The 144,179-nt window shown below is 41.4% G+C and overlaps 1 protein-coding gene across 5 annotated transcripts; it reads right to left on the bottom strand.

Moving 5' to 3' along the window:
• Nucleotides 1-29,940: 29,940 nt before the first annotated feature.
• Nucleotides 29,941-125,138, bottom strand: ZNF462 (zinc finger protein 462). Of its 5 annotated transcripts, none has more exons than XM_086770775.1 (14): nucleotides 125,003-125,138; nucleotides 121,907-122,022; nucleotides 80,852-81,103; nucleotides 74,783-80,268; nucleotides 73,695-73,859; nucleotides 71,776-71,879; nucleotides 68,507-68,625; nucleotides 64,091-64,282; nucleotides 48,275-48,539; nucleotides 45,927-46,063; nucleotides 39,083-39,306; nucleotides 36,565-36,697; nucleotides 31,415-31,529; nucleotides 29,941-30,177 (listed from the first exon to the last, which is right to left on the bottom strand). In XM_086770775.1, the coding sequence occupies exons 3-14, from the start codon at nucleotides 81,069-81,071 to the stop codon at nucleotides 29,976-29,978; spliced, it is 7,362 nt and encodes a 2,453-aa protein (XP_086626901.1). In that variant the 5' UTR covers nucleotides 81,072-81,103; nucleotides 121,907-122,022; nucleotides 125,003-125,138; the 3' UTR covers nucleotides 29,941-29,975. The 5 variants fall into 5 exon arrangements, with proteins under 5 accessions (XP_086626901.1, XP_086626902.1, XP_086626900.1 ...); XM_086770776.1 differs by lacking the exon at nucleotides 125,003-125,138 and adding an exon at nucleotides 122,145-122,245; XM_086770774.1 differs by lacking the exon at nucleotides 121,907-122,022.
• Nucleotides 125,139-144,179: the final 19,041 nt, after the last annotated feature.

Raw genomic sequence — 144,179 nt, 5'->3', positions numbered from 1 at the left:
AAAAGGCTTTTTCTCAGAGGGGGTGAGAAACGTGTCTGGACAGATCTGAGAAAGCTCACACTGACCCTGCTCTCACTTTGCAGTTTTGACTAGTTTGAAGGATGTGGTGCAGATTGAATGCTCGGTTCTCACCGTAGCAGTTATTATTAGCCAATGTGCTCTAGCTGGGTGGAGTTCATCTCTCCCACTCCATCATTGAAAATGCAAAACCTAGTCAACCGAAGCTTTTAGGTCTGCAGCATAGAGCAGTTTACAATGTACCTCATTAGGAATTAAATTTTTTAGGAGGGGGAGAGGGAGATCAAGCAAAATGAAACCTACTTTTGATCTGCTACTGCCTAAAGATCACATTTTGATTTCTCATGTCAAAACGACATCTGTTGCCAAAACTCTTTCTACTTATTTATTTGCTTTCAAAACTCAAATCTCAGCTGAAAATAAATGTTTTCATTAAAGCCTAACTATTTTGTTGTCTCTAAATGGAGTTTTCCTTACTACTTTTTGTTTTATAAGGGAGCAAACAATATATATAGTTTTAAAAATTGTCACATGGCCAGTAAAACTAGAATAAGTGTAAAGACCTGTTTTTCACCATGTTCCAGGCTTATCAAACTCTAATACAGATAAGACAATGCAAGTTTCGGCATCTCTTGTCCTCTCCCTGTCTTTAACCACATAGCTTATTGGCATGTGCTAAAATACAAATGGAAGAGCTGCAGATTTAACAGTTGCAAAGTCATGCAGGAGGATAAACCCCATCGAACACTTATAACATCAAAGCCTTCTTCAGTGTTTTTAACTTGATTTGGATCTGCACCTGCCTGGCTTAATGTTATTGGTAAATCTTATGTGGCTCTCTACACTTCAGAAACATAGCTGTAACAAAATCAGAAAATGACCCCTCCTTTTCACTACATGCTGTCTATCTTGCAATATATTTATTACGTACCTGCACAGTGCATGGCAAACATCGTTGTGGGGTTGGTGGTGTCAAACACATGACCATACTCATCTCCAATACCCACATCAGGCTTTTGAGACCTATTCAATTTTCCAGCTTCTTCAGAGATGTTATGAAGAGACAAGAAAAGGGGTTACTAACCTCCTCACAGGAAACACACTTTTTGGTATTTGTCTGCTGATAAAAGTTGACTAAACTCTCTAGTGTTAATAAGCTGTTGAAGTCCATGTTTGCACTGTAATAATAATTATAATATTACCAAAGGGATTCTGGTCTTGTGTGAACAAGTCCTTGTATGACAATTAATGCAGTAGTGAGGTTTACTCCTAGAAACAATTTCAATATAATTGGATGAGTTGATCCAGAAAGCATATGATTTATTTATATGGAGGCAGAGGGGAGGAAACAGCTACTTTCAACACAGCACAAATTAGAGCATGAGAATAGACTATGTTATTGCACTCTAATTAATTGAACAGTTTAACATCTATTTTTAATTTAGTTTTTATCACAGGGAGAAAATTGCCTAATCATATGATTTCACAGCCTCAATTTCACCTCCACAACTCTTTGTGTGGCCAGAGGATGCCTGAAACAGATAACAAAGCAACCCTTTATTTATTGCATGCAGCACTGCCACCACTACCTTCCTTCTGCTTGTGGCTTCATTTGCCTGCGGTCGGCTTCTTCTGCCACTGAAATAAGTTAATGCAAGGTAGAACTCATCACATGATGACAGAAGTATGGTTTGGCAGCACACAAGAGAGCCTTGGGGACAGCCAGCCAGCCACTGGATTACCCACTACACCTTACTCCTCTATGCCCAGTGAAAAGTTGTCTCCAAAAAGGTGGGGATTAACCTGCTTTTCTGGGATAGATCTCAGTGCGTCTCTTTTGCTATACCACTGGCATCCCTCCTGACTGAGGGTTCTATTCAACTGTCTGTTGACTGTAAAGTAAGATGATCGTGTTAGACTATTAGAAAAGTTAGGCTAAGAACTGTTTCATCTAGGCCCATTACATGATTTTCTTATTTACAAAAGAGAAGGCAAAGCATTTGCCTCTTTCCAGCAGTTTCTGAGATTAAAAAAAATCAAAAGAAAGCTCGTAATGTGCACAAACTCTACTATAATAGGTACTGTAAAGCAAGAAGAAGGTAGGTAAGATTTCCAAGACACCTTAGATAATTTGCTTGCGGATTGCATATATCCTGAAAGGATGAGGAGATGCAGTGAAAACAACTGTAGTTCCAGTGCTGGGAGGTGACAGACATTGTGTAGAGACAGGACTAAAATACGACTGTAGCATGAAAAGTGCCAGTCTAAATGACCACCTGGACTTCCTCCCACCTGTTCTTGGACCTCTTGAACTTAAGAACAGATTTCTCCTTTGGGCTTGGTGGTCACCCAAAATAGAGCAACACCATTAATACTGTAAAAGCACTCCTACTCTTGCAAGAGAACAAGCAGTGAAACCACACTGCAAATCCCACAGTAAGTAATGGTCTGAAAATTAAAGGTAGCATTCACTGAGAAGAACAAGATGAGCTCATAATACCTGGAAGAATCTTTATGTTCATGATGGGCACGAAATAACTAGATTCAAAGAAATTCCCTCCTCTTTGATGTCCTCTCTCCAGCAAAAAGATGAACTGGTACCATGAGAATTTAGGTTCACACTGCTGCTGTGGATCAGATCAGCTGAAGTCCGGTGGCCTCCACCCCAGTCAGTATAGACAGTTTCTGTCAAGAGTACACAGGGCTGGAGGAGGCAAGCTGCTTTCACACTGTGCCAATTTTGGTGGACTGGTGTCTCCTGATACATTACTCAGTATCAGAAGGGCAACCAAAGGTGTGAACAGTGCCCAATTTTGCTTTTGGTCACTTCAGCTACTGCTTACTGAATCTAAAGCAACTTTCCCTTTAAAAGTAGCACATACTCTCTCAGTCCTTAGTAGAGCCTAAAGAAAACTTTGGATTACTGCAAACAAAAGATTAGATAAAACCTATTTGTCCTCCGCATATTTTTAACTGCTTCTGCCTGCTGCACTGGGTGCGATGTAAGGAGGTTGTGAAGAGTTAGCTGTACTGGCACCAAACACTTTTTCCAAGCAACAATATCAGTTACAGCTTCAGTGCAGTTTTCCAGACTGAGTTGTTTTAAAGAAGAGAAATATTGCTTACATGCTTTCTGAGGGTGTCTATTTAAAAGCCAGAGGAGATAAATTCCAGCATATATCAAAAACAGGACTCTTGAAATACATCTGGATGCCTGCAAGGGACACTTAATTGTGTCAGTATCCCACTGGAAATTAGGGTTTAATTACTATTGCATCAGAAAAAAAAAACAAAACAACCACCTGTTTCTATAATGAAATATATACTTCAGAGATGAATCAACAATACAGTTGCAAACTGACTGGGTAAAGCAGATAATCTTGCTGCATTCTGGTAAAAAAAAAATGAGATAAAACATAGGTACCACTGCTTAAAGACATTCTGAACTTGAGCAAACTAGTTCAAGTCCTGAAAAAGTTGGAGATGTCTTATATAACAAAGAATCAGCTAAAAGAATCAGTAATAAATAGGTGTCTTAGAGCATATCTTTGGCTGGTAGAACAGGCAGACACATCCATTATCACCTTTTTTTTCTTTTTATACAAGCCCTTCCACCTCTGGCTGTTGCAGTAATAATGGAGTCAAGAATCAAAGGAATTCATAGGAGCAGTGGGGAACATAAAGCCCTGTAGCACGCGTATGAAATACTTGTGGTAATGGATAGTGTTGAACAGTCTGTGTGATTATTGGTGAATATTATAGGAAGTTTTGGATCACTGTCAAGTAGTAAAAGAAAGTGAAGGAATGACACTTTTAAAGGTTTGTCCCTTTTCGATGCCGAGTGAGTCACTGTACTCTGGCAGTCTGTGAAAGTCACATTCCTGTTTATACTGCCTGGTGAGGAAGAGATTCCTAATGTCTTTAGCGAGTTTGGTGAGACCCAAAGCCAGCATGAAGCCTCAGCGGTAAGCCAGGTCTGCGTCTAAACTCTGCTTCCTTTCCTTACACAAATCTCTGTTCATATGATGCATGTCTGAAACTGGCATTTTCCTGCACGAGGCAAAACTGAGACATCTTTGAGTGCTTCCTTTTAGGGAGAAGATATTCAGCGGAACAGAGATTACCTTGGCATAATAAAAAGTAAATTTGCAACAATATTCAGACAAAGACTGTGTTCAACATTTTACTGTTTGATATTTTTATTGATTTGTGGCACTTGAAATTATGTTCATCCGTTCATAGATGGTAAATGAGACAGCCTGTGGGCTTTGAAAAACAGGCTGAGAATTCAAACTGATCTTGACAAAATAGAAAACCAATCAGGAAAAAGGATTAGAAATGTAAATTAATTGTCTTAAAAATGCTAAAGAAAATCAGGCAGTACAAATATAGGATGAAAATACCTGGAGATTTTGCCTGGTCACAAACTAAATGTAAGCCAAGAGTGATGCAGGCAATATATGCCTGGATACAGGAATACAGCTGTTATGTCTGAGACATCTGAAGTCATCCCTCTGCTTTTTCACACTTGTAAGGCTTTACATGTATTTACTCTTTTAGACATTTTGGGGCGTCACATTTCTAGAAAAATGTGAGTCTGTAGTGGTAAATACACTGTGATTGCAAGGCTGGAAATCATGAGCTGCAAAGGCAGACTGAGAGCACCGCAGGTTGTTCAGCTTGGAGGAGAGCAAAGGGTGGTAAGAAAACAGTCCTCAGCTATGTCTCAGGCTGCTCTGACGAAGAATGGAATAACTCGCTTTCCATTTCCATTGCGGATGGAACACAAAATTATGCTGTGAATTGCAGGAAAAGGTCTTTATCTCCTCTTCCGGAAACAAACATTTAAACAGCAGGAATAACTGAGCCCTAGAGCATATGTGTCACACCTCCACTTCTGGAGAGATCGAATAAGAGATTAGACAAACATCCACCTGGGATAACTTGGGCAAGGCTGAACCAGCCTTGAGGCACAGGGATGGAGTAGATACCTCTTCCAGGCCTGTATCCTGTGGTTTCCTGTTTACAAATCAACTTTTTAAATAAATCACCTTCATCAAAATATTATTTTACTTTCTGCTGTATGAGTGGTTTACTGATACTCAGATTAACTTCCTCTGTTTTTCTTGGGCTCTTTTGTAGATTTTGCATTGCAGATAACCCGAGAGCAGACTTTTCTAGCCATCTGATCTCTGCAAGCATGTCCCTTGTTTGGAGACAGACACAGCTGAAGATGGTGACCTCAGAGCATGAGGGACACTCACAATTTGGAAGGTGGGGATAACTGGAAGTCTCCAAGATCAATAACATAGTGACATTACTTCTGCTCAGTGAGTTGCTTGGTGTCAGCCTAACCCACAGCAAAACAGAAAGTGTGGGGAGGGATCTGCTGTGAGAAGTCTGAGCTGGCCAGCCTGACCTCTCTGCTGGAACCGGCCAAGCATGCTCAGCCATGAGCTACCACAGCTCAGCTGGTACAAGACATCTCCTCAAGCTATAGCTGGTAATATGCTTGAGCCCCAACTACATTGGTGTTAGCTCCTCAACTCTTATTTACTCATGAATAGCTTGAAAACCTTGAGGCGGCCGCATTTGGAAAGATTGCACCCCTCTCAGCCCTTTGGTGCTGGAGGTCTACATGGAGGTAGAGCTCTAAATTTCACTTATTTTTGGTAGGCATTAATGTCTAATTAATAATTCCTCTCCCTAAATATCCTCACATAATTCAACTCCTCATTCCAGTTCTTGTGAGTCCAGTAACTGGGAATGCCCAACTCGGAAATTACACACTTGCTTGTCAACTGCAGGGGAGTCAGTGTGAAACCAAGGGTTTGAAGCCCTGTGTGTTGTGTACCTTCGATGGATCATTTCCTCTGTGCTGGCTGTTCAGATGCGAGATCACACACACTAATTTAGATAAGAAGGAACTTTGCAGCAGGGCCGTGTGATAAGAGGATCCAGAAACCAGTGCTGAGAAGATGAAAACAGAGTCAGAAGAAGGAAGGAGTAGGAGGAATTTCCTGTTGAACACATACACACACAGATAAAAAACAAAATAGTAGCCACAAAACATGTGGCTTACCCAAAGCTAATACTCACTTTTATGGTTCTTTAAGGGACAGGAGGGGAGGATGCATACATTGCATGGAAGGATGGCAAACCTTCACCCTATCGGAAGCCATTGCTGTTAACAGAAAGACGTCTGTCCACGTCAGTAGTTGTGGTGTTTTTAAGGGCTTGATCTGATTTGTGGCAATTGATGGATAGGAAAACTTCTGTTCCATCCATCAGTCTGGGTGGATAAGGGTCAACATACTTAGCTGCTGTACAAAAGCAGTGCAGCTCATGATCATCTGTACAGATATGCTTCTGCAACATGAAGCTTAGCTGCCTGCCAGCAAAGTTCCCTTGCTCTAATTTTGAACTAGAGATAGGAGAAACATTCCCAACAGTGTTGCTGTGGCACTTGGATCAAAATGAGTGTTATCACGGGAAGGTGGGGGAGGAATCAAAAAGGTTTTTTTTCCTAGCATCTCCTCTTTCTCCTTATCTTTTTGTCTCACAGCCTGAAAAGTTGTAGCTAGAATATGTTTTGGGCTTTTTTTTTTTTTAAAGAAAAAGATCAGCAGGGGAAAAAACTCCAAAACAGTAGCCCCAAAAGCATAGCAAACTTTCTGATATGAGATTGTGTTCAGAAAGAAGTTTGTAGGAAACCACCTTTTTCTGTTCAGAAAAGCATCCAACAACCACTTCTTTCCCTCCAAATACAGCATTTCTCATGGTCAATTGTTGTCATGTCTAAAGCAATTCGATAAATATAGCAATTATTAAGAACTACCCTGAAAGTGTTATTTCTTCTTAAGAACTTCAAAGCTTTGACGTTCTCAGCATTTGATACTATCACTATTACTTCATTTCTCTGTCAGTAGCACCTAGCAACCTCAATCATTTTGGCAGATTTTATGCAAACATATAGGCCCATTTACACTTTTCTGCATGTCAACCAGCGAGCTCTTCTTTTATTATTGGGACTTATTTGCATAGCTGGTTAGTGTTACTATGCTACCTGCCTTTCAGACACCCTTGTCTCAGCCAGATCTCTCAGAGAGCTTCTCTAAGTGTAAGCAAGCCAAGACTTGGTTGAATCTTTCTTCAAACTGTCATACTCCTTGAGACAGTTTTTTCCTTGCCTTTGGGCTGCCCCTTTTCAAAACTGGATGCTCCAGTGCAGATAGATCAGAAGAGCTCAATGCTTTCTAAGCGCTTGCAGGGTAGTATGTCATTTATATTCCTCTCACTTTCAGAAACCCTTCTCGGGGCTTTGTTTGCTTTTCAGCTGCTGCCAAACATTGTCCAGATGGTCTTAATGTCACATCACTGTAGGTCTTTTATTTTCTAGTCTGTGTTCTGTTTTGTCCTTCCTTCTAAGCTAATGTCTCTAGGACTATTTTTGGCCCCTTACTTCATTTCCTCTCCCTTCTGTACATCAAGCTGGGTGAGTCACACTGGTCCGCCCAGGAAACCTCATCTATTGCCCAATTGTTTTGGATTGAAAGGAGGAGAAGAGCAGTCATCTCCAGATGACACTGTTTGCTCTACCCAAGTGGGTCACCAAGGGTTTAGGTACTTAACATCAACTTGTTACTCTGCACACAAACAAGGCTGCCGTAGGGTGTGTAACAGCACTGACTGAACCTCCGGAATGTGCTTTGGAGAGGAAGCATCTTGCCAGGATCCTGTGGTTATAGCATGCTGTTCTGTTTTTTTAACAGTACCAGGAGATCCAGTTCTCACCTATACAGACATGCAGAAGGTACCCAATTATGCCAGTGGAAGACAGTATGCAAATGTCCAAATGAAAACATTCAGCTGAGCTTGCTCCACATACAGAGTAGGTAAAGAAAGATGCACAAAATCTTTGGATCTTAAATCCAGACAAGTGGACACTTTTCTCTAGCATTTTACTTACCAACATGATCGTTAGAAATGTACATTTCCCTCCTCCTTCTTACTTTCTCTCCTGTTTTACAAGAAACTTTTCACATGCAGTATAACTCCGTAATTATCTCTTTTCCATTCCTTTGGTCCCATTTCCATTCTCAAGGAAGAAAACTTTTATGTCTTCTACTACTACTTTCTAAATTCTGAGATACTATTTTTCCAAGCCTATTACTTTCATCATTGTCCTTGGTTTTGATGCTGCCTTCTCTGCTCAGTTTAAAACCAAATCCTATCTAAATATTACATTCCTCCAGAACAGGCAGCTCATTCTCTGGGATGCTACTGTCCATATTGGCAAACATGAAAGCAAAGAAGTTACTTAAGCCTCAAGGAACAGCTACTCCCACTCTTCAGAGGTAGACTAGAGGAGACTTGTGGGTTTTGGAAACAAAGTTATGTGTGGTGGCACCCTAAAGTTGTAGACCCATTACCCTTAGTGTAACAAGCCTGAGTCATGAAAGGAGTGGGAAAGATTTCTGATGTAAAAACAAAAGTCTGTGTTCTGCCTCTCTGTTGAGGAAGGACAAGGTCAGGTAGGTCTCTCACCCATTTGTATCAGGCTCTGAGTAACCAGAGCCACATTCTACCCCCAGCCTCCAGTAACTGAAATGTCAGGTACGATGACTGGTACCCATCATTTGAACATGTTCCTACTCCATAAATCCTAGCATTGAGAAAAAATGGCAAAAGAGTGATGCAGCTCTTCATTCAACACAGAGTGAAACAATACTCAGCACCTTCAGCTGTGGATGCTTTGTCGTATTTCAGTGGCCAGCTGGGATGAACCAGTGTATTTTGGTGGAAGTCGCAGAGCATTAGACTTCAAACACGGGGAAGATCGGGCCCATTTGTGTAACTGGGTCTTAACTTGTCATCCCTCCTGCTGTTAGCTGGCCTGTTGCACGGTAACCAGTTGTGTGAGAGATGTCAGGTTTGCCGATTCATGCAGTTGGGTGCAGTTTAGAGGTGTTCCAATCAGTGCCAACCAACCTCACTCTGGCATCAGAATAACCCTATCCATGTCATACCCAAGATAACACAATTAAGGGAGCTGAAAACACTTTGTAAATGGAAGAGTTGACTGACAGCACCTGAGAAATCCTCACGTGTTCAATTGCCATCAGACTTTGTGAGACACAGAGCCAAATTCTCACGTTACTTACCTACTGGTGTAGATAAAATCCCCTCTAATTCCAGGGAAATTACTTTGGATACACATACTGCCATGCTAGACTGTTCCCAAGAGGAGAACTTGGTTTTTGCTCCCTCACCCAGTTCCAGAATTGCAAAACCAGCTCAGAAGCACTGCAAAACTTTCAGCCTTTGTGTGCTTACCAACTTAAAACATACAGCAAACACTTCTGCAGCCTGCAAGTTAACGAGGTAGGAAGATGCTGAGGATCACAAAAGCTGCATACAGATTAACTTTAATAAGGAAGAAAGTTTTTTCCTTTCAATCAAAAAAAAAAAAAAAGAAATCTACTTCACAAGGAACTCCAAGCTGACCTGATTTTTCTGAAAGCACTCAATTCCCATAAATCAAGGGCACCTGCAACCGTTCAACACCTCTGTGAAATCAGGACAAATCTTGGATTTTTCTTATGTCCAAGAGTAATATAGTACAGTGAATACAAAATAAAAGATCTCTCCCAGCCTACCTGGTAATCTGAGAGCCATCCCATATGTCCTAACACAACACTGTCAGTTAGCTGATGGGATCAAATAGCATCCCAGTTAAACCAATGCAGTCCAGAGAACAAAAATTTGAAACTCAGTGGGCTGGGAATTGGAAGACATGGAGTTGTTGTTGGGTTTTTTGGTACATACATAATGTGACCTTGGGCTTGTTTTTTATGCTGAGAAACTGAGAGTGAAACTCTCAAAGGTCACACAGCACTCTGCTTGTCCACCAAGATGAAGATCTGGGACCTAACCTGGGACCACAGAGATGGCCACAGGAGCTTATCAAAGCCATATTTAAAGCAGTTATATATTTTATTAAATTTAAGTTAAAGGAAATGCAAAAATATATACTTTTAAAAAATATATTTTTCTAATCCCACCCCCATTTCTCACCAGGCTGTGAGTGCTAGGAGAGTACAGTGATATAGGCTTGGGACTGCAGAAGCCAAAATCCTCAGGCACAAAAATTGGCTTTGTATTTACCACTCCCTCTGTCTGTAACACAGCTTTCATTCTAGAAAGCAGAGACAACAATCCTGATAACTTTGATAAAATCCTTAAACTCTAGAAATCGTACTGTGTTGTACTGCTTGGAGTGAAGAGCCTGATTTAGGGTCTTGGATCCAACCATCCTGGATTCTGTGCCAAGGCTGTAGGAAGCATCAGTATAAGCACGGGTATTCAACATGAGAAAGGCACATGTAGATGAAGGAGAGTACAGAAACAACAAATCCATTGGGCAACACAGATCAGCCAGTGATCCCAGCACAATAGAAACCCAAGCCCTCTGAAGGAAGCTTTACAGGACTCCTTGGCCAAAAAAAAAAAAGTTTTAAGGAAGGATTTGGAGAAGAGAGCACAGCTTTGCAGACAGTGCAACAAGTGGGGAAGGTACAGGAGAAGGCATCAAAGTGCCTGTTTAAAAGCCTTCCAACTAGGAGCCTGGGCTGAACGGGATGTTCAGTAGAACCTGAGAGCCAGGCAAAGCAGTAGTCTTGTGTCTGATGAGACACAAGAGAGAGAAAGAGCACCTAATTAAAAGGTGCAAAGGTGGTTAAATAGCTAAATAGTCACTGCAGCAATAGTCTGGAGAGGAAGGAGTCTGGAGGTAAAGTAGTGTTTGTTAAGGTCAGAGAACTGTTTCAGTAGTAACTGACATGCAAGAGTTTTATTTGCATGGGTGGGGAGAAAAGTCTGATTTTTGAGGTGTTGTGCAGTGCGAATAGGCAAAGGCAGAATATGGCCTGAATACACAAGTCTGGTGAGAATTCCAAATAAAAGATCTTAATGAACAGTTTTCTCTCACCCCTATTATCATTATTATTGTTGTTGTTGTTATTATTTCGTCAGTTCTAATGGTTAAATTTCTTCTCCGTCTGTCAGGCAGCTGCTGCAGAGCAGGGATCCTCCGTGTACATACAGCTACTTTGGTGACCCAAGTAATTATAGAAGTACTTCATAGCTTTTTTCTTCCCGAGGCACCACAGAGATGACATCCCTGAGACAGCAGGATACGGGTTTGGTCTGCAACTGTGGATCATCACTAAATTGTTTCCTGAACTCCTGTCGCCACCCTGTAAAGATTAATGTGAGTGGAACAGAAAGCAGAGTTTTCCTCTCAGACCCTTCACTTCTGCTGCTTAGAAAGGAGGATGAACACATCCCATGAGGTCTCAGCACTTGAGGCAGAGCACGCAAGCCTGACAGGTGAGAAATAAGGGGCATGACACCGCACGTTGAGGCACAGTGGATGGGGACGTCACTAGCAAACTGAGCACGCAACTCTACAGCATGCTTCCGCTGGCCCTTCTGAGAACAGAGCTATACTTCAACAGGGCAAGGCTGAGCCTTGGTCAGGGACATCTCTTTGTCATGAAGTGTGCATTTCTTATTTCCACACCAGCTTGAAGCAGAACACAATGCGAGCGCTACCATTGTCCTACCATGTGTTGAATCCTTTGTGTCAAGTAGCACTCAACCTCAGAAAGCAACGCTCAGATGCAGTTGAGTCCGTACTACTCATTCCACTTCACATACAGACTGTTGCTTGAGGCCCCTCAGCTTGGCAGAAACTCCCGCCATACTCTGTGCTTTTGAAATGATGTATGCAGCCAGCTCCTGAAAGATACTCAGGTTTTTGCACTCCAGATACAAGGAGCAACAACTTGCAGACCTTCACAGATTTATGACCCACAATTCACTTCATTGTAGTCACCATTAAAGAGCTAGATCTAGCTAGCTATTTATAAAGTGACATCTGAGCACCTTCCAAATGACTGAAAAAGCTCAAGGGTGACTCATTTTGTCACTGGAACCAAAGGATGGAATTTCAAAGTATCTGACCATGCAAATCTGCACCCCTTCATAGCCAACAAGGTAGCAAGGGTAGTGTGTGCCTCTGGCCATATTCTTGGGGGACACAAAGGGAAGTAAATCCATTGGAGTCAGTGGTGAGGTGCTGATTTATGCCAGTGGAAGAGACGATGTCTTGGGGGAATTTCACAAGTGCTTTAGTCACACATTCCAGTTCATAAGAAAATTTATCTTGCAGAGACACTGCAAAATGCATGTGTGGAGACAACTACTGCGGGGTGCTTCCATGTCTTAAGGCATGCTCCAGCTCCCTGGCACACTGGTATTTTTCAGCAGGATAGTATGAAGTGCATGCGCTTTTTCAGCATCCACTGTTCATGTGACTCCCTTTTATCCCTCCTGGGCTCCAGAAGGTGAGAAACTGGGCCTAGTGAGGTCATGGAAAAACACCAGGGCAACATTGCCTGACATGCTCTGCCTTTCCTCAGCCCGTGCTGTTTCTGTAATCCTGACCTCATCCTTTTCTCTGGTGTCCAGCCTGGATCCAGAGATGGTAACAGAAGCTTGTCATCTCAGTTGCTTGCCACTTTACCAAGCTTCAGAGAAGCTGTCAGTATGAAGGCTTTGATTCCCTGCCTCCTCTGCTGCTGTGGCTGCGATGCCATCAACCTTGAAAGCTGCCTTCTCCCTGCGCCTGTGCTCTAGCTCTGCAGTCAGACACAGCTTTATTCCCTCCTGTTAGCCTTGCTCCTATTAGACACCCCCGCTCTCTGCACTACCTTTAATAGAAATTGGAGAACATGGATTCCTACCGTAGAGTATATGTTTCACTTTAATTAAGTCTCCAGTTGTAAAAGGGTATCAAGTGTCCCTTGCACTGAGACAGACAGATCTGTGGGACTTGGTGAAACAGGAATGTGCCAAACCAAACAGGGTTGTTTGGTTGGGAACAGGCAAAAGTATTGCCACCGAGCAGGGACTGAGAAAGGACCTGCTTGGATCAGACTGCATGCTCCCTTGACAAGGATGCTTCAGGGCATCCTGTCACATCAGGGAAAGAGCAGCTCCAGCTCTGCTGCAGGTCTGAGCAGCCAGCTTTCCCCAGCCAAGGAACCTGCCAGCCCACACAGCTGGTGTGCAGGCAGGTGTGAGATGCCACACATCCATAGAGCGAATCCTTGGGGCCATTCCTAATCCTCTGCCACCTTGAGATGGAGCTTCTGCTCCTCACATGCGCTAATGAACAGACGGAGCCAGGCAAAAAGTGATGAGGTCCCCCCAAAGAGTAGAAAGGAAACGGTGTGTTTGAATCAAAATTAAAATCTTCCATTTCAAATTGAACTTTCAGCAGCATATCGTCTCTAAACAAAGGCCATCCCTTTCAGGACTTCAAACACTTGAAACCAATAGTTTTGATTCACAAGGAGATTCCAGTAATGCTCTTTCATGGCAGGTTTTGCATTCCTTGAACCAGCACCTCCCAGCAGAAAACCTTGCCTTTGGAAAGTTTCCAACCATCCTTGCTTTGGAGACAGTCCTTCAGGGCAAATCACATCGCCACATCAACACTGAATCATAGTTCATATGGAGATAGAAACCTAGAGGATTTCCAGAGCAAATTGTTTCACCACACCCTTCATGCAAAATCTTTTTTTTCCATTTCCAGGTCCTGCAAAGGGCAATGAGCATTATTGTAGGTGTTTACATTGTTGCTGTCTGCCAAATTAGCATGATCACTCTCGCCATCATCGGGGCTTCTAGATAATGCTATTTACTTGCAAGAAGCAGTTTTAGAAGCACTAAAAGCAACCAGGAAAAATGGTTACATTTAACTACAACTCCAGTGAAAAACTCTACTCTGACAAACAATCTTGAATTGTAAACTTTGCAAAAACACCAGAATTTCAGATACTTCCAAGTTCTGTAAAAGCAAGTTACTTTGGGCATGTGTTTTGTTGCTCTGCTTTCTCAAACGTCATTCTATGGTTGCTGTTGTAATCAGAAGGCAGGTAGTGAGAAGTAAGCAAAGATTCACCTAAAATATCAGCCCATGTCATGAACCAGGTTTACACAGGCCATTTGACGATCGTCTGTTTTTCCAAAGTTGCCCTTTGCCTGCCTTGATCCTCCTAAGGCATTTACATTTACCCTATTTCTGCTATGTGGGGTAGCATTGTCCCCACTGAATCAAACATGAATCATGGTGTGGTATGGAAGACTGAACACAGTTCATCTGAACACTGCCCCCAAGCCTGACCTTTAAGACTGTTTTCCCTCTTCCAGTTGCGTGCGGCAAGTCTTGATACATCATCATCAGTGGGAAATATGTAACCACACCGAAGGAGGAAAATAACTGAGGGACATGTAAGTAACTGAGACAATGCACATCTACCAGAACCATGGCAGCTGCTGAGGGCAGATTTACCATTTGACATTATGCCCATCCAGGTGAATGATCATTTTTGTATTCATTTTCCTGTGGGCACAAGACCTAGCACAAACATACAAAGAATTTTTTTATTATTATAACTCTATGGAGAAAGTGTTGAAAGCTCCATCTCACCAGTGGCTGTTTCTGGAAGGGGAAGAAAACCAGGAGAGTCTCTCCCAGACTCTTTAAAGTGGGTTAAATGAAGACATTCCTTCAAAATTGTTAAATCTACCATGATAATACAGGGAATTACACAGCCCCTTAGCCTGCCAGAACCTATTTTAAATTAGCTTCTCCAAACTTTTCTAAAAGCTTGTATTAGCTTTCAACAACAATAAAAGGAGCCCAAACACTGTAAACAAAGTATTTTTCCATGCTGAACAGTTTAAGGAAAGAAAAAAAAATAAAGAAAAGAAAGAGACAGAACAGGGAAAGCACTGGAGCACCAAGGCTCTCCCTGTTCTCGGGGGGCAGCCCCTCATGCTTGGTCTGAGTGCCTCGTGGCTTCAGCAAAACTTCAGCTCAAGCCCGAACTTTGTCAAACGTGTTATTGGCTGATCTCAGCCCATGCTGCTTCAGTTTTCAGCATCCTGTAGGAGAACGCACTTTCCCTGCTGCTTTCTGCTGCATAACTTCCTACAGCTTCCTGCAAGCTGGAGTGGCATCGCCCCGAGCCTCTGCTGAAATACACAGTGCTGCCTAAGCTACAGGGGTTCCTAAGTCTTGTTAAAATCAATGTCTTGATACCCTCTAAGCTGCCTGAAAAGTTTTGTCCAAGCTTCATCAGTAAGATAGGATGAAATGTACCATCTTGTAGTGGAAATATTAAGCAGCTCCTGTTTCTGAAATGTATTAAATGTGAAAATCTTTCATGCTATTGTATCTCTGTCTTTTCTTATCTGCAATATGGGCTTTCTGGTCCCCCATCTAACCCAAACAATATTTTATACAAACCTGGAGTGTAAAGCCTGCATTGACATCTTAGAGGATGAGCCAAGTGACTATCATTCAAACATTTATTTAATAGGAAGTTAGAACATTTTGCACTGTCTTCCACAACTCTTTCAAAAGCAGCTCATTTCTTCTTGCTGCAAGAGTGTCCATTGTTCATTTGATGCTAAAGACAGGGCTTTGCTGTTTTCTTTTGAGTCAACAATTGGAGGGTGAAGAGCAAAGAGGGAGTTAAGCTTTATTATGCTGCCTGTATTATGGATACAATATTATGCAAAAGGAGTGATGTGGGGCAAAAAATTGCTTTTTTTCTTTTCCATGTGCTCTCTCTCACTGGCATACGGATTTCCAACAATATTCTTCCTTTGCTTTGCGTATTAGATTGGATTTCAGATGGCTGCGTCAATTAAATGGCAGGCACTTTGTGCACCTTGCTGCCTCCATCGTTTGGGCAGCAGCACCCTCAAAATGTCCAAATTAACGAGGCAGGAGGGTGATGCTATTTGTCTGGTTTTAAACCTGCCTTAGTATGCATTTGATCTCTTTAGTGCCGGAGGAGCTTGTAGTCTGGAATGGACAAAATTCCCTCAGAGTAAAGAGAGGCAGAGTGTTACATCCACAGAAGGGTAAGTGAGGCACAGAGGCACTAAGTGATTTGCCTGAGGTCACACCGAGATTGCCTGGAGAAGCAGGGACTGAGGCTTACAGCTTCCCTATCTTTAAACGGGAGACAAACACAGAGGGACTGTGTGATGTGCCAAGAGAAAAGAAGACAGCCAGTTGCTTTTCTCTGTGGCTTCGCAGGATAAACCAGAAAATACTGAGTGATGACCCTCCTGATTTGTTTTTCTAACAACGTGTCCCTACCTCTCAGCTTCTTGCCTCACTACAGCATGTTGTGTGCAGTGGGATCATTTATAGCCAATAAAGTGTTTCTTCGTGTGTGTTTATCATCCCTGAAAGTAGAATCCCTCATGGCTGCATGCAGCTCGCACGGCACACGGCGGGGAACGCGTGGCAGACTCCTGGTGAATTCCAGCGTTGAACGTGATTAGCTTCCCTGTACCTCTGAGGAATAGTACCAGGAAATTGCTAACATTGTAAATTGTCTCAAATATGCACTTACTAAAGCCTTTAAAGAACAATTACTGTGTGTTAACTGAACACCAATCAACTGTAAAAACAGCAGTTATGTGGGCTTAATAGGTATATAAAGGAGAAAATCTCACCACCCTGCAATTAATTCTAAATCACATAAAAAGTGTAACTTGTACACTTATTGCTTATTAATACATAAAACATGTACAGCATGTTAAAACATTTAATTAGCACTTGTGTAACAGGCTAAAAGTTAAGTATCAAATTATCACTAAAATACTGTTGAGCTCTTCATTAACCACGTGAAACAACCCCCCACCATGAAGCACTCAGGTCGTTCTAGCAATTAGGTGCTTTTGGCTACCGTTCAGTGATTTTATGTCAGCTGCGTCCCATGCTCTGTCAGGAGCAATGATATATTGCCCAGTTTTACTGTCTCCTGAATCACCTTTCTTTCAATACAAGATGTTCCCGAGAAAGCCGGAAGACAAAGGAGAGACAGTGGGAAGAGATGCTCCTGAGCAAGGTCTTCAGCGCTCATCTCTGTGAAGCTGTGTTCAAAAATCTGGCCAGTCAAAGAGAGGTTAATAGCAATTCACAATGCAGAGAACTTCCTCAGTAGCTATAAGCACATCAGGGAGAGAGAGGAGAGTAAATCTGCGGTGAAGGTCTGCACGTGGAAAAGGAGATTAGTGGTAAATGGTAGCAGCAGGCAGGCCTGTGGCAGAGGCCACGGAAGAGGGGAGCTGACACCGGAGAGCTGGAGGCCTCCAGCATCACCAGGAGGAGATTGAGTGACTAGATACTGCAAGAGGAGTTTCAAAAAGTAGAAAAAGAGAGGGTTGGGGTGGGGGGCACCTTGTCAAGATGGATGCTTACTAGGGATCCCAGAGGGAAGGAAAAGAATAGCTGATATATGCCATTGGGAACCTCAATCACGCGATCTGTTGACAGAAGGAAACCACAACGTAGAATTACCCTTTGTTTAGTCTAAATCAGCTGCCAGTATGCACACACACCACATGAAAAGCAAAATTTGAACATGTTCTCAGAACTTCTTCCTGAAAAAGCCATCTGCTGCCCAAGCTAATATTACCATCCTCCCCATCACAATGAGTTCTGAAAGGATGAATCCCATTTTCCAGGCAAGATAACATACTCAGCTCAGTAACACAGTTTAAGGCTGCCAAGTGCAGTCAAGAGACTGTTTCTTCACAGAGGGTCTCAGATACTGCATGCAGACTTATGGAAGAGGTACAGGTGTAGAACCGGTTTGCACACAGCCAGCACAGCCCATCCCTCTTGCAGGGCTGTGAAGTTGCACCACAGCTTTGGAGAGAAGGAGGGATTGCTAATGGTCAGCACAGAGGAAGGCAGAGCTGCCAGCAAGCTGGATAGGTTATTGGAGGCAGACCTGTGCTGTTGTGCTTCTCTACATGCAAGAAGGAGATATTAGAGGAAAGATATCCAGTCAGTCTTCTGACCTCTGTGGGGCAGGTGTGAAAGTGCCTGGTCAAGGTGAAGGTCCGACAAGAGGGGGCCATCTCTGGGGCCCAGACACACAGATGCATGGTTGCTTTGCACCAGAGTGGGTAAAAAAGTCTCTGTTTCCTCAGAAGCATCATTTAACAGACCCGAAGGGGGTGGGCAGAACTGTTCCTTCTCAGAAAAAGGGTGTCCACTCACTAACTTTGCCTAAATTCTTTGACTATATTTGATTGCCTTTTTACTCATCTAGATAGTAAATCTGAATTTATGGTGCCCCACCAGCTTTAAAGATATCTCATACAGAAATAGAAATTGTGTGTCTTTCATGCACAAAAGCTTAACTTAAAACAAATGTTTAACTTGAAGCATTTTCCCTCTTGATATAACTATATCTGTGCACTTACCAAGAGGACAGATGTAAGTGTGAACAGTTGTGGGACTAAGAGATGGATAGCTCCAGGTGCCCAACAAGCCATTCCACTGCTCCCCGTCCTCAACAGGGCAGGGGAACAAAACATGACAACAGGCTTGTGGGTCAATATAAGGACAGAGAGGTCACTTTCCACTTACCATCATGGGCAAAATAGGCTCAACTTGGGGAAACTAATTGAATTTTTTTTTACCAATTAAAAAAAGTAGGATAATGAGAAATAAGAACAAAACTAAAAACATCTTCTCCCCACCCCTCCCTTCCTCCCAGGCTCCAGTTCACTCCCAATTTCTCTATCTTCTTCCCCGAAACAGCACAGGGATACAGAGAATGGAGGTTGTGGTCAGTTCATCACGTGTTGTCTGTGACTCTCCTTCCTCCTGACACTCTTCCCCTGCTCCTGCATGGCATCCCACCCATGGAAGACAGTCCTCCACGAACTTCTCCAATGTGGATCCTTTTCATGGGGCACAATCCTTCAAGAACAAACTGCTCCAGCATGGATCTCCCATGGGGTCATAGGTCCTGGCAGAAAACCTCCTCTTCATGGGGCTCAGTTCCCACCAGGAGCCTGCTCCAGCATGGGCTCTCCATGGGCTGCAGCTTCCTTCAAGGCACATTCACCTGCTCTGGCATGGGATCCTCCATGGGCTGCAGGGGCACAGCCTGCCTCACCACAGTCCTCTCCATGGGCTGCAGGGGAATCTCTGCTTCAGTGCCTAGAGCACCTCCTCCCCATCCCTCTTCACTGACCTTGGTTTCTGCAGAGTTCTCTCTCGCACATATTCTCATTCCTCTCTCACAGCTACTGTTGTGTGGCAGTTTTTATCCTTTCTTAGGTGTGTTATCACAGAGACGCTACTAGCATCGCTGATGGGCTCAGCTTTGGCCAGTAGTGGGTCCATCTTGGAGTCAGCTGGAGACGGCTCCATCTGAGATGAGGGCGGCTTCAGATGTCTTCTCACAGAAGCTATCCGTCTAGCCCCACTCACTACCAAAACCTTGCCATGGACACTCAATCCACTCTTAATCCATGGAAACTGATTCATGTCTTCAGTAACGACCAGCAATAGTACCAGCAATCTTGATATAATCTAACCTGTAAAATAACTAATTTGTGTCCTTGCTGAGAGTTTGGACAATGCAAAGATGCTCAAAGGAAAGATATAGTTTGTGGAATGAACATATTTCTCCTTTCTCCTGGACCTGAACAAGTCTTGAAAGTCACTGGGGAAAAATGGATCTTTTTACTCTATGACACATCACAGGTCTGTGTTCAGCGAGTGTTATTCTTGGTCTGGCATTTGTTGCTGATTTCTGAGTTGGTTTTAGTGACCTCCTATGCACAGGAGTAGATGTTCAGTGCACTTTTCAGGGTTGAACCAGTTTTATGGTTAGCTTAGTTTGGCAGGATCCAGCTCTGTGATGCTGACACTACCTTCTGGTTTTACATTCTTACTCTGGTAAAAAAAAAAACATAATAAGATCTTCAGGCTAAAGCCATGGACAAGGACCCAACTTACCAGAGCTTATTTGCTGGTTAAGACAGATTTCCCCAAGACAACATCATTTCCTCCCTTAGATGGTAAGATTTTTTTGGTGAAGGCCCTGCGGTCTCTTCATACTACAGCAAACACTGCAAAAATTACTGTGTGACATGACTTCTTTATGTTATTGTTATGTACAAAATTATTAATGTCTTTTTCCATTTTTTATTCCATCTTCTAACTATAAATTACTCTTTGAGAGAGTGTTAGTGATAAAAAATACCAATGAAATACTAATTAGCTTTTTCTCAAATTGTGACTACCATTAGTGAAAAGAAATAGGAAAATTAAAATAATTGAAACACTTTATTAATAACGGAAGCCTTCCCAGTGTAACGTATTCTTCATGAAAGGGACTATGAAATGGTGATAGTTGACATTTATAAATAGTTAATCTGTTACTGGAATATAAAGAGGAATTAAGGTTCAGGAATTTTGAATGCAAGTTTGTACAACTCTGCCTGCTTTGAGAAGACTCATATAAGTCTAAATATTATAGATTTAGTGAATGTAACTCACTACTCAGGAAAGTTTGTCAGAAGAGGACTATCACTGCCTTCAAAAGAAAGAAGTCCCAGCCTGAAATTGGACACAACCTGGACTAACTGAAGCTGTCCTGGAAACCTACTGTTTAAGAAGCAAACAAGATTCCTCAATGCTCACAGACAGCTACAGATGTCTGGAAAACTTTGTGCAGAGCAAAGCTGTCCAACAATAAAACCAGCTGCATAGAGAGGCTATTTTGGAACCATCCATCAGTTTAGATCTCCAGATTAGACATGGATCTAAGCTGCCGTAGTTTTGATTAGGATTCAGATATGTTGTAAATTTTCAGTCTGACCTACCATGGGGACTGGGCAGTACTCAGTTCCTCACTTCTCCAAAGCTTATGCACAATTTGGATCTGAGGGGACAGCTTGCATCCAGCTCCAACTCCAGGAGATCTGACACCTCAGTGCTGAAAAAAAAGTAGAACTTGCATTTTCCCTCACTTCCTCCTCTGGTTTGAGGTCTGTGAGGAAAAGCACCGTGTCAGCATGGATGGTAGTTACAGATAATCCATAGGCAGAAAAAAATTAGAAGTGAGCTTGTACCATGACCCTCTGTTTTTTGCATTTTCCTTCTTCCATCATTAGCTTTTAGATGATATTAGTTATCTCTAAAAATACAGGCATAATGGCCAGGCTTGGGATCCTTAAGTTATCCTGATGAAAAGGCAAACCACCTACATGTGCATAGGAACCAACCATGAAATGCAGTTCTTGTTTTTTTGCAGAAAGTATGACTAAAACACAGAATCAGTCAGCAAACTCTCGTACAGCAGAAACTCAGGTGAGTGCTGGAAAAAAGCTCATCTGTATTACACTCTGTTTCATTTACAGCCTTTGGTAGTGTCAATATCGGGACGGAGCTCTCTGAAATTGAATCTGCTCACTTTATTGAGAAATCTTGGAGGCTTGTCTTATTCAAGGTTCCCCTTTTGCATGGAAATCAAAGCAATCACCTCCTCTTCCCTGAGCAGACTAACCACCTATGAGCACAGCATTTCTCTGTGGCTGACTGATGGCAGTACCTGATCTACTTGATTCTACTTGAATGCAAAGCGTGTAATCGCAGTTTGCTCTCAAGGATAACACTGAGGAGGAGGTCCCCATTTTTCCCAGGTGAAGACCAAAAAGATCTGAAGCAGAGGACTGAAGTCCTCTGCTTCATGTGAATGGAGACTCCCCGTGAGGAGTGACTTTTCCGTGCCTGCAATAAGAGACAAGTGCCAGGAAATCCTGTTGGTCACCAGCACACCTATAAACCGAACTCCAACATTAAGTCCTTAACTCATGTCTCCTGCAATGGAAGATATTTTCAAAACCACTCAAGTGCCAAAGGATGCCAACAGGCCCCTTGAGACTTCTAAAAATCCCACACAACCATTATGAATGTTGAAAGGCAAGGAGGCTGCCAAGTGAGTAACGCTTTTTCTTACTTTTGCCACCATGTGTGTAACCAGCATATGGGTTTGGAGAGCCTTATCCTTTATTCCCTTATTCCATCTCTCTCTAAGTCTCTCTTGGACTTCACAATATCCCTGGGAACAGCCCACTCGGTCAGGGACAACACACATTTGATATAAATTAATGGGAAAAGAGCACTTCCTTGTCAGCTTTCCAATTAAATTACATGGAAAGAAATCTAAGTTACAGCATGAATCCCTGCAGAATGAGGTCCTAATTGCTAAATACGTACATTAAATGGATTAAATAACAACATATATTTAATCTGTTGCTAAGAATATAATTATACTTTTGTTAGTTGAGTTAATTACGTAGGATATGATATCTACGTCTGTTCACCTGTCCTTCCTGCTTTTGGTGAATAGGACAGAAGACCAACCAGCTCAAGAAAAGGACCAGGCACATTTAAATTAGTTCACCTCAAAAAAACTCCTTCCTGTGACTGAGCCAGATAAGCACACGTCCTGTTTGCACCTCCCCTGCAGAACAGATCATAAGGACTGATGGAGGCAAGAACAAAGATACTCTTTTGATCACCAGATGGATTGTCTGGTCAAAACCAAAGCCTAGCAGACAAATCTGTTTTCTTGCCTTGCTATACGCTCCTCCCTTCCAGGCAGGGACAGTGTTTGTAGAGTCTCATTTTTGCATATATGTGAGCCTGGGCTTCCCCCAGCACCAAAAACTCTGATGAGGCTCTCAGTCTCCTCAATACAATAGACCAACTCCTACAAGCTCCAGCATAGCCAGCGTTTGTCCTCTGGTTACTAGGAGCAATCCTGCAAAGGAATGTGGAAGAGGTGATTACTGGAGCAGCTGAAGTATGTGGGGAGCAAACCTCATTTTCTAACATGTTTTCCAAGAGGAGACTCCTATAGTAATAGCAAGAAATACCTTGCAGCTGCAAGCAAGACCGCTCAAAGACCTTACTTCTTTCTGCAGGCAACATGCTTTTTATATTTATATTTATACATGCTTTATATTTATTTACCTACAAGAAACCAAATCCTTTCTACTTCTGAATGGCCATTTTTAGTTAAATCACATGGTTTCAACCTGAGGTCCTGAAGAGTCTAAGCAGAGGAAAACATTTTCTCTGGAAATAACACATCAAAGACTCATTTCTTTACAGAGCTTGTCTTCTAATTATCTGCTGGTTCATACAGACCAAAACTACCACTCCTTTTACTGCAGCGTCTCTGTTAGAAGTCTTCAGTTACTTCAGTCTAAATGAGTCCACAAAGATTTGAAGCATCACTTGGCCCAGTAGCTTAATATAATTTCCTCCAGTTGTACAGAAAAGTTAAAATGTCGGTCCAACATTTTCAACACAAGCTAAATTAATTTGACACTGCTGAGAGCACAACAAAACAGCTGCAGAGACACATTTCACTTAGATTTGGAAGTCATGCATGTACAGTTGGCTAGACTGAGCTAAGCTCTTCATTAATAGAAGTGTAAACTCAATAGAGAATTCAAGAATCAAGCTGAGGTATATTTGCTTTTACATCAACTGTTCAAAGAGGCGAATTATTTGAGAAGAAGAGAAGCATGTCTCTTCTCATTCCAGCAGCTGACTTCATTTTTTTTCCTCAGCATCCTAGCTGAAATGAACCAAATGGAATTCTTGACAGATTATTTTATGTACATGACAAATGCATTTTATGAAGAAGATAACAGAGATCACACAACAAGTTTTTAAGAAGCATTTGTTTTTAGAATAATAAAATAACTTTTTTTTTTTAAACACAAAAATATTTTACCTGTCAATTCTTGTTATAGAAAACAAGAGTTCAGTAAAATTTAAACCGGAATTGGTAACAAAAGTACTATATGCTACATTACTATAACATATAATGAACGTGAAAGAGGTGGGACTCCTTCTGCTTCTGTGCATAAAGATGTCATCAAAACAGATTAAGATGAGACTTTCGTTAGGGACAGATTATTCCCTTCCTGCTCACCATAGGTTTTCCTGCTTTTTCCTTCAGGAGTCAAGACACTGAACTAGACAGAGAACAGAACTGATCTGATCAATTCCCACATTGTACTAGAACAAAATAGATCTCAAACGCAGTAAAAGAAAAGCCAATAGTGCTACCTGACACTTGGCTGCACACTCCATCTGTTGCTACACAATGGAGTGCACTGCATGAGAAGCTATTTTGTTTTGCCTATTTTCCATGCTATTTTCCTCAATTTTTTTCCAAATTGACCAAACTTTGTATTGGATTCCTCCAGTTGTAACAAGTGAGAGTACTGGCTCAATCACAAAAACAAAGCAAAAATAAAACCCCACCACACTGATATGATTTTTGGGGGTGTTTCACTTGATTTGTAGTATACTGTGTGAGTGCCAGAGAAAGAGAATTGTAGAATTCAAGTCAGAACTAATTCAGTAGTTTGAGCCAAGATGAAATGCAGAAATACAGATCAGTATCTTCTCCGGCATGATAGCCATTTTTTCTACATCTAAGAGCTGTTTGGTGGTGCCCCCTGCTAACGATGCATATAAATCCATAGAGTTTATGTTTAAAAATTTCCTTTGATCCTGCTAAGAGATCATTGCCTTAGGTACATCGTATGTCACTGAGCACACATCTAAATGGAGGGCACGCCTTCAAGTCAAAAATGATTTGACATAGGACAGACAGAAATGCTAGTCAGAGAAGAGTATGAGTCAGTGAGCATGTCCTTAAAGTAGTTCACACTTCACAAAAAAAAACCATGGGCTTGCAAAAAGTCAGAGACTAGCTGGAGAAATCGAAGGTTAAGAGAATACCAAAGAAAGAGGAAAATAGGAAATAGGCCTGATACTGGTCCAATCTCTTGCCAAAAACAGATTATTGCTGGCATTAGACCAAGTCAGTCATGGCTTTGTCTATACTAGCCCAAAAAACCACCAACAGTGAAGATATCACATGCTGATGGGATGATTGCCCCAGTCCTGCACTACTCTCCCAACAGGAAAGCTATCCTGTTTTCCTACCCAGACATCTTCTCCCTTTATAGCCACACAAACGTATGTCCTGCATGTCTGATGAATCAGGCTTCCTTCTCTCCCTCTACCCTTGCAAAAGGTACACAGTATTTCCACACACAGGTAACTGCAAAAGCAGCAAGAAAGACGGTGCCTTCAGCTAGGCTCTCCAAACGTCAGTTGATCCAAATAGGCATCAGCCGTCTTGACCAAGGCTTTGGCCAGGATGCTTGCTCTTTGACTTATGCGACGCAGCCCCTCCTTTGGTTCACAGTGTGTTTGCACCCATTCGTTTATCTGAAGACGGTTTGGTATGTGACAGATAAGAACACAACAAAAGATTTACAGGCTGCATCCTGGAAGGACCATAGCCTTGAAGGCTGAACTCTGTACTCCAGACTGCTCAAACTGAAATCCCGTTTTTCAACAGTGTTTGGTGTAAGGGGCATGGAATTAACCATGCTGCAAATAAAGAAAGCTTTCTCTAACATCTTAAGTCTATCTCGGACTAAAAGATTCCCTTTTCCAAAACCTTCTTAGCCAGAATCATTTCCTATTCAGTAATCTTGCTGCTTTGGAGCCAGACAGCTGGCTTTCACAGTGGAAAAGTCCTGTGTTAGCAGAAAAATATTGAAGAAAGGCTTCAGGGTGAGGATGAGTGGTGAAACTTGGGGCAGTTTTCACTGAAATGCACTGAACATCTGTAATTGTATTTAGGTATTTTCTTGAAGCCAGGAGACTGACTTCTGCTGTTTAAGTTCACATGAAGTCTTCTGTGCGGCACCAGTTTCCAACATAACTGGGCCACTCACTTTGCAAAGAGACAACCTCCCACTGGAAACCCAGCAGCTCTGGACCTATAATCCTTACTATCCGTGACACTGCCAATCCTCAGTGTTGGTCCCTGAGTCATAAGGTAACCTTGACCGCTCAACCATTCTCCAGGGAGGTTGAGAGTTTGCAAGGGAGGGAGACAATGGTCTCCCTTCCCCTAGCAACCCCTGCATTGGTGTGAATATGAAGGCAAGATCTTTGCATAGAAGGTCTTCAAGCACTGTGCCTCTAGACCGAAAGAAAATGCCATCAGTCAGCTAGCAATAACATGGCAAACATTTACCCAGACTTCTCAAGAAAAGGAAGGATAATAAGCCTGGGAATACAGTGTATGCAGAACACCAGTTGTCCCACGGCACAATTGCTCCCCATGAAGCTCAGGGCTCCCCGTTACAAGAAAGGGAATTGTCCAGCAAGGAAGGGAAGTAACTTGAGTAAAGGATCACATTAGTAACTGTTTCCTTTGCTTCTTCCATCCCACCCTCTTGTATTTCAGTCCAGCACAGGAATTTCAAGGCAGGTGAACCAGTCACATTCAGCCAGAAACCTAAAACCGGGAAGATCAAGGGCTTTGTTTCAAACTCGCACAATTCTGCCATTGAGGTGAATGGGATAATGTAACTGTAATACTCTAGAAATCACCTCATGGTCCTTCATTACATCAGCTCTGCAACTCTCATTAGTGACATACCACTGAGAAACCCCTTCTCTTTTTAAACAGGGGGAAATGCCAGTTAGCTCCAGCCTAGAACGAACAGTGTGACAACTATTTGTAGGTCTCCCTCATGAACAAATGTTTCCAGAGACTACTGAAAAAAGGCAATGTCCAACAGCCTAAAAAGCCTTTTTTTTTTTTCCTCTTTAAACACAGGATAAGGAAACAACTATTTTACGAGAAATATTTTGACTTTTAGGGAGAAGGGTGGAAGGTGGGAGCATGTAAACCTGTCAGGTGATCAGGTGATCAAAGCTTTCATACTGTTTAACATCATGCACATTCAGTTGAGACCCAGTTCCAGTACAATCAAAAAGCTACTTAAACTGGAAACGGGATCTGATGAAAGAAAATACACCCACAAAAAACCTCTGACATCTTCTGAATGTGCATTTAAAAATCTGTATTTAGCAAAAAAAGATTCCAAGACAACACCACAAGCATCATTTTAAGTTTTCAATGGAGAAAGAGTAAAAAATAGCACCTCCTGCTCCATCTTCCTGGGTGTATATTCAACTCCAAGCGAGCACAGCCTCAATGCTGGATCCAGTAGGTCATCAGATATTGGAGTACGCAGTATCCCAACTCATTAAGAGACCGAGTTGATAATCCAAATACCAGCCTGTCTCCATCTATTTTGAACTTTCAAGCCAGCCTGCAAAATTTCTTCACTTCTATGTTTGGGCTCAGGAGGAGTCAGCAGACCTTAGCAGTGGGCCCTTGACCTCTAATGGATGTTAGGCTGGTGGATATTGAAGGCATTCTTTGGGGATGTGGTACACCTGTCTGAGCTAGGGGAAGTCACTCTTCCCTCCCTGTAAATCCAAAATTCCCTGTGAAATAGGGGAGGAAAGGGTACAGAGTGGAAAAAGGGTGCTTTGCTCCCTACCAGAGCTGCCAATTGCAGAATCAGTCACTTGTACAGACCTATAGCCAGCGTGGCCAATACAAAACTACACACACACAAGCACACACTCTTAAAAAGTTTTTATTAATTTTCATTGTTTTTTTTTTTTTAAAAAAAAAACAAACCCGTCAGTGCAACAGTTCAGTATCCCCGTCCTATCCCCCATCAGTAAGCAGTAATTTTAAAATCAGGAAATACCGAGTGCTGAAGCCAATGGGTTAACATTTTGCTATTATTTCCTTCTGTCAAACTCTGAAAAAAGTCCTCTGTATAAATTAAACAATGAAAAAAGGTTATTTTCAATTCTATGTCATTACAGTCAACAGAATCATAATAATGCATCTAACATGTGTGTCCACAATACATCAGGTATACATTTTTGGGAAAAGAAAAAAAAGGAAAAAAAAATATGACATTCTAGGCTTGTTAAAAGGATAATGGTCCCATATTTTTTATTAACAGGTTAGCAAAACAAAATCCAATGGATTACAATATTTACATGTTATTTGAAAAATAAAGTAGTGATAAAAGCATGTCACAATCATTTTTTTTTTCTTTTTCATTTTTGGTAACCATTACAAACACCCAATCCAGGTATGGAACTGTTTAAATACATTTGAAATGAGGCCAATTAAAAAACAAATACAGACACAAAATGTTTATTTATACGTGTCCCTCCAATGTGTTTTTCCATGACATTCCCTAATTCAAAAAACAAAACAAAAAAAAACCAACAGAAAAATCAAAGTAATCCCCCTAACACATGAACTGATGAATCCCCAAAAGCAAAACACCATGCTTCTCAAGTAGCACTTATTCCACAAATGCAACATTTTTGCCATCAATTTTACGTGAAGCTCTGTAGGACAGTTTCCTCAGCAGCTTCCTATTTCCCACCCCACCCCCTCCCACAGATCCCCTCCCAAAACAAAAAAAAACAAACGAAGACACATGCATTTCTAAAACTAGGTTTCAGTCAAGTACTTTCTACTTTTTGGAAAGAAACTCTTTTTTTTTTTTTTTTTTTTTGTTCACAATCAGAACATACCACGGGCACCAGATCCTGTATTCATTGCTCAGGCAAAATTCCCATTGAGTTTGGTAGGCTTTCCACCCAAGAAGTAGTGCAGGATCAGCCACTTCGGTACGCAAGTTCCTATTCATTCTACACTGCTCCCCTCATGCTAAAAGCTAAGGAGGAGGAGAAAAACTTAGCAACTCCATCTTGAATCGCGTAAAAGTAGTTCTCCAGGCTCAATGTTGTATGTAACTATTTCACCTCCGCTTGCAAAAAGATGTGTTAACAGACTCCCCTCCCTCCCACCACACCAAAACAAAAGGAAAACACGCACACCACAGACAGAAGAAAAAAAGGCAGCCAATCTTAACGAAAAGTTACTGGTGTGAGACTGATAGATGTTAATATGACAAGCAACAGAACGGTTATGAGGACCTGTGTGTTTGGCCCGCGAGCTGCATAGCTGTGCTGTAAGTTTGGTTCTTTAGTTTTTTTAAAAAAAAGTTAAAACTTCTTTGTTATTTCCATATGTTTAAAATTAACAACAACAACAACAACAAGTTCTATTAGCAAGATCTAGTCTCCTTTCCCTGTCCCCCCCCCTTGAAAAGAAACACTCATGAGAAACTTAATTGTGCTGTATTTGTAACACCTCAGGCTGACAGAAAATAAACATGTGGCAAACAAAACCGCACAATCAGTCACATGGTATCTATCAAATCCTAAAATTATAACTGAATACTAACAAACAGCTTACCTGGAATAAAGGATGACAACTCACAAACAGTTATCTAGGAATTAAAGTCTCTCTCTCTTTTTTTTTTGTTTTTTTTTTTACTAAAATAATTAAAAAAATCACAGTATTTTAAGAAATAAAACCCACACTGGGATTTTAAGCACAATTTGTTTTCCTTTCTTTAAAACTTTTTTTCTTCCTCCATTCACCACCTTGCCCAGCAGTCTCTACATTTAACCACAACGACAACAGGTAGTACTGACAAATGCAGAGATCTCCCTTGGTTAATTCTGAGGTACTAGGAAACAGGTGACTGTTTTAAGCAAAGCAGTTTCTGTTTTGTTTTTGTTTTCTTTTTTTTTTTTTCTCTTTTTTTTTCTTTTCTAAAGCAGTTGCATTCAGTCTGGAAAAGCGTTATGTATTAAAACTAGAAAAACGCACCCAAATTTGTGCGTTGAAAAGTTATCCCCCCACTTCTTCCATGCTTACGACGCTTCCATTCACAAACAATCCACGTCTCCACTGCAAAGCACGATGTGTAATGTAGGAATACGGGAGTTGCTTCATTAGTCCAAGATGAATGTAACTTCCCATTGTCAAGATCCAGAAGAAAAGATGCAGTGATGTAATGGAGCCACTTATTCCATCACTTAAATAACTTTAATATACACACACTCACACAGGTACCAGTGCTTTGAAAATAGATCATTCAGTCCTAAAAGCAGCTTTATTTCCTCCTTCTGCCCACCCCACCCACCCACCCCACCCACCCCATTCATCACGTTCAAGTACGTTGATTAGAATCACACCAAATGCTCATTCGTTTTTGGCCTCTGGGTTGTCTTGAAGAGGTTTGTCAGCAGCTACCACGCTGACTGCTGTTTCACTGTTGAGGGAATAGTCCACCACCATCTTCTCAATGCCTTCTTTTTCTTCTGGCAGTGTGCTAACAGTTTCTTCCACGTCCTCCTTTGGCTGGCTGTCCTCACTGGTCCTGTGCTTGCTTTCATTCAGTGCCCTGGAAAGCCAAGAGGCAGAAAATAGAAATACTTACAGTTGATATGGAGAACAGTAAAGTCAATCTGCGTATCACACGAAGGAGAAAACGAGATCACTTTCTAAAAAGGTAGAAGCAAGCAGCCACACGATTGCCATGTCATGCTCAAGAGCAGAGGCAGTGGAATGAAGCTACCAGTGGGACCTATGATATTCTAGCTTTGAAATCAAATCTTTATTTGCTCTACACTGGGACAGATATGAGGTACAAGGGAAGAAGTCAAATTCTGACTTCCAAAAGTTTATTCCTCTTTCTTCCATCCCTTATAAACAAGACTTACAAGGCACCAAACAAAAGCACAGGAAAAAAGTACTCTTCCCGAAGAGTTAATGATCCAATAAAACTTTCATAGGTTGCAACATTTCAAGTACTCATATTTAGGCAGACAAGACTAAGGGATTAAGGGAAGTAACATTTCTCATCCCATCGCAGTTCAATTACAATACTGTATTCAAATGTCTTCCACATGTTAGCAACCTTGAATGAAATCTTCTCTTTGCAGAAACTCTGGTCAGCAAAAATATCTCTGCGACCAATCAGATCTTTATCAAAAAGATCATGATTGTTGCAGAGATGCCTATCTTATCTGTGATGTGTATCATCCAACAGTGTGTAAACTGCTATAGAAAGGCAAAGATCTTCACTATGAACTAGTGAACTTCACTATGCACATTTTAGGAGGAGGTCATTCAGATTGATTTTACCTCCCTTGAAGGTCTTGACATATCTCTGCACATAATTCTTTGCACTACTATGCAAGTTTAGCTGCAAGCATACAAAAGAGATACAACAATAAAGGGAAAAAAAAAACACCCTAGTTCATTCCTAGAACATTCTGTATAATTTTCTGCCATTTTTATGCTGCTCTGCTGGCAGGCAAAATCAACAGCACATTCAGGTAAAGTTAATCCTGGGCCAAGTGGTATTCACCCTGGGACAATCTTAAGTTTTAGAATCACTGTTAAACCCTACAGTCTAGAGCCACCCTGGGCAGCAGAGTTAAAAAGGATGAACAGGAACTTCCCATGCAGAGACATCTGATGACTGTATCCACACTTGCGACAGACAGATTTGTTCTTCATAGAACTGTGTTTGCCTTCATCACAGGGCTTTTTGGGAGGCAAGGACTGGGTGGAGTAATGCACTGAGATCTACTGTTACTTTTGGCACCTTGGCAAAGGAGTGTAAACCAACTTACATGCCGTGTCTCAGCACGTGTCGCTCCCACTCAGAGCCTTCTGTAAATGATCGGCCACAGAACTCACACGGGAAGCGTTTCTCTGGAGCACCAATGTCAGGAAACATAATGGAATCTGGAAAAAGACAGTATAGCCCATGAATTCAGAAGTGCCAAGGTAAGAAGGGATCACTGTGATCCTACTCTGATCCCCTTTGCTGCACCTTCTCATCCCTGAGCAGCAAAAGGACTTACCTATCAAATAACTGTGTGAAACTGCAAGTCCCTCAAAGGAAAGTGACACTGTAAGTGACAAATCCCTTCCTAAGTCTTAAAGTATCTTGGCAAATAAGGGTAATGAGTTACTACTCCCTGTTCCTGTATTTCAACAAATGAAGAGACTGTGGAGTTTTAATTCAAAACCAAAACTGAGAAGTTTAGGGCTGAAGTGGCTTGAAAGTAAATAAAAAAAAAACCCTATTAAAGCCCATCTATAATTTTTTAAATGGTAGTACAAATTTTAGGAAATAAAAACTTGGTACATTTAACATGTGATCCTCATAAGAAATAGATATCCCTTAATCATGAAGTCTCATGGGTTAAGTCCTGCATCTTAACTGCCTAGGTGTTTCATCCCATCCTAATCTTTTATACAAAGTGCTTGGGGCCTCATTTGCAGAAGTGTCAAGCAGCTAGTAATACGAGTGAAGTCACTGGCAGCTCAGGGAGCGGTATTTCTGAAAGGCAAGCTCCATGTGAACACAGCCAGCTTTAACAAAAGATGAAACATTTTCTCACAAATTAAGACGATCACCACACAAGCCATTAAAAATAATTGCATGAACTATCTCACTTGATTCTTTTGCTGGAAATGAGACAGGACCATCTGCTCAGAGCATTAATTCCTTAGCAGGGATTATCTTAAGCAAGAAATCAGCAGAATGTCTTTCAGGCTCCTCCCACTACATAATAAAAAAGGGATTTTACTTCATTTTGGTTCTGATCTCTGCTCACTTCATTTCTTCACTCTCAGATTCACTCTGTTCATGATCAGCCTATGAACATAAAATTGCCCACACATTTCTTATTCTTTGTATTTAAGTCCTGTAAATGTATTTTTGTGACTCTCACTAGTTAGCCTTTACTGAAGTTCTATACAGAATGGTTCTTAACATTATTTTTTACCTCTTGTCCCTGAAAAAACCCCACTCATTTTGTATTTCTTACTGTCAGTGATTTATTATGTGGTTAAATATCACAAAACAAGGTGTTCTGTTAAGAGGAACACTAGAAAGTAAGTGAAGTACATGAATTCAGTTTACATTTGGATTTTAATACTTTATGTGTGGTACAAATTTATAAACACACTGCAACACACAGACTAGTCATGGTACATATTCATGAAGGGTAAATGTTCTGAAGGCAAATGCTACTCTTCTGTACAAGAACATACCTACTATACAGTACACAATAGGAAATTTCTGTGCCATATGCAACATCTCCTGCTGATTTGCTACATGCATCTCTCTATGCTGTTCTGCTAAAAGAGGGAAGATTTAGGGTTGTTCAGTCTGGAGAAGAGAAGGCTCCAGGGAGACCTTATTGTGGCCTTTCAATACTTAAAGGGGGCTTTTGACAAGGTGGAGAGAGATTTTTACCAGGGACTGTAGTGACAGGACAAGAAGTCATGGCTTTAAACTGGAAGGAGGTAGGTTTGTATTGGACTTAAGGGAGAAAATTTTTAAGATGAGGGTGTTGAGACATTGGAGCAGCTGGGAGACACTGCCCAGAGAAGGATAGGATGCCCCATCATTAGAAGTGTTCAAGGTCAGGTTGGATGGTGCTTCGGGCAACTTGATCTAGTGAAAGACACCTCCGCCTACGGCAGGGGAGTCGGACTACATAACCTTTAAAGGTCCCTTCTAATACAAACCAGTCTACGATTTATACTTGCAACTCCCATTAAGATTAGCAAATGGTACTCTAATAAACCCCATCACCTCTTCAGAAAACACTACCTTGTTCACCCTACTTCACAATCAGTTTTGCTTCTAGGGCTACGATTCTGGACTGCTTCCCTGGAGAAGTAGTAGAAGCTGCTCTTCTCTGGGGCCTGCAGAAGAGAGGTAACAGACTGCACAGACACCCGATCTCTCTGTGATTTTCCTGCATCATACATACAAGCACTTGTGGACATTTATTTCTGTCTGCTGTGGAAAAATACCTCTTGATTCTAGTCTCTGCTAAGACCAAGACATAATGGCTAGGGGAGACAGACAGTCTCTCTGGAATGCAGTCCCTATCAGGGGTAGCTGGTAGAAACAGTGTATGCCAGACACCCGCCTTTTACCCCGTCATGTTCTTCCTATATTTTTATAGGAAAGTCAGTATATTTTCTACTGTCTTCCACCATCAGACAACCACGCCTTTCCTTTCCCATCCAAGACAGCAGTTCAACTCTGCTGAGCTCTGCTGCCCAGCTCTGCCTGTTCACACGGGTAATAGCCTTCTTTGGTCCACTGTTCAACAGCACATCTGTAGAAGCAACACATTCTTCTTTGCAGCTTCAGTACTGCACATACTAGCCTGACATCAAAGTGGCGAATCTAGGCAGATGTTTGACTCACAGGAAGAAATCCTTGTTCTGCCAAAGTCTCAGACTTCAGAGGGTTCCGACAGCATTTGCTTCCACATACTCCGAGCATGCAGAGGCACTCTCAGCAAATCCCACTTCCTGCTAACACCACAAAGGCTAGAATTGTCAAAAGCACACGAGTGGCATACAGAATTACACAGTTTGATGTGGTTTAAAAGCTGTGACAGCATTAGCCACTGTGACAGGCTATATTTAAAGCCATAGGTCTGGTCCTCTGCTAACAGGGCAAACCATTTCTGTGTTAGAACTATCTTCTGAAAATCCACAGGGAGATGTCAGCATGTAACACAGCATCCAAACACGTCTTCAGCTCCTGTCTCACTGGGACATCTTTCAAAAGCGTACCCTGCATCTTGCACCTTGTAGTGGTAATCCAAAACTTGTCTAGAAAAATATAGTCCATACAACCGGATCTTTTCTAAATATCCTTGCTGTAGTAGGCATAAGGGTTTTCTGCGTTTTCTACTTCTTTTAGTACAATATATCACAAATGATAAAAGATTAAAAAGGAGAAAAAGTAACAATGGTGAAACATGGATCCTACAGGCCAATCAGGAAAGAAGAGCTGCAAAACAAACTCAGAAATATGCATGATTTTTTAGTCTGGTCATCTGAACAGCCATGCAGAAATAATTTTAGTCAGTTACAGACTAAAAAAAAACCACCAATCCAGGTGAAAAAAAGTATGAAAAAAAAATTAGAATTATTAAGACACTATCCCTTGCTCAACTATGAATTAGATGAAACACGGGGGTAACACTTATCTATTATACCTGCAAATGTAAATCTCCAGCACAGAAGGTGATATTTTTACATTTTCACAGTGTAACCTAAAGTCAGTTTAAACAATGAACTTCACCTTGGGGTGTTCTCCTCCCCTGTGCATTTATAGGGATTTGTAAGGCTTTGCAGATAGCACCTTATTCTCCTTGGTCTAGATACCATGACTTCCAAGGTCACTTCAGCACCTGTGCTTGTATGTAATGCTAAGGTAATTCTCACAAGGACAGCATGACTCTTCATCTCCTGCTAGTTGTGGGTCTTTACAAAACATTAATCAGCCCACTACATCTGCAACTGAGGTGAGCTGGTCGCTTAGTCAAATCATTACACAAATCTTGTTCCAGCCATGAAGCTCTGAGGGTCAAAGATGTCCCCGAACAGACACCTAGGCACATTTCCACATGAGTTACTAATGCTGAACTTTGGAATACATAAGGAACAACCATCCCTTTATGTCCTCCTCTGATTTTTCTACTGCTCTACCTAAGATCTTGTGAAGGATATTTTTCATTAAAACATAAATGGTTTCCTATTCAATTCACTTCCCTTCTCATTTAAATAAAAGCTATCACTAATGACACTTGAAATTAAGTGATAAGTTCAGCCTGGATTTCTGCTGCAGGCACACTAAACAAAAGCCAAGATGCTGGGGTCTTGCTATTAAAAGGCATGATCTGAGCCTCTGCTATTCTGTAAACAACCTGTGAATCCAGAAATTGGAATTTTTCAAGGTCTGAAATGATGCAGGACAACACATTTTCTTTTATGAACAACTCCCGTGTGAGTCTAAAAGCTGAAAATACAGGAGGAAAAAGGTAAACATGGTGGTGTATCTTCAGTTAAAGTACATAGAACTTGGCTAACTGCAGTCACCAGCATCAGGAGAGTGGGTGACCCCAGGAATCTGACATTCAGATATCATGGGGCTAAAGATGTTAAACAGTTGCAAATATACTGCATTTAACTGAGGAACTGTGCACCAGAGCAGACTAGACAATGCACAGTTCACACCAGACACTGCAATAGACTGATTTTCATGGGGGAAGGTTGTTGGAAGGGAAGGTCTAGAAAGCCTTAGTTCAATTTACAGAGAACTTACTTTTTCGCTGCTGATCTAACTTTGACCAAAACCAAAACCAAAAGCACTAGCAAGCACATGGTCTAGCCTTTCAGAAGTCAGTGGCATTAGTCTCAGAGATGAACTTAGGCACATATTTATATACACAACGGTACAGATAGAGCATGGACCTACCCTGGCTTCAGAGCAGCCAACTGCAGCAACTGCAACAGGACTGACTCCCCCCGACAACGAATATTGGGCACAGAGTTAATAATAGCCCATAAAAAAGTTTGGCCTTTCATCCCTTGCTTGAACAATGCCGAGTAAAAAGATGAAAATGGGTTACCAAACCAGAAAATCTGACAGACCACTAAAATCCTCCACTTACGCAGTTCTCCAGGCTCTCTAGATGTTATCTACATGGGCCGATAAGTCACAGATGCTATCTGTGTTTTCTCATAGTATGTATTTTCTTAACAGACAGAAAACTTGTAACAAGGATTAGAAACACAAGATTCCCCCAGGAGCAGTGTCTTCACAAAAGCCCCATTCTGCTCCTGCTGGCATGCCTGCATGGCTCTACAGCAATGTGCTGCAGAGTCAACAGCTGACCTTGCTTGGTGGGACATGTTGCAGTGCCAAAAAAAAAGAAAAAAAAAGAGCTGCACTGACCTCTCTCCTCAGTCTTGGGGCTTAACTCTTCTTCTTTTTCTTCTTCATCACTGCTGGAGCTCTCTGTTTTCCCCTTCAGTTGTTCCAACTGGTCCAAGTTAACCCGTCCAACCAGCTCAAAATTACGACTCACCTTTGAAAGAAACATTTTTTGTCAGCAATCAGCACAATCATCAGCTAATCAGAAAAGTCATCACATATGCAAAACAAAATCAACTATACTCCAAAGCCTACTCAGCTTTAGGTAACATGTGGTTACCTAATCAAATTAACACTCATATCTTTTCAATGATAGTGATTCTTCTTTTGCTGTTTATTCTGCATTTCTCATTTTCGGTTTTCAAAAATTAATGACATTCAATAAATTCTCCTGATTTCTTTCTAGTTTTGTTGTATTAAAATAAAAAAAAAAATCCAAGACACACAAAACACTCTAAGTTATATCCTTTGATCACCACTATCATCGCATGCTGCTATTTCACATCCACACTGAAGTCTTTGTGACTGGTTCATTCAGCTTCATGCATGAAAGGATGGGGTCCTTTACTAAGTACATGGCTGCTGTGTGCCACATACACTTTCACTCATTAATAACAGATTAATTTTAAATATGAAGGGTTGTAAAGTGCTTTGCAAACTGATATACAGACTATAATGGGAACACTTCACCCAGCAGTCAAATTCAGTTAACCCTAGGGTGAAATGCACCAGCTACTTAACAGCTCACAGCAGCAGTATGAAAGGAGCAGCTTAGGGCATGGATGTCAGGAACTCCACCACATCCAAGAGAAAAAGCAGAGGAGCAGTCCAGATTTACAGTAGTGGCGGAGAGCATGGAGCATGACCAGGACACTAGGGTTAATACTTGCTGGATGACAAGCGCCCTCTGAGCTCATTGATCACTGCTGGGAAGGATTTTGGATTCATCTTTCATGTAAAGAGACAGCTCTCCAGCAGCACAGGCACTGAGCCACAGAGGCAGAGAGGACAGAGACGGAGGAACGAGATCAGTCCAACATCTCCTGCAAGATGCTGAACGAAATATCAACACCCACTGTTTTTATCTCTCAGTGAGAACGGGAATATGAATGAACCTAAGGAGCATTAGGTTGTAGTATATCTCCAAATAGCAAACTATCCTAAAAGTGGTGGTATGCAGATTCCTAGCACTACTCCATACAGACAGCTGTGATGAGATTCTCTGACTTAACACATTACCCACAGAGATTTAAACCAACAAGACCTCATGCAAGGCACTTAATTCAACTCCGCTTATGCACAGGAACTCGTTAAGGTGCAATATATCACTTCAGTATCTGAGCCCAGAAGTTTGACACAAATTATCGAGATCTACATTACCAAAGAGAAATGGCGAAAAGATACTCTAAACTACTGGCACCATCACTACAGGTCTGGACTGGAAGGGAAAGCTAAGGGAATAATCTTCCCAGTTTGATACACTGTGTCAATGGAATGAAGAATACTGCCTCCTGGATACGCGAGGCACCTTGCTGTGGTGACTAGGAGGCATGGAGTAGGAAACTAGGAGGCATGGAGGATCTTACGTACCGTATGAATTGCAGAAGACTCTCCAGAAGTAATAAAGAAGCGGTCATATAAGCACAGCAGGCCAGTGTAAATTTACAGAGTTTGTTTTTATAAGACAGTCAAACATTTTTTAAGCATGAAAAGTTTTGCTGGGACTTCTGCTGACTAATACTGTCAACATAAATGTATCTGGCTGTAAGAAAAGTGTCATTCAGTCAATGAAGTAGGAGTGAGTTATTCGTAAGGACCTGAGCAGCTCAGCTCCAACAGGTGGAGGCATATAGCTGCGTCCCCTAGAAAGGGGACAAGGAAGCACTCTAACAAATACTCCAAAACACATCTCAGTTCTAGAACTTAAGTGTCTCTCAGCCACACAGTTCACAGCTACAGAAACTCAAAGCTAAGTCTGTGGAAAGCCTCTAATGACTTCTCAAAGATAGGTCAGGTCTGCACTCAGGCACTCCAAAAAACCCTCCAAAGTAGTCTCATTCCCTTGTTAAATGTAAACGAGGATGTATTGCCCTCTTTGTTATTAAAACATGCATGGCATGTCATGCTGCTGAAGCTGCCAGAGCAATCTTACATTTGGAATCTCCTGCCTTTTGGAGAGGCTGAATCACAGCCTTAATATTGTTTCACAATCCTTTTTTTCCCCCCTTTTTTTAAATAAACTTAGCGCAAACAAGTGCCTTTTACAGATAATCATACTCTGCATACAACAGTCTGCAAATTCTGGTCAATCCGATCAGTTTTAGAAACCCTCAATTTTGATTTTCTAAAGAAAAAAAAGAAGTACTAGAAAACAGAGGAAGTGAAGTCCAACATGGGAAAGACGAGTTTCCAGATTTGGGGAGGGAGAGGGAAAAGAAAAACCAATGGCACATTTGCTACTCAAAGTTGACATGCAAGTAAACTAATACAGCATTTGCAAAGAGTAGATTGCTACAAATTAAAACTATTTAGATGTTACCTTGTGCTCATCTCGAAGGTGAGCATCCAGCTCCTCTGTGTGTTTGGTCTCATAGTAGCAGAGTTGGCATTTATAAGGTTTCAGTTCATTGTGCTTCTCTATGTGCTGCTGCAAGCTCTCATCACTGGAGCAGGTAAAGGTACACTTATCACAGCGGAAAACGACTCCCTGCAAGTACTTTGACAGTTTGGAACGGCAGACTTCAATGGGAACGACCCGCTCTTCTGTAGGGACAGGACAACATTCACTTAACAAATTTGATGAAATACCAGGCCTACATGCCAACAGCTTGGGCACCACTACCCACACAAGGAATAGGATCTATTTTACTGGCAGGGAGTCTGTCTATAAAGGAACGGGAGCTAAACTGGACTGACACAAAAAACACATGACAAAAACCCTTCCAGCAATGACAGGATTAATCCTCCAAGGTTACAAATGCAGGTGTCCTCACAAATCTAACCGCTTACCGGGTGAAGAGTTTGGGAATGGGAGTTTTAGGGCAAATGTGAGTCAAAGTAGCAGAGCCTGGGAGCACAAAACCAGCCATAAATCAGACAGACCAAAAGTCCATTTTGGTTCGGTACTTGACAGCAACTAAGAACGGCTGCTAGAAAAGTAATAAACAGGGCAGCCGCAGGGTGCTTCCCAATGCATCATCCTGCTGACTATAAAAATCAGAGCTGGTATCCTCACCATCACATTTAAAGCTACTCTCTGAGGATTAAGAGGGCTAAGCAAGGCAGCACCTTCTTCTGGAAGAGGCTGAGCAGTTCAGCCAGAGGCAGAAACTTCCCAACACACCCACAGCTTTCAGAAAGTTCAGACTCAAAATCTGCATGCATGTCATGGCACACCTCCCACAGTTCAGATCACAGATACAGGCCTGTACTGAAAATGCCTTTGCTGAGTTTTTAAACTCTCCGCTTCCCAAACAAAGCACTGATGTTTAACAGAGCAGCAATTAGTTTCAGTCATTTGATGGGGCCAGAATCCGATATGTGTAACACTCATCCACTGTGGTTCTCCATGCTATGCACACAAGGGAAACCCCAGATTTGACCCTTTGGCTGAGAGTCACCAGAAGATCGTCATTACGGGCTTTTGTTACTCAACTGGCCTTTTGAACTAGAACACTGAAATTTAGTATTGTTACTCCTTATGGACGGCAGATTAAAGGAGGATTTTCATCCTCCTCATGCAGGTTCATCCCCAATGACAGATTAAAATAAAAAAAAACCAAAAAAAAACCAGGGCTGAATCTCAGATGGTAGACACGAAAGCTAGGGGAATGTGAGATGTGACAATCCATATATGGATCTGAGCCAATGGCCCCTTTTCTTAGTGAGGTAAGTAATATCACATCCAAAACCAACTGCAGAACTGCACATTCCCTTAGGGTTTCTGGACTGTGGCAAAAGCTCCACTGTTCATGGAGCCACATGCCATCGCTGCTCACAAGAGTTTTTCCACAGCCCAACAAAATATTCCATCCTGCTCAACCTCTCCCTGAACACAAAAGTTACCCTATCTCATTACTTCCTCTTTGGACACTTCAAAAAGCAGAAGTTTTCCCCAAAGCTATGCCTTAAAAAAACCCCATGGACTTATTTTCTACACCAAAACCAACTTCTCTAGCTATAAAGACACAAAGTTGTAGCCATTTAAGGTGCAAAAAGTGGAAGGGAGAATGGGGTCCAAGAGAGAACAGAATTTAAAGCTATGAGTCTGGGGTCATAAGAAGACTTTTTTACAAGTTTGTTGTAGCTGTCTGCTTTTGAACTCACTGAAATAAGTGACACAACTGGTTTCAAAAGTGAAAAAGTCAAGTGAAGTTTTCAAAAACAGAAATACTAATTAAAACGTTTGAAAAATCACTTTTCCTCTAGCAGTTGGCACAGATTAAAAAAGCTAAAACATGGGATGGTATAAAACTTTTTATCTACCAGTCTGGAGTAATGCAGCATTCCTTAATTCACATTAGCCAAACCTTAAAAAATGCGAGAGTACATCATGTAAAAGTTGGTCCATATTCAAGGAGCACCTCCTCCAAGCTCAGCAGAGGTGCATCCCGATGAAAAACAAGTCGGGCAAAAAGGCCAGGAGGCCGGCGTGGATGAGCAAGGAGCTCCTGGACCAACTGAAAGTGAAAAAGAAAGCCTATAGAGGGTGGAAGTGGGGACAGGTAGCCTGGGAGGACAAAAAGAGGCTGCGCGAGTGGCCAGGGATAAGGTAAGGAAGGCCAAAGCCCTGGCAGAACTGAATCTGGCCAGGGATATAAAATACAACAAGAAGAGCTTTTATAGGTACGTAGGGGACAAAAGAAAGTCCAGGGAAAATGTAGGCCCCCTCCAGAAGGGAACTGGTGTCCTGGTTACCCAGGACATGGAGAAGGCTGAGGTTCTCAATGACTTTTTTGCCTCAGTCTTCACTGACAAGAGTTCCTGTCCTACCACCCAAGCTGTAGAAGGTGCAAGCAGGGACTGCGAGGATGAAGAACCGCCCATTGTACTCGACAAGCAGGTTCGGGATCATCTGAGGAACCTGAAGGTGCACAAGTCCATGGGTCCTGATGAGATCCATCCGCGGGTCCTGAGGGAACTGGCGGATGACATTGCCAAGCCACTGGCTATCGTATTTGAGAAGTCGTGGCAGTCTGGTGAGGTCCCCGATGACTGGAAGAGGGGGAACATAACCCCAATTTTTAAAAAGGGGAATAACGAAGACCCAGGTAACTACAGGCCGGTCAGCCTCACCTCTGTGCCTGGCAAGGTCATGGAGCAGATTCTCCTGGAAACCATGCTAAGGCACATGGAGAGCAAGGAGGTGGTTGGTGACAGCCAACATGGCTTCACCAAGGGCAGATCATGCCTGACCAGTTTGGTGGCCTTCTATGACGGGGTGACGGCATCGGTGGACAAGGGACGAGCAACAGACATCATCTACCTGGACTTGTGCAAAGCTTTTGACACTGTCCCGCACGACATCCTTCTCTCTAAACTAGAGAGACATGGGTTTGATGGACGGACCACTCGGTGGATAAGGAGTTGGCTGGACGGCCACACTCAGAGAGTGGTGGTCAACGGCTCAATGTCCATGTGGAGACCAGTCACGAGTGGCGTCCCTCAGGGGTCCGTGCTGGGCCCGGTCCTGTTCAACTTCTTTGTCGGCGATATGGACAGTGGGATAGAGTGCACCCTCAGCAAGTTCACTGACGACACCAAGCTGTGTGGTGCCGTCGACACGCTGGAAGGGAGGGATGCCATCCAGAGGGACCTTGACAGGCTGGAGAGGTGGGCCTGTGCCAACCTCATGAAGTTCAATCAGGCCAAGTGCAAGGTCCTGCACCTGGGTCATGGCAATCCTAGGCACAAATACAGGCTGGGCGGAGAATGGATTGAGAGCAGCCCTGAGGAGAAGGACTTGGGAGTGCTGGTGGATGAGAAGCTTAACATGAGCAGGCAATGCACCCTTGCGGCCCAGAAGGCCAACCGCATCCTGGGCTGAATCAAGAGAAGCGTGGCCAGCAGGTTGAGGGAGATGATTCTCCCCCTCTACTCTGCCCTGGTGAGACCCCACCTGGAGTACTGCATCCAGTTCTGGAGCCCCCAGCATGAGAAGGACATGGACCAATTGGAGAAGGTCCAGAGGAGGGCCACGAAGATGATAAAAGGGCTAGAGCACCTCTCTTATGAGGACAGGCTGAGAGAGTTGGGGCTGTTCAGCCTGGAGAAGAGGAGGCTCCGGGGAGACCTGATAGCGGTCTTCCAGTACCCGAAGGGGGGCTACAAGAAAGATGGGGAAAGGCTGTTTAGTAGGGCCTGTTGCAATAAGACAAGGAGTAATGGTTTTAAAATAGAGGGGGGTAGATTTAGATTGGAAATTAGGAAAAAAAATTTCACAATGTGAGTTATAGAACACTGGAACAGGTTGCCCAGAAAGGTGGTGGAGGCCCCATCCCTGGAAACGTTCAAGGCCAGGCTGGATGAGGCTCTGAGCAACCTGACCTAGTCAGGGATGTGCCTGCTCCTTGCAGGGGGGTTGGACTAGATGACCTTTGAAGGTCCCTTCCAACCCTAACCATTCTATGATTCTATGATTCTATTATCTCACAATCACACACACACACTCCCTGAATCAAAGGTAGCACAATAACATGAGAAAAGCAAAATAAACTTAAAACATCAATTCTAGCCTGAAGGATTTCACTTTCAGGGGTTAATTTAAAACTTTTACATGATGTACTCTTGCATTTTTTAAGGTGATGCTCTCGTCTCCATCTTGCCCCTACAAAGTTCTGTTTATTTAATTACTTATTTAGAATGCGCTTATACCTGGTTTACTCACAACATTACAGAAAGCCATAAAGTCCCATACAAAAATTGAAAGAAGTAGCTTCTTTATCCATGTGTAGACTTCTTCAAAGTTCAGCAGTGTGTAAACAAAGGCTACTGTATACACCTCACAAAAAGATGTCCCGAATTGTGAACAAGTTATCAAGAGGCGTAATTAAAAAACAACAAAAAAATAAACATCTAGAATGCATCATCTTAGCTTAAAAAATCCAATCCTTCCTTTAGACTGAAATATTCAAGGTAACTGTAATGAAGATTCGAGATTAAATTGAAAGGCCATTAATGCATTAGGTGATGCACTACAGTACAGTAACTCAAAGCAGACTACATTTTTGTGCTCAAAGCATAAAAAAACCTATGACTCTATCAGTCCTTAGTTGTAGGCCACTCATGAAGAGGCAAACATACTCTTAATTTCAAGCACATGCTGTTTCACGAAGGATTATGGGTGCACCAACTAGGAAGTAAGGCAAGAGTCACAGATCTGTAAACATGTCTTCTAAAACATGAGGAACATTAACTATGAAATGGATCCAATCCTTCGCTCTTGATTTTATACACTGCACCACTCCATCCACTTCAAAACTAATTTTCTTGGACGACATCTCAGGGATATGCCCTTGTTTTACCAATGCAATGGCTATAAAAAAGGAAGGCTATCTCAGATTACATTCACCATCACTCAGTCTCTCTTTCAGTACACGTTAAATCTTTCAAAATTGCCTGCTTCAGCTGCCACACAATTACAATGCTAGAGGGTTTTTTTAGCACCAGAAAGAATTCCAAGGGAGGATCCTACTTCCTTTATTACCTGGATGTTTGATGCCATAGAAAAGCCTTGTTCTTCCCTCAGTGGTCTCCGAGATTCTTTTATCAACTAAAATCCCATTTGCATAAAAATTTATTTTACTCTGTTTTACCTCTCCCAATGCTCTAGAGACATTACATCCTTTGCTATCAGCTTTGTTTCAGCAGCACAAAGGCTCAAGGCTGGTTTGTGCAACTGAAGCAACAGCTCTACAAAAGGACAGATCCAAAGTGTCACTTACCCAGGAGGTAACCACCTTCTTTCAATTAGTCAGAAACAGTTCTGTACATCCAGTAAAGCTGTTCGAGCTCATGAAGTGCTGTTCCACTTCTGCAACTGGACATTCCCAGTGTCAAGTCTATGTATGATGGAAAATACCCTAACTAAGCCCATCAAGTTCTCCCTCAGTCTGTCTATCTGCATTTTAATGGTCTGGGAGTGTTCACTGGAGCCCTGGCACAGCCACAAACCAGAGCACACCTCAGCAGCACTTGTAACCGCACAGTCCCCTGCACAGGGGTTAACTAAACCCTCCTCTCCTCTGAAGTGAGCTAATTCTGGAGTATGCCCTAAAGCTGAGCAAAAGACAGAGCAACACCTTCAAAGACAGGAAGTAAAAGCTAAACCATCTGCCAAACTCTTACAACTAAATAAGGCAGCTTTGTAATATGCTTTCTGAATCACTGACAGGTCATTTTTCCCAGATGTTCCCTCAGAATAGCCCTGCTAACAAACATAAATTTGTATGAACTCTGCCAACCTCGCTGCTTTGGTACAAGAAGGACTTTAAGCTCCTAATACCAAAAAGTAGTATGTTACAAGGAATTATGATAGTGCTTGTCACACCAGGATCTCCTCCAGGAAAAAGATGGCATGCAAAATTTGTGTTTGCTCACCACCAATACACTACTGTGAAACTGTGTCCAACCTGTAAGCAGGCAGAATGCCATCCCAACACATGGGTTTGGATTTCAGCAGCCAACAGACCATCTACAAGCATCAAGTGTGATAGCTATGGGCAGGAATCCCAGCCCAGAGAATCCAAACAGCTGTCTCTTCTGAGCTAGCAAGTTTGCAGTTAATAGAATATAGAAATCCCTAATCCCACTTTTAGCTGACTTAAAAAAATAAGGGAGAGGTGGAGATAGAAAAGGAGTCTTAAAGAGAAACAAAAATATAAAAATTCTTGTTTTGATCCTAAGAACATCGAAGAGAAAAAATTCAAGCAACTGATCAAGGGATATTTTGGAGTCTCCATGATTAGTTGATACACTCTGTCACAGAGTTTATGATAGTAAGGAATTACATGATAACAAGGACATAAGCAGGAAATAACTCTGGCCTAGATCACAGCTGTAAATTAGGGTAACCCTTGCTAAACAAGTGTTTGATGACTGTTAACCTTTCTAGAGGAAAAGCTTAAAAGCAATTTTAAATCTGCCCTGTTTCATCATGGATTATTGAATTTTACAGGAAATAAATAAGATACATTATTTAGAAATGAAACAAAAGATACCCAAGAGCTGACGACTTATTCAACATACTTGTCCTCATCATGTACAGAAAGAGAAAATGTAATGATGTACAGAGATGCAAAAATCTAACAAAACCAGCCTGAAAGACAAGGGCAGTGTTCAGCATTCCCCATATCAGACACAGACACATACAGAGATATTGTTACCTCTGTGCAGAACTATGTGGTCAATCATGTTGCGTTTATATTTGGTGTGATATAGGCAAAGAGGACAGCGAAGGTCTTTGGGTCCTTCCTCAGGAACTGCCGAATGCCCAGCTTCCACGTGCATAGTAAAAGCAGATCTGTAAAACAGGAGGGAGAGATGGAAGCAGTCAGAAGAGGTGTGCAGGGAATGATGAAGTGTCACAGCTTTGTAAGGGACGTGTCATGTAAAATGGTACAGATACCACTCAGCCTTGTCTTCACAGTGCCACATGGCATTTCAGTGGAGCTACTCACATGAGCAACACATGAGCAGAGGTATTCGCAGGCTTGTATCCTCAAGTAACAAACACTCATTCTCACAAGATATTCTTTGCATGGGTTGCTCTATAGTCACATTGCTATAGTCAAGATAGCAAAAGAATTCCCATCTTTCATGCTCATTTGTCTTAAGGCTGAAATATTCAGAGTACTTTCTCTGGCAAAGATTACATTTTTAGCCAGTTGAAGAAAATCTATCAACTGCTCTGGACTTGCAGAGGTGAGGATAGACTAATTTCTGGATGCAGATAACATCCTTAACCACCTCTGTCTTTCTAGGAAAAGACCAAAATCTTAGCCCAAAAGCTAAAATCTTTAGACTCAGCATTTAAAACAGACTTGTGTTCACAGTGAGTTTGGCATGGATTAGTTAAATTATAAAGCACCATCTATAAGGATCTGAAAACCCAAGACTAAGAATACTCTACTTATGAATGTTGAGGAATTAATGAATAGTCAACAGTATTTTTGAACAAAAAAAAAATCATGGTGGCATTACACTGGCTGCATAGTTAAAAGTCACAAGAAGACGTGCATACAGATGAAAATAAACTGTACACCTATCTAACCACAAGCTTAACTACTCAAATCAGAGGTGTCTGTAAACTTGGGGCACTTGCTCATTTTTTCCTAAAGCAGTGGTAAAGCTTGCAAAATCTAAGGAGCTTGCCACATTGAGCTAGGCTTAGAAGTCTCTTTGAAGTTGTTCAAGATTGTTAGCTTGAACACAAAGCAACTTACTAACACCTGGCTTTGGGCTCAATCTAGTGATCATTGAATTATACAGGTGTACTTCTATCAACTTCAGTTAGTGTTTTTGTGCATTTAAGTTTCTATGGTGAGTTGAAGAGGGGATTTGTATGGGTTTTTTTTTGGCCCACTCCCTTTTTTTTTTTCGAAGATCGAAAACATGCTCTGCTTCTAAAAGAAGCAAGACTTAATCCCTGAATGTTTGAGACATCACATAAAAGAACACTACTCCCTTATGCAATTATGAATGTGTTTAATGCTGCTTGATTTAAGATGATTTCATTTCATCCAGGTAGAAGAAAATGGCACTAGCCAGATACAAACAGATTGAATGGATGTGGCAATTTCTGTAATCTTTAGGAAAGATAGGAATCAGGATATAAAGCACAAGCAGCAAATTATACCACAGAGATAGCAAGGGTCTGAAGCAACAGAGGCTAGAGACATCTAACTAGAGGTTGCATGTGGATTCTCTGAGGTCTGTGCTCAACATTTTCTTCAATAGAACTCCTCCTCTTTACCCAGTCATACTGCTTATTGTCACGAGTCTCCTAAGAACATAACAAACTAGAGATCTCAAATGTTGGCTGAAGGTGTTACGCTCAAGGGTCCAGCATATCAGGAGGAAATGATGAACAGCACACAGATGCATAAGCCTTTTTCTTCCCTTATGGAACCGCAGCTAAAAACATACACACAGAGAAACATACACAGCAACGAGGTTTTAAATTTTGCGCATCTAATTGGATTTTTTGAAATGTCTCTATATGCTATCAGATACACTAGAGAATGCTTTGCACTTCAGCTGGATAGATGGTGGGAGAAATAAAATTACATGACAGAGGTTTCTTCAGAAAGGTGATATAAATTCTCCTGTCTCCCTAGGACACCTGATAGTCCCATACTTCATGCTGATTGCACCAGGAAACGATCCTATTTTTGTAGAGAAATTTTCACACTTAAGAGTTAAGGATAGTTCTCTAATTGCCTAGGCTGACGAAAAGGTACTACCTGTACCATTTCCTACAGCAAGCAAAACTTACTGCAAGGACTTACTGTGCTTTCGTCTGCAGCAGATGGTACCGGCTGGTGCAGGAGAGAGGAAAATGGATTACATGGATGCTGCTGTGATCTGGCATGGCATTTCCTATGTTCCTCTCCCTGGTCAGCAGTGGCCACGTTCCTGTTAGCTACAGCCAGCTCTCAAAGATCTCAGAAGTATTTTCAAGTGCTAAAAAAACCCTTCTGAGTTCAGTTTATCTGTTTTGCACGGTACTTACTTAAAGCCTGTATAAAAGGAACAATCTTTGCACTTGAAGAGTTTTTTCCCTCCATGTTTGTCACGGTAATGACGTCGAATGCTCTGTATGTAACCCGAGGAGAATTCACAAAATTCACAGTTAAGGATGGCTTCTGTTTTTTCCAGTCCTGCAGCACTCCCGGAAAGTGGGATTGGGCTAATGTTGTTGTTGTTCCTGGCCAAAGCTGCAGACTGGTAGTGGTTCAACTGCTGCTGAACATCAGGAGGCTCAGAGTATGAAGAGTCTGTAGAGAAACAGAGGGAAGTTGTCACTGCAGGTGAATCAACAAATCTAAAAAGTTTTGAAACCTGCTCCAACACCTATTGGCTTTTAAGGAGGGCTGATCAAGATGTTGGTTATGAAATCCGCTGACAGCTTTCTGAAGGGATTAAGAAAAAGACATACAGCACTTCTTAATCTAATCTAACATGTATTTTACGATTTTAAAGGTGATTAGTATAAATTATGCTGCTTAGATCTGCTTTGGGGAGGGAAGAAGTGACAGATCTAAATTAAAAGTAGTCTCAAAAGAAGTCTGGTTTTAAGACACTTCCAATTTGTGAAGGTAAAGCACATTAATCACACTGCCAAGTGTTTTTGTGTTCGGTGCATAAACCAGACCAGATCCTCTCAAATGTCTTACACCAGATGAAGATCTGGCATAAGACAAGTGTAAATAGCCTATTTAAAAAGAAAAAAAAAGGAAAAATAAATGGATACTCTTCTGTACTCATTCATGGAATTATTTAAGAAATCCACATCAAAAGTCAACTTTAGTGAAATTACACAATTTTGTCACATTTGAAGCAGTCTTCACAAAAGGTAAGTTCAAGTTGTCCTAGATGATGATGTCTTAAATGAAGCTGTCATTGGAAGAAAAGATATTTAACAGTAAATTCCAAAGAAGCAAACTTCTAAGTAACATTTCCTTAGATGCTGGTAAGTTTTGCTATATGGAGAAAGAGATCTCTTTATATAGCTATATCTGTATAGACACACCCCTTCTACAACTCAGCAGAACTCTGTCACACCATTTTAACGACATGTGGAAAAACAGTTCAGAGATGTCTCATTACTGAAACTGAAAGCTCTAGTACTTTAGTTGAACCCCCACCCCGAAAAAAGGAGTGGGGTTGGGGGTGGGTGGGGTAGGTGGTGATGTTCAGCCCTTCCCAAGCCACTGCTTCAATGTGGAGGTTAGGAATTCTCTGCTTTGTCCTATATAAGCCAGAGCCTCCCATGAATGGCAGAAATGAAAGCAGATGAATAAAGCACAGATGAATTTCAGTGTAGCTTTTCTGGAAAGAAGACAAAAGGCTCTTTTTTCTTAAGCTTTCTAGAAGAAGAGGGAAAAAAAAAACGAGGGGAGGGGTCGGGGGAAGTTGGGATACAAACTGTAGCAGTCACCTCCTGCTTTGATGGCTACTTCATTTTCCAAAGCTTAATTCCCTGAGGCTGGATATGTAGGAATTCTCTAGCAGGCATACTTGTGGGAACTTAACACCATCCATTCTAACCAATTAGTACAGAGAAACTAAAGGCAAACAGGCCTATACTACACTCAGTGTGGGGACTTCTCCACCTGTCTTCAAAAGAGTAAAATGCTTGCTTTCTTTTCTCACTACCACAGAAAGTGGTTACACATGCCTGAGAAATGAAAAACAAACTAGCAACAACCAAAAAAACCAAACACATAAACAAAACACAAGCAGGAGATAAATGTCTCCAGGCTCCCCTGGCTTCATCACCAGGTATAAAGCAAAGACAAAAGCAGAGATATGAAGGATTCTGGTAAAATGAAGGAAATGCTTTCTGTTTTTCCTATCCAAGCCTCATGAACTGAGGCTGGATTACAGTGCACTATTTATATATATGTCCTTCTACAGCAGGTTTGCTCACCATGAGGGCTCACAGCGAGCTCCACCTGTTCAAATGTCAAGGCTTTCTTTTTCTTGTGTTTGAAAGAGGCTCCCTACTTCCTTTACTTTGGCACAGGACAGGCCTGAGGAGCTGCAAACCTTTGCAGAAGTCTCTTCTCCCTCAAAGGCAGCAGCCGTGAGCTTGCCCTCTTTTGGAACAGGACCTTGAGGTCCGAAAGGATGCATGGTTCAGAGCAGATTTGCTGACCTGCATATCTGCAGCCTGGTATCTGGACTACCAGGTTCAATGCTTCTGAAAGCTCAAAACACAGTCAGACAGATTTCCTGACAAGAATGTGAGAGCCTAAAAGAAGCTCATAGTAGTGGAAACAGTTCTTTTTGCATGTGTACTAGTCAAGTTACTTGCAGGGTACCAATTAGTCTAGTTTGTAACTTACTGTTCCCTTCCTCAGGAAGAAGGGATCTAAAATTTCCATCACGTCAAGGTCCCTCAACAAAGCCTCAATGACATCTACTGTTAAGGAAGTTACAGGTTTAAAAGCAATCATTTTCAGAACAAGGAATTTTTGTTGTTTGGAAGATCTACTACATTTCAGAAAATTTTACTTCCCCTACCATCCGGTGTCTATTATTCCAGCTTTCAAACTTTCAATTGGATATGTCTGTGGAATCTGGTATGTGAAAACTGCAGAAGTAAATAGCTACATATCTATTCCCACAGAAAAAAAAAAAAAAAAGTACACAAAGTAACTTTCCTTGTTATCAGCAATACCCAAAAGCAAATTCTAACTTTAATATTTGAATTCTTATTTTATTTCAACCAAGATTCATGCCGACCACCTTAGAATTTTTAGTATATTGGTCTATCACAGTTAAGATAGTTACAATATTTACAGAAAAAAAAAAAAAGCCATCTGAAGAGCTTATACACAGAGTCTTAAACAATGGTAGCATGCATGTCCCTAGTTCTGCCTGTGTATGCTTCCCCTTTTTCCTTGCCAAATGCTTTCATTATTTTGTAATCCTTCTGGAGTGCAAGATTCAGCACTTCCTGAAGAAAAAACACTCAGGCTTAACACACATGCATAGGACTTCTGTTGGTTTCTGAGAATCAGCTTGCCAGACAGCTATCCTAGCATGCAGGTGCAACCCAGCTCTCTCAGGAACACTTCAGTCAGAATCCAAAGACGACTAAAGGCATGGGAGGTTTTCCACCGACTTCAGTGAACCACACTTTTTCATGCCCACGCCAGAACCAGTGAAGGCAGTGAAAAGATAGGAACTGACTTGAGTTTGCTTCCAAACACGTGTTTTAGCACACAGCACAGAATGAACTGCCAGCAAATAAGAATCTGATAATAGAGTTAAGGTCTTGGATCTTTTTATTTATTTTTGAAAAGCAGTACCTGAGAGGAGGACTAGGGAGGCAAATTCACAGACAAGGAGGAACAGCACTGCCTTAAACTGGCAGAGCAGTTCTACACAGGCACCTCCTCTATTTCTGCTGGAAGAGTAGGCTGATGTTCCAAACAGCTCTACACATACTTCAGTGCTGGGCTGACTTAAGATGTTGGCCAAGTCTTTTAAGAGCCTTAGCATTTACAGAAGCCTCAAGCTGCTGTGTACCAAACTGATGGACACTTTTTGGCAGTGTTGCTGCAACAACAACATGCCTGGATGTAAGAGTGGCAATGAAGGAGGAAGAAAGCAGAGCTTTTCCCTCAGAACAGACCAACAATTGAGTTATGGCTGTACACAATGCAAGCTCCACCGCAGTCTTTTTCCTGCACTCCATGCATGAAGAGTTGGGCGTACTCCAGGAAAGTGTTAACCACCTTGGCCTGGAACAGGAAGAGGGTCTGGTCTAACCATCTATATCTGAAAAAAAGTAAAATGGCCTTAGAAGCCTACATCAAAGTCAGAAAGCAGACAAAAGACATTAAAATAAACAAAGGGAAGAGTTAGATAATTTGTATTAAGTAACACGAAGGCAAAGAGAAAACGTGAAGAGGAAGAAAATTAAGAAAAATGAAACACCAGGAAGTACCAATTACATGTTAAGGAAAAAAAAAGGCTTTTTTTTTTTTTTCCCGTAAAACAGCCTCAAGACAGCACAAGAAAATAAAGGATGTTCATATATGCAATGCAAGGAAAGAAAATGGAATTCTTAGCCCTGACTGATTTAAAACAATCAATCAAAAAACAAAGCCCACACAAAAAACATTGAGATACATTTTTAAAAGTAATTTTATCTGTAATGAATGGAAGGACTTCACCATCCAGCTCCAAAAGCAAAGTTAACAGCATGGGATGACCTGACATAAAAGGAAGGACACCTACAATAATACCATGAGGGAAAATTTAACATAATTGATGTAGTCAAAAATGCAGTAACAGCAGCAATGATGCAAATCTCAATTTTGAGAGTTCACATGTCACATCTACCTACAGACTACCTGCACAGGAAGAATAATAAGGTCAGCAAGTAGTGTAATCCCTGCTAGCACCTATGGATCTAAAAGATCACAGAATCTACCCTCAGTATACAACAGTATTCTCATATTTAAAAGTAGAAATAACTAGTTGAAAGAAAAGCAGTAGAAATGACTGTCCATATGGTGCCCCGTTTACACAGCCATATCTAAATTACTACTGCATGCTGGTAATAATATGTAAGTACTTCTCACAGTGTCTCTGCACAGGATGAAGAGAAACAGCATTTCCAGAGTGGCTAAACCACTTAAATGCCTGGCAAGTGAGTTGCCACCCTGAAAACTTTACTCAGAGTACAGACACAAAGACTTGCACAATGAGTATGACAATAATACTGAAAGTTACTACCTCATCCAAAAGAGCATTTGTAGCCTCCAGTACAATGCAATGCAATGCAATTGTGAAAATGCAGCTTGATATACATTAGTATATACCCTGGGATCATACACTGGGGAAAAATACATAGCGAAAGCCCACCACAGAAGTGAAATGAAAATCCAAGTTTTCACAGATCCTCTGCAGCATATAACATGTTTCAGATACCTAAAAGAAGAGAAACTTGCGATCTTTTCAGAAGAAAAAAAAATAACTAAAGATTCCGATCCAGATATATAAATTTACACAGAAATTAAATGATGTTTTAATTATTTGTAGGTATTTCCAGAACTATTGATGAACACATACACAACAGCAAAACACACTAAACCGAGTCTCTTAAAACAAACAAGAGCCCGGAAAAACAGTTGAGAAACCAGAGGAAAAAGTACCTGTTAAAGGAAAGAAATCAAACCATTGGTTCATCCTTTTAGGGTGAACAGAACTAGACACATCTAATACAAGTATTTGCATGCCTGCACAGTGAGGGATAGGTATGGAGGGAGAAACACTGTTCAGGAAAAGCAACTGTCTGTGAACAGTGGAAAGCGAGCTTATTGCATTTGCAAAATACAAATAATTGAATAGTTCAATGAGTAGAAAGAAACAATAGGAGATAAAAATGAAGACACCACATTTTCCTGGTAAATCCACACACAAACATCAACCAAAGTCAAAAGAGATCAGCATTGTATGGTAAATGAAATTGGGGAAGGGGATGTTTGGCTCCTGAGATAAAAAAAAAACCCGAAGAGAATTTATAAATAACAAGAAGTGCGCAAGAATACTTTGAGGGAAAAAAGGGGAATGTAAGTAACAATACAGGCCTAGGACATTATGGATCTGTGAGACAATGTCCTAAAGAGACTAAAAGGAAAACGCTAATTTTCTCTGAATTCATTCACATGTAGAGAGGATTTCTGTGAAGAATGATAGAGAAATTCCAAGGAATTAAGAAAAGCAGCAGAAAAATTGTTTTCTCTGGATAGAAACATATTTGTGAAACCAAATCAAGATGCACTACTATACCAAAAAATACCAACAAACACAAAATGTATGTCCAAAAGCATGGAGGATTGAACTATTAATAATAATAATTTTAAAAGGCATAAAATAAGGCTAGGAGTGAAACCTATGGAATTTAGGAACATAATCCCTTCTGCAATTGAATGGGACTCAAAATTACCAGCTCACTGAGTGGTAAGATAGTAATGAACGGCAACAGCTTGAAAAGTGGGAAGGTGGCAAAGCAGGGTGTCATACAAAGATTGTCAAGATTATACACACTTGTTCACTTTATGCCATGCAAGACTGACCTGGAAGGAAGAATATGTGGGAGGATGAAATGTTCTGGCAATAAATGAAGCTGAGGAGGGGAAGATAGAAGAGACTAAGATTCAGAGGGATGCAACAAAGCATTCATGAAGAAGCTCAGGAAATCATACAGTACAAGAAAGTTTTTTTTCTCATTACATGTTTAAAAACAAATATGAACCTACTCTTTATCTAAATTCTGATTTCTACTACAGAACCTTTACATTGCTATGGTGCTGTGAATAATGTGTGACAGAAACAAACTTTGCGTCCTTGTTCGCACACTCAAAAAGACAAAAGAAAAGAGTAATCACAGAGGAAAGAAAATAAAGCTCTAGAATAAAATTGCCATTTCAAGAATTTATTAAAAAACAAAACAAATAAAAACAACTTTGTTGGAAGAATTTAATTCAGCATTATCTATAACAGCCACTTTTGGGATCATTTTGGACCAGCTTTTTTGAGAAAGGTATTACATATATGTCTAGGCTCAGAAGAGTGCAACCAGAAAGACTCATGGACTACCCAACCTTGTTTATTCAAAAGAAGTGAGAAACTATATCCATGTTTCTTTATAACTTTGAATTCCCTTTTGAGTCACGTGCATACCTGTATCTGAATGGAACTGAGACAGGTTATGTGCTATGCAGTTTCTTCTGCTAATATCAGAATCATGTCAAAGGGACAAAAAAATAATCTAAGAAGAAAATAATAAATAATTTTATCATCTTAATTCCTTTACACAGAGCAAGCCTTGTACAGCTGCCTATTGAAAAATCTTGGCATTTCATAGTCCCAGAGAGAAAGTTTCGAGGAGAAAGTGGCTATAACAGGCTGTATAAGATGATGCAAGTGGAATTGTATAAGACTTAGGGAGGAGTAACGTAATTTATGAAAAAAGTTATACCATATTATTTCCATCGGAAGAGATGAATCGGTCCAAAAGCATCCCATTCTCTCCTGTTTTTGAATATCCAACACTTCCAGGAATTCCTATTAGTATCAGGTTTCAAGACAGGCACAACATGGTCATGAACACTGCCTGAATCATTACCCTGCTCTGCTAATACTGTGATTTGGAACGATCAGTTTAGGGGTAAGGAAACACTTAATCATACAGCCATTTAATTTCTAGTTATCCCTACTTTTCATCCATCTTCCCCACAGTAAATTTATTTTCTGGCTGCAACTCAATTTACCTTCCCTGCAGTTCTTTAGGTGACTTAGAATCATAGAAACACAGAATGGTTTTAGGTTGGAAGGAACCTTAAAGATCACTTAGTTCCAGCCCCCCTGCCATTGACAGGGCTACCTTCCACTAGACCAGGTCGCTCAAAGCCCCATCCAACCTCGCCTTGAACACTTCCAGGGATGAGACATGCACAGGTTCTCTGGGCAACCTGTTACAGTGCCTCACCACCCTCACAGTAAATGATTTAATTCCTTATGTCTAATCGAAACTTACCCTCTTTCAGTTTAAAGCCATTTCCACTTGTCCTATCACTACATGCCCTTGTCAAAAGTCCCTCCCCAGTTTTCTTGTTGGCCAGTTACTAGTCCCATTTAAGCTGCACACAATCCTGTCATTATAAACTAGACTCTTTCAGTAGCTGCTCTACCACTTGGACCTTTGCAATATCAGTGCCAAGGCACCACAGCTTTCTAACCCCACCAGTTGCTTTGCCATTGCTGTTTTAGCTTACAACAGAGAGATGATGCATGGGGAGTGCATTGTGTTTCTTTTCCTCTGGCATTCATGTTATTTCACCTCTTTTTATCCACTGCCTTATATTTAAAGACATTTAAGGCTGAGAATCTGCTGCCACTGGCTTATACTTAGTGAACAGTTCAAACTATCAGTCATCTTTCAAGCCTGTATTCTTAGCATTAGTTATTCAAGGAATACATTTCCATTGTATAAATACAGGGTAGCACTCAAAACCAAGCGTTTTGCTACATGTCAAACACTGGGATCTCCATGTTTTAGCCCTCACCTATTTCCATAAAAAGCATTAAAGAAAAGTTCTCTAGCTATTCCTTATTTTGTTGAGCTAAACTCAAACCTCATAAATGGAAGTGCACTTACAGAAAACAGAAACACAAACAGATCTGGAAATAGCTTTAGCAAGATGTTGATTTAACCAGTCTTCTAAGAGAACTTACTGGTAAGAGGTTCTTTTCTCAATTTACAAAGATTTCCTATTTTGATTGATTCTTCACTCAGACAATAATCTATCAACCAATTTTTTTTTTTTTTTTTTTTTTTGGCACCAGTAACTGAACCATCCTCGTGCTATTATGATCCACGATTTCCTTCTCATTTTTAAGGGCAATTCACCAGATATTTTTCAGGAGCACTCCGCATTTCCTTTTCTATTGCTCTAGCCCTTTAAGTATTTGTATTAATACAAACACATAGACACAAACATACATGCTGCTGTCAGCTAAATGCTCAGTTGCCTCTAAACCTGACATCACAAGGGGAAAGAAATTCAGCTTTATCAAGTGCTACATTTTTGCACTCTGCTTTAAAGCTGTCCCTAAAATTACAGTGACAATATACGTGTACTGAGGATTCATTCCAATCATAGAGCTCAGGAACCTGCAATTTGTTCTGGAGACCTCCAACATACACCTTGACATTATTAATATTGCCAACAGAAAAGCCTCATCTCTGTCACCAGATCTTAGTATTTCCAAACATTGGTACCAAAATGTAGCAAGAATGTTCCTTAAAGAAGAAACAAAACCTGGTACTTAAACATCAAACTTTTGGCTGTTGACTATGATGATGATGTATGTCCATTTCAACAGAACTAAAATAAGCAAAGGAGTTTTACCTCTCTGTCAAAGCACCAAATCCCTCTAGCAGGTTTTAGATCAATCAAAAGTAACTGGAGTCTCAGGGGACAGGGACAGTATCAGTTAGCCTACACAAGAAGGCTACTAAAATGTGGGAACAACAGCCTGCAGAAATGCTCTCTTGCACACTGGTCAGGTCACCATGTTTTCCTTCAGAGCAATAGCATCCTTTTTACTCTGTATAGAGTCATCACAAATTCCAGGGACAGCAGTAGTATGTGACAGCTAAGAGACCATCACCTACCATTTCATCCCCTGTCCTGAACATAAAAATCAGAGACAAAAGAAAGCAAAAACCTCAGGAAAAAAAAATAACAGGACTCTAGATATGCTTCTTTCCCTCGGGGGTGCAATTAGATAATTTCTGTCTGCCTGGGAGGAATTCAGATGTTTCTTCCTTCATTTATTACTTGATCCACCCAAGCAACTTATTCTGTCTTCTCTCTACCCTAGGCAAGTCTTTCAGTATCGCATCAATCCCATCACAACAGGCTTGCCAAATCTGTACAAAGACTGGCAGCAACCTTCTCCCAGCTGCATGAGTTCCTGTCTCCATCCTGTTGAATCTCAATTTTGCCTTTACCCATTCAGTTCAAGCACAAAAAGCTCAGGACCAGAAAAGAGCACAATGAACAGCAAGTTGACACCCCCCTGAGCACAGCGAATGACAGAACAAACATCTCCCTCTGTTCCACTAGCCACAAAACTGTTCTCAACGCACTGTAGGAAAAGGCCAAAAGTCAAACAACTATACACCAGTGGAAGAGAGCTGCAGAGAACAAGGTCATCCCCAGTGCCCTAGGTCCTTGAAACAGTGAGGAGTTTGTTCTGTAAACTTGGAGGTGAACAAGCCCTGCACTTGTTCCACCAGTTCCTGCCAATCTGATGCAGGAGAAAAGTTCTGATCTGATCCAACATCTGATAATAAGTTTAATGCTGACCACAAGAAGTCAGACACAGCAACAAGTACTGTAGTTTTAACAAGCACTGGCAGGCAGTGTGGCCACTGGCAGCACGTCTGGGAAGGAGAGACAGGCATAGTTTGAGGGGAAAGCAGAAACTTGCTCTAGGTTAGAGAAAGAAGGAACACAGCTGGGGAAAAACAAGCAGCCTGCAAGGAAGAAAGGTTAATCTGATACTTCAGAGTAAGAAGATGAATGCAACATCACTCCTACAGAGCACAAAAGTAGGCAGAACAAGTAGACAGCTCTTTGCAGCCTGTCTGTAACTACAAAAACAGATGCATCTTCTGTTCTGCAGTGTGCAGATCATCATCTTGCATGCTTAATATGGATACTATCCTTCCAATACACCTTGCAATTCAAGCAATTAGGTACTGAAGCTTTGTCTGAATTTGCCCTGTAGTCACTACTGGCTCTCTGCCTCCCTAGTGAAACAACAGTCAAATAAAAGGGTCTTAAAATTCAAAAGTGATGCAAATCTGTCCTCTAGGAAAAAAAAAAAAAACAAACAAACAAAAAAAAACCCCCAGACAACCCCAAACTAAACACAAAGAAAGGGCTATTCTGTTTCCATACAAGGTTTCTGGGTGTGAGGACTCTGACAGTTATGGACTTCCCCAAAAAAGCAGCAGCCATCAAACACTAAGACACAGTAGCAACAATGTGAGAGAAACAGCACCCAAAGTGAAGAGTGACAATCTTAGGAACTTTCTGCCCTGAATGGAAAGTTAGAGAAATATTCCTTAGTAAGAGCAACAGTGCACGTGAATAGAAATAAACATGTCAGATACATGGAGTAAAACAAAAATAAAATCAGAGGTAGTATGTCTGAGCTTGCCTCTTTTCTAAAAGGTGGAAGGAAAAGGGAGATGTGTGGCTCTAGGGCTGAGTGGATCACTGTAACAATCCTGCCTCGCTGGCACCAGCTGAGAGAACTTTGTTAAAAAGGCTCCTTGCTTCCCACTGCTCTCCTCTTGTTCCGGTAGTACACGAAATTGCTTTAGCAAACCTGCTAAAGGCCCTCTTGCACTCCTCAGGATTTCATCTGTCAAGCGGCATAGAAGGCACACATCCTGATTATGCATTATCCACTTTGAAAAAAATGTACAGAAATGGGAAGGGATTTACAGTTCTTAAACAATGGTCCCAGAAACAAGACTTTATCAAGCAGTTTTGTAGCCAGGCTAGCTCTGGCAAAGTAAGCAGATATATTTATATTTCAGTCTCTAGACGAGGCAAAGTTCTTTTCCACTGGCAAAGGCTAAAGTTCAGAAAAAGCTGGAACAGGGCTCTGGGTGCTTCACTTAGCAGTTTTCAACACATTTCCTGCTGCAAGTAATTAAATTTAATGAAGATGTTGACACTCCATGTACAGGGAAGCTCAAAAAATCTAGTTGTGACCCTGCATGTGTTTTGTGATGTGTGCTGGTATTAATGATAGATCCTGTTTGGTTTGCACAACAGTAAAAAGCACAATTATTTAGCTTCGAGGGCAATGCTTTCTACATTTCAAGAACCACTAAAAAGAAATTATCTTGTACAATAGCAGCATGCCTGAGAAGACTTTAGAAGCCACATCCAGATCTGTCTAGTTTATAACTTGCACTTTACTGTTTTATTTTGACAATTTAATATTATTGATCAGTAAAATTAAAAAAACCTATTACTTTGAATTACTGCAGTCATGATACAAACAAATTTGTGAGGCTCCAAATCTGCCAGCCATCTGAATAAAGAGTAGTACTTTGCTGTACAAAGCAGTTAGACCAAAGGGATTACTTCCACAAAATGAAAGAGCTACTCAAAAAAAAGCAATAGTACTAGCCAGGGCAATTTCGGGCAAGTATCTTACATGCTCCCAAGAAGCTTTTGCTGAGGATGAAGTCATAACACAAAACCATTTATCAATTTATTGAGTCATTCTGCTTTATGCACTTTCTGACAACAGGTTGCACTTAGGATTTCACCAGTTTATAAGAGGAAGGGAGTCCACCACCCCCACAGCCCTTGAATACAAGCAAAAATGCATAACACCACTGCTTAAACCAGCAGCATCTGTTGCCATGTGCTTTCTCCTTAGCTGATGATCACTTTGCAGATAACACCTGTTTCTACTGTTTTTATTCCTGTTTTCTAGTGTTCAGTCACACAATGTATGTCTCTGCAGTGCTTTCAACTCTTCCTTATTGGAAGAAACCGTAGCCTTCTAATGTTACGCCTTGACAATGCAGACTGTGGGATTCCATTGCCTTGCACTCAAGTCAACAGGAACAGAGCTGACCCTGCACAGTGCAACACTGGAAACCCTTATCTGTGACCCCTACTGCCTCACAGGATGACAGTATCAATAAATCCATACAATCCTTCTGGGCAGAGATTAACAGGGAGTTTAAGTTTTGATTCTCACGGAAAGAACACAGAAACATCTTGTTAGAGGGTTCACCCAAACCTCCTAGTAGTTTGTAATATTTCAATTTCCACTGAATTTTTACATGTAGTTGTCAGAAATGTTAAACCACATTTCAGAGCACAGGGCAATTAAGAAAGTAAATTCGAACAAACAAAAAGCCAACCACACAAATGCAAATAAATAGTCAAACACCACCATTTCTTTCTTGCAAGAGGAAAAATACCTGTAAACTATCAGGAGAGCAAAAGAATGTTTTACCACAATAGCAATCTTATCATTTCAACAGGAGTTGGACACTACACACCATTCAAAGCTCCTATGCTATGGAAACTAGAGAAAAGTTGCACTGGTGATCAACATTTGCTGGTTGTTTGTAGCTTTTTGTTAAGAAAAACACCCACAAAACAAAACAACATTGTTCCCCCCTCCACCCTAATCGAGTGCTTTACCTCTAGTTTGACTGGGACACAATGAAAACAGGTTCCTTTTAATACAGGTTCCTGGATCAAAATATCACTCAATACACAAAGAGAGGTAAGATACAAGAAGCAGCATCTTCCAATGATGTCTCTGTAAGGAAGCCTTCTCTGCTGACTCACTGAGACTGACACAATCACCTTCTTATACTATTGCCCCGAGAGAGGCAAACAAGTACTAAAGTGGTTGTTATGCTTTCTAAGGATGATGTAGTTGCCAGGGATGTGCCTACCTAAAATGTTCAGTGCCTACTCCACTTTAATTTCACTTCCATTAAAGTGTATCAAGCACCTAAAACATCTCCAGGATATACAGTTGAACACTTCAGGTATGCTTGCTGCTACTAACACAGAACTAAATGAGATGAATCATAGAAATTTAAAAATATTCACATCTTTTAATGAATGGATCAATCTAAAAGAACAAAAGAAATGTTCTAAGAAAGGTCCCTCAGGGAACAGTTTCTGCAAGGGAAAAAAAGCATCAGCTGAAGTTCCACTGGGCTGTTGTCCCAGAGCAGTTCTATTCAGACATGCACTCTGCTATTACAATTCAGTACCCTTTTCCCTTTTCCTCATTTTTACAGGGCACAACAATTGGTAAGACAAGTTCTGCTAGTGCCTCAAATCTCCCCAAGTCATCCTATTTCCTATTCCAACCACAATATTAATCCATAGACAAAACCAGACTCTTTCTGCAACGGTTTCAATTATACTAGCCTGCTATATACCTACCAACCTACAAAACAAGTTCCTAACAATGTGAGGCAACCTTTTGTCTGCCTTTCACCCCAGCCCTAATTCAATTTTGTATCTGCAGTGAATTAACTTGATCACAGCCTGCATTGCAGATTATTTATACACAATAACACAGGCAAAATCCAGCTACGCTACAACATGTGAGCCTCACTTATATTGGCTCCAGCTGGACATAATAGTGCCTGTCACATAGACCTGCATTTCATATTACAGGAACCAGTCTTTTATCTAGTCCTACACATCACCTGCAACTTGCAGGCCTAGGCCACAGAGACATTAATTTATTCCCTTCTAAAAACCAAAAATAAATTATTTCATAAGAGCAGCCATCATTAACTTGATCTGCAGCCAACTTCCTAATGTAAAAAATGTACTTAGAACAGGTTATTCCTTCCTCAAGCAAGGCTGAAAATGTTAGCATGATTATTCTAACACCTGTATTCGTCTGAATAGCTCCCCAGTGGGTGGCTTCTATTATTGTCAAAGTGACTTAACCATTAACCCTGTTTAAAGATGATCAAGCTAATTGGGACAAATTCTGCCTTGGTTTCAGCCTGCAATACAGATCTAAGTAACAGTCAACCTCATGAAATGTTTGTGTTAAGAGAGTCATAATTTTATGTATTTTTAGAAAGAGTTCCTAAAGGCTGTAAAATTATAATCTACAAAGATCTGCACTTGAATTTTAATTTCACTAATCATGACTTTGAGCTCTTGGGAGAAGCAAAAAGAGATGTAAATGAACTATCCTTCCCATACTCAAATATTGTCCTTCTGTATCTCTCAACATATCAGTCCTACCAAAAGATTGGTAACACACAGGAAAGACTAGGACAGCCACTGAAAATCATTCTCCACTTCTTAGTAATAGAACTTTTTTTTGAAAAAGCAACAAAAAAGCAGCAGAATACATCACAAGATGTACTCTGCTTGTTGGATTATTTTCAGCTAGTAACAGCAAAAATAAAAGCTCAATTAGTAAGCCTTTGACAAAAGGTAGTCTGACAGCAGTTGGTCAAAATCTGTCTATAAGATTCTGATTCTGACCGCAGAAGTGACTTGCTGAAACACAAAAATATTATTCACATCTCCCTTTTTCTTCAATAAAGTATTTCTATGCCGATTACTTTTTTCTTTAAATTATTTTCTGACATTTTCTGAACTGATTTCTTATCTTTCACTTTCTCATTTCATACTTTTTTTTTTTTTCTGGTGAGAAAGGAAAGAAGGGAAGACAGGAGACCAAAAATGCTGCAAAATTATTACTGATAATATCTACCTCACATCTTAAGTTTGCCACTAACCCAAGCAAAACAGCAACAATGAAAGCCCTAAGACCCTCTCAAACTTCTAGAAAAAAGGGGTTTTTTTCTCCTCTTTTTACACCCTTTTTATATCCCCCACTCCTGTTCCTTGAACATCTGCAGGTCCAAACCTTTTAAGTTACCTACGTTATTACCGCATGTCAATGCAACTCATTGAGTAATTAAGATTTTTTTTTTTCCCCCAAAGATCAGCTCTTTTCTTCTTAGGAAGTGACACCCAAAACATGCCTCATAAGCTACCACTTAAAAAGCCTTAACATTTGCTGTGATACCACACAACACCTCTTCTATGAGTCTTCATTTTCTCTGTTAACAGTATCCCTTCCTCTGCTGCTTTCCAGATATCTTCTGCATACTCCTGCAGCACAAAGGGATTAAGAGCTTTCAAAGAAACCATGGAAAAGAAAATACTTCTAAGATTCTCATTCCTGCAGATGCCACTTAGTATCTGAAGGGACTTTTGGTGTCCTCTGTAGCAAGGACAAGAAGAATAATTACTTTTTACTATCATTACAGGTTCACACTTTAAGCTTAATCATGTGGTTTCACTGAAGTGCTCTGCTAACAAGATAAAGGGATGTTTTCCAGGAGCATGGATGGAATTGGATGATTCCTTTCCCACTCACTGTCAATAGAAGCTCTGCCTTTGAAACTTTTCTACGATTTAAATCTCTGCTAAGAATAAAGCCAGCACAGACATATTCCAAAGTCAAGTGGTGACAGGACAAGTTAACGTAGTATGAATTGGCGAAGATCTAAAGCAGGTCACTTCCTATAACACCATGTTTACTCCTGGTTTTGATGCAACTTCTGTTTTTTCTTAATGATCAAATGAAGCTGCTGTTTGGGCAAGCTGCCTGCTGTAATGTTTTTTTTTTGTAATAAAAATATTAAGTGGCACCTTAGAAAATTAAATTCTTGCTCTGAGGCACCTCTTACCATTAGAGTCCTCCACTTCTTCAGCAGGAGTGTGGTTCTTGGAGGTGTGGTGGGCGTGTGAGGCTGCAAGGTTGACAATGCGGGGTCTTGGTAGTGTCAGTGCTTTCCCATGCACTTTCAAGGAGTGCTCTTTCAGCTGGCTGATTGTCATGGTGGAAAATGAGCAGGAGGAACATTTGTAGGCATGTTCACCTGGGTGAGCGAAATACAGGCAAGTCATCAGCTCACAAAAGAAACAAAATGGGGTCCCCATACTTCTTTTACTGAATTCAGCAGTGAAATTCCCATGGGCTCTTCAGCGAAAGACTGATCCCAAAGAGAACAAGCTATGTGTTTCTCCTTGTTGGAGCAGTCCGGAGTCTGTGGGTACAGACACCTGCTTTGGACCAAAGTATCGCTTTGTGACAACTCCAAATCCTTGTAAAGTGACTGATGCAAAAAAAAACAGAGACCAGACTCTTAGCATGCCTGTGTTGCATGGTATGAGAAGAAAACAGACTCTGGGATGAAAATGGAGTCACTTCACTATAGCATTTCCAAATTTCTTTGGGAGCACAGCAACTAGAGAGGGTGAAGTTTTCTACATGCAGAACATCCAGCGTCATTATTAATGAAGAAAGGACACTACAAAATGCTAACAAATGTCCCTCCAAAAAAAAAGGACAAAGTGGCATTTTCCTTATGAAAAACTTGACATTAGGCAGGAGTAATCTTCATAGAACTGGTAACCAAGTCAAGGTTGGTCTACTACAAGAAGTGAACATGGCAATATCAAGAATAGTACCTATCTGTAAGGCTGTGTGAAAGTGTGTTATGAAAAAGCACTAAAAGAAGTGAAAGAACAGAAGTAATGAACAGTAGTGAATTTAATTTTGAATACATTCCAAGCCATAGAGACAGCAAACAAGGGGAAACAAATCCTGAGACAAGATTTGTTTTGCACTGAGCATGGAGGCAGTTGGAACACAAAGTGAAACTGTCCCAACACAAACAATGTGATATTATACAGGTGCCAAGTTATTGTTTTGGAAGTGCCACTTCCATGTACAAGAGTAACACTGGCCACATATGAGCTGTACATAAAGTGCCAAAACTAATATAGGAGTGAAAAATTCATGAACAGTAACAGAAGAGCAAGAGTTCTGGTAATGGACGAAGCAGAACATGTTTTCCATCTCTCAACAAATTTAGCAAACAAGGTTCTCAAACAGCATTGTTTCCAACACTGGAAAAAAGTGAACCAAAGAGAATGTGAAAATACACATACTGCAGCAAGTCAGAGTAAGCACACCTGAAAAGATTAGCAACATCCTGCAAAAAAAATAAGTCCCACCCCTCTCTTCCACAAAAACTATGCTAATCCTAGGGACAAAATACAAACTCTTAAAAAGCCCCTTTTGGTACATTTGAAAAAGAACAGATCACTTGGAGTCTGAAATGGTGAAACAGTAAATTGTCCCACGTTTTTTTGAAAGGCATTGCTCACCTGCATATTATATCAGTTATATATTCCCTTTCTACAAACAGAAAGAAAACATTTTTTGTATAGCACATAGAACAAGTTGCTCAATGGAACAGGATAATATAATGACAAAAGAAACTCCAAGCTGTAAGATACCAGTGAGATACAGATATAGACCTTCATGGTTTGTCAGTATAAGAGACACTTGGATGACAGCAGGCACCAACCGTTAACTTAAAAGTATCACAAGACATTAAAGCAAATAGAGAATGATTACATATTAAGCTGTCTAGGCACAACTAATAAATAAACCCACTATTCAGCCATAACAGTTCAGGTGGACATGAACAGGAAAGCATGTGTTTGATTGCAGAGGAAAGGCTACGGTTTGGCTTAACAGAAGCCTTTTGCACTTTTTTGACTGATAGTTTTGTATTTCATAAAATGAATTAAAACACATACAAATAAATAAATCTAAAAATTTATGTGATGGGTCTCAAGACCTGATACGTACTCAAAGCACTATGTTCCAGATTACACAGAAGCTGAGCAGGCCCAATACTCTTGTCTTACAATCATCCATTTCTGCATGCAGCGCATCCAGTGTCATGACTAACGAGGCAAGGACACTAGAAAATGCTAACAAAGGCCTCTCAAAAAATACAAGCAAATGAACAGGTGAAAAAGTTCAGATGAAAACAACAGATAGCCCATTTAGAGATACTGTAAACTGTTCTGCTCCATGCCAAAGGAGATTGCACATACTGAATGAAAAACAAATGCCAGAAACACTGACTGGTACCAGCTGTTAGGCAAGAGCACATTTTATAGTCCACTTAATTTTGACTCATCCCCAGAAAATGAGGGAGAGAGACAGACTGAGTAAAAGACTTTAGGATTTTAGTGAATGTCAAAGATCTCCAGGAGACTTCAGAAAAATTTAAGGGGATTGAAGTTTTCACTTCCAAATAAACTGATAAAGACGACTGACAAGACACACAAAAAAAAACTGTAACAAAAGAGAAGTTCAGAGAACCACTGTGTTATTGAAAAAGTGAGGAGCCTTGAGAAATCATCTTCATAACATGTTTATTCAGTAGTATTAATTTCTGAAGGATTGACTCAAAAGCACAACAAAGCAAAGCTCTGACTGAAAAACATACAAGCAATATTTCTGTGATGTGAATATTTATTTGGTAGAATGGGACTGAGGCAGTAACAGATCTTAAGCCTTTGGAAACTCTCTTACACAGGTCATTGTGCAAGCACTATCTAGGCAACCATGAAATTGTGTTCTTGTATGATGCAAAACATGGTCTTTCAAGGAGTGTCCACTAATCAAATTCAAGAGCATGAACTCATAATAAATAAATCAATTACTTACATGAGGAGGAGTGTGAAGTAAATATTAGTTGCATGCTAACTTTGGCTCTAAAAATCTGACAGGTTCAAACAAGATAACACAAAGTAGCCCAACTGTACAATAGCATAAAGAAAACATTTTATGGTTGGCAAAAATAAAGAACCATGTCACCTCCATACAGGATTTGGGACTCCGTAAACTGGAACTGCTGCATACAGTTGGATTTCCTAGAAGGGACAGAATGCCATGACCCCATACAACAAGAGGTTGGCAAAAGTTAAGCTAATCCTATATACAGAAGTATATATCCAAGTACAGAACAGGGTTCTGGCACAAGATCTGTGAAATCCAAAATCAATACAGGAAATGAAGTACAAGCGACCATCAATCCCTCCTACATTTCTGTAGATGAAAAGTGCCTTTGGATCAATGGTTACAATTACCTTTTCTTTTTTTTTTTTTCATTTCAATCAGCAGACAGCTATAAAGCCCACTAATCTCAACTCTTGGAAAGAAATGTTTCCTCCTGCCTTTTCTCCCCATTTTCCCATCTTCCTCCTCTACCCCAATCTGGGTATATGACATAGTGTAAACAAATAATAAAGAATGGAAAATACTTTCAGCCCTTTTGTCATCTGTTTGAAGAGTTTCTACTTGCAACTTTTAACAACTGGGCTACTTTGCAGTTTTTTAGATTGGTTAATAGTCTGTAATTTGCATCAGTGTGCATGTTTGGATCGTAGTTTGAGGGCTGATTTTTTTGTACTTTTAACCACAAAGATGCAACTGTAGTCAACGGAGCCAGTGGCTTTTGACTCCAGTCTTCTGATAACCTTTCAATGCATGATGCATGACAGTGCCAAGAGCCTATGGCCAAGGAATGAAGATGAGGAAATTCTGAGTCTTGCACTTTTTAATAATTAAAGTAGCAATACTTTGAGATGACCTATCCTGTACGACACATCACCTTCCCAATTTCTGTTCATCAGAAGCATGTCTGTTTGCTTGCTTGTATGGATTCCGTACTGCAATATAGAGATTTGCAAGACAAATTTCCATGTACAATAATGGAATCATGCCATTCTCAATCTGCTGCACACAGACCTGACTCCCAAAGTTTGCGGTGTTTGATTTTAACACAAAAGTCAACGTAAGACTCTACCAAAACCGAGGTGCAATCCTTTTCCTAGAGTCACCTAAAGCACAAACATAAATACAAACATAGCAGACCAAAGCTCACTACCAATCTGTTAAGACATCAATGGTATAAGCAAACTGATTAAATTCTCTGGGAAACAAGCAGAAAAAAAAAAAGAAAAAAAAAATCATTTATATGAAAGAAAATAGAAACAAAAAAGGAAGACGTTCTTGAAGTACTCATCACTGGTTTAAATTCTTGTCCTTCCAAAAACATTATCCAAACTCCCACTGATTCCAACGAGTTTGTAGGCTGGCCAATCCTGACTTGTGTTTGAAAATCTTACCCAATTTGGCGACAAAATACGTGATTCAAACCAGCATCTCTGATCAGCAGCAAGAATACATGGGCCAGTTCAGCTTCTGCACTGCAAAACTGAGAGAGAAAACTTACCAGCATGAGCCTTGAGTATATGGGTTTTCAGACGGCTATTGTAAGAGGACTTGAACGGGCACAGTTTGCAACGGAACGGCTTATGGTGTCCATGATGGGTCTGCATATGACGATCCAGACTTGAAAAGAGAAAGAGATAAAAGGGAAATACAAAAGAGTAAATAATTTCAACTATTCCTTCATATGCACATCAAAACACTTAACAGCAATAATAAATGAAATAAGAGCCAGGCCAGGCTCAACTTTCTCATACTCTCTGTTAAATTCAATAGGTCTGCATACAGAAGAAAGTAGAATCTAATCTGAGGAAAAGGAGCAGAGCTGACACCAATTCTGTTACACAGAAAGCAAGCCCCTTAAATAAACTTATAGGGCAAGATTAGTATAAATGAAATTATATGTGATCCAGACTTAAAGGACCAACTGAAGAAACAAGAAACAGACACAAACTGTAAAATTATCATTACAGAATTTTTCTTCTGGCAAACCTATTTATAAAAATATACCCCTTTTGTCCTGTTGATGAAGGGGTAAAAAAACCCCCTGGTTTTGACCAGCTTTACTGAGGAAGCCTTCCTTTGGTTACAGAAGCAAAAGCAGATTAGAGATCCTGCTCTGGGGAGGGTGCCAGCAGGCTGCAGTTGATGAGTTCCAGGATTAAAAGGCAGCAGAGTTTCAGAAGTAACTGTGTGGGAGACTGTGCATGAAGCTCAACAAGAGAAGAACGGGTGGCAAAGACCAGCCTCTACTTTCTTCAGGGAAATTGGAAACAACTGATAGCCTGAATACTAGGGAGTGATCAGAACCTGCTCTCCCTCCATAGTTTCTCATAACAGGTCAGTAAAATTTGCAGGAGAAAAAAAGGATGTTTTCCACATTTTCTCATAGAAGATTACATTCATTCTATCTGAGTGAGTCCTGCAGAGCTCTGCAGTTCCTATACTGGGGCTGACAGCCATGAATTCTCGGTCTCTAGGTGGTAGGCAGGTAGTTTCAGCTCAGGTTGTAAACATGGCCACTACAGCCTCTTCTTTAGACACGTTCACGGTTTGTGATCTAGGCTTAGTTTGCATCATCTTAGGCATTGGATATGAAACAAGAACAGGGCGAACACAGCACATTGGATAAGTGTAATTTGCCAAAACTACCCCCCCACCTCCCAGATTAATTCTAGATGTATTTCAGGCTTATTTCCTTTTATTTTTCCTAAATTGTCCTGTTCTTTGGTTTTACTGAATATAAACACATAGATCAAGTGGCAGTTGTTCCTGCCCTCTCACACTACACAAGATTGTCACGGGATCTTCAGTCCCACACTGACAAGAGCCTGAGCCAGAAAATCCCTGTTTACAAGCGCTAACACTGAAGTCTGTGTATTCAAAGATCTGATGACAGCAAAAAAAAAAAAAAAAAAAAAAAGAACTTATGTCTCCTCTCAGGGCCACTTCATACAAATACAGTTTAATAGAAATCCAGGATGGAGTCTGTGGCAATATAAAATGTACAGGAAAAACTCTCCTAAATGAATAAGACATTGAACACTTGCAGTGAACACGTCATAGAACAAAACTTGTTTTAAACAGCTGGCAAGGAATGAGCTTACGTAACAATTAAAACAGACTGCCAAAGAGGTATAAAATACATATCAAGCTATTATAAATATATACCTTAAGGTATTCTACACAGTAGTAATTAAAACTATATTCACGGCCACATAGTTTGCCAGTAAAATTCTTCCAAAGGCAGGTTCTTAAGTTTTGGTCAGATTTTGGAGAACAGTGGGAAGCTTAGACATTTGGTTTGGTTTCTTTCACAAACTTTATCTCCAAAGAGAGTAATTGCATCAGAAACAAAACTAGAAGATGAAGCAGGCAACTTCAACAACAGTGATTACCCCTACTATCAAGTCAGGTGATACCTGTAGAGTTCTTCCCTGCCATCCACCACTTTCTGACTTACCCATACTTGTAGGACACGACTTTATTCAGTTCCTAGGTAGGAAACAGAGTGACTAAAGACCAAACTCAACACAAGTCTGATTTTGGAAGCAAACCAGTTTATGAGACAAATAGCAGGTTGTGTAAGCTCTGTGAGGCAGAGGCATCTCCCACTGTCAGCCATGCCGAAGTAGGGTGGGATACGCCCAGTAGTACCCACCCTTCCTCCAGTTCTTTTCTTGCCGTTGGCTGCTCAATCCCACAGACCTTTTCAACAAGGAAGACCAAATTCTAGCATCAATTTGCAACACAGTGACACTAGCAGAAATCTTGCTTTTTAACATAAGGAGTTTAAAAATGCTTTTTATCATGCTTTCTCTCCTACATGCATTTAATGCAAAACAGTGGCATCTTCAACAAATTTAAGAGCACTACTGACAGTGCTATGAATACTAACATCAGATGAACACCTGGATCTCTCTTCTTCTGTTAAAACAGCAAATAAGCAGCTCTCTCCCCAGAAATTAGAGAAGACATGTACCTGTGAGTCAGTTCAAGATGCCAGTGGAAAATATCCCACAGACCTCATTTTTGGGGAGCATGCCATATATATATGATTATGATTAAAATAGTTTTAAAAACTATTCAACTTATTAAGACAAAGTCAACCTTGGGGAAACAAATAATAAGAAACATGACTATTAACGATGCCTATGTATTTTTCGCATGCTATATCAGGCAAGGAAACAGGCTGACAGTGTCACTAGTGTACCACACTGGTGCAAACTTGAAATATTTGTAGACTGAAATTGCATATCATAATTAAGAAAATGTTTAAAATCTAATTTTAAGGTAAGTCTATGACAGTTATGTAACATTAGAAATGAAAACTCCATCATCAAAGTGTTGTAGTAATTACAAACAAGGTAGTCATATGCAGCAGAAGTTCCTTATGTATGAAAGATTAACAAGGAAAATACTTTTCTCTCCTCTTCTTGGCTTGTTAAGTCACATGCATTTGATGAGGTTGCCTAAGAGGTGAGCTTCACTGTTTCCCTACTGAAAGAAGTCTTATTCTTTTGCTTGCATGCTTTTCCCCTATACGCAAAAAAAAAAAGGGGGGCTTAAATAAATTCAAGAAGATACAAAGATGTGACCTTTTATAAACAGCCACTCATAATGATCAAAGATTTTCCAGCATGGAAAATAGCTAAATGCTGAGAAAATGTTGCTCAAGATCAAGTTGAGTGCACTCTTTTTCACTGTCAACCTATAAAACAGTAGTGCTAGTTTGTGCTTCTTTTGAAAACAAAAATAAAAGCCACAACTTACTTGTGCCTGAAAGCAGAGACAAAGGAGCAATACTGGCAGCTGTACTTGTCTTCCCGGGTAAACATGGCCAGAGCCAAGTGACTCCTCTCGTGAGATCGCAGACCCTGCATAGACATCAAAACCCGGTCACACTGGCTGCAGTGGTAGCCCCCAGGCCTGGTTTCATCTTCCAAGGATGTTCCAGATTCAGCTTCTGTAAATTCCAGAATGCCAGGGTCTTTGGCTCCCTCACAACCCTCGATCAAAGTTGTGTTTGAAGGATCTTCAGCTTCCTGCTAAAAAACACATACCCCCCCAAAGCCATCAATTCTCTCTCCCTTCTGCCCCTCAGTCTTTCCGATGTGTTCATTATAATGCCTAGGTTTCCCACTGCATTATTCTTCTAAATATATCCCTACATGAACTCCGCATCAATGGCTTTCTCAAAAAAAAAGGGCCTGGTTCTGGGAGGGAAAAATGTAATTATATGTTATACACATACATGCATATGCAAAAAAAGAATCTCACTCCTTGATCAAATCTGGTTCAGATAACACAAAAATACAAGAACCCAAATCAGCTGTCTTTCAATAGTCTTAATATGAATCTTCTAAACTTGATCAGATAAAATTTTGTAAGGTATAGAGCAAGTTCATTTTAGTTTATTTTGCTCTAGCTTACAGCATACCTACTCTGCAGACTAAATCAGTAGTCTAGTCTACAGTAGACTTCTCCATCAGTGTCAAATTCACAAAAAAGAAGCTGGTACTCTAAGACCCTAGAATCCTCTTTAAAAATAAAAAAATGAGCAGAAAAAGTATTTTTTAAAATTCCCTTTCCTAACCTTCCTTTTCTTTTCCTTTTCTAAACACAGCATGCATTTTTTGCAGCAACTTTAATAATCTACAGGAGTATTCCCATCACATTGTTTCAGCCATGGATTTCAGCTTTTTTTTTCCATCCAGCAAAACTTCTATTTAGTCCAAAGAAAGCACTGACCCTACATAAACTTCACTTGAGAAACAGAGTGAAGAAGAAATAGTCTGTTAGGAGCGGAGCATTTGAATCTGTCAGTAGTACTAGGTAAGATAAAGGAAGGTCAGTGGTAGGGTAATGAAAGCTTTCTCAGGTAGCATGAGTTATGCTATGAAGGACTCGGTTTCCTCACAACAAGCAGAAGATGTCATGAAAGAAGCACCCTTAATCAGGCACTGAGACCTGCAGCAGGAGTCTTTGCCAAAAGCTCACTGCAACACGATGAGGAACACACAGCTAGTTCCCACAGCCTTGTTGCACTTTCACTACACCTGCCGATATCCTGGAAATTGGGCTGTGGAGCATGGCCTATCCTCTGAGATGTCCTAGAAGGCATCCCCTTTCACAGGGAGAAAGGAATAACACACTTACATCTAATCACCTGAACGGGACCACTGGCTCAGATGGCCACTGAATGTTTTGTTTGGAGCCAATGTGCAAATTTCATGTGGAAAAGCATACCACAAGCAACCTCACATTTGCATATGCACACTTACTCATCTTAAAAAAAAAAAGGAAAAAAAGAAATCGAACAGCTCTTTCAGGGTTTAACCAAGCACAAAAGTAGCCCACGATAGTTGAGAGAAAGCCTCCTGCTCATAAACCAAGTCTTTCGGTCATCAGCGACATCAACGACATCAACTCCTTTGTGGCTGAGAAGAAATGAGAATTAAATAGTCTTCGTTTCCCTGGATCAAGAGTGGAGAAAAAGTTAAAACATCTCAAAACAAACCAAATGCACTTCAGAAACATAGTGTTAGATTAGAACATCATGCTGAACTGGAATACCCAGCTCAAAACCCATTCAACTTCACAAGAGTTTTCCATAGGTTTTCAACAAGACCTTTATTTTAAACAATGCAAGAAGCTGCCATCCCCTTCAGTCATCTTTTTAAAATTCTTACCTTTACTGTAGCTGACACAGAAGAGACATTCCCATACTGGACATGCTTGCGAAGGTGATTACAGATGGCTCGAAGTGTTGGATGGACTTCCACACAAAATTTGCATTTGTAGCCAACCACCTTCCTCTCCTTAAGTTTTGAAACGTCCTCCAAGTGTCCAAAAGCCTGTTTGAGTACACAAGCATAAATCACTTAAGTATGCTTTGTTATCTCATTTTTCGGAACACAGACCACATTTTACATCTGAAGGGAAACTATGCTTGATGTACACATGTCCTGTTTTGCAGAACTGCAAGGTCAGTTTTTGTTGACACCTGTTAATGCCTCCAGAATAAGAGGACAAGACATCTGAGCAGAAGAAACTTCAGTTTCTGCAGCACAATGATCCTTTAGAAGACCATTCAGTTTGGCTTGAAACTGTGCTCTTTCATGACACCACAATTTCCCCACCTTGTGTGTGGAGCTTTTCCACAGCAAGTATATTTCAAACTGAAGCAGAAGGAAGGGGGTGAGTGGGCAAGAAAAAGAGCACAATTTGGTCTTCTGCTTATGAGGCACTTGTCCAACGCTTCAGTCACCACATAGATTCATGTCATGTTAATATTAAGTGCTTAATCAGAGGAAGTACTGAGAGAAACAGAAGACTGAGAAGGAAACGATCTGTTATTCAGAGGTAAACTGAAGAGGGGGATGGGAGATTTTGTAAAGAATCTGCAGCAAACTACATGGTAGCCTTGCTACAAAAGAACAAGTAACTGTCAGATACATATGGCCTTCCAGAAGGGTGGGAGGAAGGAAGGAAGATAAAGAAAATACCAAAGGAAGCAGTAGGAAGGAGCAGGGCTTCCACAGAACCTAGGGAGGGGTGAAGGATGGATGAGGAAATTAAAGCAGAATGTGTAATTGACTTATGGAGCTCACTGGCACGCTGAGTCATTCATTAGCCTGTGGTCATTTGGCTGTCAAAGAGAACATGCAAGTGGGCATTACTAATAGGCAGCCTCTTGGGGTACAGAAAGAAAGGTAGTGTTTTTCCTTCTCTCTCCTGGCAGGGAGCAGGGAAAGAGACCAGACACACAAATCCTTACCCTCTCTTGTTTGAAATCTGCAAAAGCACCATCTGCATATTTCTGCTTGCTCAAAAGCTGCTTCCTCCTCTCCTGACGTTTGGCACGCTTCTGGAATTCCTCGTTGTGACCATTTAAGTGTGCGGTCAGCTCTGCCGTGCTATGCAATTTTGTATCACAGTGCTTGCACTGGTAGACAGGGTTCTGAGAGCGGGTGCCACTTCCCAGTATGGTGAAGTCCCTCTTCAAATCCTTGCTGTGGTGGTCGGTGTAATGCATGCACAGCAGCTCTGCTGTGCTGAAGGACAGCTTGAAACATTTTATGCACCTGAAGGGAAGCCACTCAATTTCCTGAGCCTCAGTCTCCACCTCAGGCTTTTCAAAGTCATTTCTCTCCTCGGCTGGAGTTGGCTTTTCATGCTCATCAGCATAAACAGCAGTGAAGTAACCCCCCAGCTTGCTCGCATGCTGCTTCTTAGGGAAAACACCAGGGTGACGCTTCATATAGTGGGACACAATGCCCTTTTTGCTAAAGGACTGGAAGGAACAAAGTGAGCACTTCTTCTTCTCTACAGCCCTCCTCAGCTCCTCACTTAACTGAGGAGTGTCATCCTTGGGAGGAGATGGAATGATCACTTTATTGGGTTTGTCGCTTATCGTCCTGGAGGCTGCTAAGCAGTGAGTGTAGTAAGCATCAATGTCATGTCTTTTCTGGTAGTGTGCTGCAAGCCCTTTGCGGATAGGGTTGGTGTACGAACACAAAGCACATTTGAAGAGGTTGTTCTTGCCCTCTGGCTGTGCCCGGACATTGTTATGTTTGATGCGGTAGTGCCTAGCTATCCCCTTCCGGGTGGAACAGAAGTACTTGCAGAGTTGACACCGGAAAACTGTATGAGACACTAAATGAGAACTGGAGAAATGAGGTGCTGGCATAGAAACTTCTCCAACATCCTCAGCAGCAATTTCTGGGGAGGCCTTGATTTCAGTCACCATGTCTGGCTCCACTGAGGCAGACATCTTTGGTGGTGACTGAGCAAAAACATCAAATTCAGGTTGATTGTGGTATTTCTCATAGTGAATTTTCAGCTTCTCAAGTGTTCCATGAGTGTAAGGGCAAAGTTTGCACCGATAAGCACCATAACCTTGCTTGAAAATCCTACTTGTCTCTTCCACGTCATTCTGAGCAATATCGTTTGACTGCTCCACATCATGCACAAAGTCTTCAGCAGTGACCTTTACTGATGGGTGCCGTTTCTGGTAGTGTGTGAGAACGCCATGAATACGTGTATTAATGTATGGACAATGTCTGCACTTATATACAGCTCCTGGGTTAATGTCTATATCCTGAGCAAAGTCTGCAGCTTTCACTTTCATGCCAGGATGCTTTTTGCCATAATGTGTCAGGAGGCCATGTAAGTTGTTGTACTCAGACTGGCAGACTGTACACTGGTATGGAGTGGAGGAGATGGCGGGGTTTGCGGAAGCCAGTTGGACAGTTTTTTCCTGGGAAAGGCTGGGATCCTCTGCACACTCTGCATCCTGGTCCATCTGTGATGTTGTTATCTGGTCTTCAGAATCCATCCTGGCCCCAGCTTCATCGGGCTGTGGGATGGATTTCTCAGCAGCATCTTTCTCCTTAATAATATCTAACAACACAGATTCATCTCCATTCATGGCCCAAGGGTGAAATGCTTGGTAGTGATTAGTAATATCCCAAATTGAAGATGCTTCAAAAATGCAGTCTCTGCATTTATACGTCTTTATCTCTGTTGGCATCACTAGGGCAGGAGGGGAAGGATCGGGACCTGCCCAGAGCTTAGTTGCCATATATGTATAATCAACATAATGCTCGGGATGTCTCCTTTGGTAATGCACAAGCAAACCACTTGGCTCTGTGTGTGAATAAATGCACCATTCACAGTGATAACCAGCTTCTATCAAGCCATCCAAAAACGCCCATCTCAGAATGGATGTGACCGTGGCCTTCAGATTTGGATGGTCTTTCTTAATATGCTTCCTCAACGCATAGAAGTAAGGTGATGTGTAGCTACACTGCCTGCATTTGAGGGCTCTCAGCTTCGATTTGTCCCGTTCAGAACTGGAGGTGTGAGCAGGCACGCTGCCAGTCGATTTCTTCTGGCTGCGATCGCAAAGGCTTCTAATGGTGGCTGTATGCTGCCTAATCACATCTGCATTAGCTTTGAAGTCACGATGTTTCTTTTGATAATGAATGAGCACGCCTTTCACGGTCCGATTTCCATAATCACAGTGCTGGCAGAAGAACATTTCATTCTCAGGAGGATTCACAGAGGTCTCGGATCCACCCCGGCTCAACTGCTGCATTGACACTGGTGGCCTCTGAATACCAGGTGGCAACTCACCAGCCCTCATCATCGCTGCAGTGGGGGGTGCCTGTCTGATATATTTGGCAGTGACCTTTATCTCTGGGTGCCTTTTCTGGTAGTGGACAAGCACTCCTACAACTGAGCGGTTGCTGTATGAACAGTGTTTGCAATAGTACAGTTCAGTAGCAAGGTCTGGGGGTGGTGGTGGGGGAGGTGGAGGTTGAGAACCCAAGTTGGACAATTTTGGGGAGACGGGTGTTCCCAACTCAAAAGACATCTGAGCCAGGGCAGAGCCCCTGTCAACAGAGACTACACGCATGGTCTTCTGAATTCTGAAATATGATGCTTTTTCTTCAGGGTGCTTTTTCTGGTAATGCACCAGAACTGAATGCATGTTAGGGCTTGCAAATGAACACACATCACAGTCATAAACAACCACAGTATTGACTGAAGGTTCCTTCTGATTTTCGCATTCAGGACTAAAACTCTTGGCGGTACTTTTGTTAAAACCAGCTGGCACAGCAGCCCCGCGAGCCACGGGGGTGGAGGTTGCCATAGTTTTTGGAGCAGAATTCAAGATCTCTCTCAGTGTCTGAGACTCTGTGTTCAGCCCTTCTTGCTGCTCAACAACGTAGCTTGAAAATATCATTGCATTGTTAATTTTCACTGTGGGATGCATTCTTTGGTAATGTGGCATCAGGCTTCTAACATTCGGGCTTGTATAAGAGCAGAAGCGGCAGCGGTAGATCAGATCAGAATGATCAAAGTTCAGTACATTCATAGCTTCAGGGTGATGCTCACCATAATGCTGCTGCAGATCTTCAAAGTTTGTGTAGTCAATGTAGCACTCAAGACACCGGTATACTGCGCTGTGATCATTGGGATCCAGGATATACCTAAAGCTGAATTTAATATAGGGATGCATTCGCTGGTAGTGGGTGCTAACACTCCTGGCAGATTTGTTGCTGAAATCACAGTGTTTACAATAGTAAAGCCTGCCAGAGTCACTAAACTCTGAATTCTCGTTGTTCTGATCAGTACCGTACATGTTTGACTGGCTCCCCAGAACAGAGGCATTAGGACTCTGATGGTCCTTCATGCTGACAGAAGAATAATAGTCTTCCTCATCCTCAGATAAAGTCAGCTCAATCTCTGCTCCATTGGTGGAATTGTAGTCATGCTGCATGCTTCTGAAGTTGGTCTCCTTCTGGGAATCGTTAGCTTCTCTGCCCCACATTTGCTGGGGTGCATAAGAACTGGAAACCTCTATCATTGGTTCTGTTTGCTCTTCTTCTCTGTCTAACTCCACTTCTATCTCCACTTCATTGTCCTCCTCCTCTTCCTCATCATCCTCTACGTTAATCACAGCATCTTCTTGTTGTTTGTTTTGGCTGATCTTGCTCTGCAGGTTGCTCGCTATTTCATCAATTCTAGTTCTCTTTTTCACTGGAGAGAGATCTAAAGGGAAGTCATTTGACACCTTCCTAGGGGCCTTTGCAACAAAGTTATTTTTAGATGAGAGCCCAAGGATGGAGGTCTGGCTCTTCTTCACTGTGCTGGCAGAGGGGTGAGCATCTGCCTCACTCTCCTGTGGCGTGTTTGATGGTGGTCCATCATATTTTGGCAAGTTGTCACAGAATGAATGCTTGTGCTGCTGATGAACTCTGAGGCCTTTCAAAGTTGTGGTGGAATAGTTGCACATTGTGCACTTGTATGGATGCTGTGAATGGGGCTGGGGCGACTGCTGCTGTTGCTGCTGCGGCTGCACTGGTTCCATCATCCCAGCTGATTTCCTGCCATTTATATTTCCAGTTTCGTAAGATACTGTGCTGTCATTCAAAGAAGAGGCAATGCTTTCAGTCTGAGAGTTCATAGTGTCCCAGTCTGATGTTGTTCCTGTGTGACATTGCTTGTGGGCACCAAGCTTTAATGAACTCTTGCAGGTGAAAGGGCATTCATCACACTTGTACACAGCTGTCTTCCCAGACAGGTGGATGTTCTCAATGTGACGGGAAATGCTTCGGCGGTGCATTGTCAGGAAAGGGCAAAAAGGACACTGGAACCTGTTCATATACCTTCTAAAGGGAATCCCTTTTGTTTCCAATAGTTTGTTGCCATCAGATCCCATCAGCTGCTCTGCAGACATTCCTGAGGTCTGGTGATCCATGGAGTTCAAGCCATTCTCGCTGTCCATTTCATTTAGCTCTTCATCTGAGCTGGAGTCATTTAGCATACTGCTTGTTTCCAGGTCAGCAGAAGAATTCGTCATATCAGCAATTCCATAGCGGGTTCTGTCAGACAAATTAACCATGCTCGAGTTGTGAGGTGACTTAGGCTTTATTTGAGGGTAAGACACAGAAGAAAACTTGGAAGATGCAGAAGAGTTGGGCCTGATAAGGGAATTGCTCATAGTGCTCCTGAAGTTTGAGACATTAGCATTTGACATCTCACGTCCTGTTGTATTCATGGAGATATAATTAGAGTTTGGGGAGGCATTCTGGGCACTCTTACTCTGCACATCAGGTGCACCGGTTCCATCTTGTTGCTGCCTCAGGCTTGACAGTATTTTTACCATGCTGCGATGCTTCTTCATCATGTGGTCACACCAGCGCTCCCTTCGAGGTGTCTGGTAGCTGCACCATTCACAACAAAAATTGCCCCTAGACTTTGTCAGGGGTTTGACCATGGATTCCAAAATGCTTCGCTCCACCACCTCTGCAGGCAGCTCCTTGCAGGGATCCTGCACTGGCACAGAAGCAGACGTTGATTCAGACATAGCAGTAGCAGCAGCAGGAGGAGTTGAACTCTCTTTCAGGTTGTTTTTGTGATACATTTTCTGGTGCTTAATAATCCTTGCACGCCTGGGTGACTTGTAGGTGCAGAAATGGCAACTGAAAACTTTGCCAAACCCTTCATGCATCATGATGTTGTAATTTAGGGAACTAGCAGTTGGTGGCCCCACTGAGCTCCCCCCAGCCTGTGCTCCATGAACCTTGCGCGTGTGCTCTATGAGTAGGTTTTTGGAACGGAAGTAACGCACACAGAACTTGCACTGGAAAAACTTGTTGGTTGGTTTAGGATTTGGAGCCATGTGCTGACCATAGAAAGTCTGGCTCTGGCTATAGTAACTTCCAGTCCCCATCTGACTTGTTGCATTTTGCCCTAAAATGAGAATTAAGGTGTATATGTAAATAAATAAAATCAAATAAAGAGGCTTTTTCTTTACCCATCCTGTATGCAAAAGAACACAAGCACATCCTGGATAGATAATAATCACACCAGAATTACCTCACTTACGTATGGTGAAATCTACATATCTGGCAATGCTCAGAAAAATTACCATTATGCATAGTGTCTATGACTGCGATGTACACTTTGGGACAGATAATTTCTAAAATAATCTCCTTGGGGAAAAAAAGAAAGCTAGTACACTAATAAAGTTGAAAATTTTGAGGTAGTTCATGGTGGCGAAGAACAACCATGAAAATCTGAAAACCAAAAAGCAACGTGAACAAATACATGAAAAGCAGCTGGGAAATAAAATCGTCCTCGATGTTTGCATTTACAGATAAAGCTGTGGTCAGAACCAATATGGCTGAAGCTAGACACCTGCTTTGCTGACATAGCAATAAACATAATGCCAGTTTTTAAAATCACATTAAAAGTAGAAACTAAAATGCACTGAAATAAGCTACATGTAAAATAAGGGGTTAGAGTTGAGATCAATCTTAAAGTTGAGATTTACCTGCTATTTCATCTGCAATTGTAAATTCATCCTTTACAGAAGAAAATTCAACCTCAGTCTGGTTGCTAGCATTCATGGAACCAGACCTTGGCTGGCTAGGACTTTCCTCAGAGACATCAGTTGGCTGCAGAAAAGCAGTGTGAACATCCTGAATGTGAGCTTTTAGGTCTTCATAAGATGGAGCTCGAAAATCACAGCCATCACACTGCAGCACCTCCATGGTTCAGGGATGATCTTTTACATTAGAAAATTCTGCAAGAAAAACAGGAGGAGAGAAGAAAGATATATGTTTTACAGCAATGTCATTGTAACAAATCCTGAAAATAGGTAATATCAAGCTTAAGATGACTTAATCATTTCCAGAGATTCCACAAATACTGTGGCATAAAACTCAATCTTTGCTTACCCTATTAAGAGGCATCAATTCAGATTCACATACAGTTCTATCTAGGTAGCTCACAAGTTGCCGAGTCAACACCACAAACAGTCAACTTTCTGACAAGTGACTATTGATTCAATGAACTTTGTCCTCTTGGCTTTTCTATTACACAGGATAGGGCTGTTGTTCAGAAGTTTGCCTTGTTCAAAGACCACAACTCATATGCTAGAGAAACAGTACATTACTCCCAGTTACACACTGAAATTTACAATCAGAAAACAGTGGCTTCTGCCTTTATGAGACCACTCTAACCCTCCTGGAAGTTGTCAAGTCCTGCCTGTTTCAGTGATATAGATCAAAAGCCTTCACAGGAAGAAACCTGCCTTTCTTCTCAACATCCTGTCAGTTCCGATGTTGGTGGAAAATCTACACATAAGTCCAAGATGAGATGCAGCTACACGAACCCAAGCTAGAATGCCTTGCTCTGCCCTACTTCCACGAAGCTTTGTGAGGGTATCTCCAGTCTTTGTTAAAATGTTTATAGTTTCATTTCAGTCTGTTCTGGAGACATTACCTTTGGATGTTAGCAGTCTGCGGGATAGAAAGGGCTGGAGGAAGACAGAGACAGCAATGGGAATAGGAATACTGCAAATGTACAATGGAAACAGAAGTTACAAAGACTGAGACATAATGGCTTCCTTGATCTATCCAAAAGCCCTGCACCCTGCATACCTTGAAGTACAAAGTAACATAAGATCTAGTAACATGAAGATGGTTCAGCTTGTGACTAATTAGTCCTGCAACAGAGAATTATATGTTTCCACATTGCCATGGAGGAGACACAAAGCACAGGCAAAACAAAAGCCTTAGATCTTCCTACCCCATGTAGTACTTAGGCACAAGAGCAATCTTCCTATGTTAACACAGGAATGACTTCTTTAAGCTTCCATGTGCTGCGCTGGGAAAGGACGATAAATTTGACGTTTCAGAGGTCTAAGACACAAGGACAGCCGAAAGCACTGAAAATTCCATGTGTTTATTGCACATAGAGCATGAAGCTACTTCCACAGCGAGGAGAAAGTTCCAAAACATTAGAGTATAGAAACAAGAGAGGGTACTGCATCAGAATTTTACATGAAAGAATGCTTCTTCTGATAGCCTGCTAAAATAAACTTCTAGCAAGTCAAATTCTTGACAGTCTGAGCACAGACACATATTTACCTACATTACTTTGCAGGCTGCACTGTGTCCTTTCTTTCCCCCCACTCCCTCCCACCACCAATACAGAAAATGAACGCTGCACCAGCTTCTTTTCAGCTAACAAAGTTACAATAATCGAGATACTCAAGCTTTTATGTGCAAGCACCAGACCAAATTGTGTGGAAGAGGTTGCTATCTGCTCTGGATCAAATTACAGCAGTGAGTGAAGCCCCACCCCACATCTCCTTTAGCACAGTCCATTAGACCTGAAAACAAATTTTTCCATGGAGCAGACGACTCCTGCATTTAGAGCACTTCACAGAAAAGCAGATCATCCAGTTTTCATTACCCATCCCCCAAGCTTAGTCCTTTCATCTCAGCCAAACAAGCCACAGCTCTGCTGAATGTGTTTATCACACTTTCAAGAGATATGAGCCCCTGCGTCACTGAAGCTTTAAGACTCACTAAGCTGCCCTAGTCCTCTGAGCTTTGGGAGCAGCCATTTTAGCTCAGACAACTCCTGCAGTCAGAGGCTCAGGGCTTCTCGCCTGTGCACAACATGGCCTCACTTATCTCAGCTTCATCTCAGGCACCCCAGGCTTTTTCATTTTTTTTCCACATTTTTTTTCCTCCTTCTCATTGGGTGATGCTTGAAAAATCAGCATCCCCAGAACCTATCTCCCCTTCTCCTGCATGACTTGCCCCCCAAGTCATGTCGCGGCTGTCTCCCTGCACTGCCCAAGCAGCGCCATCACTCCCTCAGCAGATCGCCCGCAAGCATCTCCTAGGCTTGGTTCTCCTGTCCCATGGATGACAAATGTGACGGTTCGTTCCAGAAACAGAGCATTACAGCATCAAGACACTGGTCCAAGCTGTCCTACAGGCAGAGGCAACACACAGCTGAGCCTCCCAGGACGAAGGGGGGGTCGGGGCAGGGAGGGGGAGGCGGGCAGGGGGCCTCCAGCCTGCCCTCTCCCTGGGGAGCCCTCCTGCTTGGCGCAGAAGACACACAACCCCACTCCTCTGCCAGATTCCAAAGTCTAATGACCTTTGTTAATCACCAGCCAGCCTGTCTGCATCAGCAAACCCTGCCAGCAGACACACCCTTCACACAAAGGCTGTAGCTATGCCTTTTAAGAGAGGTTCTCTGAAAGCTCCATTGTGTGGAACAGAGGAAAAACAACACACACAAAAATTTCGCTCTTCCCCCCTCACGTTCCCCCCACCCCACCCCCCGGGAAACTTCAGACCCTTTAGAAACACCACCACAAAACGCTTTCAGCCCTGTCTCTTTTCGAAACTTCAGGCCAGCCTACAAAATATAAAACCAGAAGGGAGAGCAAACCTGAGGTTCTGAAAAAGGATAATCCTGGCAGCTTCAAAAGGTAAAAACCACTACCATTCCCATCTCCAGCAGTCACGATACACTGATCTTGGAGAAGGTATCCTCAAGGATACTGGTTGCTGTCTAGACAGTCTTAAACCAACAGTACCCTTCTGCTACAAATCAGAAGGAAGAGCTGAAAGACCGTTGATAGCTGCTGATTACAAAAACTGATGGGAACTTTCTAATGGGTTCCAGCTTGAATCTCAGCAGGGTCTGTATAACAAAGGCAGCCTCAAGCCAGAGAAGAGGTTAATCTAACTGCAGCTATAAGGAACAAACATCAGGTACAGCTGAATGGACTTCAATTTGATGTTTTCACCATGCATCCCACTGAAAGCAAGATGAAGCCTTTTGTAAGGAATTCTGATCTACCATTTCCATATTTTTCTTTAAAACTCAGGCATTGCAGAAAGGTGAAGAAAAACAAACTGCTAGTTTGAGCTCCTATACCAAAAGAAACTGAAACACAATGTGTGTCTCTTTCTGTCTTCTCTTTTGTCTGCATGGGATATGGAACTGAGAGAGACCCACCTACCCACCAATAAAGAGCATTTTCAAGTGCAGATGTTAATACACTGGCAAGACACACCACAAGCAAGGGAAACAAAGCAAGAGTTGCACGTTTTCATCATGATCAGCTAAGGCAATGCATTCCATAATCCTTTAAATTTTCAAACAACACAGTAAGAAGATTTAGAGGAGAATGGAGGTGGAGTAAGAGAGGAGTTACCAAATCCATTAACTCAAAAGTGGAATAGGAAGTCTGGAAAAAAAAACCCAAAACAACCAAACACAACCACCATGAAATGAATCCATAAATCCCACAAGCCTTCTAACATATTCACAACCAATCTCTTGAGACCACACTGCCCACAGATAACATGACTTCTAAAATACCCTTACTAATGCAATGCTAACCTCACCAAACAGATTATTAAAATGCCATTGTCTGACTAATTTGCATTTACAACCTCCTTTTAAAATATATGGCTTTAATGCTTAATATGGAAGAGGTATTCTAATTTTCCTTATGAGTGGAAAGCTTCCAAAACATTGGGTAAAAAAGATTCCCAAAGCCATAGTTTTAAACACCTAAGGTGAGGTCTCAAATTGTCTTTTCACATCCTTCTTGACACTCATAAATGCGTGAGAACATCAGAGACATAGTCACATTAGATTTCTAGGTTTTTAAAAATCCAAAACAAAAGATAATTGTGCTTGTTGAACAACAGTCATTACAGAATTTGCCAACAGCCAAAGTAGTACAAATCATTATGAATAAGTTTGGTTTTAAAGCTTCAAAATACAAAATTAATTGTGAAGCCCAAGGCACTGACCTCAAAATTGAGCTTCTGTGGTTTAACTACCCATCCGTTATATTTTGAGATGGAGTCAGCAGAGCTTCTAGAAGTTAAGAATATGCACATGCACAACCACAACTGAAAAGGTCAGTCAGACCACACACACTATGTGAACTTCCAGCTCAGTATTAGTAACTTCGCATGTAAAACAAAAGAAATCTCCAGTTCTCCAAGCCTTCCTCCAGTCAGATGATCAGAGCCATTTTCATCCCTACCTCATACAAGCAGGCTGCATACACAGCTTTCATTTCACTCTGTGCCAAGGTGGAGCTGAAAGAAATTTCTTCACCAAAAGGGCTAGCAAGCACTGGAACAGGCTGCTCAGGGAATACCAACCCTGGAGGTATTTAAAAGACATGTAGATGTGGCACTTAAGGACATGGTTTAGTGGTGGACCTGGCAATGTTAGCTTTATGGTTGGACTCGATGATCTTAAAGGTCTTTTCCAACCTAAATGATTCTATGATTCTATTACACACCCCATCACACTGGCAGAAATACTGCCAAACCCCTTTCAACTGGACAAAGTCCACCTGGAGATGCAGTGTGTGCCAGGGACCTGAGGGCATCCACAGGCCTCATTCTTCCTGAGTGGCCCTCCTTCCCATTTCACACCCTGGCGCCATTAGCCCCTGCCCCAGCAATGCCAGGGCCGGTCTCCAGCTCCCCACAGCCCCGCCCTGGGCCCTACCTGCAGGCCCACACCCAGCCAGACCCATGGAGGTTCCCAATACCTGGGGCTGAGCCTGCCCCTGGCCTGCCCTGCTCCCGGCTGGGGTTGTGGGACGGGCCCAGGCTGCCAGGCCCTGGCTTGCCTCTCCGTGGGGAGCCCTGTCACGGCACACTGGGCCCAGTCAGACAGCCATGAACAAAATGTCTTAGCAGAGACTGGAATCACATACCAGAGTCCTCATTTTCCTTCAAAACACACAGGAAGCTTCAGCACTGGTCTAATCTCCCTGCCGCCTTTTTCTTGCTGTTAGAGATCTCAACCCACCAGAAATAAACTACCAAACACTACAGCAATGCGATTCACAAACAACTAATTACAGACACAACAAGTTTTTTAAATTCCCGTGAGTAACACCGCAGGCATTTTTCCCTGCCAGAGAGGCCTGGGTTTACAGTGCCCACAGCTGCGGTGAGGACCTTCCAGCAGTGCCACCTGGGCTCTGGCCAGGTTCAGCTCATATACAGTGGAGCTGCTGCTTTGATGTCCTTGGGTTTGGGGTTGTTCTGCCTTTTTTTTTTTCCCCCTTATTTTTTTAAACACTTTTTAGAACATAAGATAACAACAGGGAAAATGAGGACTAAACAAGTAAAATCACAGGAGCAATGCAAAAATGTATACATTTGAGAAACTGGAAATCTGAAAGCCATTCTAATTGGAGGGAGCCAGCCTCATCTTTCACTTAGGAAAAAAACCTATAATTAATGAGGAGTTCAAACTACAGTCAGGCAAACCTACTCAACTCATGGGTCTTTTACAATGACCAAATTCCAGTCAAGCTACTGAGATTCTTGGTCCTCTGAGGGTTGTCTTTGGAGTTACTCCTCCAAGTTGGTACCAAAATAAACTAAATTGAAATACCGTTTCTTTACTCACCTTTTTTTTTACAAAAAATTTGAGGAAACTGGATTTTGATAGAACTCCATGGGTTGGGTTGCAACTGTGCACTCTGATATACTTACTTTGTGGTTCATATCTTCATGCAAAAAAAAGTCATTTTATGGTAAAATTTTATCACCAGTTGCACCTTTTATTATCAAGATGTCCATACTGATGTCCAGTTTTGGGTCACTTAATACATTTTTGAAACTCAACAGTTATACCCATGAGAGAAATTATATGTGAGTGATACCCATGAGAGAAAATTAATTCCAGCCACTCCAAACAATAATTCATTGGGGGCCCAACTTAAATGCCCCTATGCAAATTCATGTAGCATGGGGAATAAACAAGACGACAGATAAAGACCTGTGCACGCCTGCATGGCTATGATCTTATTGGCGTCACAGAGATGTGGTAGGATGGTTCCTATGACTGGAGTGTGGAGGGCAGCGAAGAGGGCACATAGCAAGCTCTCTACCACTGAATTCAGGAGAGCAGATTTTGGCCTGTTCAGGGATATGCTTGGTAGAGTGCCATGGGATAAGGCCCTGGGTGTAAGAGGGGCCCAAGAAAGTTGGCTAGTATTCAAGGATCACCTCCTCCATGCTCAGTAGGAATGCACCCCACTGAAGAGGAAGTTAAGCAAAAAAGCCTGGAGGCCTGCATGGATGAGCAAGGAGCTCCTAGATCAACCAAAAAAAAACAAAAAGGAAGCTTACGGAGGATGGAAGCAGGGACAGGTGGAGGAATACCGAGAAATTGTCTGAGCAGCCAGGGATGAGGTTAGGAAAGCTGAAGCCCCGATGGAATTAAATCTGGCCACGGACATCAAGGGCAACAAGAAAAGCTTCTTCAAGTATGTCAATGATAAAAGGAAGACCAGGGAAAATGTGGGCCTTCTCTGGAAGGAAATGGGAGACCTGGTTACCCAGGATATGGAGAAGGCTGAGGTACTTAAATTACTCTTTTGCCTCAGCCTTCACCTGCAAGTGCTGTTGTCACACCTCCCAGGCAGAGACTGGGAGAATGAAGAACCACCCACTGTAGGAGAAGAGCAGGTTCAAGACGATCTAAGGAACCTGAAGGTGCACAAGTCCATGGGACCTGATGAGACACATCTGTGGGTCCTGAAGGAACTGGCAGATGAACTTGCTAAAGCCAGTGACCATCGTATTTGAGAAGTCATGCAGTCCAGTGAAGTTCCCACTGACTGGAAAAGGGGAAACATAACTCCTATTTTTCTAAAAACAAAAAAAGGAAGACCCATGAAACTATAGGTCAGTCAGTCTCACCTATGTGCCTGGCAAGATCATGGACTAGATCCTCCTGGAAACTATGCCAAGGCATGTGGAATACGAGGTGACTGGTGACAGCCAACATGGCTTTACTAAAGGCAAATCATGCCTGACAACAGGGTTACAGTGTTGGTAGATAAGAGACGAGCAACTAATGTCATCTACCTGGACTTGTGCAAAGCATTTGACAGTATCCTGCACAACATCCTTATCTTTAAACTGGAGAGACACGGATTTGATGGGTGGACCACTTGGTGGATAAGGAATTGGCTGGATGGCTGCACTGAGAGAGTGGTGGTCAAAGGCTCAATGTCCAAGTGGAGACCAGCGACGAGTGGTGTTCGTCAGGGGTTGGTATTGGGACCAGCCCTGTTTAACATCTTTGTTGGTGATATGGACAGTGGGATAGAGTGCACCCTCAGCAAATGTGTCCACAACACCAAGCTGTGTGGTGCAGTCAACACACTAGAGGGAATGGATGCCATCAAGAGGGACTTTGACAGGCTGGAGAGGTGGGCCCATGAGAACCTCCTGAAGTTCAACCAGGCCAAGTGCAAGGTCCTACACATGGGCTGGGCCAATCCCAGGCACAAATACAGGCTGGGCGGAAAATGGACTGAGAGCAGCCCTGAGGAGAAGGACTTGGGACTGCTGGTGGACAAGAAACTCAATATGAGCCAACAATGCACGCCTGCAGCCCAGAAAGCCATCCCACGCTGCATCAAAAGAAGCATGGCCAGTAGGTTGAAGGAGGTGATTCTGCCCCTCTGCTCTCCTGAGACCCCACCTGGGGTACTGCATCCAGCTCTGGAGCCTCCAACATAAGGACATGGATCTGTTGGAGTGAGTGCAGAGGAGAGCCAAGAAGATGATCAGAGGGCTGGAGAACCTATGAAGACATGCTGGGAGAGTTGGGGTTGTTCAGCCTGGAGAAGAGAAGGCTCTAGGGAGACCATGTAGTAGCCTTCCAGCACCTAAAGGGAGCCTACAAAAAAGCTGGAGGGGAACTTTTGATAAGGGCATGTAGTGACAGGACATGGGCTTTAAACTTACAGAGGGTAGATTTACATAAAATGTAAGGAAGAAATTCTTCACTATGAGGGTGGTGGGGCACTCTGCAATCACATAGATTGCCCAGAGAAGTTGTGGATGCCCCATCCAGCCAAGTTAGATGGGGCTTTGAGCAACCTGGTCTAGTGTAAGGTGTCCCTGCCCATGGCAGATGGGTTGGAATTAGGTGATCTGTAAGGTCCCTTCCAACCCAAACCACTCTGTGATTCTATGAAATATGTTAGCTGATACATCATCCTGTCATCCGTTTCTTCCAGTAAATATTTCTGTTGATCTACATGGAAATGCATATTACAATATATTTTCAGGAAAGAATATTAGAAGTACATTACAACTACACAGTAAAAACAACAATCTAAATTAAGCAGAGACAGACTATTTTTTTTTTCTCTAAAATGTACTTATCCAGCCACCAGGAAGACTGTTTGAACGTGAAGTAGGCTCCAGGTCAGATTGCACAAAAGGTTTTTCAGTTCAAGAAGAGAACACAGATCTACAGAACCTCTGGTTATTTTTCTTTGGGGGAACTTAATATATAAACATGTAAATTACCTTAAATAGGTCCAAAGGATGGACACTTTGCTATCAGCTCAAACGGTTCTCCAAGACTATGACTTTTCAAAAAATGTTAAAAAAAAAAACAAAACAAAACAAACACCAAAAAACCCCAAAACAGAAGCAGCATGGTGCTCAGTTACTGAACATTCATGCATATTAGGCATCTCACTGTAAGATCCTAGCAGAATAAAGGCACATCATACATTTTACAGGGAGGTATGAAAGAAAGGAGAATCACAGATAGGAGCACAATGTCAACTTTTGTGAGGTATCTTGAGGAAAAGACTGCAGTCCCCAGCCGCAAGCAGGCACAGCAAACTGATAGTTATCTCACTGCGGAAAACACAAACTTCCTTAGCAAGGAAGATGAAACTCTGAGATGGAATACTTGACCTTATACCCACGTCTTACTTGCAAGGAAACCAAATCAGCAAAGACAATTCAGATATAATCAACTGAACTACAAAGCATTGGGCTGGGGCTTTACTGATTCAAGCTCCCTAAATGCTGATCACTCCTTTTGCATTTCTCACAAATAATGTCTCTTCTCCTTCTTTCTGTGGGCTCCTGGAGGCCATATATACATGTATATCTGTTCTTAAAAAAAATACACAAAGAGGTCATCTAAATGGTGGAAGGATACTTGCAAACATAGAATTTTCAAAATAAAAGCAGATTGCAAATAAAACGCAACAACTTAATTAAAAGACAAATTGAGACAAAGTCATACAAATTATGATTCTAACTTTTCTTTGTCTTCCCTTCCTGAAGGTTAGCTGTGAGGCATTACATGGTACAGAGCATGGGGAACTGAGTCTTTGGATGGAGAACTTTGCCCATGAGAAGGCTCTCGAATATGAAATACTTTTGCTCCAAGTAAGACTCAGATGAGTTTTTCTGCTCTTCTGAATTACTTTCATGGCACGTTATTAATCCTTACAGAAATAAAAAAGACTCTAAATATATGTAAGGATCTGAACAACTAAATAGCCAGGACAGGATTTTTTCCCTTATTAAGTATTAAGGTACTTAATTTACTGCACAAAAGTAATAGTGGAGCTGCAAATACAGACATACAGACAATTTTGTCAATTTTTCCCATGGTTCACCAGTCAGTAAACACAGTACTACTTTGGCTATGTGTTACAAGAAGATGCAACAACAATGTTGCTAGGATGGGGGGAATTTTGATCAGATAGACTCCTTCTTCTAACAGAAAAAACTTTGTTTCCTTTCCTACCAGAAGATGAAGAAGAGGAAGAAAATGCAAACACACACACACACACACAAAAAAAGTATTAAACCATTTTCCCAGTCAAAACCTGTAAAGAAAATACCCGTTTAAATCCTTCCAGGATTTAAGAGGAAGATGGAATACCACAGAGCAAAACTCTACAGAGTACCAATGTGGTCTGCCACTTGGTTCCCATACTAAATGCTCACAGGAAACAAAGCAAGTCATCTACCTCACTGACACAACCCAGCCTCTGAAGGCCCTTCTGCATAGACACACGTGTTCAAGAGGCAAGTGGGCTGGCTCAACCTAGGAAAAAAGATACCAGAGCCAAGCAACTTGGCCCTGCTCATTAGTGCTCCCCAAATGGCACAATGCAACTGAAAGCAGTGGGTCTGGGGTTTCGAGCCAAGAGCGTATTGTTAATTATCACAAGAAATCCAGTTGCTGTGAGTTAAGAGAAGTGCACTCCCTCATATACATGGACTTGGGAGAGGAAGATGTCAGTAGGTGGTGCTGAAGAACACAGCAGCACTCTCTGCCTGGCTACTCCAGAAACAACCTAATTCCTTCTCATGCATTGCAAATAGCATCTTCTAGGAGCTCTTTACACAAAGGATGAATTACCAGACTCACCTTGGAAGAAGCAAGGGGAGGAGCAAACTTCTCATCCTGGCATAACCCCACCAAAGATCTCTTTCTTGCCAAGAAAAGTCAGAGCTGTTATAAAAGGGGTCCTGCCAGTAGCAAATCGGATATGACAAACTCAACCACTACTCTGCTGCGCCATTAACTGAAGTGGGAAAGAGCAAAGCTGTGACTGAAGGCAAAAGAGATTATCTGCTGATGGCCATCTGCTCTTAAATGAACCCTAAAATAGACTTGCACAGCCCGTAGTGCCTTTAAAAGTAATATTGCCATTCACCCCGAACTACATGCTCCATTCCCATGGTCACAGTGCTGTGGCTGGTGAGTTGCAAGCATGCTTTATAGAGGACCAATGCTGGTTTGCAAGAAGCACAGTGTTTTCAGAGGCTAAATACAGTTTATAAACTAGTGATGGAGCTAAACCGTGAGAAGACATGAACTGCTGGATTATTTTAGGGGCCACAGAATTTTAATCTTAGGGATCTGAGATTAGACCAGCCAACACAGCTGGTTCAAAAGGCAAGCAGGCACTCTCAGTGTAGTCACAGAGGTGGAAATAAAATCCCTAGCCCTCAGAAACCACAAATACCAAAGGCAAAGCCCTGCTTTGAGACTGTTACTGAAAAATGTCTTCAAGAAGGCAAAATAAAGAGACTATCACCATCTCGAAAGAAAAATGTGAAAAGATGTGTTGCTGGACACATGTTCCTCCTTTAAGTGCACAGACTGGACCTATATAACAGCAGTCATGACATAGACTGAACTCAGCTGGTGAGAGGAGTAACCTTTCAGCCAGAGAATTTCCATAATATAGCATTCAATTTGGTAGTGTTGTGGTTTTGTTTAGTGAGGGGGAGGCCTAAGGTGGTAGCTTCTGTAGGAAACTGCTAGAAGTTGCTCCCCTTTGTTCAGTGGACTTGGCCAGGCCTAGGGCAGACCCGCTGCTGGCCAAGGCTGAGTCAATTGGTAGCAGAATGTTACATGATAACACCTCTGCGATAACGTATTTAAGAAGGGGAAAACAGAAAAAAAAAAAAGAGAAGAGAAGATGTGAAGAAGCTGAGCCGGGGGAGAGGCAGAGAGGGGGAGGAGCAGGCCTCGTGGGCCTTGCAAGCCTCACCCTCTGGTCTCTCGCCAGGCGGCCGACTGGGCCCGAATCAGCCCGGCCCAGCTGCAAGAAGTGGAGAGGAGATGAACAGGATGATGTGAAGAGATCCTGAGAGGCATCTGCCAGCCTGTTGTGAAGAACTTTTCTTGTGAGAGGAACAGCTGCAGATGCCAGTGAAGAAGGAGGGGGAGGAGTAATTCTGCTCCTGGCCAAGATTCCCCTGCAGCCTGTGGTGACAACCACGGTGGAGCAGGTTGTGCCCCTGCAGCCCATGGAGGTCCATGGAGGAGCAGAGATCCACTTGGAGCCCATGTAGGACCCCACACCGGGGAAGGTGGATGCCTGAAGGCAGCTGTGGCCCGTGGAGGGCCCGCTGGGACAGCCGTTCTGGAGAGACTGCACTCTATGGAAGAGATGACCCATGCCAGAGCAGTTTCATGAAGGACTGTGGCGTATGGGTGGGACCCCACAACAGAGCAGGGGAGGAAAGTGAGGAGTTCTTCCCCTGACCATGAAGCAGTGGCGTAAAACAACGCATGATGAACTGACCGCAACCCCCATTCCCTCTTCCCCCCTGTGCTGCTCGGGAGGGGGCAGAGATAGTGTTAAGCTTGGGAAGAGTGAGGGGTGGGGGTTATCTTGTTCTCTGTCTCATTATCCTGCTGTTTGCAGTAATAAATGAATAGTTTTCCCCAAGCCAAGTCTGTTTTGCCCGTAACGGTAACTTTAAGGATTTTCTCCCTGTCCTTATCTCAAACCTCAAGCTGTTTTTTCCGTTTTTTCTTATATTATCTCTCCCTATTCTTTTGGAGGGTGGGGGAAGTGAGAGAGAGCCCGCATAGTCTGGTCCCGATTGGGGCTGAACTATGACAGGTAGATATTCAAGACTAAGTTTCCAAGTAAAAGAAAATCACAGAGCAGTCAGAAACCAAAGAAACATTGTGTGGATCAGATCCAAGTGAGCCAAAGCCCACTGCCTGCCTTTCATCATCAGTATGAGCTCAGCTTAGTAAGAAACCTGGGATCCTGATGCAGCCCTCTCCCTCAGTCCATCCTGAGATCTTACTTGCTCCAGAGGCACTTATGTAAAGAGTTAACCTCATCCAGAAAGCATGTGGAGAAGATTAAAAGGGGCATTCAGAGGAATAGGTTTAACCCTATAAACCCAAAGCACCAGAAGTCATGTTCTGTACCAGCAAACAAAGCTAAACAGAACAGCAGAACACCTCATGCAGACTCAAACCCACCTCATGCATGACTCCAACTATAAAGCAGGATCCATGACTGAAATTTTACTGGAGGACAAGAAAACGCTGAATAACAAAGTCTAGCTATTTTAACACCGCCTTCCTCTCCAGCTATCCCTCCCCTTCCCCCAAGCTTCCTGCTATATTTGACAATTGCTGGGCAGCAAGCAGAAGCCTCTCTGTCAGCCAGTTCATTTCCTCAGGTAATACAAATCCATCACTGACCCATTTACAATGCCAGACAGAATACACAGTTTTATTTGCCCACTGACTCATTTGCAGTATGGCAGCTAGCATCTCTGCCCCAGGTAGAAGAATATATACTTTTCCAATATTTGACAGATCTCAGGTTGCCACCCTTCTCCCTGCCACCCCTTCAAAAAGATCTTTTTCACCTATGCAAGTGAAGATCCTCTGTCTGTTTCAGATGGTGGCAGCAAGATGCTGGTCCTATCACTGATGGCTGAAAAGTAATACTGCTGAAAAGGAGGAATAACAACTTGCAGATAACATTTATGTTGGCCCAAATACTTTTCTTTGGCCCAAACAACTTCCCATTGGATTACCTGTTGGGATGGAATATATACACACTGGAATGCAATATCATGGGTCCAAATGAGAACCTTGCTTCTCTTACTCCCTCTTCAACCTCCATTTCCAGCCACTCCTTCCTTACAGAAGCAGCCCTGAAGAGAAGGAATTGGGTGTGCTGGTGGACAAGAAGCTCAACATGAGCCGGCAACGTGCACTTGCAGCCCAGAAAACCAACTGCACCCCGGACTGCATCAAAAGAAGCATGGCCAGCAGGTCGAGGGAGGTGATTCTGCCCCTCTACTCTGCTCTCATGTAACCCAGCTAGAGTACAGCATCCTGCTCTGGAGCCCCCAAGATAAGAAGGACGTGGACCTCTAGGAATGAGTCCAGAGGAGGGCCATGAAGATGATGAGAGGGCTGGAGCACCTTTCCTACGAAAACAGGCTGAGTTGGGGCTGTTCAGCCTGAAGAAGAGAAGGCTCTGGGGAGACCTTATAGCAGCCTTCCAGTACCTAAAAGCAGCTTTAGGAAAGATGGGGAGAAACTTTTTAGCAGGACCTGTTGTGAAAGGATGAGGGGTAATGGTTTTAAAATCAAAGGAGGTAGATTCAGATTAGACATTAGGAAAAAATTGTTTACAATGAGGGTGGTAGAACACTGGAACAGGTTGCCCTGAGAGGTGGTTGATGCTCCATCCCTGGCAACATTCAAGGCCAGGTTGGATGAGATGCTGAGCAACCTGATCTAGTTGGAGATGTCCCTGCTCCTTGCAGGGGGGTTGGACTAGATGACCTTTGAAGGTCCCTTCCAACCCTAACCATTCTATGATTCTATAACTTTTTGCAGTTGTTCTATAAAGCCCAAGTACAAAATATTTAAAATATCATACTGGCTCAATTATCATCATTTGTGTGATACATGGGTAACAGACAGTTCCTAGAAGAAAATTAAGTGGAACAGTTACAGTGCACTTTCGGGGTAGGGGGGGGCAGAATTCAGAGTGATCCTAGGATTATGGCTCACAGGATCTGTGAAGTGACTAAGGATAATTGAAGTTCTCCAGCCAGAAGATGTTTGGATCAAAGAGGCATTAGAAACAATTACATTAAAAAGAGGAAAAAGTATTCCCTGTCTAAATACCCACACTTTGTTATGCAGGTAATAATTAAGAACAACCTCCCTCATAAAAAAAAAAAAAAAAAACCAAAAAAAACCAAAAAAAACCCCTCTTGTTAGCCTTATTTCTTATGTTTCCAATAATAAACAGTCCTTTCCCCTGACTACTCTGGACATATTCAAATTAAGGAGAAAGCTGTTATTAAAGCTGAGTTCTACCAAAAGTGGTAAGATGTTGAAGCTCCTAATGGAGTTCTTCTGTCCTAGTTTAATCCTTTTTGCTTTAAATACACTGTTTGAAGATCAACCACTAAGATCAAATTTCTTTTTCTTGCTCCTAAGCAATACCCAAACAGGACATGGACCATAAAGAAGAAAAAATAACTAAGACTTTCTTTGTAATAAGGCCGATGGCTAGGAGGGGCTGAGATGATAACCAACTGCATCCTTCAAAAGCTACAATTCTTGCAAGCATGTAGACATTACAGAATGATTGTGGTTTTCTTTCCCTTCTCCAAGTCCATTGCACAACACCTTTGTTTTTTTCTGCTGTTTTAAATGCTTTACATTTAACCATTTAAAACTGAAAAATTTTCAAGCATTTAAAATAACTAGGAAAGTAGCAAAATCCAATTTTGAAACAAAAGAATCAGTTCCCATGTCATAAGATTACTCTTATTTTGAAGAAAGTGGAACTATTCTTGCTTCACCCTAAAAATACAGAGTGAAAGCTGATAAAAGAGAAAATAATTGCCAAAACTTTATCCCAGAATACATAAACAATTGCTAAACTACATATAAAGAAAAAAAATGTCTTTTGTCATAAGGAAAGTTCAGTTCAAGACTCGTTCATCAACATAAAAAGTATCTCTGTGAAAGAAAATTAAAGAGACCATGAATACCCTGTTCTTATATTTCCCAGGCACTCACTCCTTCTAGTTAACCCAGTGAATTACACCAACAACTTCTGATAATTTACAAATAGTTCATTAAAGATTTTAGCTACCTCAGGTCATCACCAATTTGAAACCTGGCCATCATGTTTTACTCAAACACTCTGAAAGAAGATGGTGTATCTTCATTATGGAATAGGACAGTCCACCTCAGAGAAAGTATCTGGATAAATTAGTTTCCTTAACCTTTGAAGATCTGTGTAACCTGGAAACTGAACCCAAATTCTTTGTTTTTCTAAGAGGCAGGATGTAGCAAACACAGGTCCCCAGAGAGCACTCTGTCTAAAGCAAGATGAAGACTGGAAGAGATTTTCAGTTTTCCTGGCCTAAGAGAAGAGACTTCTTGGGTAAATTGAAGGTGGAAGGACTTTTCAGAAAGTGCTCTAGCAAAAAGTGGCACCTTCTCCATATAGGAAAAAAAATGTCCGGAAAAAAACACCAAGATACTTAGACAAATTCAAGAAAAGGCAGCCCAGTAGACTTCACTAGGATTTTGGTTTTGCACGTAAATACTAAGAAGCAACAAAGAGAAGTCTGAAGAGAAGTATAAGATAAATGGCCAAGAAATGGCCTTCTCATAAGCTCTGTCCTCAGAAAATCTCTTATTTCATTGCAAATCCAGGTATGTTATTGAAAATTCAAGGGACAGTAGCTCTTCAGGACAGGTATCCTGCTTTTGGCTACAATCAGATAGCCATCCATGCTTGGCTCTACAAAAGCAGTCTGGGCAGCAGTTCTCCTCTCTCTCCATTGGTACAGCAGCTGTTGCTTTAGCTACAGAGAAAGTAACTGCTCCATGGATATTCCCTCTCCGGAATGAAGAAGACAGAACACACTGACTGTCAACAACTCTACAACTAAAACATATAAATACAATGAGGTCATTGCATATCTGCATGTGGAGATGTGCAGATCCATTTTGTCCTGAAGGATCCACTTAGTGGTACTGTTCTCCCTAGACGCCCTCAGCATGTCTTCCTACAAACATTTTCATCCAGCCTCCAGGTGATCCTGCATGTAACACCAAGCCATGTGTGTGAGAAGAACCAGAAGTGAGGTTGTACCCACACAGGACTTCAGCAGGGTTATTTGAAACAGCAATAGCTCTGTCTAAATAACTCCATGGGTAAACAAACCTTAACATTTACTCTACACGCAAAGTAGATGGAAGCGGATAAGATCTATTTTAAGCTAACAAAGACGGCAAAAACATTTTTAAAAATACCCAAAAGATTCCAGAAGATTCAAGCCCCGTGATGGTTTAAAACATCCAACAGAACTTTCAGCTTGATGAGATGCAAACAAAATTATGCCATATATCATGCCTTTTAGTTAATCTGAAAACTTCAGAAGTAATGTTCTGAAAGCAAAGGAAGTGTAGTCTGGCTCACAATGTTTTCAACAAAGAGAAGAATATTCATCTATGGTAATGACAAAGACATATTGCAATGTTCTACAGTTCCAAAGCAAAGGGGTATATAATTGAAATTGGATTTATTGATGATTATGGAACCACTTTAAAAAAGGAAACAAAGTTTGACTTAAAAGAGAAGATGCTTACAAACTTCCCAACTTACTGCTCTTCCAAGAGGTACACATAAATCCTTTAGGTAGACCAAGTGTCATTGAATCCTCTGGCTCAAGAGGTTTTAAAATAAAGCAGAGTTACTGCAAAGCAGAACCATATAAAGAAATAATTTTTCTTCTTCTCATTAAAGGAAAAAAGATGGAAACAAACAAATGATAAGAGAATCTAAACCACAAAGACCATAGACTCAACCATTACAAGACTTCATGTCCTGAAATTTATGCCGGTTGAAAGAGACAAGATGCACCTTTGCATCTCAGTGAACAGCCCTTCAGACACAGCATTCAGCAACACCTCTTGCCAATCAGATCAATTTCCTCCCTGTTTTTTCATCCCACAAGAGGCATACATGAACCATATGACAGCAAAATACTTACAAAGAATATTTTAAGGTATTTCATTTCTGTTAACCAACATCCTTTAACACTATGGAAGAGAAAAAAGCAAGAATGTAATGTGTTTTGTAGTCCATTCTAGACTTTTTTTCCCTTTAAAATTCATTTGAATAGAAGGCATTTAAACTTTTTTCTCTTTTTCTTGCAACAGGCATTCATTCAAGCGTGGGTTCTTCTCGACAGGAATGTATGCACAATTAAAGTTTCACATTAATTTAGGACTTCATCGACAAAAAAAAGCCTATGCCAAAAGTATACAATCAGTCCTGCAGAAATTTCATTTTTCCTTCTGCTGTTTATGGAACATCAAAGCAAGACAAAAGACAATATCGTATGTTTCAGGTTTCCATTCATTTATCACAAACAAGTCATTTAAGTTAGCAGAAATGCCTTGCTCTCAGAGAGAGGAGACTGAAGTACTCCCCTGGCTTTCAGACAGCTTCAAATTACTGGACAAAATCTGAAGACTCACAACCTGAAGGTAATATGTAAGGAATAAAAAGGCAGAATTAAATATGTCGAGTAGCAATACTGACACTCTATTCTATGCAGTTACTACCTATTTATTTGACTCATACAGCTTCAGGCCACACTGTTGTGGCTCTCTCTGTATGAAAAGCAAGATGAGTGTGTCTGCACCATAGAGAACCTTCTTCCTTTACCTGGTAATGGAGAAGCACAAGGAAGTGAAGTAGCCTGTCTTCGAGTGACACAGGTAGTCTGTGTCATAGCCAGCAGCAGAAAGAGGGTTTCCAGACTCCAGCCCTTCCTCGTTACACCACGCTATCTTTCTGTGCCACTGTAGCTGAAATCACAATGCTCACTTCCCACAACAACTACAAATTAAAGGTTCTCCAGCACAGTGGAAGTTAAAATTTCAGGAGCAGAGGTAAATCATAACACCACACACAAGGATATTAACTGATGCTCTTTATTTATCTTTGCATTTACTTCTTAACTGGAGTTGCCATTTCCAGCTTTCTGCACAGAATCCAGGGCTTCTGCTGAAGAATTTAGGTCAACTTAGCAAAATGTCTGCAAAGCTGAGAAGAATAACAGGGGAGACAGAGTTTAGGGATGGTTAACATGGTCTAACCGTCATAGTACTTGAGATCACAGTAGGAGGAGGGAAATGGAAAAAGGGGGGGGGGGGCATTCAAAAAGGGAGCTTTATATGAGAGTGAGGAAGGATATTAGTTCTGAAGGATCTGACAGCTAGAAAAACTCAAAATTCTTACATGGTCTGAGAGGCTTTTCTCTTAATACAATTTTGTCCAAGCTGCTGAATCCTTCTACTCTTTTCCTAAACTCTCCTAAATAATGGGCAACATATTAATAAACTCCTCTGTTCTAGAAAACATCTGGTCAAAAAACCATCAAAATTTACTAGAAGTCATCAAAGGGAATCTTCTTTACAGCACCTTTATAAAAATATCTGTAAGAGGAACACTCTAGATCTTCCTCAATGTCTTCTGTAAGCAGGAGATATTAATGACCAAAGAAGAGGAAGTTTGATTTAATTAAACCTCTCTTTCACATATGCTAGGTGGAGCCACAAAGCGTGTGCACACTTCCACTCCACTCTGGCTAACTAAATTTATGAGAGCAAACAAAGCAATTAGTTTTCACATGCTGACAGATGCACCTACCCTTCAGTTAGGACATCACCACAAACAAGACCCAGATACTTTATGGATTTTTTTTTTTAAAAAAAACATTCAGATTTTAAGAGAATCAAGTCCTACAAAACCTTTAGGCTACAGCATCATCTTCAGTGTAAGTTCAACTAGTATGCAAAACTAGTATGGTTTTTCTGAAAAACGTCAATAAAGGAAGTGTTCCAGTTTGATAATCTGGATGCCTAAGAAAACACAGCTTTCCAAAAAAGGTGATTACCTTGTGCTGAGAGCTATATGCAGGCTACCAAGGATTCCTGATCCTGCTTAATGTGATCCCACACTCTGCAGAAGGAACTTACAGACACAGAGCAGTCTCTGTAGTAATACAAGATACTGCTGCATTCCTGTTGAAGGAAGCATACTGAGCATGCTTCATCTTGTGTCTGCAGAGCAGAACTAGCCTGAGGTCTGCCAAAAGCCAAGTGTGCCATGGGCAGCTGTGACTGTTACTTTGCCTGGACAGAGATATTAAGTGGTAACACCTCTTCTTTGTTTTTTTTTTTCCCCCTGTAGCTGTTAACTGAGATATACAAATATGCTTGCTGCAGCTGGAAGAAGCCTAGCTAAAAATTCAGTTTGCGTTTACATCCTCACATGCACATGAAGTGCATGTGAGGATCAGGGTCTTGTCTGGAAACAACATCTGCCCACTCCACGCAGTCAAAAGCATAGGCTCCAATCTTTTAGTGCACTAGCTAGAGACAGCATACAGGCAGATAAGACTGCACAGCTGCTACCTGCACACAGTTTATGGCATATCACCTGAGAGAAGCACACTTCCTGGTGCTTCACACCAAGCCACTGGAGGACTTCCCACCCTTGTCAGCACAGCTCACAATTATCAAGCAAAGTCTGCAAGTTGATATGACATGAGTATTTTGGGGAAGCAGGCAAAAAAGTGTGAAATCTTTTACCATCTTCATCTATGTCCACCTTCACAAGTGATCAAGAATTGTATCTTCCAATTTTCTTAGACTGTTAGTCTGAGTAGTGTCACCTTTTCTTTCAAAAGATCATTCTTTTCTAACATAACTTATCTTACCTTCCAAGCTGTAAACCTTAAATTTCTGCTTTTCTGCCATAAATAATTCTTCCTGGTCTATCTACTAGCTCCTCTGTAGGCCCCTCCTTCTCCGGGTCTTCGGGAAAAATGCAAACTGATCATCTGCTATTTCCACAGTCTAGAAGGGAATGATGCTAGTGACATGTATCTTTAAAGTAGTTCTGAAGTCAAAGGAGTTGGTTTTTCATTTCTTCTGAAGATGTTTGGTGGGCTGGTACCTCAGCACTCAGTGTGAAATAAAACCCACTGCTTCTATCTCTTAGGAAAGGAGCACATTTTCAAATAAGACTGCTCTGCCTTGAACCATTACTTAGCAGGGAAGAGAAAATGAGGGAGAGAAATAGGAGGGCTGCAAAGGGGCTACAGTAGACACCACCAGGAATGACAGACAGTCATCTGGTTTTACTGTCTCTCAACCCTGCTGGTGATGAGGGGCCTCCCATGCACTCCAGAAACCGGTATCTGAAGCTGCAGAAGTCTTACATTTCTTCCTCTTTCTTTTTGAGGAACAAGACTCCCTTTTTGGTTGTCATTGTCCGTTGCTCTGAACTCAGTAACTGATATAACTGTGGTCAGTCAAGATATTGCATATGTGTGTGTGTGTATGCTATGTCTGGATCCTCAGGAAGGCAGCCTGGTATTTTATTTTTAAACTTTGGCTCCTGTTGCACAGCCCCACATATAATGGCTCCACTCCTGAAGGTTGGATAGTCTTCTGCTATCAGTTTTCAAAGAAAAACAAAGCCATGCAAGCCAATACCACCAAGAGAACAGGAGCAAAGTTCTCTCTTAAAGATTTTCATTCCCTCATAAAAAAACCAAGAGATCAGAGAAAGATTAAGTCATCAGTGTCATTCCAACTTCCTGCTCCTGTATTCTTACAAGCTGCAGAATATTGTGCAAGTCCCAGTAACTACTTTGCTTTCAGAGATTTCTCCAGTTTTTTATTTCTAGAAATTTGCTGGAGTTCTGCCAATTTTCCCCAGCTGAGGACCAGACCTTTACATGGATCAGCACTTTTATTATGAAGTGGAGGGTCAAAACAGGAATAAGTTTCTCCTTACCTGAAAGCAGAACCTGCAATGGATCTCTAAGGTCTCAGAAGCTGAAGGAGACAGAACCCGACTTGCTAATCATAGGACTGGTGCTACGGTTCACCCTTCCTGGAGAGCCTGCCCTTCAAATGTGTTCCAAAGCTGACAAACTAACTTGTATCATATACCTCTAGCCACCTGCAGTACAAGATCATTTCGGCAGTGAAGCTTCACTGTCAAAAAAAAAAGTGGTTTCCTTTTCAGCTGAGCACACAGGGGCTATATCTATAGGCTTGATTACTAGAAGAAAGGAAACATTCAGGTTAAAGACAAGAAGGCTCCTTTGCACTCTTGTCTGGGAGAAAAGATTCTACACAGAATATCAGAGAGAAATGGAGAGGGAACAGTTTGTGAAGAGGAAGTTACCTTCTTATCTTACTTTACTTGCATTTCATGATGGAAGACAGCCGCTAATCTCAGTGTTACATACAGGTTAAAATAGTCACTCACTCCAAAACCAAAAAACAACTCAGACTTCTTTCTCAGACCTTCTTCATTCCTGAACTCCTTTGCTCTCCCATCGTCTTCTAACTCCTCCAGCTGGACTACTACAATATAGAGTTCTGAATTTTGAAAGCAGTCTTCCAAAATTGAAACTACAAATTAAGAACTGTAAACAATTTGTCAATTAGGGAATCAAAACTCTCATTCATCTTGCTGTAGTAATTGGTTTATAAAGTTAAAAAGAAAAGCATTTACAGTGAGGCCTCTACTGCAGCATGACCTTTGAAATGAAGCTAATGTACAATTTTTTTTTTTTTTTTTGGCAGAAACTGACTTGTTTGTGCATCAGTTATCAAAAAAGGAGGATTCAATGAGAGTGCTTATTGTTAAAATCTTTGATTAGCACAGAAGGCAGAAAGAGTTAATCTCTAAGTTTCCTAGATGTATCATCCTTAGCAGACCAAAGTCTAAGATCTTTAGAAGTGTCTCAACGAAAAACTGAAACATTTTTCTACTGAAAGAGTCGAGACCCTTGAATCTACTGAACCGCTTTCATAATAAAATTGGCAGGATATCTCTAATAGAAAGTTAGTTTACTCTAGGAAATTGACATGGTGACAAATTCTGATTGGGTTTTTATGCCAAAACCACCTCTGTGGTTAACTGCAGGACCAAATTCTCTAGTTCCTCTCTGTAAAACCAGCCTAAATTTCTGGGTGACTGAAGTGATGTGTTGTAGAGTCCAGAGGAAATCAGAGGTCTTCTGTTCGGGGTATTTACTGTCCTTTAGAAACCACAATGTGGAAGTCTATAGTAGCTTTGTCAGGACTACAAAAACCCTCTTCCATTTTCTCTTTTCCTCTATTGAGACAACAGGAAAACACATCTAATTTTAAGAGGAAGGCAGGTTCCACCAACCTTGTGCATAGACTCCACTTGAAAAACAAAATGCAAATAATTTTTACATAGTTTTAAGTCTAAGACATAAGAAGGATGTGGACCTGTTTGAGCAAGTCCAGAGGAGGACCACAAAGATGATTAGAAGACTGGAGCACCTCTCCTATGAGAACAGGCTGAGAGGGTTGAGCTGTTCAGCCTGGAGAAGAGAAGGCTCCAGGGAGACCTTATTGCAGCCTTCCAGTACCTAAAGAGAGTCTACAGGAAAGACGAGGAGAAACTCTTCAGCAGGACCTATTGTGAAAAGATAATGGGTAATGTTTTTAAAATAGAAGGAGGTAGATTCAGATTAGATATTAGGAAAAACTGTTTACAATGAGGGTGGTAGAACCTAGAACAGGTTGCCCGGAGAGGTGGCAGATGCCTCATCCCTGGAAACATTCAAGGCCAGGTTGGACGGGGCCCAGAGTAACCTCATCTAGTTGGAGATTTCCTTGGTCCTTGCAGATGGGTTGGACTAGAAGACCTTTAAAGGTCCCTTCCAATCCTAACTATTCTATGATTCTATGAAATGGAGGAAAACCTGCTACAGATAATCAAGCCATTGGTAACTACAAACTTGCAGCCAGCCTTATCATTTCACTTAACTTGGTTACTTGCTTCCCTTTTCTTTGCCAGGTGAGACATGAGTCTTCTTGCATGTTCTGGTAGAATCATAGAATAGTTTAGGTTGAAAGGGACCTTTGAAGGTAATCTAGTCCAATCCGGCTTGTAAAATTCAAGCATCTCCTTAGACTCCCTACACCTCTAAGTTACAGCATTCCCATTAGCTATTCTTTAAGACAACTAATCCCTGACCTAACATGAGATAATGGCAGTGGGAGTAATCTTGCTGAAAGTTCACTTTCTACAACTAGATAGTTGTCCACATCAAGCTCAATGGTAACAGTCTAAAGCCTGTCTCCGCCACAGCATCTGAAGAGAAACTGCATTTAGGCTTGACACTTTAGGACTTTCTACGGAGTCCACCAGTTATTCCAATAGCTCTTAATCTGGTTCCACTATTAAATTAGAAATAAAGAACTATTTATATAGCAAACATTTTCTAGTCTTAGATTCCAGCCACTGCATCTTGTTACAGCTTAGTACCGATTCCAGATTCCTATAATATTGGACACAGCCTGGCAAATTAACTGCTTTTAGTCCTCTAAATGTCACTTCTGAAAACCTCTGAAAGGGAGGAATGGACTATCTGAAAGCTCTCCTGTGAAGCACAATTCTCCTGACTTCAAATCATGACTAACCCCAGCATTTCCACACTCATTTTTACAGAGATGTCAACTTCAGGAATGGATTTAGTATTCCAACAGCGGTACTTGCACAGATCAAGCATATTCTGTTCCACATTTTCTATCCAACACAGATATAAAATGAAAAAGAAGCTTTTAGGTCTGATATATATTTAAACAAAAATCACTAGTGTAGAGAACAGAAGGAAAAAGGAGAAGTCTCTTTAAATCATGTCAGATACCCTTCTTGTCTGACCTGTGGGATGCCTTTTTTTGCAGTGGAATGGGTCCAAAATAAAAAGGAAAGCCCTTGCTTTTCTCTTTGGGATCAAGGGCTCTCAAAGGCACAACACTGGTGTTATTTGTCTGATGTGTCAAAGCAATGTCATTATTTACTTTGGTCATGGAAAGCCCCAAAAGTCTTTTCTGATACACTAGAAAAGCCAATGGCCAACGAGACCTATGATTCCTCTGCATTCTCTGCATGAGATTTTCTCATCCCACAGTCCCCTTCTCTTTGAGCTGCAAAACCAGGTGCCTCTGTCTGGATGATCCCTGAGGAACTGACCCAATTCTCAATCCGTTTTAATTGGAAAAAAAAAAAAAAGCACTAAAGGTGTTGGACTTAGATCTAAAGATTGTACAAATACATGTTTTGATGATTTCCCTTCTTCAGCTCGACTCCTTTGTGAACATTCGATGATAGCCCAAAAATTGGGTATTGTCTTTGAAGTATAATAGGTAAATGCCAAAATTCAACATTCAGCCATAGGAACTTTGGACATCCACCTGGCTTGACCTGATGGATGACTGAGAAACCAAGCACATTGCTCTTGCTCAAAGCTGCATGCAAGCCAACCCTTCATGGTTTCTCTTATCAATGCCATGATATAGACTTTTTTTTTTCTGAAAATATTATCAGCTTTATGATTGGTATGGTGCTCTGACCTTTCAGAAAACAGTGACTGGTTCAATTGCATTATATCTTAAGGAGTTCTATTATTAACAAAACAATAAAAACATCCCACAAAACAAAGATAAGATGTGCTAAATACAAAGTTGGGAAATATGACAAAGGATGCTTTTCTGAAGATCTCCAAAACTAGCCAAGATCCTCTGCTGTGCCTCCTATTTCCTGAAGGGGAAAGTAGAAGATAGTAAGAAATTCTTTTGCAGCTTTCACTGACAGACAATTGACCTTTTGGTCTCTGCTCAGCACCAGACTGATACTGTTCTTTCAGAAAGCGCTTGCTTTCAAGACCCAAATCTTTATCACTTGGGAGAATGCTCCTTTATTTATTTGTGAGATTTATGTCCACCCTAGAGATTTTTTCCTCTTGTCCCTACACCCAGGCATTGTTTGAAAGCTCAGTGAAATCTTTTCCAAAAGGCATTTTTGGAATATATGCATTTTTGATCACCCTGTCCAAATAACACTGACTTAGTTTAGACACGGTGTAACAGTGGTTGAATAAAGGACTCAAAGCAGCCATAAGAGTTCAGCCACTGAGCAGCTAGTATCATTATTTCCTCCCCTGAACAGTAGTGCTTCCTCGAGGTAAAAGCAGCTGGAAATCTATACCGAAGGTTCTGTTGTTTCAAATCCACCATGGCACATTCTCTGTGATGGGTTTTAACCCTCTTCTAAGAATAAATGGAGGGCATTTTCACAATTGCTTCTGGATACTAAACATGTTGATCATGACAGCCCATTCATCACACATTTAAAAGTTTCAACCCAGGCTTCCACTCAAGAAGTCTGATGACTTTCTGATGTGCTTTTATAACCAGGCTCCTAAAGCAGCATCTTCATCCCCCCATTACTTCTCTTTGAATTGACATAATCTTTTAGACAGTATGGGGGAGAACAAAGGATGGAAGGGATCTCATGGATCACCAAGACTGGTTCTGTTACCACAGACACAAATTTAATCTCCATTAACTTAAAGAATGAAAAATAGCATGCTTGCTAAAGAAATTACAGCTGTGGGTCACTGAGCCAAGAAAAACTTGATTTCAAAGAAAACTGGTTCCATATCAAAGTGTCTGCTTATGAGAAACCTGCTAGCAATTTCTAGTCCCAGTGACCATGCAAAAAGGTAATACACAGATATCTAACCAGCTATGATACTGATAGAACTTCTACACCCCTCCTTCTAAAGGATTCATTTCTCAGTTGAAATCCCTCTTGAGGCTGGAAGTCAAATATTATAGCTCTGGAATGTGAAGTAACCGTCAGTTCTGCCCAGCTTATAAGAAATCTCTGTACTGCTCCCTTTCTTCTCACATTTCTTTGGCCTCATTATGCCTTTAAAAAGGAAGCTTGCTACTAAAATCCCAATTGGGTAATTTGGCTATGACAGCTTGACAGCTGGAGCAAGAGAAACAGAAGGATTCTTCTAAGCAGCAGAAGACTGTGACTGTCCCAGTAATTTGATCAGCTCAGCCTCCCTATGTAAAAATTCCATCAGGAACACAACTGAGAGGTATCCCAGAAGACACCAATGAGTTATTCAGGGGAGATGGGAAAGGGAAAGGGAATAGAAAAATATAAAGGGAAATAAAAAAAAAAAAAGAAAAACAAAAAGGAAAAGAAAGAGAAGGAAATAGAAAAAGAGAAAGAAAGAAAAAGAAAAAAGATAAAATGAAAAATAAATTGGAAAAGAAAAAGAAAAGGAAAAAACTCCGAATTCTGAATTTCCTCATGTACAGAAAAAATCTTAAGTCTTTACTAGCAGATCAGAATTAACTAGATTTCTAGTTAATTAGATTTACACCACTAGATTTACACCCACTGAGCTTTCTTGAAGACAGACTTGGTCCCATATTCCAAGGTTAGAACATTTCATCAGCTTCTTAATACCAGTTAAGATTTTCTAGGCAGGGTATAGAAGAGAAAGTCCTGGTTCAATACCAGTAGTCCATTGCCACACTTTCCTATTACATGCTTGTCAGGCTGCCAAAGAACTTCTAGAACTCCTGCTTGCTCTCTTCCCACAGAACACAAAGAAGCTTATTCCTTCAGAAGCTCCCTTTCTTCTCTATGAGCCTGCATCTTTGAGACAATGAATAAGAGGAGGCGGACTACTTCCTTCATTCATTTGCTGAGCCTGGTGAAGCATCAGATCTGTCTGATCTTGCAGCAGAAGCATTATCCTTTGTTCTGATCAGGTTGCACAAATAGTTGTGCTTGTGTCAGTCCCCAGAGCAGAGATTTTTTTCATGACCAATATGATTACAGCTCACACAACACATTGTGTCCTACTAAAAATGCTGCAGTTTGTTCTCCCCCAGATCCAGGAGTTCTACAAAAATACCATTCAGTGTTAGGCACTAAGGAAGAAGAGGAAACTGTGGAATGCTGCCACTACATGTATTCTTGCCAAAGAAGCCAAAATACTCATAGCCCCACCAGATGAGCCAAGAGTCATGTGAAGCACATGAAGGGCCTTGAGTTGAACAATTTACAGGGGTACAAGATGATTATGACTCCCAAGACATCCTACCACTTCTCGGTGAGGCCCTCCCCACGCAGATGAGCAACAGCTGTCTTTAGAGGTCCTCATAGCATACTCTGTCCCACCAGACAAACTGGGCTGGTCCCACCCACCCCCACCAGTGTCATGACATGCCTTTGCCCAGAATTCACACCTGGACTGCTTGCAATCCATCTGCAACTGAAGAGACAAGGGTTAGCCACTGCTAGGTTATATGAATATTCAAAGCAGTATGTCTGGTAAGTAGTTCAGTTTCCCACACTGACAGAAGCATAATAAATCACCACGTCTACTAATGGAGTCATGAGCTCTCAAAAGGTTACAAAGTATGGCTTTAATTTTCCCTTCCCCCTGTTCCACCAAAACGCATACTACTTATGAAAACAGTTGTTATCACACTACCCTTCCTTCTCCTAGGGCAGAAAATTAAATTAACCAGAAAACAGAGCCAATAGGTTCTTCAGAACTTCAGCCTGTCAGGAAATACAGGTTAGAGGCTGAACTTTACCTCGTACCTCCAAATTTCTTTTATTTTTGCCTAAGTGTAAGTATGCACACTGTGCCATCTCTGATAGCAGGTAAAAGCCTGAATCCTAATTTCCGGCTTCTAGCCAGGATTTAAAAAGGAAAAATATTTGCTAATCCGTGGTTTGCAATGAAAAAAACACCTACCACAAGGGAAAAAATCCTCCTGCCTTTAGCCAAGTCTAATCTAATCATTCCTCACAGCTATAATATCACTCTCAGTGCTTCACTCCCTAACTTTAGCTTCACATACGGAGCACATGGAATTACTGATACAAATCTTTTGTACAAGGCCAGTCTGAAAAAAAATACATAAATGGGTCTGATTAACACTTCTGAGTTTACAATCAGAATCAATACAGTTCCATGAAGACACTGCCATTTTTAGTAACTACAATACTCTTCAAAACGCAACAGCATTATATGATTGCTGTTTCATAAAGGAAAGGCTTTGACTTCCCTCCTATTATCCCAGTCTTGCTTTAGCACACATTTTATATTAGAATGCGTTCCAGGAGGTATATGGCAATAGAACTAGGTCAACCATTAACCAAATAACACTAAGCTGCTCTGTAGAGCACACCCTTCAAAGCTTATTTAATGAGCTAGCTCTTCAGAACGTGTCCTTCAGTAAGGTTGAAACTAACAGTTCCACGGGATTTTCTTTAAAGCCACAAAGTCTCCCAAGTCAGGCAGTTTCTGGACATGACAGACTCTGAACAGCCTTCCCAAAGTGTAAAAGCATCTAGGTCAGCTGTTAAGAGATGAAGAACAGTCCACAATCATGCATGGGTCATTGAACAACAGGAACCAGTCCCAACGATTTCTTCACCTTATCAGCAAGCAGAACCCATCCCATCATTAATCTACTCCCACAACCTCAGCAAAGGACACAGGAATTTGCCTTTGTAGAGCTTGTGGAGAAGGACACCACCACTAGATAAAGAGTTACCATCTCTCTGCCTCCTTCTGTGCTTTCCTTTCAGAGGACGGCAAATTACTTCCCAGATGAGCATCAGCTCCAAGTGTTTGTTTGGGTTTGAAAACAAGGACTGGTATAATGGCTTGCAAGTCAGTGTCTGACTAAATTAATGTCCTGTTTTCCCCTTGATCTTGTTGAGATGCATACATGAGATCTTAACATGATCTGTCAAACCAAGGAGAAAAAAAATTCCAATATCATTGTTGACACCTTAATTTGTTCCATCTCAATCTTACCAAGTGCTTCCACCAAATACCACATTCCATACTTCTAAGGAACCACAGAGGCCCAGGCTTGAAATGTAGGTTGTTAGTACTCCAAGATGCATCAAGCACCAAGGAACAGAATCCATGACAAACATGGAGGTTAGAAAAAGTTCTGATTCATATTATACTGTTAACAAAGCAGTAGAGATGGCCTAACAAATAAACACAAATAAAACACAAACACTTGCCAGCACTCTACTTTAAGAGAATTTTGCATACAACAGCCAGTGATATCCATCACAGAACTGTTGCAATAATAAGATAACTCAACGGCCATCAACCACAAAGCAGTATCAACTTTTCAAACTCAAAAAAGTCACCATCAAGCTATGTGACTACAGTAAAATCTTAACAATAAAGATATATGGGTATTAATATTAGTTTTCCAATACCCTCAGAAAAATGGATACAGTCTCTTATCTCTTCATCATAGTCTTTCTTTTGGACAATATTTTTACAAACCAAAACATTCAGAGATCTTGAAGATCATCATTTACTCAAACAAAACCAACACACAAAAAAAGTCCTCTCTACACCACTAACAGTGGTGGACTTAGGTTTCTCCACCATTTTTAATAGGAAAGTGTGCTGTGAACACATATATATCAAGAGTTTCCCCTATAGTTCACATCCATCCTTGTGACATCAAAAACAAAACAGAAAAAAAAAAAGAAAAAAAAAAACCTCACGATCATCTCCAACAGACATTCTCCTACTGGTGCCTCCATAACTAAGAACTCCTCTGTAATCTGACGATTATGGGGAACTAAAGTTCGTCTTTCTGGTGCTAGATCCTGCTGGTCTACCAGACAGCAATTCCAGTTTGTAATATCAGGCACAGGAAATGATGAGGCACCCATGAGGACAGAGAAAACAGTCAGTGTGTGTGATCATATGTCCCTACAGATTGCTTTGTATCTTAAGCGACAGCTCCTTGCTGAAACAGGCTAACTCAGTGGAAGGCTGCCAAGCATGCTGTGGTGAGATTATCATCTTAGTAGTTATTTATAATAAACTATCTTCAGCAAGTAGCACCTTTTTCAGTACGAAAAAGTCAAAGACAATGTATTTTCTTTGCAGTATAGAGATCTGCTATGAGAAAAGGTGCAGACAAAATCTAGAACCATTGTTCATTTGCATATGAAGAAACACTTCTGATGAACGTTCTCCAGTGTGTTCTAAAAATGTTCAGCACCACTAGAAAAACCATAAAATTTCCAGCTACTAGAAAATAAAATTTGCAAGGGAAATTACATGAACAGACATGACAGAGCAAACATATCTTAGAAAAAGTCTCTTGATTTGCCTGCATCCTTAATACTTCTGATGCTGAAACAGCTGCCACAACATGGAGTTATCTATGGGACTAAGAAAAAGTTCTGCCCTGAGGCACAGTGTTTGAGTTTCACGTAATTCTTCAGTGCCATTTCTTTGCAAGTGCCCTATGCATAAGTGCTAGACTCTCATAGCTTCAACCAAAATATCTCCTGAATGGGGCCAGTGGAGCAAGGAGGACTGTGTAAGGATGATGTTACTGCAGAACAGAGCAAACAGTCTTCATGCACAAGCCATGTTTTATATGCATCCCCTCCTCCCATCACCAAATTATAACTGAGAAAACATACCTGTGGGTTGACTACTCCCAAACTCCCACTCCAGTTCTTAGGAACATACGAAGAAAGCAATACCTTTGCAGGGCTACCACAGAACAGCATCTAAGACAAGGATTCATTCAAGGAGAGCTGTAATATTATTCTTTGAAAATCCTGCTGAACAGGCAAGAGAAACCATGAGAGCTCTGATTATAAAGTTCCACTCTGCCATGCCCATCAGGAAGCAAGCTCTGGTATTCTAGAGCTTCCCAGGATGCAGCTATAGGAAGATATCTCCAAATGTTCTGGGGGAAAAAACCCAAAAACAAAAAAAAAACCAAACCAGTTGACCAGTCTATGAGTTGACAGAAGATACATCACTAGATTTTTAAGTCCACAGAATGCCTAGCAAGCTGATTTATTTTTTTTTCCTGCAGATTTTGACAGTCATGTAACAGTATTTGGCTCTTAAAAAACGGTGCCACAGTAATTTGCCACTAGCTTCAACCAAATAGGAAAAAGAAATTCTAGTACAACATTCCTGCTAAAAAGAAAGCAGAAACAATTATAATAGCTTTCTACAGTTTCTTAGTAACTACAGAGTTTCCAAGTCTACACAGTATCACTTGCAGTATTTCATACCTTTCTGTATTTCGCAGCTGCAGTACAATGTTCTCAAATGGTTACAGCTTTTGGACAAACTATCTCTGCACTAAAGCCAAAAGGATCTACAGTGAAACTTCATCTGAAGCTCAGGACTTTCACATGACTGAACTCTTCTCTTTCTCCAGATCTGCTTAGCCCTTCAGCCTCCCCCCAGCCCCTTTCCTAATCCATCAGACATGCTTTTGGAGTGCACTTCACTTGTTTAAAAAAAAAAAAAAAAAACAAAACAAACCAAACAGGTTCAAAAAGAGAAGGAAATTAAACCCTGCTGGGCTGAAGTTTTCAGATGACAAAGCAGAAGGTAATCATTTAATACCAAGTATGAAAGCAGTATAAAAGGACAAGATGCAGAGGAGAAAAATCTATTTAGGCTTCCTGCAGTGGCATGAAATGGCTGCTTTCCTTCTTACTGCCAGCTCCCATGCTTCATGTTGACATTACACATCCTGTACTGTAGATCCACCCCCATGCTGATGCTTGCCCAACAGAATTATCTCCTGCGTCACAGCAGTGGTAACAGAACTGCTGGCTCTGCAGATCAGAAAGCACCATTTCAATGCTTAATACATGCAGCAACTGGACACACTACCAGATACTCTGGGTTGGTCTGTGGGACTCTCAGCACTGTATTACTTGGCCTAACATTCTGCTAACCAGATGGTCTGTTCTCCCTTTGGGACCAAACCATTAAACTTTATTTTATTAATTTCTACCAAAATGCAGGGATAGTTTACAGCACTTGTGTCTGGTTTATCTCCAACAGGGTTGCTAAGATGAAAATGACCTAAAAATAGCTGGAAATGCTGCTTCACACCAACAGAGAACAAGATCTTTTGGAGTAAATATTTAAATGATCTGCCAGATGAACTACCATAGTAGTATGAACCACATGGATAGCAACTTGCATTATGTATACATGTAAGAAGGTACACATTCCTGTTGTAAAAGGGCCTAGGTTGCATTTTCCCTGATCCAAAGCACTGCTGTCTTGAACAGGCAATTACCATACTAGTACCTGTTCAAACCAATCCCTTAATTAAAAAAAAAGTGTGAAAAACCATAGCTTCTGAAAACAACAGTTAGCAATGGGACTCCAGAATACAGGAATACCATCTACAGGCAGGGCAGCACCATGAACATTCTCTCTAGAACACCCACAAACTCATATGAAATCATATTTCAGGGACACGCCAGCATTAATTGAAGTTAAATTTGAGTATTTGTAACATACATGCTCCCCCTGTCAAAACACAAAGAGTGAGAATGAAAGAAAAGGAGCACATGAATGAAAGTGAAAGAATTATCTAATGCATAAGCTCCCATTGGCTCTTGCAAATCAGCCACAACCATGCCCTCACACGCAATCACAAATGAACATCTCATATATGTAGGTGGTAGTTGTTGAAAGCTAAGGGCATCTTCCAGTCAACATGTAATTTCCAAATGCCTCCTGAAAACTCCACCAGAATTAGTCTATGCAGCTAAGGATTTGATCTTCAGATGTTTACTCACAGGAGTAGCTGCAGTGAAATTCAAAATCAGATCACAGCGACTGTTCACATGAATAACCTTTAACAGTATAAGGGCTTTAGCCCCCATCTTCTATTATCTGCCAAATGTACTACAGTAACAAGAAAATGCAATGGTAGCTGAGCTCTGACCTATTAAAAAGCCTTTGTTAACGTTCCTAACAGTGGCAGTCAAGATTTATTAAATAAATAAATAAAGTGTACGCGCTTGCACACAAAACAAAATCCTGGGAATGTAAGAAGAATCCTGTAAAAGTTGCAGTTTTACTGCCTTCCAAAGAAAACAGGAAGGCAATCCACATAAAATCTAACCATAATAAATCATTAAAATCTGTTCTTCATGGCTACCACTACAGTGCGGTGCTTCCAAAGCAAAGCTGGATTCACTGTTCCAATCACTGCATGCACGCATTTGTCTAAGGCAGTCTTCTCAACCTAAAGCTCCAAATCTCTGCAGGCTGGGGTGCATGTTTAAACAGGACAGCACTGCTATTATCCAACTTCCCACACGTGACTTAACTTCTGATGCGGAAGAAGATCACAAACCATCTTCTTCACATCACCTGGGCCACGCAAACAGTCTTTTGGTCACCCATTACTAAAATTCTTACTCAGATACGAATAACTCTCCATGGATGTCAACAGATCAGCAGGCATTGCCTTCAGCTCATAAGAAGGCTGCTTATTTCACCTGTAAAGAGGATTAGATGTCTTCAGCACATCAAGGAAACAAGCAAGAGAAGAGACTGTGTGGCATTTCAGCCCCATCTATCTTTAAAATTTCCCCAAAGAGCAGGATTTTTTTTTTGTGTCCCATTTAAGTTACTACCTCATCATCATATGACTGGCCTCCACTGCCATGACATACAAAACTTCAGTATATGGTGACAGGCCCCCCAGAAAGTCATTCCACAACCTGAAACATCATCTACCCTTCAAACACACTAAAAATAGATTGCTCACCCCCTTGAGGTCTCAGCAGCCCATCTGATATTACAGTACAGTATTAACAAACCTATGTAGACATGAATTCTTAAAATAAATATCTTCAGAGATAAGACCAGAATACCAGCAAGCAATTTATATTCCTGGACACCACTGAAGTAACATGGCTGAACCTGTGGAAGCACTGAAGAACCATGGAGGGTAACAAGCATTTCATGTTCTTTTTGCAAGAGCAACCTTTGGTCAACCTGTCTGTCATCCTGCCAAGCAACTTCTGACTCAAGGCTTTTGGTCTGAAAGACATTTTCTGAGTGCAACCTCAGCAGTTTTTATGTGGTTCCTTGGAAGAACAACACACTGAAAATCTTGTATTCCTCCTCTGCTCCAAAGTGGACGGAGAGCAGTGCATTTGTAGAGGACATGGAATGGAAAATTCATTGTAGTATGTTATCATCTCTGTAATCTGATCATTTAAAAATAATTCAGGTTTACTCATTTATTCACGCAGCTGGGAGACCCAAATATGTCGACTCACTCTTTCAGCAGCTCCAATGAGTAATACAGTTATGCCCTTGGAGCCAGGGATTTCAGAAGGTCTCACACATGCACGGTTAACCTGGCAGGAGAAATCTGCATGTTCTTCAGAAAGAACAGCTTCTCAACCTACCAGGGTGGAAACACACAAGAAGCCAGCACCACCAAAGGGTTAAATATATAAATCCTGCAAGCCCAGAGCTGAGAGCCATCATATATGCTGATTCACAACATGGCCTTCAGTCATATTTACCTCCATAAGGCCTGATAAAGCTCTCCTCTCCCCAGGTCTTGGTCCTATTGCACACAGGGCTCTTTTACACCATATGCTTGATCATAGACAAGAGAACTTGACCTCTATATGACCTGACATAGCTGAAAGCTGATACGCTTTCTCCCCACTGCCCTCCCCCAATGAAGATAAAAGGTCATTTAGACCAAAAGGAACCAGTCCACACTGACTTCAGGTTACATGAATTCAACTTTTGGGATGCACTTCTGGCCAGGAACCCAAAACCTTTCTTGGAGGACTGCAACCTACAGCCATGTGAGACAGCAGGATCAATTCAGCGGTCAAGAAACTAATTAACCAGGCTGAGAGCTGTCTGGCTGCCCTCAATTTTCCATCAGCCATTTGTTAACATTTTTAGACTTGTCAAGTTATTTAGCTGAACACGATAGAAGCACAGTTTCAGAGCCCACCAGTGCTGGAGGTCCTACGTCCTGCAGCCAGAGCCATCCAAATGTAGACAAGGAAGGGAAAAACTGAAAAGCAAAATCAGAGCTTCCAATCAAATAAGGAGAGAAATCATTCCAAATTTGTTCATATTGACATTTATTTATTTTTCTGACAGTACCACTTGTCACACAACACAGACGAAAACAGGATGACTCCTTACAGCCATTACCTTCCAGAATCTGCTGCATTAACAACTAAACTTAAGTAAATGCTGTATATATAGTTAATCTCTTCTTCCATACTCACCACAAGCAGCAACATACCTGAGAATAAATCATCAGTCAGCAGGACAGCATTGACACAGAAACAAAGCGGCAGGCAACTCTAGTTCCCATCTCCCAAGTGTCTGCAATCCAAACCTGAGTTAAAATAAATAAATACTCAGAAGCCTCTCCAAGTTCTCCCCAGAAGCTGTTTGCTCAACTAGGGATTAACACTCATGCCTGATTCACTGTATCCACCTAAAGACCAGCACTCCTCCAAGCTGTCTCACAAGTTTAGCCCAGGCTGAAGTGTGCACTCTGTTTAAACTAAAAAAAAAAAAAAAAAAAAAAAGGAAAGGAGGAAGAAGTTGTTAACCACCACCACCATAAGCCATCTCCACCAATCCCTCTAGACTTCTGACCCTGGAACTATTTCAGTTGTCAATTTAAGATAAACAAGAGGGAGACAAAAAGGAAAAAAAAAACACTTCAATATCATCAGACAGATTAATTATGGTATTCAGGCCACAGCAAGGCCTTTAGTAATGATCCCTTTCCTAGCTATACACTAAACTGAAGTCTTCAGCAAGTCATTAGAAGGCAGATGCACCACTCCACATGGCACACTCATGCCAGACCAAAATCTCCCAATGCATGTAGTCTTCCCTTAGCTATCCTGTTTATTTGATAAATAAGAAGAAAATTCAAAATATGGGCTATTGGAGCACAGGTCTTGTGTGTCACATTCCCCCATTCTACTCTTTTCTTTGCCAGAAATGAGAGGTCTATGGACAATGTGTGGGACGAATGTGTTTGTCTGGGTCCTGTGATAAGTAGCTATTGTATTTCGAATGCATTTGCATGACAACAGTCCAATCCAGTATGACCCATCTTCTTCCCAAAAGGCATATCCTGTGATGGCTTCTTTCCACAACCACTGATGCCACCCTGAAGCAGCACTCTTTGAACCCTAGGAGCTGCAAGCGGGAAGGAAGAGTTTGCTCATTTGGGCAGTGCAAAGAAACCCCTATTGTCCTACAAGGCCACGGAAACACTGAGCACATGTACATCAGAAGATTCCATTTTTAGCATCTTTCAAAACAAAGTCTTCTCTTTCACATTATCATGAGCACACTGAATCCTCAGTCTTCCTATACCATTCCCTGCAATGTCTGCTTTGTTTTGTCTTGAAAAATCATTCTCCTGCCTCTCTACCCCACGCAACAGCTCTATTAGCAGCAAGTTTCCACTACACATAATTATGGCATGCCTTAGCCTACTTTTCTGTTTGCTGAATAGCTCTGCCTATTTTCTACTTGTGCTGATGCTACCATTTACTTTTCCTGACACTGTAATCCTTGTATCCTTTGAAGGCCTGACTTCCTCCACCACAACAGCAGCTGGGGTTCTCAGGCCCCTTTCCAGAGCTTTTTAATAGCAACAGTAATGCCATCACTGAACAACCCACCTCTTAATCTTCAGGTCAGCATAGAGCCTGTACCTGTTACAAGAGCTGCAAATACACCATCCAGTGTGGTTGACCACCTGTTATCTGAATAACTAGCAAGTTATTAATTGCATATTCCTGGCATTGAAAGTAGAAGGAAAAACATAGGCACCCAATGTAAACACCTAGCTTCTTCCAAAGGCATGAAATAATTCTCCGATTTTCTGCATAACTCCAATTAGATTGTTTTATCTTCCACCACCAGGTAACAAGTGCCACATTTCAAAAACAGAATTCTTAATTTAACCAGTTCAAAACTAATAGGAGTCGTCCAGTGAATCAAGTGTTTTCTCAGAATTATTTGTCCTCAACACACTGGCCTTCCAATGATTGCTTCCCTGATAAGCTCTCAGTAAGTCCTTCCTAATCACTCATGACATTGATGCTGTGCCTACAGCTCTTTATGCTGACATTATTAAACATGTATTCTTAAAAAGAATCAAGAACAATGATGGCACATCCTGAGATGTCTGATTTCCATCTTCTTTAAATGACCAAATAAACATAAACTGATTGTTTTTCTTGAGGGATCTTATCACCTTCTACCCAAAAAGCTGCTGTTAGTCCAAGCCAAAAACCATTGTATGCCCCCTAGACAGCAGCCATGAAGGTCCATAATTACATTGCAAAGCCTAGTCAAAAATGAAGAGGCTTTTAGACCAAGGGGAAATGGGTCTGGGACTGATGTTCTGATAACCAGCACGTCTCAAAAATTACTACAAAGCAATCACAATTAATGGTGAGGGAAGGCTCTTTTTCAAACACTGCTTAAAGAAAAGTTCCTTCAAGTACTGATTAGGCAAGGATATTTTGAGTTACTGCAGTAATACATACTGTCTTGAACTGAACAAAGCAACTGTACCAAGACCTTCAAGTCCTGAAGAGCTGAAGAGAACACAGAAAAAACTGAAATTGTACGTAAGACTGTGTATTTCAAATAAAAGACACCAGAAATAAAGACTCCCTTTTCCCCATCTCAAACTCCCTCTTTCAAACCCCTTCAGAGTTGTCTTTGTACTGTAACATCTGGCACAGCTTCATAAAACTCGAGAAATGAGGGGCAGCAGACTTTAGATCTTTGGTATTGTTTTTAAAGTTAAAAGAACAAAATGGAACAAAACCCAAAACAGTTTCACATGACTTCTTATTTACCTAAGTGTTCAACTTCCCAAACACAATCTGAAAGCAGAAGAATACTAGAATACTTCCAAAACTCAGGACCCAAATGAAGATTGCATTCTATTAAGTCTAGTCCCCTCATTTGGAAACTTCTACTAAAGCCTTTTCACTACAACCAAGATAATTATCATAAGTTGAGCTATCTCCCTTCCTCCCCCCTTTTCTTCTTTCAGCACTGGCATACAAACCATGCTATTTTAACTTCTTTCCTGTTCTCCCAGTTCTTCTGGAACATTTTATTTTCAACAGTCAACTCATTTGGAGAAGTGCCATGCTGAAGTTCAACCGTTTACAATGTTAACTGTGTCTCTGCCAGCAGCTGAAGACTTGCATCACACCATCTTCTCCAGCACCTCTAGATTAAACAATTAGAGTTCCTCTCTCTGAGAGGTTAGCAGATGTTTAAGCAGCCTTCATTCTCATTATATTCTTTTTTTTTTTTCCTTCAAAATTATTCTTTCTCTGAAAAGTAAGGTGACATTTCTCATCCCCATCTCAATTAACACTTCAGAGACCTCCTGCTCACCTCCTCTGGGCCCATATTGTATTTTAACACTGCCTGAAAGAGTTCCATTAAACAAACTCTTTCAGACAGAATGCTTGGTTATTTAGTACTCTAGAATGAAGCAACTGTTTGAAAAGTAAGCAAGCATTTGGACTGATGAAGTTCAACATTTCTACTGAAGTCAGCAACGAGAAGTTCATATTTGATCAAGTGTGCAAGTCCAACAAATCATGTAGTTCTGGCACTAGCAGCAGACCGTTTTCATCCAGAACAAGTTCACAGAATACATTATTTAATATCAAAATAGAGAAATATCTGTGAAGTGAGAATTTCCATTGTTCTTCTACTACAGTGAACTGGAAGTATAACAAAGGATAAGGAAATAAAACACGTGAAAAGATACAAAGACATATTGGGCTTCGTAGACCTTTCCTTATCTGTCAAATCAGGATCTCCTTCGTCTACCAGTATGCTTCTTCAAATAACTCTTTTCAGTATTTCACTGTAGCTTTTTGGATACTCCAGGTTTTGTCCCTAAGCCTGCTTAGTGATAGCTTCATAACAGGGCAATATTAGTTAATGAATACTACACAGCTATTCACCAGTTTCACACTTTTAAGTCCTTTTGCCACAGTTTCTTACTGCAAAGCAGTGCTCTTCTGCTCAATTTGAGAAATTATCCACAACGCCACACTGAGAAAGTGTTACAGCAAACTGGAGAAATCTCAATTTATATTGTAACTCTACACATCTTTGGAATAATAGGAAAACTCCATAGGAAAAACTCATTTATACTTGTTTCTGGGAGTTCCAAATTTCAAGAGACAACCTTCCTCAAACTGTAAGTTGCACTATTATAAGACTTCAGTTCTTCCCATTTCCTTTTTAAGGCTAAAATTAAACTTGTCCATTCCTTGGGGCCCAGAGTAACATCTGCCAGATGTCCCGACATCTATGTTGAACACAGTTCTCCAATACTTATCAACTCTCTTTTCAACCATTTGTGTCTTCATAAAAGTCAATCCTCCTTTAAGTCAAAGTCCACAACACAAAAGAATTTGTTATAAACTTCACTGAATTGACATGATAATCTTTTTTTTTCCACTTCTACTTGCAGTTGTTCTACTTTCTTTTTCCAGTATTCAGTTATGTACTCATATTCTTCACAGCCTGAGCATACACAATATATTTTTAGTCTTCCTCTTGTAACAAAGTAACTTTTCAAAAATTATGGAAGGAAATTCTAAAGATGACATTTTAAATTTCTCAACGATGTAATCCGTTATGAACCCAGTAAAAACATATAAGGAAATAAAATCATTGTTTAAACATTTTTAAAGCAGTGCTCCACAGGCTACATCCAATAGGGATGAGAAAAGTGATTAAGAAAAGCAAGTTTATATACTGAAGAACAAGCTATTAATGTAGTTTCTGTTAGAGCTTGCACCATTAAAGTTCTGGGTACCCACAAACCAAAAGCAACTGAAAGCCATTGTTTGACTCAAGAAATTTGTGCTTGATTACAAGAAACATTCTAATCAACACCATCTCATGAATTAAGATGATCCTTCTAGAACTTCCTTTAAAACTCACTGGTTTAGGTTTGGTGAGGTTTTTTTCAGATTTGTTTTGGTTTTAAAAATAAAAGAAGTCCCTCAGCTAGCATTTTAACAGCAAGGTGAAGTTCAGTCTGTCTGGGCAGAACCACCCTGAGTTCCAGTGAGGGTGGTGAAAAACTGGAACAGGTTGCCCAGAGAGGTGGTTGATGCCCCATCCCTGGAAACATTCAAGGCCAGGTTGGATGGGGCTCTGGGCAACCCGGTCTAGTTGGAGATGTCCCTGGTCCTTGCACGGAGGCTGGGCTAGATGACTTTTAAAGGTCCCTTCCAACCCAAACTATTCTATGATTCTAAGAAATATCATTAACAACAATATAATTCTCTGACGGGATTTGAGTCTCATAGTGAAACACCCACAGAAACACCACCACTCTCACTCCAACTCAAACTACTGCAATGACTTTTGGTTTTCTAGAGTGTCTGTCACCACAGGAAGGGGGTAAGAGGCCCTCCCATAAAGATCCTCAGGTTAAATCTCAAACTTGTTCTCGGATACACATGCCACATTCAAGAGCAATGTATCTGCAGGGGACATTGTAGTTCAAGGACTGAGTTGACCTCTCAAAGAGCAAAAGGAGATTCACAATTCTGAACTATGAAATAACAAACAGATACCTAAGAAGACTCCATACAATCTTCTTATACAGGAGATGGATATTTAGAATCTGACCCAAACAACCAAAGGTCAGTTGGAGACTTTTGCAGTTTCTTCAGTGGCTGCTGATTTAGACCTGTGCAGAGATTGCAAAGTACATCAAAGAACATCACCTCAGGGAAAAAACAAAACAAAACAAAACACAAAACCAAAAAACAGTCAACCTCCCTCTTTATCAAAATCTAAGATCAAACATACCTGAAATGGCAAGTTGCATGGCCCACTTCTGAAAGATGGAGACAACCACAGTATCTCAGTAATTTGGGTGACATATCAGCAACCAGTACTTAAGAAACGCACGGTTGGTAATACAACATCCTTCTCAATTATATTAGATTACACACTAAACCATTTCTTCCATAGCAAAAATAAAACAAGGGCATTGATTTTAACCTTGCAGCAGCAGAATCCCAAGTTCATCAGTAGTCATTGCAAATAACTTCAAATCCTTCTATTCTTTTTGCACATCTGGGAGCACGTTCTGATTCACATTCACTGCCCCCTTATCTTGGCACTTACACCTCCCATACAAAACACATTCCTTCGTAAACTCTTCAGAGTAACCAATGTATGAACATTACTGATACCCTTCTATACAGCTGTGCCTTCAAGCTCAGTAGTGTTGCACTTTGGTATCTACATGCATTTCAGCATGTAGTTTGGATTTTTTGAGGAACTGCATCTACTATGCAACTGATGTGCAAATTTAGGTTGGTGAAAAAAGAGTGAGGCTTGGTTTGAGTCTCCTCAAAATGATTTCAGGCTAAAAGGTGGGTTAAAAAAAAAGCACACAAATTCCTGTTCAACTGCTATCTCACTTTAAAGATCTTAGGTTTCCATAATTACATTAAAATCCTAACAAGAATGTTGCTGTAAGTTTTCAGAAAAAAATACTTTAAGACACCAAAAAGACAGCTGTGAAAACTGTTTTGTTTTTTTTCCAAGAGAAATTATGTATGTTATGATGCTCTGAGGAACCTACTAAAAGCTTGTCAGTATCATTTTAATGCAACTTGGTGAGTGGGGAGAGATATTCCATCTTAATTTAAAATATATCCAAAAGAAGGAATGCTCTTGAAAATCAGATGTTAAAAATCCCCAAAATCAGGCATCACCATTATCACCTAGAAAAAAAAATGACATTTCATGACGTCCTCTGGAAGAACCTGAGCAGCCTCAAACTGCGTGCACTTACCTCCAAATACTTTCAAAAATCTATAAATACATGCATACATACAGTATTTCTTTGGCCAACTGACCAACCTCCTAAATTCTGTGGTCTTTAACCAAAGAAAAATATCTAGAAAGGTGACCTCCGCATGAAAGCGTAAGAGCAAAAAAGCCTGAGGATGTGTTTCTCTGTGTGAAGGAGAATCTGAGCAATTTCCTCCAATCCTCATTTCCTGATAGCACGAAGTCAGAGAGAAGACCCATCACAATGTTGTACATTGAAAAAACTGAAGAAACCTTAGGGGAAAAAATCATGATTAAGCCAGCCACTGCCAGCAAAGCTTCAAAACATGGAGAGACATCCACGATGTTAGGAGCACTTCCCATCTCAGCTTTGTCTACTCTCTCTCTCCTCCATTTTCTGGTGGAGCTAGAGAACATGACATGGCTTACCTGACTCAGATCACAGCTCTCTGCCAAACTAGTCACTTCCTCTTAGACATGCAAGCAGCTTCATGAGACAAACAGACCCCCACGGACACGCACACAAAAGCAGCACCAGAAAGCACTCAAACTTGAAGGTCTTTCTCCTTCCAAACACCAGAAAAACGAATGAAACTTTTCCTTTTTCTCCTCCAAAAGAGGGAGGTGGGGGAGTCGGGGGGAGAAATCCTATCAGATCACAACTACATGGAGCTCCAGGAGGATCTCTCTGTGTGGAGAATAGAAACCACAACGCTGAGAGAAGCAGGGAGCGGGGGGAGAAGAAGGTTACTCCAGAAGACATAAAGAGCCTGTAGACTGTGTGTGCATGTGTGCGAGAGCGAGGAGAAGCTTTGTGTTGTGGAGCCTGGACTGGAACCAAAGCAGACAGCTTGCAAATGGAGGACAGGGAGATAAAGAAAGGGAAAGAGGGGGAGACATAGGGAGAAAGCTGCTCCGGGTGGTTGAGAAAGGGGCAGGGGAGAAAGCGCCGTCTGCCTCGCCTGGTTTAAAGGTAGGGACATCGGGGAACTGAGCAAGAAGAAGTGGGCTCCTTCCCCTTCCTTTCTTCCCTTCTCGCTCTCTTTCTCTCAAAGGAGAGCAGAAGCGTGTGTAATGGCTCCTGCTCTCCAGCTGAACGCTGTCCTTCTCCAAGCCACCTCCTGCGGGCACCACCAGCCCCCCAGCCCCGACGCCGCCGGGGACCCCCGCATCCCAACTCCAGCAGAGCCGCGGTGGGGGCTCCACCGCCGGGGTGAGGGACCAGCCTCACCGGCGGCGCGGAGAGGGGACGAGGAAAGGGAGAAGGAGACAAGAGGGGGAGAGAGAGACCGAGAGAAAGAAAGGAAGGAAGAAAGAGGTCACCCGATTGCCTGGGTCGTGCCAGCACGGAGCCTTTCTCTCCTCCGTGTCTCTCCCGTCTCTGACCCAAGTCCACACGCACAGCACCATCCAGACCTCGCACACACACGCATCTCCTGTCGGGCACCCCCCCCCCACCACCACCACCCCGAAAGCTCGGCTGATATCTCACTTATCTCCCCGTATCGCCCCCCCCGCTTAATGCAACAACAAAAAATTAATTAAGCGCCTTCCTCCTCCTCCCACCACCACCACCACCACCACCACCAGCACCTCCTCCTCTTCTCCTCCTCCATGCAAGAGACTTCTCTCTCAAACAAAACACCCCACTCTCGCTCCCCTCTCTTCTCTCCCTCTTCCCCCCCCCCTTCCTTTCTTTCTTCCTCCTTCCTCCGTTGACCGAATGAATGGATTTCAGAGGAAGGTGGTAGAAAGAAAGAAGAACAGAAAAGACCAAACAAAATACATACACACACACAGAGACACGAGAGATGATCTCTCCAATGCCAAACCGGAGATGGGTTTTAATTGCGAGAACTTACAGGAGCGTCCCGGCACTGCTGCTCTTGCTGCTGCCTCCTCTCCTCTTCCTCTCTGCCTAGCTCTTCTTCTTGTTATTGTTGTGGAAGTTGTTTTGTGGGTCTCATGTGCTCCTTGCCAGGTCTCAGCAATGGAGGATCGCCATCTTTCCCTGCTTTTCCCCCCCTCTCCCTCTCTCTCTCCCTCTCCCTCTCTCTCTCTCCTTCACTGGTTTGCTGCAGCTGCAGATGACCTGAGATATCCGTCTCTCTCTCTCTCTCTCACTCACCCTCTGTGTCTCTCTCTGAATAATGAGCAACCAGAGGGAGAGAGAGAAAGAAGACAATCTCCTCTCCTACCACACAAAACGCAAGAGCACCAGGGGGTGCAAGAATCCTTTCTAACAACAACAACAACGTGTAGGGGAAGAGGAGGAAAAGGAGAAAGAAAGGAGAAGAAAAGAGAGGAGGAAAAGGCAAGAAGAAAGAGAGGGAGGGAGGTGGAAGAGGAGGGGGGAGAGCAAGCAGACAAGAGAGAGATCCAGGAGGCAGGCAGATGGAGGAGAAGATGGTAGTGATAGAGGAGGAGGTGTTGAAGATGAAGGAGATTAAGAGGAGGAAGGTGTTAAGGAAAAGTTAAGGTTTGGGACACCGAGTCACTCACAGGCCAGGGAGGTGGAGAAGAAGGGGCGGGGGGGGGAAGATCTGAAGAGCTTCCCCTTCCAAGCTGTTGCCTTCACAAAGCTTCCTGTGCAGGAGCGCTCAGCAGCTCCTACGATGCTGGGGGAGCAGCTGGGATGGAGCGCTCTGCTAGGTCATAGCTCTCTTCCAGCCATGGCAAAAACCGGTTTCAGCATGCAGATCTGCCCCTGAGGTGATCCCTCAGACACATCCATCTAGAGGCTAATCTTCCCTGAGCAGGGTAAAGAACATAAATGGAGGTTGCAAAGTATAAAACCAGATCTACCACGTGGTTGGTTTTTAATCCCCCTTCCAGCTCTCATTTGATGTAGAGAAAGGAGACTCGAATTGTCCATTTCTGGCACGTATTTTGAAGTCTACTCCCGGAAATAAAGACAGTCATCTCCAGGTTTTTTATTTCTCACAAGAATTTAGGAGAAAAGAGAGCTTGTACTAGCGAGCACCAAAATCACTTCATATGTTGGAGAAACGATTTTGGCTGCAAAATAAAATAAATAATTCTACTTAAAATAACTTTTATGCCTTCCAACACCCAGTTTTCTGCTCCTTTGTGACTGATTATTTAAAACCCTGGAAACTAACGATCAAGGCTTACAAAGAAAGGTATCTTGGTGATGAAGACAAGCAAGCAAAGATGAAGCGGCTGTAGCCTGCATTTTTATTTGCTCTCCTTTCTATTAAGCATTGTGCTGAGCTACTTCTTTTTCTCAGCATCCCCCCCTCTCCCCCTCCAGTCTTCCTACAGCACCAGGTCAGATTCTTTCTAGGGTTATGTGTAGCACTGGTGAGTGGGGGGGTTGGAGGGGGGGGATTAGGGGTTATGTGCAGACTCAGAAAGTCAATACAAGGGAGTGAGGTAAAATCAATTTGAGCACAAGGGCATGACTGGTATTGGAACATCACTGGGATTTCTCGAGCCCTCAAGCACTGCAATTTACGTGGGTGGAAGAGAGACTAGAACCACAAAGCTCCGGTTTGGGTGAAGGGAGAAATCCCTCCCCTGCTCTGGGGAAGTTTTATGCGAGTGGTGAAGCTGAGATGACCTTCTTAAAAGAGTCCAGATTTTACTGGCTCCGGGAGAGGTCAAGCATGTTAGAACTTCATTGTCTGAACTCTCCCAGCTCAGCTGAAGACCAAATGCAGAAATGCTAAGGACAGCAATAAAATAAAATTAGAAAAATCGGTCGCCCAGGTACTAGTCAAATATTAAACCCATGCACTCTCCGATCTTCCCATCCGTAAGACTGCCGTGAGTGCAAAGCACACAGGCAGGATCTCTGCCACTAAATCTTCTCTTTCTTTGAGCCGTGCAAGTTAATCACTAAACAGGAGAAAGATCTCCCTCCTCCTCTCCCCTCTTTCCGCTCCCCCCGCCCCCCTGCCCCAAACTAGTGCTGTGAGAAATAGGAGGAAGGATAATATCTGGGCAGAAGGAGCACTGCTGGGTGTAGAGAATCCTTCTTAAGGAAAAGGGGAAAAAACATCAAAACTGGGGATTCCTACTAGGACTGCTGGTTTCATGCAGACAAATGAAGCGGACACCTCCTAAGAAGCTGATAAAAGAACATTAAGGAAAAGGGAGGGACTGTCTTTACAGCTGCCAGAATGTGCATGTGTTCTGCCTGCAATTTTCTATAAATCATCCTCTTCACAGGAAGAGAGCGCCTGGGCTTTGCAATCTTTGACGTACCATCAACGCCAAGGCAGATAATTTACCTCTTTGTCTCTCAGCACTAAATTTCAAATTAAATTAAAAAAAAAAAAAAGGAAAATAGAGGAACCCCACAACCACAAACCCCAAAACACCTGACTTCTGACCATCCACCCTCCAGGGAAATAACAAAACAACAATCCCATTTCAAAATGAAGGCTCTTAGGAGGAGTGAGCATCAAACCTCAAGGGAAGGGAAAACCAAAAACCAAACCAACCAACCAACCAACCAACCAAAAAAAAAAAAAAAGAAAGGAAGAAAAAAGAAAGAAAGAAAATGTATCTTAATGGAGGTAGCCTGGAGGTGTTTTCCCGCCCTATCCCCCCGTTCTTTGGCGGCGGGGGGATCCCTCCTGCACCGGTCCCGTGGGGGACCCCCATGCTGCGGGGCGGGGGGGGAGCGAGGGTATCCGGGCACCCACCCGCGGTCCCGGGGGAGGAGGTCGGGGGCGACCAGAAGAACCCCGGCGCTGGAGGGCAGAGCCGGGGGGCACGGGGCGGAGAGTTTCTCCCGAGGGGTCTGGTGGTCCATAACTTCCTCCCGCGGGCTTTTTTGCCCTTCCCACCGCGGTCCGAGCGCCGCCAGGGGAAAGCCAGCGCCGAGGTGGACACGCAGGGCTAGGAGATCCTCATCAAGAAGCAGCCACCAAGGAAAAGAGAAGGGCGGGGGGAAGCCTCCCCGGAGCCCCGCGACTCCACCGACCGCCGGTTTGGCTCAGGAACCGGCACCTACTGGCTGGAGGCGAAGGGGGGCAAGTCCGGGGGGTGCAGGACCCTCCACGGGTGGTGGGGCGCGCAGGGAGAAGGGGAGCTTTAGCTGCGGGGCAGCCCCCCGGCAGTGCAGAGGTTAACCATCCTGACAGCTCTCCTGGTCCTAATTGCCCTGGCGAGTTAACAGCCCCATTAAGGGGAATGAAGATAGTTGGCACCTCTCCGGGTGCTGGCATTTTTGGGTCGTGGAGGACGTCGGGGTGTAGACAACGGCGCCGGGTGTCTTCTCTGCCAGGAAGCCCAGCTCTGGGACGGGAGTGTGGAAGCCAGGACAGAGCCCACGGTGGGGCTCAGCACCCTCGCTCCCCACCCAGGGTGGGGGTGACGAGAGGGGATTTCAGCTTCTATCCGTCTTCCCAGTGTTGGCTGAAGCCACAGGAAAGGGATGTTCTTGGTTTTAAATTAAAAATTAACACCTCCCCCTATCGACGTGGGGTAGATGGGTGATGCTTCAACCGTGTGACCAAGAGAAGGAGGGCCAGGGCTTGGGGGAAAAAAAAAAAGAAAAACAAAAACCAGTTTCCACCCTCTCGGACTGGCTACATCTTCCCTCACCCAGAAAGTCTGACCAACTCAGGCCCGAGCGTTTTGTCCCCAGGCCAGGTCTTTGCTGGTGTGCAATGCTTCAGGTTTGCATGACCCTGCCTGACCCCTGCATCCTGCTCCTGCAGCCACTGGAAGCCCATGGGGGCCGTGGGGTGAGCCCTATGGTGGCAAAGCCACAGGCAGAGGGGTGAGCAGACCACAGGAAGCTCAAGATGGTGCTGTTCTGCCTTCCCATTTTGTAATTATTTTTTTTTCTTTTTTTTTTTTTTTTATTCCCCAGCCGAACCCATTGCTCCATGGGCTGTCTAATCAGCCCCGCAGGACAGAAAACTCTGGTACATTTAGCATGGACAGTGAACATAGCCTTAGTGAGCAGGAAACATTAGGAAAGCAATGTGGAAAATAAGACACTGAAAGTACACTTCTTTATACTTAATCAACAGTGAGGCAGTGTTTTTAATATCCACTCACAGAACTGAAAGTGGCTTCTTGTTTTTTTTTCTCCACAGATCTGGAAGAGTTTCTTCCTTTTCCTGCCACAAGTTTGAGTGAACTTCCTATCTATTCTCCACTCCTTCATGGCTATTTTACCTTACCAGAGCAAGGTTTCACAGTCCTTATGCAAGAGGCAAGCATTGTATGGGCTCACTGGAGAACTGAATATCACTCTCTCTCTAGAATATTATGTTCTGCATCTGTTGAGAGAATTTCACTTTCCTATCTAAGAAGATTAGAAATGTGCTGTTCTGACCTTTACCCTGGCAACTCACTTATTTCTTTAACCTCCAAGGGTTTCCTTATTTTGAAGGACTTTGAGGAGAAACTGGTTGGTTGGAAGCAGAGAAATCCTACTCCATGAAAGACAAGGGATATCTAATCAGCAAAATTTTCTTTTACTAAATACTCCTATAGAGGACAGTGGATTCAAGAGCATTTACATGTAAACAATCTGAATCTAGGCTCTTAAGAACCCGTCAGAAGATTCTTCTATTAAAATCTAAAACTTTCAGCCTGCTAATAATATTTGGAATGTTTTACTTCTGGCAGGGCTCAAACTGAAATCTCCAGGAGCAAGCTCTTCACTATAAGATCACCTATAAGATCGCAAGGACACCTCAGAATGTAGTACACATGTTGCAGACCCATAGGAAGACATATTTTTATGTTCCTGGAAGTGCTTGAGGAATATACTAGTAAAGACCAGTTTGAGTGTTGGAAGTCACTTCCTCATCTGGCAGATGTGTGGCAACTGTTAGAAATACAGGTTTTGCTCCTTGGAGAAAGTGGAATCTTCAGCACTCAGGTGTTTGGGTAAACTCATGGTTATCTTTTATACCTGTCCCCCAGCTACCTCAGAAACTCTGCACCAGGACCAGGAGCCAAGGAGCCATCTCACAAAGAGAACTAGTCCCACTCTAAAACCTTTTAATTTAGGCATGAGTCAAAATAGTGCATATATGGTGTCAGAAAGCTATGGTAGACTTCAGGGTGGATTTGGTGAGTACCACAGGTCATCACTTCCCCAACATAAGAACGTGTCTAAAAAGTGCAGGCAGCCGAAAACCATGTGTTTAGAGCCCAGTCAAACTCCCAGCAGAGTTAATAAAAAAAAAAAAAATCCTTCAGTTTTAAATATAACTGGGTTGGAATTGAACAGAGCACATCCTTAGTAACTGAAACATGATGGCCCTAGATCTTTAGTAACATATTTGTCAGTCTATGTCCTCTTTTCAATGATCAAGTTGATTTAATAAAGGAATAAAATGCAGTCTAATCAAAAGAGTGTTTTATCCATCACCAGAAGATAGGCAACAAACTGATTTTGGGGGAATCTGTAATTGCCGTGACAAGAGTGTGCTAAGCAACTAAAGGCACATCCTGACTTCGCTTCTTACTGTTAAAAAACAATGACCATGAAGCTTAATTAAATTCACTTTGCACTTTTGAAATCTTTAGAAGCAAAATATTCTTGCTTATAAGTGCAAATTAAGTTTTATGAAATTTAGTCCTTGCAAAGACACAGCTGGATTTCATTTAACTTCTGTGTGGTTTTGATGGAGACAATGAGATTGAACCTGCAGTCACTTAACACCACCTTGCCTTCTGGATCATGACAACTGCTGGTTAGTATAGGAACATTATATCCCAACTTTATGTTATACTTGCTACTAAGAAGACTTCAAGAGAGAAACAGTTTGATTTTGTCTTCAGAAGAGTTAGGTACTGAGTGATTTGTGAAATGCTTTTGAATTTATTTGTCAGACACAAATGGTCTCTGCCTATATTTACTGGTCGTTTTTCAGTCCTCTCACCCTGTGTATTTTACTAGATTTATGCAATTCAATACGAAGCTATTCTTACTTGCATACCCTTGAAAAATGCATTTCCCCCCCTTTTAAAGATCTAAATGCAACACTTACATCTCTTGATCTCTCTCTCTAGCACTCTAATATTTTTAAAGCTTAAGCTTTCAAATGCCAGTCAAATAATTTTTATTCTGTGTGTCCTGTTCAACCTGTATAATATAGAGCCTCTGATAGATTTGAGTTGTACTTCCTAGCCAGTGTTTCTGATATCTAATTTTTCTAGACCCACCATAAAATTGAACAAGACCATCTCTGCCTTTGTAGGGAAGTGCCTGGCACTGCTGAATAATCTGTCTGGTATATGCAGTTCGATGACATTTTTATTGATACATTACAAATTTAGCCCAAGTTTCATTTTTTGAAGCAACTCCAGTAGGTATTTTCATTTCCCGTGGAAGCATTTCAGGCATAGTTGATTTCCCATCTTGCATATCTTTGAAGATATAAAAAGGAAACAATGCATTTTATCTCCTACTTTTGAACTGCCTCAGCTTACAGTTTATTTCCTAATTAAGTTGTTTCTTCTTCAGCTTTTGCTGAAGTCCCAGTTGTACATATGGGTCAATTCTAGTTCATTTTCCCTTTGAGCAGAGGGATGCACACTGCAGAAAGTTGAACACTGCTGAAGTGCATGCCAACACTCTATTCTTCTGATCATGTAATTTGTTTTGGGCACATCTTTTCTAGCTGTGAGCTTGTCACTGCTACTGCTAATCTGGAAATGTTTCGACAAATGCCATTGAAGACTTTTCTCATTATCTTAAGTTTATGACCAACACAAAATGAAGGTCTTCCTCATCTATCTGCTGTCTGTTTATCTTTGTTAAGAGATTGAATTTCTTCTACTCCCATGTATTTATGGCATTTTTTTTTCTTCCATTCCACATCTCTACATGATCAGCCAAAGCCTCAACTGATGTAATTTGGCTGGCTTCATTGACTTCAATGGATACACTGCTAATTTAAACCTTCTGCCTGGCTCATTCTTGCATCTAATTAGGTTAATAATCTTTGCCAATTACTTTCAGTAATTTAGATATTTCTCTTATTACTTGTAGGTGTTACATATTGAAATTACATGTTTTTCTCCATTGATGTTTTCACTATGAATATTGATATCTCATAAAGTGTTATGCTGTTTTTAAAATGTACATTTCTTTTCTGTTACCCTTTCTGATCTCTCCAGCATTATTCAGTTTCCTAATGTCCACCTTGACTTCCTATATTTTAAACTGTAGCATTTTGCTGAGTTTCTCTCTGCAATAATTTATTTCAATATACTCTATTTCAAAGGAGCCTTTCTTCTGTAATATCTCATCTATACTAGTGTTGTGCCGTTTATGAAGAAGACATTGTTTCCAGATTTCATCTTTACAGCTAGCTGTTGTGTTCTCTAGAATTGAAGAGACCATTTGTAATGTGAACTCATATTTACAATGCCCATTAAATACTGATCTACTCAGAGGTGGGCAGTCATATTGTCATGAAAGATAACCATGTGTGTAAGAAGGCAGGTGCTATAGTGTAAAATTCAACATATATTTCATAACCTATGGCCATTCTTATCTGTCTTGAGATTGCCCATAATAAAGCTTCTACACTAACACGTGGAAATGGCTTGGTGTGTTTTACTTCCTTTTTGGCAGCACCATTTCAGTATCAGAATTTTCAGGCTCTTTTATGGAAACCCAGGCTCCATTTCAGCCTTCAAGGTGACTGGGTGTATCCTGTTAATAGGGAGAAGGTAGGACAAAAGAAAGACGCAAAGAAGAACACAGAAGGAAGTCCATAAATAGTACCAGTACACTTGGAAAAAATCCTCACCTATAATTACAAAAACATTTCAGCATCCCATTCTTTCTTCAGAAAGGTAACAATTATTTATACATATCAGTCTCTATGTAAATACCACCTGTCCAATCAATATATTAATATTTGAATTAATTTCAAAAGAAGATGGCAGGAAAAAAAGCCATCATTTCTCAGTAATGAACTAATTTATCTGAAAATCTGACAACTGCAAGTGGGTGGTACTCTTTTCTGTGTAGTCTTACAAAAGATACTGCTGCAATCAAGCTGGTACTTACTATTCTAACAGTATAACATGTCGAGCATCAAAACTTGACACAGAATGTAATGAGAAGTTATGTGATTGAGCAGAGATTTAGCAGGTATGTTATATTATGTTAGCATGATTTCTGCTCTGGGTCTTGAAGTCTTTATGCCCATACACGTGCTTACGCACACGCACACACACATACACACTCTCTCCCTCTCTTTTGATGAGTGAGACAATTTTTTGTGGAAAGTGTACCTTGAGGAAAGGCTTTGAAGAGAAAACAGAGGAGATATGGCAAATGTAGGGAGAATGCTCTGACTTTAAATAGCCTAATAGAAGAAATTGTTATGATATATGTACAGTGCCTAGTTTGACAGGAGCCAGTTCCACTTTCCTGGTCCTTCTGGTGATGAATTGCAAGCAACAGGGAGGAGTTCTGCCATATCTAGTCCTTAAAAATAAGGGAGGGATAGGGGGAAAGCATAGAAGTGACAAAGAAAAACAAGGTGCTGTTTAAAGAAGAAGGGGAAAGGGGAAGGGAAGGAAAAGAGAAAAATAAGAAATAAAAAAGAACATAAAGAAGAAAAAAAGCAAATAAGAAAGGAAAAAAAATAAGAAAATAAAATAAAAATTCAAATTTCTCATGATTATAAGTAGCAACCAGAGAAGAGATTTAGGAGAGCATTGAGACATAGCTGGAATGGCAGGGTGGTATTTGGCAGTAGTATTTGGGACAGATTGAAGGGGACATAGCGGGTGTCAGGATAGTGATTGTAGCAAAAGTAATCAAGCCAAAGGTTTGCAGAACAGCCACAAATAAATTAATAGCTTCAGGAAAAACAGTAAGGATTCATGTTTTGGATACAAAAGTTGAGGGCAACAGCAAGTTTCCAGCTCTTCAGAAAGAAAAGTAGGTGGATTACATATGCAGGGGTTATAATCAGGTCTATTGTAGCTGGTTAGATCCAGTTCAGTGTAATTTGCACTGAAAATTGCTCCCTGACTCTAGACTGGATTATCACAGTTGTCGTTGCTTGCTTCTTCTGTTCTCAAGTGGTGATTTTTGCTGCAAGTGCTGTTGCCTATGGAAGCTTTTCCCTCATGCCTGGTTGTTCTCCAAGTTCCAAGTGTGCATGTTGTGTTATGTGTTTCCAGTAAAAGTGACTGCAAAGGAAATTCGCATAAATGTACCTCAAACACCAGTTGATGCAGGTACTTATTCTGAGTCTGAAGAGAGCCTGGAGCAATAGCTCCAAGAGATTTGAACCTTCTCATTCATCTCAATATGTTCTTAACTTGTCATTCTTCACCTTCTAACTTAATCATCATCTTTAGAGCCGGCCCCACATTTTTGACTGTTTCTCTTTTGATCATTTCACAGAAGCCCTCTGAAGTTTTTATTCCCTAATTTCAAAGTGTTTCTTCTGCCCTCCAGGTCAGGAAGTCCAGAGCTGCAATGGTATCTATTTTCCCTCTTGACAACTTTCAATCTGCAGACGGGAATTGCCAGTGCAAGAATCCATGGCATACTAGAAAAAAATAGGGACTCTGATAAATTAATTTGTTTGCCTACCTACATAACTGTCCCTGCAATTAATGTACTGAATGATTAATTGCCTTTATAGTTAGTTAATCACAGATTTCAGTATCGCCAGTGTAAAATCAAGCTGCCATGTAATTTCACAGCAAGAAGAATCCTTTGGTATACCAACTCTGGTGTGGTTTGCCGGCAAGGAGGCATGGACCTCTAAATGTCTTTCTTGATCTTACACTGCCTAGGTTAGAGGGCTGATGTTAACCAATTTCATTCCGTCAAACACTACCTAATTCCATTGACCAAACATCAGTTCACAATGCTTCAGTATTCTACAAGTTTCTTCAGACATCCATTCTCCTCTTCCTGTAAGATAAACAATTGCTCATCATCCCTTGGGCATGAGGATTGAAGAACACAAGCAGAGGAAGTATGAGTCATGGGAGATGGTCACTGTGACACGTGCAGCTCTTGCCTCAGTGTTCCCAAGCCAGAAGGACTCCAGTTTCCTAGCTAACGTGTCCATCTGTCTGAAGTTGTTTTCCTTAGTTTTTCCCAACAAGCAGAACTGAAAGCCATCTTTGGACTAACTAGCTCTGAGATAGCTGCAGTTTAGCCTGATGGATAAGTCCAGCCAACCTTGTGTCTTTCCTCTCTTGTAAGGATTTCTTTGCCTTGCTAAGGACTTGTTTATACTGGGAAACTGACCAGCCAAGCTACAGCAGTATCATTATTTCAATATAACCAGTCCGTTTCCTCTGTAGAAAAGACTTAGACTAATCTTCTTGCCTGACCCACAGCCCCAGTTGCAGAAACCTTGAAACACATTTTGGAGTCTTATTCCACTCCTAGATTATGAAGTCTGCCAAACTCTTCCATTTTGTCCAAGGCTTCCTGCCATTTCAGCCCTGGAACCCATCTGATTCCAGATCTTTTGCCCATCAGCCAAGTCTCTTTAGCCAAGCCACATACATCCTGCCACCAGGATGTTTCTGTTTCTGCCAAGCTCAAAATCCTTCTCTGTTCTTCTGTCCATGGATATCTGATGTTGTTCAAATGTGATCAAACTGAGCAATGGACAGCTTTAGGCCAGAATGCAGGTTTGAAGTTGAACAGGTCTCTTCCTTTTCCTTATTGCTCACTTTCACTTAGATGGACGTAGAGGTCCCTCCTCCTGGGAGAGCTGTGTGATATAAAGGCACCAATATGCTCCACTGTCTCTAATGTTACCTGGTGAAATCAAGAAATTCAATCATTCCTCTTCAATCTTTTTCCATAGTTTAATTTAGTCACTAATTTCATCAACTTACCTCTGTGAAAACAGCAGGCAAAGATTATATTGTTTCTTCTGCACATTTTATTTCATGGTTTTCTACATCTTGTTATTTTTTTGCTTTAGGTTATTTTACACATTATATTATTAAATTATATGAAGAAAACACCAAAATACCTAACAGATTTGGAGTGATGCAGATAGATGTGCCTTATGAAGACAGCTAAATGCAAGTACACATCACAGGGTGGGGGATTTCTTTTTAACATCTTAGTGTAATTCTCAGTTTTAATTAGTCTCACACAGTATCCCTAATTTTTTTATTAGATTCCCAGCCAGAATAGCAAGAACGAGCTTAATGGAGATTTTAGCATTGTGGACATGCATTATAAAAGGAAGATTGCAGTAGACACACTAGTTCCACTGTATAGCAGTAATTCTTCTTCTTACTGTGTAAAATTCAACAGTATAAAAGAAACCCACTGCTCAAATGCTCTCAAGTAGTAAGTGCAGTAACTTCTGTAGCCTGCCAGCTTGTCTCTTCACTGGAGAAAAAAACTTGTTGCCACATCAAGATCACAGTCCAGGCTATTTTCCTCACCATTTCAACCTTATTGCTACCAAGTATTGCAAAGCTATAGTCTTGTCAAGCCTTTCACTGCATCTTCTATGTCTCCTAAAGCTCCACCACTGACTTCCACTAGGCTTGAACTTGCCATCCAGATCTTTCCTCTCTCATTTGCTTCCAGCCTTTGGGGACCAGACCAATAAGCAGCCTTCATTTGTTCTTCATAAGGGTCTGTTTTCAAACAGAGCTGGCTAGCCCCACGGCCCAAGAGGGACCCACTTACTCTTCATTTGAAGTCAAGGAAGGGATGTCTCCCTGCTTCGGACCACGTCTTTCATCCCACTCTACCAGCCATTCTTTGGCAGCTCTTTTTTCTCCACTGAATAATCAAGGTTAAAATCAGAGCTGAGAAGGGCCTTGAAGACCGAAGAACTGACCTGGAATTAAGTGTTGGAACCAAATGCTATAAAGATGAGCAACTGTGTGTCTAGAGGTCAATCTAACCTTTTCTCATCTCAAAAAAAAAGTGTATATGAAAGATAAAAGAAGCTTTAAAATTTTCAGACTTGAATATTATTGATTATTTTCTTTGGTTTATTAGGAAATACCCTTATAGGTGAAGAGAGAAATCCAGTTAATCTCATTCCCTGACACTGGCAGAAAGACTTGTCTGTAGTCTTGGGAACATAAATCATTTCCTATGAAAATCATCCTATCATTTCCTCAGAAACGTAAGAGAAAAAGATGCAATGGCTTTCAAGTGATCTTTCTGAGAACAATTGGTATATTAGGTCACTTCAGTCATGCAGTGAAACCCAATTAAACCTATACTAAAGGCTTAAAAAACAAACCACAAGAGGCCACCAATGAATTTTGGCACTTATTATTTTATGCTTCCTTTCATAAGTGGGTATGTTATGTTTAATAAACATTAAATAAAGTTGGCTGGAAAACACACTTGATTTCATGAGAGTTTGGATATTTTGAAATTGGTTTTTGGCTTTATTCAGAAGAGGAAGTCAAATTCTTATGAATATTTAAACAGATTTCATTTTAATAATTCATTTTCTGAGTAAAAATAACAAAAATCATAACATAGCATTTTGGTAAAACTCTGTTTTCCAAAGAAAACTGTTAACTCAAAAGTCATTTATGTCTAGCAGTAAGTGATAAACTAATTCCAGCTGATCCAATTTTTAAAGTAATTCATTAGCAACATATAAATGGAATCCAAATAACTTGCTGATAGCCACATAGGTTTTTTTTTAAAAAAAAAATTGGCCTTCTCTAACAGAGTTTTGAATGGAAGAATAGTTTTAGTTAAATATGTCCATTTGCTATAACATTTTTGTGAATATAAAGGTGGCAATTTGAACAGTTTTATAACATGGATTGAATATTTTCACACTACTTTTATCACAACACTTTAGAAGTTATTAACATGCCAGTTTATTAAACAGATTTATCCCCTAGTGTATGAATTTGGGAAAATTATAGCCACAGTAATTGAGATTTACACAACAATTTATTGGAATTTGCATTTCATTGATCATGGCAAATTTGGTAGAAGTATTTGTATTACAGTTATATCAACAACTTCAGTATAAAATTGAAGTAAGCATCTTAAAAGTTTGGGTAGGCATGGCAGATACTGAAGACTAATACTCATTGAGCTAAAGTTTCTCAGGCAAGTGTTGCCAAAATGAGTTTGCTTACAAATATATTCAAAATAACAGGAGGAGTAAAAGAGGAAGGTGAACAAACCCAAGTTTGAATAACCACAGTAGAGTTGTAACAAGGGTGGAAAAACACGAAAGCTAAACTGAACATTTCAATACCAGTGTTGCCTGAGGAAACATGTAGTCAGCAGGAAAAGGGTGTCTGAACTCAATTTAAGGCATAGATGGATTTGGCTGAGTAAGTGAATAAAGAAGGAAGGGAATAATCACTAATTATTCTACCTCTGGCAGCTGTAAGCACTTTACTTTTACTATGTGCAGCAAGGAGCGGCACAAACCATCCTTGATCTGCGTACTGCTAATGCAGTTGCATTGCTTTCTGTGCAAGTTTGAAAAGCATCGGTGTCTGTTGCTACCTCTGAGACATGAGTGGTCCTGATGAATCCCATGCACATGAGTCTTTTAGCAATTTGTTGGATTGCTTGCAGGATGCTTGCTGGATATTGGATTACCCAATATAGGAAACAATTTGTGGGAAAATGAATCCTAGTCCAGTTTGATCAATCTGGAAGCCAGGAAAGCAATGTTTCATAAATAAAAAAGTGTCCTAAGCTGTGCCACTGTCATTCTTCCACCCAACATTTTCAGCCCTGCCACTTTGTCACTCATATTTAGTTGCCGAAGTGAAATAAGCATAATAACAGAAACTACGGCTTGCAGGGGACATAGCCGCTTTGTTGTGCATGTACTCCATGTTGCTGACGGCAAAGATTTTTCTTGAAGATCAAGGACTTCCTGTAGTGTGATCTGTATCTAAAAAAGGCTTCATACGTATCATAAGCCTGCACTTTTCTGATTCATTCCTGTCTTAGGGAACTGCCACTCACTATCATCTAACAATATATGTCATGAATCGCTCATTTGTTCCACTCAAATGAATGGAAAGCTTTCCATTAACCACAATGGGGTTGGACTCAAACCTTGAGGACCTGATGCATCTACTTTTTCTTCCACTAAGGGATGCTTCACTTTGGTTACAGTCCCACTATCCTCACTGAGAGTGTCTGCCACCTCTTCCCCAGCTCAGTCACTTGTTTGTTTCTCTATCAGCCACGTGGGCTGGAAACACAGCCTGCTTCCGGAGTGGATTAGGAATAGAGGAGCATCCTTACTGGTTCTCAATATGGCCCCCTTTGACCTTAACTTATAAGCAAGGGCAGGATGCTTTCCCTCTTTCCTTCTCCATGACCCCGTTTCAAGCCATCAAATGCTTGAACACACAAAGCGGCAGGATGAACAGAGCTTAGGGGCTGCCTGTTGCACTCACTTCCGAGGGTGTTGTATGCATTTTCAGATGATCATTTCCAAAAGATTAGCTCCTTCCTGCCACATCTCTAGACCAATGGGGGAAAAATGTGTTTCCTTCTAGAAGTACATTAACTTAGCTCTTTTATAGAAGAATCCATCAATTCCTCAGTTTAGAAAGGATTTTAATCTGGGGAACAATGTCCCATGGGGTCCTAGTCAACTTTTCCTCTGTTTTCCAAGGTAACAAGTGCCCTTTGTTCCTGTAGCAGAGTTACTCCCCACACTGCAAAGGCAACACTTGCTGAACAGAACAGAACAGAACATCTCATCAGAACTTAAGACCATATTAAAAAATGGCCTTATAAGGACAATTGCAAACTGCACCATTGTTTAAAAAGCAAACCTCATTTCTTTGAAATGTCTTTGTCTCATGCAAATATATAGCTACAAGCATATGTATATGTGGAGGCTATATGCATGCAAACACATATAACTGTGTAAGCAGTATACCTGCTAGCCCAAGCAACCTATTGAAAGAGGATAAGAGATTAGATGTGCAATAGACCTCAGTGGGCTTGCTTAATGCCCTCCTGAAAATACCCAGAGACCCAAGTGATGCACGTGCTGTATGAACCCCAAGCAGGAAAGAACAGAAAGCTCTTCAACCAGTCAAAGTAAGTTGATTTTGGTGGGGCTACTAAAGAACATTTGATAAAGTCAAAGTTTTGGCAAGCTCCAGGCTCCTCAATCCAAGCTCAATATAGTGTGGATTGTTCTACAGAAATGAAGGGATTGCCTGTTCTATTTTGGCCAAATAGTTCACAGAGCTAAGTATCAGTAACACTTGGGTTTAAGAGTCATTGTCATCCTCACGGCGTTAACTCCCCCAGAGGCCCTCAGATTCCTCTGTGTTTAGGTCTTCCACTGCACTGTGAGTAGTCTGATCCCGTCTGGGTTTTGCTTTTGTTGTTTAGATGTGTGTTTTATCTCATTCCCAATTAAATCTATTTTGGCAGGAGGTCGGGGAAGGTGGTGATGTTCAAGTTTGCTGAGGTCAATATAGCCAAGCTAGCCTGAGATGAAAATTTGAGCTATGTTCAAGTAAAGGTGAATGACTTGACAAGGTGCTGTTCTCTGATACCACATGCAAGGACTTCAGTTTTATGCTCTGTTCTGGGTTGCAGCAAGTCAGATATTTTTGGTTGGATTTACTGTCTTGTAAGCCAGCTGTTGTTCAAAGTGTAAGGCTGGAGTAAATTGACTGGAAGCCCCTTCTAGCCTGTCATGCATGACACTAAGTATAAGGACACATGCAAGTACATAACCTAATGCTCACAGCATATAGTAATATATTCAGATTTCTAGAGGTGTATCTTCAGGTTTTTTTTTCAGAATCTGGAAGACTGTACCAGGGAAAGATGTCTCTGTAGCTGTTCTGGCCTCATATTCCTTCCTCAAGAATCTGCTATTGGTCATTGTCAGAGACAGGATCAATCTGACCTAACATGACAAAACTTGTGTACCTTAGGTAGCTGCATATTTTGTTTTTTTCATTTGACAATTCTGATGAATGATCAAGCAAGATGGAGTCTTGATCTTGCCTGGTGCTGTTAAAATAAATAATATTAGTAAAGAAAAAGAGAACAGATTAAATTCCAGAGTCTTGCCACTACAACATCTCTACGACATGATTTTCTGCATTAGGAACAAAACTGACATGCAAAACTGATCCGTATTTTAAACTAAGCCAAAGTAGGCCTCAACTTTTCCACAGAAGTTACACAGACTTTCTGATGCCTTGCTATTTATTTAATTGGGAGTGCTTATGTTTTGGATTAAATTACGTGTTCTTAAATTCTTAAATTTAAACGTGTCGTTTTGTACCTCCAGGTAGGGCTACAGGTTGAAATTCCTTTGATTTTTGATTTTTTTTTTAATTTGCAATATAGGTTAGCAACAGGAACCTTATGTTTTTATTTTACCAGGCAGCTAACAAGCCAGATATCCTTTCAGAGAAGGAATCTGAAGTATCTTTGTGATGGAAACACGAGCCACCTATGTTTGTTGTGGGCACACTGGCAGTGCTGTGGGGAACAAAGGTGCACAGATCTGCATCTATGCTCCCACATCATTGTCCAGTGTGTAACAGTGTGGTGATACTGGAGCTGGGTTAATTGCAATGATTAATGGAATGCCCCATTCCACTGCAGGAATCCAGGCGCACGCAGGCAGTCGTCCCAGCAACGTATGATAATTTGTAATTCCAGAAACTTCTGTGCAATGAAGGCTGTATTTGCCTGCGTTTCCTATTGGTTAGGTGGGAAGCTCTACACATTAAGGACTGAAGGTCTAACAACTTTGCTCCTCTCACAGAAGGCCTGTGAACACTCCTTTTTTTTTTTATAGGCCTTTCTTCAGTTTTTGATAAATTTATACTGTCAGATATTAACTACTACACCATCATTTTCCCTCATGACTTTTTAATAAAAAAAAAAGTGGAAATTCTACAGGATGAAATCGTTCACATGAAGTAACCATTTAAATCTAAACTTGTCAGTCTTTGTTAGCTAAATTCCAAACTTTCTCTATTTTTAATGAAACATTAACATTTTTCAAAACAAGCAGAATATATTGTCTGTGATTGCTTTTTTCAAGAGTGAAAGAAAGAAAATTATGAACAGTTATACTATAAACATGTTTAAGTTTTGGAATGTAAACATTCAGAAAAAAGAGGTTTCAGCTTTTCATTAGCATGAATACCAGAGAGTTAAATAAGAACATCTCTGTGCTTCCCACTTTATTTAAGCTCCTATTGCCTAATTTGATAGCAAAGTATAAAAATTTGAAGAATATATTTTTCTCACAATGTATAAACAGAAGAATCTCATGTATCATAGAGAAGTTCTGTATATCTTTAAATGAATCAGTCCTGGAGTGAGGTGGGTTGGTGAGAGGCAGAATGGAGAGACCAAAAAATGAACTGCAAGTGCTGTAAGTAAAGCAATAGTTGGATGGAGAGGTAAAAGGATATAAGAACTGAAGTCTGAACCAGAGGAAAAGGATTTTAAAGCTCTCTTGTGCCCTCAAGATACTTCGCTTAATGAAGAAAAAAGTCCTCCAAGAGTGGCAGAAATAATGAATTTTGTTTTTCAGCATCTCCTTCCTGTGTGTTTTTTCCCATCTCTAATAAAGGGTGAGGTTATTAGCCACTCTCAGGGAGAGAGGAGGGAAACATCATACACTCAGTTATATGAATGCCTTCTCACTGGAAAAAAAGGGCTTAAGCTATTGTAAAGCCTGTAGAAGCAGAGCAGAGCCAAAGCTACGAACACCAAGGAACCAAATAAAACATCCCAGGTAAAATTATGGCCTGCTGATGTGAATGGCAAATATTTCATTGACTTTACAATGATGAGTTTTCATCCCTGTTTTCAGTAGTCTGCGTAAGTTAAACAGCTCTTTCTCTTTTCTGTAAGGTTAACATATGAAATGTTTAATACCCTTTTGGTTCTTGATTAGCCAAGATTTCCCAGTTATCTGGGGATGAGTTAAAATAATCTAAATTTAAAAAGTGCCCTGGCTCTGAGGCTGGGCAAAGACACTAGCATTATCTCAGGGTGAAATATCAGAAGGCTGCAATGCTGGAGGAGAGGCTTAGCACATCGACTTTTTCTGTTAAAAAAAAATAGTACTTCTGATGATGCAGTGATAAAGCTAACATGGTTATGAAGGCAAGTGACTACAGACTTTCCAAGCTTAAGGATTAAGGTTTTAGGTTAAGCAGTCCTTCTGGACAGAAGGGGGGAAGGATTAAAAATCAGAAGGAAGATCAACTGTCTCTGTTCATATTATGGGTGATAGGTAAATTGGAAAAAGCACTGTTGAAATATTTTGCAGTTGTAACATCGGGGTAAATGGACATGCAGGGCCACACGGCAAAGGGTGAGTCCTCATACGTTAAATCCCAGCTGTAAGGAGTTTTCACATGACATGGGGCTAATCTGTTTACAGCAGTGATGCAGATGATCTCATGGCTTGTTTGTTTTTGCTTTTGTTTTGTTTTTCTTTGGGGTAATAGACTGGCATAATCCATAGATCTGAATCTGCAGAACAAAAATTAAAAATCTCCTTCTGCTTCTCAATCTTATAGGCATATTGTGAGTTCTCTCTGAGCTCTCAGCAAGAAAGGAATGTTCCTTCAGAAGACAAAGTAAAGGAAATCTGCCTCATTATTTATGCCTCCAAATTTTTCAATGGCCACAAGTGGTACAATAATCTTTGTGGTGTGGGTGATTACCCATTCTTCTTTTTCCTGCTGCAGACACAAGCACAACGTCCACCTTTTCCCTCTGTTTTCCCTTTCTGTTTTGCAGAAACTTGACATTTTAACAGAAATGGATTTTTTTTTTTTTGCTAGAACTTTAAAAGCACCCAAAGTGTATTTATATTTTACATGCCTTCTTGTTGCACAAAAGTGTTACAGAATTTGTTGGGGGGAAGGGGGGGGCGGGCAAGGAATGATGTGGGAAATCTTTCCTATCATCTCAAATATTTACAGGGTTAGAAAAATCAATATTTATTTGCATAGTGTTGCAGAGAAAAAAGCCAGGAGCATTTAAATTTCTGTTACAAGACACAGTGAATAAGCTATGACTTTTGGGGAAAAATAGAATGCTACAAAGGC

The sequence above is a fragment of the Chlamydotis macqueenii genome, chromosome Z (assembly GCF_036417535.1).
Source record: "Chlamydotis macqueenii isolate bChlMac1 chromosome Z, bChlMac1.mat, whole genome shotgun sequence".
Classification (NCBI taxonomy): Eukaryota; Metazoa; Chordata; class Aves; order Otidiformes; family Otididae; genus Chlamydotis; species Chlamydotis macqueenii.
This window is presented reverse-complemented; position numbering and strand designations above follow the sequence as displayed.

Bases quoted from the DNA above. Each gene is read 5' to 3' on its own strand.
- ZNF462 (XM_086770775.1), bottom strand. From the start codon at position 81,071: ATGGAGGTGCTGCAGTGTGATGGCTGTGATTTTCGAGCTCCATCTTAT. The intron at 64,283-68,506 runs GTAAGTTTTCTC...TCGCTCACCCAG, and splicing joins TATACTCAAGGCTCATGCTG to GTGAACATGCCTACAAATGT. The intron at 30,178-31,414 runs GTAAGTTGGTTT...TTGGCTTTCCAG, and splicing joins CACGTGCTGAGACACGGCAT to GGCACTGAATGAAAGCAAGC.